Source organism: Schistocerca americana, chromosome 1 (genome assembly GCF_021461395.2).
Source record: "Schistocerca americana isolate TAMUIC-IGC-003095 chromosome 1, iqSchAmer2.1, whole genome shotgun sequence".
In the NCBI taxonomy this organism is placed as follows: Eukaryota; Metazoa; Arthropoda; class Insecta; order Orthoptera; family Acrididae; genus Schistocerca; species Schistocerca americana.
In genome coordinates this window covers 565,938,241-566,082,419 of record NC_060119.1, presented here as the reverse complement: position 1 = coordinate 566,082,419, position 144,179 = coordinate 565,938,241, and positions in this window count along the sequence as shown.

Sequence of the window (144,179 nt, the reverse complement as noted above, 5' to 3'; positions counted from 1 at the left end):
TGTTATCCTAGAAGTATTTTCAATTATGATCACTTAATTTGGATGTCAGTGAAAGAGTGTTTAGCAGATATATTTACACGTACTGAAACTGTACCGGCAGTCATGATGGACAGACAAAAAGATTGCACTATCCCATACTTGCTGTGGACTAAAAGCACTTTTACGCACAATGGCGAAGTCTTCAAAGCAGTCACCTAGTAAACTGAGGCCAAACGACTTGTTACATAAAGGAACACAACAATAATGTTGTGACGTCTATGGAATAGACGCAGTAAATGAATAAAAAGATCACTGATGATGACAAATTATTGATCAAACATGATTGAAAATAACAAACAATATGTTTTCAGCAGACATAGGTGAATCACGAGAGTAGCTACATGAATTACTGACAGGTCATGAAAGGTGAATGTCTTATGGAAACGGGAGGCAAAAAAAGAGATTGCGTTACTGAACTGCAGTGTCTGAGAAATGTATGAAGGAGCCTTGAAGTGTAATGTATCGCTGACAGTGATTTTATTAGAGACTGGAATGGAGAAGTATGAGTTCTTTGTGGAACCCTATCACCATTTGCGTGGAGCAGATAATGTACAAAGTAATTAAATGGGGCTGTAAATACGCAAATGCAGAATCGTTAATACTGCGCCATCCTACTCCAGTCTGACAAAAGGGTTGCATCTGACACGAAATACGATGAGGAAACAAGCAGGCTACCAACTATTGCTGAATGGAAATATAAAAGAAACGGATTTCGTGATAGAAACTTTAGAATGAAAAAAATACACCAATGAAGCTTACGAGACCTGCAGAGCGTCCTATTACGGATAAATGTATTCCATTGCGATTACCGATACCAAAATTCATCAATACGGAAAAAAGAACAAATTACATTTTTGTCATCAACGACCAAACTAAAGAAAATTAGACATCTTTCGAAAGCTGAAACCAAGCAATAAATTCGCACTGCAGTACCTAATCAGGTCTGCAGCTGAACAGAGAACAACTTGATTAGCGTGAGATGATACTTTATCCCGGATGGAGACATCCACTGGAATAGATGTGATACTTAGTGTACCTTAAGAGAGTGAAATAGCACAATGACTGTACCCATTAGACATTAATTACGTAGCAGAGCGTTTAATTTATTTCCTGGGAATTTTCGTAAACAATGTAGCTCTCTATGATGAAGTGTTGATGTAAATATAGTTCAATATTGACGAAATATCAGAGTGGAAGGAAGACTCATAACTACCTCTCAGTACAAAGAAATATGAATTTGTATATTTTACAGAGTGCAAGGATGATTGCATAATTAGTCATTTTGTAATGTTGTTACTTTAATTTGCTATGAAAGCGGTGCTGATAGACAATAAAAGCGGTTTAAAAGCTGTGAGCTGTCTGGGGAAGTTAACCTTGCATTACTGAGCAACTGTTTCACCAGGTTTCCAGTCTAGTCTACCAAATTCCCCAAGACTAACATTAATTATAATCTTTTAATCGTCATGCGACAGCCGGTGATATATACATAAAAAAGAGAATTTAAATGAAAAGAAATAAAACAGTTTATATTTGGAAATTTATTTTAACATTGATCATTGAAATTTCAGCATATTAAACTTGAGTCATAACTAAGCTGGTGCCTTATGTAGGACTGTAAAAATGTGAGTTTGTAATCTTACGGAACACATCAAATAGGGAGCCAAGATTGGGAGACTACATACAACACTGCATTCATAAAATAACACACAAAGAACGTTGAAACATATGCAAGAGGAAATTAACCACAACCAACCGATTCAATTTTCACCCAAAGAAGTTACGTTCGTAGCGCAATCCTGTCCGTCATGTAATTACCACACACTGGTATACTAAATTCATACTAACTCTCTGTGAAATCTTCCCGAAAAGAATAGCTGAGGGCTACTTTGATGCTTTCACCACATGCTTCACGTGGTCAACTTGGTTTACACAAAGAGTGTAACTACACAATAATTTTCATAATTAAAATAAATCACATCGAAACGCAATTTACTAAAGAAAAACCTCGAACTGGTTACTATCGTCTTACTATTAACCTGATGGGTCAAACAGTTGTATAAGCACGTGGTACTGGTCTCATAAAGTACACCCCACGTGGGTTGAACATAAAGAAAAGTTGCTATATTAAAAAAATATTGTCAAGACGAGGCGTTATAATCACACGAGCATTCGCATTTAAGATTGATGATCTTAGTTTGCAATTTAAGATAACATTAGATATTTTAGAGCTAAGGCTGAAATAAAGGTGATTAAATTTTCAGTTAGGCTGAACTTAAGAAGTGCATTGTCCTATGGACTTAGAAGACACGCGCTTAGCCGGAGATCTTACCACTTCAGACGCTCGCCGCGGACAGACTGACCTGCGCTCCTACCGAGTGTGCTTCCCAAATACAAACGGAAGTGACCAGAGAGGCAGCTTCCTATACCAACATGACAAGGGACGGACAGGACCATACTAAGGATAGAAACCTCTCTGCTTTTAGAAAGCTTAGCTACCTGTTCCGACGTTGGTCCTACTGTTCTGTAGCAGACAGGCTTGTCTGCTGCCATAAAACATGCAACTAGAAATACATTTGATCATTCATCCTCTCACACAGAAGGGAAGGGGAATGACAGTATCTTATCATATACAGTATATAAAAGAAAGCAGATGTAGGTTCCGTGTGAGACTGTGTGACATGAATTACATATAAACTGTGCTTTAAAGTGTAGTAGTGTGACAGATCGTTCTTGTTTATGTGTAAAAGTAACACGTTCCACTACTCAGTCTCCTCCCAGATAGTCAGAAACGCCACAGTAAATTTAGACGAGGAATTTATGCCGTAAATGACAACAGATTTAAGAAATTAACATGAAAGGAATCCAACAGAGATCTTTCAATTTCACGTAACAATGTGGTATTAGTAATGTGTGGTTATATAAAATTGAATAGCGTAGACTCAGTTGAATTTTACAGAAATGATAGATTTTGGGTTGCAAGTATAATTTTAAACAGTAACTGTTTTTCTCCGAGAGAGAGCACTTATGGAAGAGACTTCTATTTCCTGTAGTTTCTGAAAATCGACTGAAGCGAATACTGTCGTTGTTCCTTTGAAACACAACTGATTTCCCCTCCTATCGAATCCCATCTTTAAGTTCTCAGCACTGCCTTGTCTTGCACCTTTCCTTGTGTGGACTGTGCTTGCTCTGTCTCGCGTTGTACTTACTATGTCATGTGTTGTGCCTTGCAATATCTTGGCTTGTGACTAGTAATGTCTTGTCTTATGTCTTTCAGTGCCTTGTGTCCTAACTTGTTGCCTTGAGTAGTCTTTTGCCTTGTGACTTGCTTTGCCTTTTTTTTGTCCTTTGTTGTGAGTTGGCTTTTGTCTTGTGCCTTGACTTGTCTTTTGTGTTGTCCACTTTTTTTTGCCATGAGTTGTCTCTAGCCTTGTGTCTTGACTTGTCTTTTGCCTTGACTTATCTTTCGTCTGTACCTTGATTTGTCTGTCATCTTGTGCCTTGTATTGTGTTTTAGCTTGTGCCTCATCTTGTCATGTTTCGTCTTGCCGTTTTGTGCACCATTTCTAATGACTTCACTGTTGACAGTAAGTCAAACCCTCATCCTTACCATCAAGTATATGGGATGTACATTCGGCCTAGAGTGGAGATGTTATTCGTTTTATACAAATGAGCATGGCATGAATTTTCAGTCTTATTTGCTATGGGGGAAGTATTGGAAAGACTTAAAAACATACAGGCTAGTATTCGAAGAAAGCATCCTAATTTATTGTAAAAGCTAAGTGATAAAAATCTGTTATCCCCCTCAGTCCTGAATTCCTTTAAAACAGATAAAAATATTCTTGCATTTTTTCACCTACGTATGGAACTATTTATTGTATATTTTAGTAAAATTAAAATTTGCAATATTCGTTCAAAAATAAAAAAATTGTCCAATAAACTGGATTGGGTCTGGAAGGTAGTTAAAGATGTGAAATACGAACTCAACAGGTACCATAAATTCAAACTTTACAGTTACTTCTTTCTTAACATATATTTTTCTTTTTTGAGCACCAGAAAGTGTTCATATTGCAACAATTAATACGTAAATATGACTACCCTGGACACTTCGCAATGGGTCCGCCTTCTTCACTGTTTTTCGATGTAGTACAGCATTCCAGCGACAGAGGGCAGCAGGAATCATGAAAGTAAAAGCGACAAATGACCAGAAAATAGGTCACTGCGTCTCAAAGGTGAACGAAATCATTTACTGGTACAAAATGTGTAAAAGTTCGGTGTGAAAATCGGGTCTGAAACGATTAAACAGATTTCAGAGTTTAATTACGAATATTCTTCAGTTGCTCAATTCTCACTCTGAAAGACAGCGTGAAAATAAAATTGGCTAACAACTGACACATAAATATGTAGATAAGCTTGTCTTTGTTCTCATTTTTCGATCGTGCCATCTATTATAATTATGGTACAATAAATTATTAAATTATAATATACAGTGCAATAGAAAGTACGCACTGCCGCACACTTTGTTATGACTGCCAGAGTATTGATGTGTGAAGATACGCTAAGACTCGAAACAGCCTAAGGCGACTGCTTCTGCAGACACTGTTTACAGACAGGATAGCAGCAGCCCCAGAATGCTGCCCTGCGACACGCCCGATGTTATACGAGTTCCTAATGGAAGGCGTTGCTTGACGATTCTGTCTCAGAGGCTTTGTTCGGGTGGCCGTGAGGAGTGCGAGAATGGTGATGACCAAAACGGGCAATAACAATAGAGCCATACCGGAACTGGCAGGCGTTGCGTCACGGCGATCACGCTAGTGCGCCGTTGGCTGGCTGCTCGGGGCGTTGCATGACCACCGCAACAATTACGAGCACGTGGGGAGTGGGGACGGAGCTCACATGCGCGCTCGCCCGTGTAGCTCAGCCGCGCTGCCGAGTGTGACGCCGCGGTGGCTGCAGCGACCTCTGTCGCGACCCGCGGTTACGACAGCAGCTCTGCACCGCGACGCTGCTGCATCCCATTGTGACCGGCGATGCGCCTTTGTTCTCCAGCGCTGTGACGTCACGTGCGGAACGCCGTGAGGGATCCTGCCGAAGGCGGTGCAGCGCGAACAGTAGGTCACGAGACAGTGCGGAAGCGGCCTTGTGCTCCGCTTTCGTCTTGGTCCACACCCCGGCCAAATAAGCGCGTGGCAGAACTTACTTTGTGCCTAGTTTGCCCTAGGTACGTTCCGTCTTCCGAGATTTCTAAAGGGGCCATCGACATGTACGATACCAAATGGTCGACTAGTCTTTATTACTACTTAAAGGCTAGTCATTGTTTAACCTTGTTACCAAAAATCTCGAAACCTTCTCGACCAGTTTACTTCAAATATTTAGAAGATACTCTAATAAGTGTTCGGTCGGACGTGAGCTAGATATTGTTGATAGAATGTATATACTATGTAAAAATATGTATACACTATATGAAGGGGAAATATTGTTAGAAAAAAATCACGAAAGGTTCTTGATGGAATGAGATTTTCACTCTGCAGCGGAGTGTGCGCTGATATGAAACTTGCTGGCAGATTAAAACTGTGTGCCGGACCGAGCCTCGAACTCGGGACCTTTGCCTTTCGCGGGCAAGTGCTCTACCAAGCCATGTCTCCGCAATATCCTTTCTTTCAGGAGTGCTAGTTCTGCAATGTTCGCAGGAGAGCTTCTGTAAAGTTTGGAAGGTAGGAGACGAGGTACTGGCAGAAGTGAAGCTGTGAGGACGGGGCGTGAGTCGTGCTTCGGTAGCTCAGTTGGTAGAGCACTTGCCCGCGAAGGGCAAAGATCCCGAGCTCGAGTCTCGGTCCGGCACACAGTTTTAATCTGCCAGGAAGTTCCAGTTCTTGACTGATTTACTTCAGATTTGATACTGTAATAAACGTTTGGACGTGGAAACGTTGTCAGCAAAAGTCTAGAAAAGTTTCTGACCTATTCTCTTCAAATTTTTGCACGATGTTCTAGTAAACGTTTAGATGGACGTAGGCTGTATACTTTTCTATAACGTAGCAGGGAAAAGCTGTTAACAAAACTCTCTAAAAGGTCTTGAGCGATTTTCTTCAAACATTTACACGATACTCTAATAAAAGCTAAGATGCATGTAAGCTACATAGTTTTCAATATTTATGGTTTATAAATACACAGTGTGTAAAAGGGATTTGTAGTGCAGTACACTTTCTTCAGTCACCAACATAGAATCTTTAAAGGGACTTATTATTAGAAAAAACTCGAAAAATTCTTGACTTATTTACTTCAAATTCTACACGATACTGTAACGAACAGCTGGATGGACATCGGCTTCAAATATTTTTTGATATGTGTGGTGTATATACGTACACTGCAGGAAAAAAATCGCAACATCAAGAATGATCAATCAGAGTGCTGAAATTTCTGGAATACATTTGTCTAGGTAACATATTTAAATGATTAACATTGGAAGATCACAGGTTAATGTAACTGCCAGATAAGGCCATTGCAAATGTGAAATGCTGATACATTAATAACCTATGTAACTGCCAGAATGTTGAATGCAAGCAAGCAAACGCGCATGCTTTATGTTGTACAGATGCCGGATGTCAGTTCGCTGTCTGTTTAATTTCCCCGTTTTAAAACTTGGTGACACTGTTCTTACTTTTCATGAAAAGGTGAAGTATCTAGGTCTTATCTTTGATGAGAAGTTAACATGACTGCCACATCTTAAAGAACTGAGACTGAGATGTCTCAAGGCCTTAAACATCCGCAAATGCGTCAGTCATAGGTCTGGGGAGCCGACAGGGCGCATCTACTCCAACTTTATACCGATTTTGTGCGACCTCGGCTTGAATATGGATGCCAGGTTTATGAGTCAGCAAGGTCTTTATACCTTAAAATGCTGGAAGCAGTTCACCAAGAGGATGTTAGGCTGTTAACAGGGGCTATCGCACGAGCCCTGTCGTCTGTTTGTGTGCAGAGGCTGGTAAGTCTCAAATTGTTCAAATGGCCGTAAGCACTATGGGACTTAATAGCTGAGGTCATCAGTCCCCTAGACTTAGAACTACTTAAACCTAAGTAACCTTAAGACATTACACACGTCCATGCTCGAGGCCGGATTCGAACCTGCGACCGTAGCAGCAGCGCCGTTCCGGACTGAAGCGCCTAGAACCACTGGGTCACAGCGGCCGGCGTTTGTGAGCCTCCGCTGTCTATTCGACGTCTTCCTGTGGTACGCCAAGCATATAGGGCACTGTCCGTTCCTACATCGCCAGTATACAGTTACGTTGTTCAGCCGCCACTAGAACGGCTGTTCGATCAAAGGCCACAAGCAAGACGGCCATTTGGGATCCGTGCAAAGGAGAGCCTTGAGCTATTACAGGTGAGGGTGGGGGGTGGGGGGGGAGGGCATTAAGGTCCAAAGCCAGGGGTGGAATAGGGCACCCCGCTGGCTACTACCAAAGCCCAGATTGCTTTTAGAACTGATTGCTTACAAGAAGCATTGTACCCCAGACTACGTTTTTAAAATAAAATGTAATGAGATTTTACGTAGCCACCCAGATTTTATTAATGTCTACACGGATGATATTTTAAGTTGTTCTGTCGTGTTCATCGACGTTGTCCTCAGGATAGGGCTCCCAGAGCAGTTTATTACACGGAACTGTCTGCTATCCTGAGAGTAATGTAGCAGATGAGACGGCGTCGTGACAAAAAATTTATCATCTGCTCCAATTCTCAAAGTGCCCTTCTCGCTGTTGGACAGATGTGCGGAGCAGATCGGTTGGTGCAATAGGTGCAAGACGCTCTCCTTCTCCAGCAAAAGCAACATAAGAAAATAATTTTTTGCTGGGTTCCAGAGCACACAGGCGTCCAGGGAAACGAACTCGGTGATGCTGCTGCTAAGAAGGCTTGCTCCCTTCCTCCTCCTGCTCGCTGTTCGGTCCGTCTGCGAGCTGTCACTTCATTTGTGACCAGGAAGGCCATATGTTAGTGGGAGTCTCAGTGGCCGGAAGTGAGGAGCAACAAACTACGTTCAATTAAGACTTCAGTGCGACTATGGATCACCTCCTTCCGCTCGCGACGGTGTGAAGAAGTAGCCCTTTACTCAGCTTAGAGTGGGACATTGTCCATAGACACATGGGGAGGAGCTCCCAGTATGTCAGAGATGCGGGACACAGCTGTCAGTACGACGTATTTTAACTGAGTATGTTTTATATGACGACCTGAGAGTTGAACTGGGTCCCGCACAGGATCTTCCCTCTCTTTAACTGATAACGAGGCCAGTGCTGTTCGTGTCTTAAGATCTTGTATGGCGTCCGGAATTCTTCCCAAAATACTGGGTGTGAGATTGTAATGTGTCACAGAGTGGCTGGGTCACGCATTATCTCTAAGTCGTCATCCAGCCACAGTTATCGGTCACTTTTTTAACAGCATCTTTACAGGTGGTTTTTCCATGACTTTATTTAGTTATTCCGCTGTGTCTCGCTGAAATTTATTCCGGGCTTCTCTGAAGCTCGCCCCCTGCTGTCTGCTTTACAATTCCTGTGGTGGGGTGAAACGTAGTTTTACAGTTTATTGATCACCTTCCACAGATTTTCACAACCTTCTTCGGTATATCATTACTGCCAGGTCGCTGATGACCTAGCTGTTTAGCGCCCTCCGCCATAAATCATCATCATCACCACCGGATGTCAGTTTGTGGGATGGAGTCCTTGTCTGTTGCCCTTGGTCGGGTGTTCGATGATGTCCCATATGTTCTCGATTGGAGACAGATCTGGTGACCGACCAGGCCACGGCAACATGTCGACAGTCTGTAGAGCGTATTAGGTTACCACAGCGTTATGCGGACGAGCGTTATCCTGTTGGAAAAAACCCTCTCGAATCCCATTCATACATGGCAGCACTACAGGCCAAAGCAGCAGACCGAAGCACCGTTTTGCAGTCATCGTGCGTGGGATAACCACGAGAGTTCTCCTGCTGCCATATGAAATCACACCCAGGTTCATAACTCCAGGTGTAGGTCCTGCCGTCCGCGGTGGCCGAGCGGTTCTAGGCGCTCAGTCCGGAACCGCGCGACCGCTACGGTCGCAGGTTCGAATCCTGCCTCGGGCATGGATGTGTGTGACGTCCTTAGGTTAGTTAGGTTTAAGTAGTTCTAAGTTCTAGGGGACTGATGACCACAGATGTTAAGTCCCATAGTGCTCAGAGCCATTTGAACCATTTTTGAACCAGGTTTAGGTCCAATATGTCTACTGCACAGACTGTTTGACTGAAGACCCTCAACTGGCCTCCTAACCAATACACAGCCCTCACTGCCACTGAGGCAGAACCAGGTTTCACCAAATTACACGACAGACCTCCACTCTACCCTCCAATGAGCTCTGACTTGACACCACTGATGTCGTAAGTGATGCTTTTCTGGTGTCAGTGAAATGCACGCTACAGGGCATCTGGCTTGGAGCCGTCGTCGAGCAACCGATTTGCAACAATTCGTTGTCACTGAGGTGCCAACTGCTGCTCAGACAGCTGCTGCAGATGCATTACGATGCGAGAGAACCATATGCCGAACACGATGGTCTCTCTTTTGAGTAGTGCGAAATGGCCATCCAGAGCCCAGTCTTCTTGCGACTGTATTTTCTCGCGATCACCACTGTCAGCAATCACGTACAAAGGCTACATTCCTGCCAAGTCTTTTTGCAATATCGCGGAAGGAACATCGAACTTCTCATAGCCCTATTAGACGACCTCATTCAAACTCAATGAGGTGTTGATCATCGCGTCTTTGTCGCTTTAAAGACATTCTTACTAACATCAACTCACCACGTCCAATCTCGAAGGTAAATAACGCATGCGTACCGTTTCTGCGGGTATTTAAAGCAAAACTGATTTTTATCCTGATGGTGGCGCTACCAGCGCAACTGGCCCGAAATTTGAACAGACGTTATCTTTCCGATGTAGAAACACACCTGCCGACTTCCGTGTATGTCTCACACCTCATTCTTGGTGCTGTGATTTTTACTGTCAGTATATATGAACACGAAGGAAGAGCGCTGTTAGCATAAATCTCCGAAAGTTTTCACTCGACTTCATCTTTTGCGTGATACTCTAATAAACATTCAGATGGACATATGCCACACATCTTTTTAACCAACAATTACAGGTACCTTGATGCAACTGACTGCGAGACAATAACTCCTGCGCTACGCTGTGCTGTACTGTGACAATGTGCGGTTTCTTTTCTTTTCGCTTTCAATTTTCAATACGAAAGCAGGGCATTAAAAGAATTAGACAAATTGTATCTCACACATATCTTTTTTCTCCTTATACTTAACCTCTTCAGTCCCTATGTAGCATATGTGCTACACCGAAATTTTATTTTTTTCTAGGTCCGGGAATAAACCAAACTTTCTATACATAATTGTAACTTACGCTTTACGCCATGTGCTTTCACTGCATTACTTTTTTTCCGTTTCTACACGTTCCCAAAAGGTTCCCAATACGTTGCACCACATGCTTAGAAATGGTGTTCATCGCAGTGTTCGAAAAATAAAGGTAATTTCTGTTTGTTTTTAGTACTTGTGGACTAGAGTGCTTTTAGATCCTGCTATAATATGCCAATAGACCCTACACTATCGAATAAGTGATTGTTATTTCATCACAACAGTATAGCGGTGTATTGTTTAATTTTCACATTCCAGTGACGTTGTTTTTATAACCTTTAAGTGTTTAGTATTGAATTATCCGGAAATCACACATATTTTGATTACACTCCTGGAAATTGAAATAAGAACACCGTGAATTCATTGTCCCAGGAAGGGGAAACTTTATTGACACATTCCTGGGGTCAGATACATCACATGATCACACTGACAGAACCACAGGCACATAGACACAGGCAACAGAGCATCCACAATGTCGGCACTAGTACAGTGTATATCCACCTTTCGCAGCAATGCAGGCTGCTATTCTCCCATGGAGACGATCGTAGAGATGCTGGATGTAGTCCTGTGGAACGGCTTGCCATGCCATTTCCACCTGGCGCCTCAGTTGGACCAGCGTTCGTGCTGGACGTGCAGACGGCGTGAGACGACGCTTCATCCAGTCCCAAACATGCTCAATGGGGGACAGATCCGGAGATCTTGCTGGCCAGGGTAGTTGACTTACACCTTATAGAGCACGTTGGGTGGCACGGGATACATGCGGACGTGCATTGTCATGTTGGAACAGCAAGTTCCCTTGCCGGTCTAGGAATGGTAGAATGATGGGTTCGATGACGGTTTGGATGTACCGTGCACTATTCAGTGTCCCCTCGACGATCACCAGTGGTGTACGGCCAGTGTAGGAGATCGCTCCCCACACCATGATGCCGGGTGTTGGCCCTGTGTGCCTCGGTCGTATGCAGTCCTGATTGTGGCGCTCACCTGCACGGCGCCAAACACGCATACGACCATCATTGGCACCAAGGCAGAAGCGACTCTCATCGCTGAAGACGACACGTCTCCATTCGTCCCTCCATTCACGCCTGTCGCGACACCACTGGAGGCGGGCTGCACGATGTTGGGGCGTGAGCGGAAGACGGCCTAACGGTGTGCGGGACCGTAGCCCAGCTTCATGGAGACGGTTGCGAATGGTCCTCGCAGATACCCCAGGAGCAACAGTGTCCCTAATTTGCTAGGAAGTGGCGGTGCGGTCCCCTACGGCACTGCGTAGGATCCTACGGTCTTGGCGTGCATCCGTGCGTCGCTGCGGTCCGGTCCCAGGTCGACGGGCACTGGCGACAACATCGATGTACTGTGGAGACCTCACGCCCCACGTGTTGAGCAATTCGGCGGTACGTCCACCCGGCCTCCCGCATGCCCACTATACGCCCTCGCTCAAAGTCCGTCAACTGCACATACGGTTCACGTCCACGCTGTCGCGGCATGCTACCAGTGTTAAAGACTGCGATGGAGCTCCGTATGCCACGGCAAACTGGCTGACACTGACGGCGGCGGTGCACAAATGCTGCGCAGCTAGCGCCATTCGACGGCCACACCGCGGTTCCTGGTGTGTCCGCTGTGCCGTGCGTGTGATCATTGCTTGTACAGCCCTCTCACAGTGTCCGGAGCAAGTATGGTGGGTCTGACACATCGGTGTCAATGTGTTCTTTTTTCCATTTCCAGGAGTGTATTTTTAATATGAAAGGTATTCACTTTGAACATGTTCTAAAATGCTTATGATTCACACCAGTCTATTTATTTCAGTATTTCAATCTTATTTTGCCCAAGAACAATGTATTGAACAACAATATAAGCTTTTCATTCACAAAATCTAAGCTCGGGACAGAGGAGGATAATTGTACAAGACAATGTATTTATAACTATGTTCTCTTTTATTTTCTTTTGAGCAGTGGTTTTAACAGAAAACAGGAAAGTTGTATTTATGACTTATGAGCTTATGATAAAAATAGTACTATGGAATCGGAACTGTCCGAAATTTTGTAATCCTACCCGTTCGCAAGTTAAAACTGTTTAAAATACGGTCATTGTAGCTATTATCTTCACAGATACAGCGGCATCAGAGGTCTGTCTCATACCCCATATACGGCTCAGGCAGAGTATGGCGGCCGATGCACAGTGGACAGTTTTCGTTCAAAGCACTGGACGGGTTTATTCGTTAACTCAGAAGGGGATGCCGATGAGTGTTTCCCACCTTTCGGCCGGTCAGCGATGTTAGAAACGAGGCACACACCCTGCGATCTTCCTCAAACGATTTTACAGAAACTATTCGCGAAATAAAATTATTTTGGCTGTACTTGTAGATTTAGGTTCCAGGTTCATGATGATGTGCCCATCATTTCGTTACTGGTCGTAGTTACTGTGATATTTACGTGAATGTAATACACTGGGCGAAAATCTGATTAGTGTGCAACGAAAAATAGAGGTCGCTACAAGTTTGCGTTTGCCGCATATTAGGTAATATGTCGATACCTATGAAATTTAGCTAACATATTGAATTTTTCTTTAGACTTGGGTAGAGATATCTATTTGTCACCAATCTCGAGAAAAATTATCTGATGTAGCACACTCATTTTCGATCGCGCCGCGCCAGCGATAAAGTCAGAATGAAATAGAATTTAGATTTTACTCAAAATTCGAGACTCATGACGCCTCTCTGAAAGTTGCAAATGGTTAACAAACAAGGTGAAAATAGAGCGCTGCATTTTCAGTGGAATTCTTTTTAGATTCTAACGAAAGCAGAGGTGACAGTAGATCTTTTCGAATGGTCAGCATGCGAGTGTGAACATGAAGGAGCTCCACTTAAAATTTACAAAAAATATGAGTGTAGGCTTCAGATTAGAACGACACTTGTTACTGATATTACAGCTACTACCACAACGAGCAGTTGCTCGACAGAGTAACCCTTCGTGTGGCTAACTGGTGTTAGATTGGGGAAGCCAAAAAATTTGAGATATATTTTGAGGCCATTAGTAAAGCACAGTCGTTTCAGCAATTGGTCTCTACCAGCGTTACCAAAACCAGACCAGCACATAGTTTTATAGCGAGAAGCTTAGTATTTCGTTTTTGAAACGTAATGAGTCGGTGGAAGCCGTTTCAGACAGGTTACGCAAAGTCAATGCGCAGATGTACGAGCCCACCCAGAAAGTGGAGGCCAATAAGTTGTTACTGCAGCACGCAGAAAAAAGAGCATTAGAAGTTTTCTTGCACGAAATACTAGCAGAAATGTCATAAGAAGTTAGTGTTGAGAATCGTAATGATTTAACTTCAGCTCTTAGAACTGAAGCACAGCTTGAGGATATAGATTTTCCCCGAAGCAACAGGTGGAGGATTGTGTATTTATTTCGGTGGTCAAATGTTACAAGTGTAGACATAAGGGCCCTATACACAAACAGTGTTGACAACCATGATATTCGTGTGGGAAGGTGGGCACCGGATTCTGAGAACAGGAGAAGTGCGATGCAGAACCGAGAAAAGCAGGCATTAAACTCAAATGGTAATGCTTTGTCCATCGGAAAGAGGTGTAGATAGATCATAACACTGCATAAGTTAGTGCACAGACAGAATGGTGTGTAGTGGGCTTAGTGAGAGCTGTTGAAAAAAGATTTCTCGTATAAATGAGGGTGCATGTATCCGATGAGCAGGAGAAAACATGGGCCACCACAATATCAGACGTGTGGAGTCCGCGATAACAGTGGTGAGTCATTGGGTGTGGTGGTACTTGATTTTAATATTGGTAAAAGCACGTTTGCTGAAAATATGGAAGTTTTACCATATGTGTGTGAAGGTTATTCAATGATTCTCAGTTTCTTCTCAATAAACATCGTGCTAGGATTGATATTAGGAAACACATGGTTGAGCTTAATGAAACTCTGATTCGGTTAAGAGGCACAGCTGCGAACGAAGCAATATGATAAGGGTCAGCTGTCATGAAGGTGATGCCAATCAAACTGCAGATGATTTCGTTGTAGGAGGATAAAATACTGGCAGGTAAAATGGGTTTCTGTGGGTACCATTTTACCTTGTGGGACTGTGTACGTAATTGAGCCACTCTCAATCAATGAAGAACTGCATGGTTCGCACTGTTTTTTGTGCAGAAGCATTGCACAGGTGAATAATACTCATGGGCAATATAAGGTTCCAGTTAGCATAGATAATTTTGGCAGAGGTGAAGATAGCCTGTCAAAGGGTAAAGTGTTGGATGAAGTGTTAGACGAAGAAGACTTCGATAGCGCATGTCTGGATATAAACCACAAGCAAACTGTCGACGCAGCTGCATTCCGTGACGCACTTGAAGGATTGTGATCACACAGTTGTGGAGGAAGTGTTGTTGAAGTTTAGCCTCTAGTTTTGTACAGATGGGCAGTTACCGGAAATTCTGGTATCTCAACACTAAATACCGACAGGGGATAGTACACTGATTTATAGGAAACCGCATTCGATAGTGAGACATTTACAGCCATTAGTGGAGGAGTTTATTGAACAGCAACTATGAGATGGGATCATAGAACCTAGCCTCTGCACCATGAATATAGTTAGCATGCATAAGAAATCATTAGATGGAATGAAGAAATGTGATTATAGATATCTGAAAGTGCACACTGTTACAGGTGCTTATCCAGTCCCTAACATTATGGGAACCTCGGATTATTTGGGTCATTTTTGTTACTTTACTACAATGGATCTTGAAAGTGGTTATCATCAGTTAGGACTCTGCAGACGTTATCAGTAAAAGTGCCATTTGGTTCACAGCGGTTATTGGATGGCATTTTAAGGGGTTAAAGCATAGGACCCGTATGGTTTATTTTCATGACGTAATAATTTTTTGAAATGGTGTACCAGAAGATGTGACACGACTGGAGGATGTCTGTAGTAGATTACAGTTAGCATGTTTGATGCTGAGCACAGACAAGTGCCATTTTGCGCAAATTCGAGTTAACTATCTGGGTCATGTAATTAGTGAATGCGACGTGCAAACTGATCCTCGTCTTACAGAAGCAATTCATAATTTTCGAATACCATGGACAACTGAACAGATACAGCCATTCAGCGGTTTGTGTAACTACTAGCATAAATCCGTAAAAGATTATGCAAAAATAGCTGAACATTTGTATAGTTTACTCAGAAAGGCTGCCGGCCGGAGTGGCCGTGCGGTTCTAGGCGCTACAGTCTGGAGCCGAGCGACCGCTACGGTCGCAGGTTCGAATCCTGCCTCGGACATGGGTGTGTGTGATGTCCTTAGGTTAGTTAGGTTTAACTAGTTCTAAGTTCTAGGCGACTGATGACCTCAGAAGTTAAGTCGAATAGTGCTCAGAGCCATTTGAACCATTTTGAACCATCAGAAAGTTTCAGTGGGAACAGAAGTGTCAGCTAGCATTCGAAAAATTGAGGAAGCATTGTTAACGTATCCAATACTAATTTTTCCTGATTTTTAAAACAAGTGCATCCTCTTGTGCGGCAGTTCTAATGGATCAGTCAGCTGTATTTTGAGACACATTGTGAATGGACAGTTGCATCCAGCAGCGTGTGCTTTGAGGCAGTTAAATAAAGCAGAGCATAACTACTCAACAAATGAAAAGAAAATGTTAGCAGTCATATATGGTATTACGTATTTCCAGCGTTACTTATATGACTGGAAATTTAAAGTTGTGACAGATCGCTTGACACTGAAATGTTTGGTTGGCCTGAAAGACCCATCCACTCATCCAACATGTAGGGCTCCCAGGCTCAGGGAATTTGATTATGAGGTCATCTATAAGGAAACACATGAACACAGGCGTACTAAATCACAAAGTAGCCCTGTTGATTACGATGGGCAGGAGTGTGTTCAAATGGTTCAAATGGCTCTGAGCACTATGGGACTTAACTTCTGTGGTCATCAGTCCCCTAGAACTTAGAACTACTTAAACCTAACTAACCTAAGGACATCACACACATCCATGCCCGAGGCAGGATTCGAACCTGCGACAGTAGCAGTCGCGCGGTTCCGGACTGAGCGCCTTAACCGCGAGACCACCGCGGCCGGCGGAGTGTGTTAGAATGGCAGCAAGCAGAGGCAGACGATAAAGGCAGTCATGCGCTTAAGTCACAACTGGACTTTACTGGACATGAGGATTTGTTGTGCAGAATCGCGAGATGCTGATCATATGTCATGGTCCCAGCAGCTTTTCAAATGGATGTGTTAAACAGGTCGTGGTGGCCAATGATAATGCACGCAGAGAGCAGATATTTCGCATGAGAAAATATCGTTGCAGAGATTACCGGAGGCATTAAAGCCATTTCAAATGTTTGGGCTCAACATCCTCGGACCATTCAACAAAACACCTATGGGGAACAGCTATGTGCTTACGATCATCAACCATTTCACAGTTTCTAGCAATGATATCAATTCCAGACCAATATGGAAGCACTGAAGCCCAGGTGTCAGTAAAAGATGAATATTGAATTTTGGAGTACCTGATACCTTAGTCACAGATCAGCGAACGGATTTCGATTCAGACCTTATGAAACAGCTTTGTCTTGTGTGAAATATTCAGAAGTTATGAGTGGACGTGTTCCACACTCAAACCAATGGGAGGATCGAGAGTGTTCATAACACTTTCTGAATATGCTGAATATGTCAGTACTAGATACGATGGCTGGGACATGTATCTTCCAATATGTAGTTTGCATGTATAACTCGGACAACTCGTATGGGAGCAGGTAAGTCACCATTTGATGTTGAATACAGGAGGACAATATTGATGGATATATTATCGTTGTGAATAGAATATGCTTCTTGCCCTCATATATTTCTAACCCGTCTGTAGTGGCTTGTGGCATGCAAACATGTGACACTGTTGCTGGTCAGTCAGCTAGGCAGGATCGTTGAGCTCGGCTGCCTCTCTGCTTCTGCTCTATAGGAGTGGGCACCAGATTTCGTTCTCTGCCTTTGTTAATTAAATAGTCATCCGCAAATTAAAAATACATACATCAAAAAAAGTTTTGCATCACCCCAGCTCTCAGAACTCCTGTTGATAGACGTGACGTTGACTGTGGGTATTGTATCGCAGACACAGTCCCTTTCACTGTTCAGAGAAGTCACTAAACCCACCCAAAGATGTAAACAACCATGCATGAGCAGCGCCTATTAGACGTGGGGGGGGGGGGGGGGGGGGAGGCACAGCCGATCAGTTCCAGTCATTCCACCATCCACCAGGAAGGAGGTATACGGCTCGTGTTGTCTGTAGTTCAACCATGCCTAGACGGTCAATACCGCTGTCGCTGTTCGATCGCGTCCGCATTGTTACTTTGTGCCAGGAAGGGTTCTCAACAGTGGAAGTGTCTAGGCGTCTCAGAGTGAACCAAAGCGGTGTTGTTCGGACATGGAGGAGTTACAGAGAAACAGTAACTGTCGATGACATGCCTCACTCAGGCTTCCCAAGGGCTACTACTGCAGTGGATGACCGCTACCTACGGATTATGGCTCGGAGGAAACCTGACAGCAGCGCCACCATGTTGAATAATGCTTTTCACGCAGCCACAGGACGTCGTGTTATGACTCAAACTGTGCGCAATAGCTTGCATGATGCGCCACTTCACTCCTGACGTCCAAGACAAGCTCCATCTTTGCAACCACGACACCACGCAAAGCGGTACAGATGGACACAACAACATGCCGAATGGACCGCTCAGGATTGGCATCACGTTCTCTTCACCGATGAGTGTCGCATATGCCTTCAACCCCACCATCCTCGGAGACGTGTTTGGAGGCAACCCGGTGAGGTTGAACGCCTTTGACACAGTGTCTAGCGAGTGCAGCAAGGTGGAGGTTCCCTGATGTTTTGGGGTGGCATTATGTGGGGCCGACGTACGCCGCTGATGGTCATGGAAGGCGGCGTAACGGCTATATGATACGTGAAAGGCATCCTGCGACCGATAGTGCAAACATATCGCAGCATACTGGCGAAGCATTCGTCCTCACGGACGACAATTCGCGGCCCCATCGTGCACATCTTGTGAACGACTTTCTTCAGGATAACGACATCGCTCGACTAGAGCGGCCAGCATGTTTTCCAGACATGAACCCTATTGAACATGCCTTTGATAGATTGAAAATGGATGTTTATGGACGACGTGACCCACCAACCACTCTGAAGGATCTGCGCCGAATCGCCGTTGAGTAGTGGGACAATCTGGACCAACAGTGCCTTGATGAAATTGTGTGTAGTATGCCACGACGAATACAAACATTCATCAGTGCAAGAGGACGTGCTACTCGGTATTAGAGCTGCCGGTGTGTACAGCTATCTGGACCACCACATCTGAAGGTCTCGCTGTATGGTGGTACAACATGCGATGTGTGGTTTTCATGAGTAAAAAAAGGGGCGGAAATGATGTTTACGTTGGTCTCTATTCCAATTTCCTGTACAGGTGCCGAGGAGCCTCTAGGAACCGAGGTGATGCAAAACTTTTTGTGGTGTGTGTAAACATCGCAACACTAAACTGCACAAGCATTCATCACAGTCAGTTATTATACTGCATGTCTGTTATCTCATGTACTTAGTAACGCGTATATTAAAAGTGATTTCATTAAGAAATTTATCAGCGAAATGGATGAATTTACCCATAAATAACTTCTTTACACTCCTTTTAAACTGTACGTTATTTGTAGCTGTGTTTCTTAAGGCTGCTGGCATCCTCTCGAACGTGTTTGTTCCTGAACAAAGGACACATTTCTGGAGCAAAGTAAGCGACATGAAATATTTGTAAAGATTATCTTTACTCCTAGTATTATTTTCATGTCTTGAATTGTCGTTTAAAAGAAAGATATACTAATTACCAGAAATTAGCTCAAGGCGTGAGTATGTTGCGAAGAAGTAGTTACTATATCTCATTTTCAAAGAGGATTATACAAGACGTTGTTAAATTCATGCCACGATTCTATACTACTAAACGGATAGCCCAGGGTACAGTCCCAGTTGCTGGTTACCTATGTATCGGCTTCCAGGAGTAACAAAACTTCGATTTTCAACATTTCATACAGGTACCGACCAAACTTAAAGCTCTGAAATGTTGGTGATGATCTCCTCACTAAGAGCTGTTATCTTATTTTAAAGGTTTAACACAATAAGTGAAGTATTACAGCTGAAAACTGTGTATATGTCTTGAGACATTCTAGCTCACTGCACTCAAATTACTGACCATAAGAGGCAGTCAAATGAAGACAGAACATCCACCGAAATGGGACCATGTAATGGTTCCATTCAAAAGTAATCACCACATGCGCAAAGGCACCACTGATAGGCGACACGATCAGTTCCTGTTTCGTAGAATGCCTTCGGCTGCTGGCTTACCGCACCCACTATTGCACTTTCTCGTCCGACTGAAACCGACATCCTCCCATGTCTTCCTTCAGGTCGCAAAAGATGCGAACATCACACGGTGAAAGATAGGTGCTGTACGGAGGATGTTTCACTGTTTTCCAACAAAATAGCTGAAGCGTAACCTTCGTCTGATCGCCAGAGTGGGGGCGGACATTATCGTGCAACAGGATGCTTCCATCCGATAGCATTCGCAGGCGTTTTGATTTGATGGCGAGTCGTAGTTGCTGCGAAGTGTCTTCGTAGCGCTGAGCACTGATGGTGGTTCCTCACTGGAGAAACTCGACGAACAGAAGACCCTTACTGTCAAAGGAGATCATTATGGTCTCACCAGAACTTGTGTGAACGGCTTTGGGAGACGTTGGATGTCTCTAGTGCTGGCTTTGCCGTTTGCTCTCGGTCTGTCGCAATGCTGTTGGATGGAATTATCCTGCTCCACGGTAACTCCCGCCCCCACACTGCTAATCGGATCTAGGCTATGCTTCAGCGATTTCATTGGAAAACGCTACAGCATCCTCCTACTGCCCGGATCTATCACGGTGTGGTTTTCACATCTGTGGTGACCTGAAGAAAACACGCGTTGATGTCAATTTCAGTCGGACGAGAGAGTGAAAAATGGGTGCGGTTGTGGATCCGTCAGAGGCCGTCTCGCCTCCCGGTGGGATAAGCGTCTTAACGCGTGTGGTGATTATTTTTGAGTGGAACTATTCGACGGTACCTTTGTGGTGGGTGTTCAGTTTTCATTTGATTGCCCCTTATGTATTCATACAATATCTAAGAATGAGATCAATTACCAACTTCGAGCAAATTTTACTCATAATTTCGAACTCTTATGAAATTTCGGACTCTTAATTTTATTCGAACTCTTGATAATTTCGAACTCTTAAGAAAGGTTTTCTTGCAGACATTCGACATAAAATGACGGAAGGAAAAATTCGTCGAATACTACAGTATCCCTGCTCATGTAGTAAAACTACAGCATGAGGCATGACGTTTTAATTTATTGCTCTTTACTACTAGCTGTATTCGCAACACTTTCGCAGACAGTATTCACATACATCACTGAATGTACTTGCAAACTTATTCTACAACACGAAGTTCGGAAGATATGATGTCTTATACATAGCGGTTCGATTCTTTAAAGAAATGAGGATGTTGGTTTACTGTTAATAATTCGTATTTCAAGCTTTTGGACCCGGAAAACTTTAGGTGGTCTGAACAGTTTCCTTCCAGATAAGATGTTGTATGCCACTATAGAATTAAAATAAGCAAAGTATGCCAGTTATTTTATTTTTACATCGTCTACGTCTCACAGCATTTCTTTCTTTCTAACTTCACAGAAGGTTGGAAGATAGGGATGCGGGGCTGGCGAAAGTGACGCTGTGAGGGCGGCTCATGAGTCGCACCTGAATAGCTCAGTCGTTCCATCCACACAGCGGATTCGCCAACGTCTGAGTATTGCGGCTTATAGATACCGAAGAACACAAATTTGTGCGCACTACAGTGAAGGAAATCTGGCAGCTCATCAGGTAAACATTAGCCAGGACAACCCGGACAGCACCCAACAATTTCATGACTGTAGATTTCTCGAATCCCGGTAAGGTACCCTACCCACATACAAAAAGGAATGCTGTAAACTAGCTAAAAGTTCAAACAGTACATCAGTTCATGACCACGAAAACAAAACCAAAAAATATTTCTAGCTATATCTCGTCCTGCAGCACCAGAACCTAATGCAACCAAAAGTCTGTAAGAAACACTTTGCCAACTTTTTAAAAGTGTTATTATGTGAAACTTAGGGACCATTTTGAAACGAAGCAGATAAAACGCAGCACCTAAACCGCACCCAGATATTCATTTTTTCTTCTCGTACGCCCTTTTTGTATGGTGTCTGGAAAGGAAAGAGACGTTACCTATGGAATAATCAGATCAGAAGCTCTTTTCTTTCGTTTTGAAGTTTTCTTGGAGGAAAACGTTCTCCTCACGGCAGACAAAAGAGTCTGTAATTTTTTCTTATCTTATTTTTCGTTCCGTAAACTTTTCTATCGACCGGAAGAACCAATTAAATTGATTTGTACCCTTCTGTTGTACAGTCATCGTCATCTCGAGCAGCCCAGATGGTGACACGGAGCTGGTCATCTGGCCACGACCGACAAGCGAATGGAGATATTTTTTATTTACTGTTCTACCAATAACATAAAATCACCACAAATCAAAAAATGGGCATCGAAGCCGGCCGAGAAGACACGCATGGCAAGCAGAAGGACGGGCCTGAAGGGAAGGAAGGAGGCCCGGAAAAAAAAGTCGTTGGAGCAACTGCCCACGAAAGGCGCAGTTCCGGGTTCTACTCTCGATCCAGCACACAGTTTTAATTCGCCAGCACATATCAGGGGAAAGACCATTCCTCACATCACCCGGATCTGTGCGTTAATTCACTATTGCGTGTTAATGACCTCGGTTATGTAAGCGATTGTCTTTGTTTCAGTATGGTAAGAGAAATACATGAGTAAGTGCTATACTATGAATCTCAACACTCGCCGCTCAATCCTCGGTTGGCCCCAAGATTTCTTGAAACATTTCTTTTAGCTCTGGCAGTCAGTTTCATATGCGGTATGTGCCAAGTTTCATCCAGTTTGACTTCTAAGTTAAACTATATGACAAAACTATATGAGTGACATTCTGGGTAACTCAGTTCAGAAGACGGAGGAAGGAAAAGGCTGACCTTCCCCAATAGCAACATGCTTTGTAAAGCAATGAGCTGTTAGAATCAAGTATTGGTGAGAGCTCCACCTTAAGAGAAATCTCAAGGTAAATGCATATTTTGTGGATGATATTTATTTTGTAATTACAGCACCCACAATTTTTTTCCGTGTGCTGTTTGTCTGATCAGGGTGAGGGTCTTCGTTATAAGGTTTTCTTTTTCTTTTTCATAACAAACGCGTCTTCTTTTTCCCTAAAGACGCCACACTAACATCATTTAAATACGGTTATCGTCCTGTTTACGATTGATTTGCTACTCGCTTCGACATAGTTGTAATCTTACATGATTAAGAAGTGCAGTGCAGATTTCGCTGGCCGGTTGTAGCCTGCGTTTTTAACCAGAAAGTGACCCAACACAGTGCTTGCGAAACCGTCTCCAAGGGCTATTGTAGAGGTTGGCTATCTTCCCCTAGGGAAGCAATTAGTTTCAACTGAGCAGACACGCTCTATAAATATGGGTGGAGAAGAGGCGCTAAAGGTTAGTGAGGGCAATCAGTCCGAGTTCCCGTTATTTGTCTAGCCATTAGCTCCTGCTGCAAGAGACAAGTTCTAATGAAGCCGAGTTAGTCGGATGAAAAGTGCTGTTAGGGCCATGTGACAATTGTTACTGCAGTTGCCCGTGGCCAACACGAAAAAGAATACCCGCGTTTCATCTTCAACAAGAGGAAAGTGCTATTGTTATGTTAATTTTCATCAAAACATTTTATTTGCCGTTTCTATATTACTTACGAGTATTGTAATGAATTAGAGCTTCATTATTTTAAAACGATTTTAGCTACCTTTTCACGCAATAATTTCCTCAACACAACGAGTGTCTGACGTACTAGTCAACTTCTAAAGAAAAGATGATCGTTTCCAAGTCACCTCACGCTGTTTAGCAAAAATTTAAAAGTTCAACAATTTGGAGAGCGACAAAGTAATTACACTTAATGTGCAAATGCAGACGGCCAAATTATTGCCATATAATGAATATTTTTTGGAGTTACCTCGATTTTCAAGAGTAGGTCCTACCGGTCATACGACTTGATTACAATTTTTTTCCACTATGTCCATTGTGTGCAACATCCTCCCGGCCCCCTTTCTATCTCTCTCTCTCTCTTTCTCTGTCTCTTTCTCTGCTGAACCGTAAGCCTCCCCGTGGATGTGCTGCAACCTCTGTCTCACACACGCTCCTCCAGAATACGCCTACATCTTGCCTTCAGGTTATTCTGCATTCTTCCTCTGTTACTGCCTCTTTTAGAACCTTAAAGTTTGTGCTTTTGCGTGACAGTTTATGAAATCAAAGAAAATATTCATATATTTACAATTAATAATATTACTTCTTATTTTTACTTTATGTAAAATAGTTCAATACGGCACAGAGTTTTTCATTGTACATTAAATCATTCGGGAACCTAGGGTCGCTCCGCGAACAGCAGAGATGTACTGTCTTGCTCAAAAGTATCCAAGTGACGTGAATTGCATCCATCGTAATTTTCATCCTGCCCAAATAACTTTCATGCAAGACTTCTAATCTCGTTTCGGAACAGTCGTTTGTCTGTACGAAATGGTTACCACAAGAAACCACAAGAGAGCACTTCCTCATACGACAATCAATACAGATGCAAATTAATGGCACGATATTGCAAATATCAGGAACATTTACCACAAACATTAGTGTCTCAGACAACTGCTACCCATAATCCTGTCACATAAATCAATTAGTAAACGTTAGTCAATTTTTTTTTTTTGTTAATAACAGATTTGGCGAGGATATGAGGAATCGGAAGTTCTATGACGACTGGAAGTATTATTGTTCTCTCAAAGCTTCTCTAACTATCTACTAACCATCGTTCGCTTGGCAAGTGGTTTTGTACGTTGTAATCGGTTAGAAAGTCCGCAATCAGCAGTGTCAAGGACTCCAGGAATCATCAAAGGTGTATCATTAGTAATTTCAGTGTACTCATTGTGCCACGTGGATTTGTAGTACAGTTCTAAAGTCACCTACTGCTCGTGTTATCTACCACAAAGCGACATTAAATGTCTAAGGTATTCGCGAGCAGCTGATCCTGCACATATTTGAACTTAAAACACATAACGGACGGTTTTGTTGTGCATGTAGGTCCAAACCAAACATCTATAAGCAAAGTCTGAAAAAACACGAAAACGACACCGATCGTCATTGCTGACTAGGCATGAAGATGTGTTAAGTATCTAAATTTTTTGGCACTATCCGTTAACAAGCCTGAACTAGAAGTCACATGAAAGGTATTTTTCTCCGACAGTATAATGGAGGAGCTGCTGTGTAACAGTACACTATTGCCCTATTTCTTTCGGCAATATTTGGACGTAATTCACTGCACATTTTTTTACGTGTGCTTAATCACTATGCTCTTAATATAATGAACATTTATTTATGAAGTGTGTAGTGTTTACACGAAAGTAAAAATGATTGTACAGTGAATTACGTCAAAAACCAGCGCCAAAATAAAGTACAACAGTGTAATGTTACACAACAGCCCTGCCAGTGTTCCAATAATGCAAACGAACCTTTGGTACGCCAAAGTCGCTGTGCGTCAGTCATAATAAACAACATGAGACAGGTCCAAAACAGCAGAAGACATCACTGGACATCAAATCTGGCCAACCGCTCCCCCTATCTCCAAATGTACCTAAAAGCCATTCCAGAATCGAAAAGTAAACAAAAAGTTCTCTGTTAGTTTAGTCTAAGACAATTTATTTTTAAGTGACAATTTTCTATTCCCATAAACGGCTAAAGATCGGCATAACATGCTCGAAACGCGTGCATTATGTTAAACAGAAAACAAATAAAGTGACTGGTCACAGAAAAGACAAAGAAATTAAAATTTCTTGTAGTCAAAAAATTAAAATTTTTAATACAGTTCACGTCTCACATAAAAATTGTTGAGAACATTTGATTGAAATATAGTACGCATTCAACAGAAAAGTAAAAATAGCTACGACAGCTACTGAAGAGGAGAGCTGCCCAAATGATTTTCACTGCTCTTAATTTATGATGTTCGCATACATGTGGATATCATTCGTATGCTTGTGGATATTATTCATAACTACACTTGAGACCCGAATTGTAGTAACAGAAATTGGAAATAAAACTCTTTGGTCTATACTTCAGGTTTTTCGGCACCCAATCAACAGTGTGGTGGTCGGTGCCGCTGCGTCTTCCAAGCACACAATCTTCTCATGTGCGTCTCAGTTCAAGAAAAACATCAGCTGTGAAAATGTATTCTTCCTGATGCACGTCTAATGTAGGCTTAGCAATATTGTAGAACATATTTGGCAGTTATGTGACCGTCAACTTACTTCCTGGAGTGCTATAAAATTATCCTGCAAAATTCACTTGGTATTTTCTGCTCATCTCCGTTACGTAAGCTGAATGATTTGACGTAAAGTTTAACACTGGGTTACGAAATTTATGTTTTACTCCAGGATGGTTGTTCCACGCAGAATGTACAACTAATCTTCTATCTTATGTCACGAATTATTTGTGTTATGAATCACTATGTCAATAAGAGTGGACTGCAGACATTACTGCTTCACTAGCAGTTTGATAATGCGGTCGCTTAGTGAAGCGGAACATAGTTCTAGGTGATCTAGAAGTGTAATCAGCATTTAACCTCTACCCTTACCAACCTACAAGCTTCCAGACCATTAATCAACCATCGCCGTCATAAATCTTCTCACAACCTCCATGTATTTCCCTCTAGATCTAAAGGTGAAATATTTAATAAGTTGCGACACCGCATCCTTGTTACAGCTTGTATTTTTCTGGTTGTACTTGCATAAATTATAGATTTTTGTGAATACATTGTTTCACTGATCTATGTGTGGCGTTGAGTAATTTATTTACTGGCTTCCTTTTTGGATCTATTCTCATTACCAGATTTACATACTTTCGTAGTAGTTTCAAAATACTTCTTGAACATGAATAGGTCTGCACGTAGACACAGGCCATACTGAGTTCAAACGTGCTTGACATCTTACAAAGATGTGAAGTTTTGGGCACGTTCGAACTACAGATATTTTATGATTTGTTAAAGTAGACTTTTACTGTAAGGATATCATGACAAATTATAGCTCGATTATATTAGAACAGAGCATATTTTTATATTTTGTATTAAAGAAAAGCATAAGAGACAAATTATCATCAACAATATGGTCTCTCATATATTCGGTAATTTTTCTAGGGCGCTTGCAAGATCAGAAGATTAGCGAGTGATGACCTCCAGCTGGACAGCTGTTTCTGTCACGTTGGCAGTACAGCAGTTGATTCTATCCAGACGCTGTCAACAAATGAAAGTGACGAAGGTGGCGCTTGTGGGAAGCCTTTTTGTGACACCAGTTGCAAAATATTATCCCGTGTGTTCGCTCACTGCCGTTTGCCTGGGCAGTCGTTCCATATTAGCGCTCAGCCATTAAAATCTTTTTTTATGTAGTTGACACAAAGGCACCATATATCGTCAGCAATTAAGAATACTTGGATAGGAATGCTCGGTGAGCGACTGATGATGACCAAATAGAAATATTTATCTAGTCTCCCATTGCTTTGAATTATAGCATGTAGCACTGCTACACCCAGCTTTCGAATCTTGCCCATTGAATGCAAGTTTCACTTTATACAATTTTCAGGTCCACTAACAGGGTATATTGTGATAAACATAAAGACGTTTTCATTAAACCCTCTTATCTCCCTGAACGCGACAATTCACATAAAAGCGACCCTACTTGAAACGAGAAAACAATTTCCTGAAATGATTTGTTTGAAGGCACTTGCCCCATGCATGGAACTAGTTCCAAGTTTCCACCACTGCCTTCAACCCGCTATTAAATACAAAGCGAATCAAACGTCACAAAGGCTAGATTCTTCCTTCTTGACGCTTCATTTCCTAATACTTGAGCAATACTCTTAATAACCTTCAAATATAAATAATTTAATACATCACTGCAAGAACTATATTACAACTTCGTACAAAAGTGACGGCTGATAAATACGCTTATAACGACAATAGAAAAGAAAACACCCTGAACTTAATGCGTTACCCTATTTTTTCAGATAAATTTGACCAGCAACGAGAGACAACATACTTCAGTGTCCCCGTTCATAGCACAAGCAATGGTCACAGTGCTGTTCCCACTGCACGGTGTTCAGACGATGTATCGAAGATACTTCCCGCTGATAATCAGACGGCAATAATAAGTAATTTTATGTTTGCCAATGAAAGAGCAGAAACGTGAGCTGTAGATCATAGGCACAAGGCGTGAAACGTCACGATCACCTCAGCGGGCCCTGGCTGGCGTCAGATTGCTGGTGGTCACTGGCTGGCGTCAACAGCATTAATTGTTCTGGTCTGTACAGACGTCCATGAGCTGCTCCGTGAAAACGTTTTTGAAAGTTTCGTAATTACTGGCGTGTTAGAAATTTTCTTTATGTATAGGTATCAGACTGCTATTTTTGGCAGACAGACGAAATGCGGTTTAAAAAGTAACGGAATAAGTGGTCTCGAACTCTTGACTTCGCATTGACATGGCGCGACGTTTACCACTATAGCACGAGCAGATACAACACACTACAACAACACTTCCTGTGAATACTCCCTACAGTGTTTCCTATTCATGGTGGTGGCTGAACTTACGATTCTGAGGGGCTGCCAGTCTTCCTCTTTTAAGGGCGCCTTGAGTGAACGATTTGGATCTAGTCTCTGTGGCTGCCCACCTTGTTTTACGTCAAAGATTATACACATTAATAAGCCGAGGCACCTGGTGAATGGTGATGCGGTCGGACAAGCATATGAATATATTGAACAGGTCGCAGCCCACCTCCAGAGAGTAAGGATGTCAGAATTCTCAACCAATATGACACGTCATCCGTTACGACAGAATCGTGATCCTGCCAAATATGAAGTTCGGTGGCCTGTTGGATTAATGTTAGCTTGGTGTGTCCAGGAGCTTGGATTAATTTCCACTTGAAGCAACCATTTTTAACAGCAAACATGGACCCTCTCCGTCACTGGTAACGCCAAGCGAAAAACGTTGGGTAGCACCATGGCTCCAAACCCACATTACACATGATCTCCCTTCGGTACCAACTTGAGCAACGTCCGTTTAGCTTGGGCCATGGCAATACAAAAGTCACAACAAACAGAAACCCTTTCACCAGCAACTATCTTGCACTAGAAATTCTATTTCAGTTAGTGAACCAGTTGTCACATAAGGCCAGTGCGTTCAGATACACTTATACACTACTGGCCGTTAAAATTGCTACGCCACGAAGATGACGTGCTACAGACGCGAAATTTAACCGACAGGAAGAAGTTGCTTTTATATGCAAATGATTAGCTTTTCAGAGCATTCACACAAGGTTGGCGCCCGTGGCGACACCTACAACGTGCTGACATGAGGAAAGTTTCCAACCGATTTCTCATACACAAACAGCAGTTGAGAGGCGTTGCCTGGTGAAACGTTGTTGTAAAGCCTCGTATAAGGAGGAGAAATGCGTACCATCACGTTTCCGACTTTGATAAAGGTCGGATTGTAGCCTAGAGCGATTGCGGTTTATCTTATCGCGACATTGCTGCTCGCGTTGGTCGAGATCCAATGACTGTTAGTAGAATATGGAATCGGTGGGTTCAGGAGGGTAATACCGAACGCAGTGCTGGATCCCAACGGCCTCGTGTCACTAGCAGTCGAGATGACAGGCATCTTATCCGCATAACTGTAACAGATCGTGCAGCCACGTCTCGATCCCTGAGTCAACAGATGGGGACGTTTGCAAGACAACAACCATCTGCACGAACAGTTCAACGACGTTTGCAGCAGCATGGGGTATCAGCTCGGAGACCATGGCTGCGGTTAACCTTGACGCTGCATAACAGCAGGAGCGCCTGCGATGGTGTACTCAACGACGAATCTGAGTGCACGAATGGCAAAACGTCATTTTTTCGGATGAATCCAGGTTCCGTTTACAGCATCATGATGGTCGCATCCGTGTTTGGCGACATCGCTGTGAACGCACATTGGAAGTATGTATTCGTCATCGCCATACTGGCGTATCACCCGGCGTGATGGTATGGGGTGCCATTGGTTACACGTCTCGGTCACCTCTTATTCGCATTGACGGCACTTTGAACAGTGGACGTTACATTTCAGATGTGCTACGACCTGCTAAACCCTACATTTCAGCAGGATAATGCGCGACCGCATGTTGCAGGTTCTGTACGGGCCTTTCTGGATACAGAAAATCTTCGACTGCTGCCATGGCCAGCACATTTTCCAGATCTCTCACCAATTGAAAACGTCTGGTCAATGGTGGCCGAGCAACAGGCTCGTCACAATACGCCAGTCACTACTCTTGATGAACTGTGGTATAGTGTTGAAGCTGCATGGGCAGCTGTACCTGTGCACGTCATCCAAGCTCTGTTTGACTCAATGCTCAGGCGTATCAAGGCCGTTATTACGGCCAGATGTGGTTGTTCTGGGCACTGATTTCTCAGGATCAATGCACCCAAATTTCGTGAAAATGTAATCACGTGTCAGTTCTAGTATAATATATTTGTCCAATGAATACCCGTTTATCATCTGCATTTCTCCTTGGTGTAGCAATTTAATGGCCAGTAGTGTACATTCAAACGCATCATTTCAGGTTCAAACCCGCCACTCCCAGCTACTGGTGAAAAGTATTCGGTAGTTCGCTTCTTTTCATGTGCAGTGTTAAATGACTGTATGTCTGGCATCCATTTATCAGTAATCGCAGAACTTTTCCAAGCGTTCCTTCTCACATGCACACATCTCGCTCCTGGTGAAATAAACCGATATTTATCGTCTATTTGTGGCTAGAAAACATTAGCAATAGACGTCAGTTTTTAAAACAGATAAGACAAAAATTTTTCGTGAATAACTTCGGTATCTAATAAGAGGTTGTGCTCACTTACCAATTTCATTGGATACAGGGTTCGAGTCTCGGTCCGACACAAAAATTTACATCATGTCATTTCAGGTTTAAACCACCGCCCGCTTTGTAACATGTGAATGAAACCGTATTTAACATTACAGGGACAATAGTTGATTTGTAGGAGTCATGGTCTACTATAGAAATTTTCATCTTATAATTTCAAGTTCAGACTTGTTATGCGATACTACCTAAAATTAGAGACTTCTTGTATCGTCATACTTAGTCAGCAATGAGGAGCGCTGTGTTCCAGATTTGTTCAGGTTTTCGTTGTAGATACTTGTTTAGAATCAATATCATGAACAAAGCCGTTCGTCATATCCTTTACAGTTCAAATATGAGCGCAATTAGCTGCTCGTGACTGCCGTAGAATTTAATGTCACTTTGTGGTGGATAACAAGAGCGTTAGGTGAGTTCATAACTGTACACGGATCCACGATACAATGAGCACAGTGGAGTTACTAGTGATACGCTGATGATGTTGAGGTATCCTTAGAGCTTTTTCCATTGTTACATATGGTCTTTCGAACTGGATAAATCATTAACCGGTTCATGAAAACTTTCGCAAAGCGAATGACTGTTAACAGGTGTATAGAAAACCTTTTAGATGATAAGAACACATAGAATCATCAAAGAACTTTGTATGTCCTGATATTCTTGCAAAATCCACGGCCGCACGGGATTAGCTGAGCGGTCTTAGGCGCTGCACTCATGGACCGTGCGGCTGGTACCGGCGGAGGTTCAAGTCCTCCCTCTGGCATGGGTGTGTGTGTTTGTCCTTCGGATAATTTAGGTTAATTAGTGTGTAAGCTTAGGGACTGATGACCTTAGCAGTTAAGTCCCATAAGATTTCACACTTATTTGGACAGTTTTTTTTTAACAAAATCCACCCTATTGCGCCGTAAAGGAAAAGTAGGTAGATGGCATTCGAAAAGATATATGAGCAACGTGTCTATCTGTTGCTGAAAATCTTCCTTCCATCTCTCTGTTCTACTTCCCTGTTCTCTGACAGTGCGGCAACTGTGCAACATCCTTCATTCATTAAGCACTAATAAAGTTTGGCTTACCAGTAACCTCATTTACAAAAACACACACACGCACCTTTACTCTAGATAAAACGTTCTTTCTACCCTATCACACTATCCGCGTGTTATCTCATACCTACAGTTAACAGACAACCAATACCCAGTTGCTAGAGGTGGAGCAGCCGTTGGATATTAGGAAAGCATCTCTGCTCATTCAAAACATTTCTTCAATCATCCTATTGAACTCCTCATTTTTACCTTTTATTCCAATTACCTGTGCCATTATCTACTTTCTCAGAAATCATTTCGTCGCTTCTACACACATCAAAAATGTTCTGCATCACCACGTTTCCGAGAGTTCGGGAACCTGCACAGAAAATTGAAATAGAGATCAACGTAAACATTATTTCCACCCTTTTTATTACTCATGGAAACCACACATTGCATATGGTACCACCATACAGCGGGACATTTAGAGGTGCTGGTCCAGATTGCTGTACACACCGGTACCTTTGATACCCAGAAGCACGTCCTCTTGCATTGATGCATGCCTTTATTCGTGTTGGCATACTATCCACAAGTTCATCAAGGGGCACTGTTGGTCCAGATTGTCCCACTCCTCAAGGGCGATTTGGCGTAGATGCCTCAGAATGGTTGGTGGGTCACGTCGTCTATAAACAGCCCTTTTCAATCCATCCCAGGCATGTTCGATAGGTTTCGTGTCTGGAGAACATGCTGGCCGCTCTATTTGAGCGATGTCGTTATCCTGAAGGAAGTCGTTCACAAGACGTGCACGATGGGGCCGCGAACTGTCGTCCATGAAGATGGATGCCTCACCAATATGTAGCCAATATGGTTGCATTATCAGTCGGAGGATGGTATTCACGTATCGTGCTGCCGTTATGGCGCCTTCCATGACCACCAGCGGCGTACGTCGGCCTCACATAATGCACCCCAAAACAGCAGGGAACCTCCACCTTGCTGCACTCGCTGGACACTGTGTCTAAGGCGTTCAACCTCACCGGGTTACATCCAAACACGTGACCGGAGATTGTCTGGTTGAAGGCATATGCGACTCTCATCGGTGAAGAGAACCTGACGCCAATCCTGAGCGGTCCATTCAGCACGTTGTTGGGCCCATCTGTACCGCACTGCATGGTATCGTGGTTGCAAAGAAGCACCTCGCCATGGGCGTCGGGAGTGAGGTTGCAGCCTACTGCGCACAGTTTGAGTCGTAACACGACGTCCTGTGGCTGCACGAAAAGCATTATTCAACATGATGGCGTTGCTGTCAGGGTTCCTGCGAGCCATAATCCGTAGGTAGCAGTCATCCACTGCAGTAGTAGCCCTTGGGCGGCCTGAGTGAGGCATGTCATCGATAGTACTTGTCTCTCCGTATCTCCTCCACGTCCGAACAACATCGCTTTGGTTCACTCCGAGACGCCTGGACACTTCCCTTGTTGAGAGCCCTTCCTGGCAAAAAGTAACAATGCAGACGCGATCGAACCGCGGCACTGACCAGCTAGGCATGGTTGAACTACAGACAACACGAGCCGTATACCTCCTTCCTGGTGGAATGACTGGAACTGATCGGCTGTCGGACTCCCTCCGCCTAATAGGTGCTGCTCATACATGGTTGTTTACGTCTTTGGCGGGTTTAGTGACATCTCTGAATAGTGAAAGGGACTGTGTTTGTGATACAATATCCACAGTCCAAGTCTGTCTTCAGGAGTTCTGGGAACTTGGGTGATGCAAACATTTTTTTGATGTGTCTAGCTTACTGATCTTTACTGACAAATTTTGTCCATAGATATTTTTACTATCGACGTCAATCTCCATAGTTGCCTCGTACCTGAACTCAACTGGTGGCTTCAGTTTATTACTTTCCTCTCAGGAAACCTATCCTCTCTTCTCTGTCACACCAGTTCTCAAGGTAATCCCATACCTGGAGTAGTAATAGCATCTGTAAAAATCTTTGGACGCAGAAAAACAGTGGTCCTTTTTATGACAGGAAACAATCGTGACCTAACCTAACTCCCAGTTCTAACCAATACTCCATGCCAATACTCTTACCATCAATACAACTCTCGACATTACCATTATGACCCTAAGCACTATGGGACTTAACATCTGAGGTCATCAGTCCCCTCGAACTTAGAACCTTAGGCAGGATTCGAACCTGCAACCGTAGCAGTAGCGCGGTTCCGGACTGAAGCGCCTACCAGGATGATACGCACAGCCAGACTGGAAATATCCTGTAAACTTCAAGACTGCTTCGGTCCTAAGCTAAATTTGACTGAAGCTGACACCACATATATATCTATTCATAACATCAGTCCATATTGACTTCCATTCTTCCAAAGAAAGTAAGTTCCTTTCTGGTTAACTAGGTAAGCCAACTTTTCCGGCTATTCATTGTCTCAGATAACCACTACGCTGACATTTTCGTGGCTCTGTATACCGACAATGACAGTACTACGTCGGCTGCTCTTCCTACTCGCAATATCAATATTTAGCTTCGAGACCACAAGCAGATTTAAATGCACCAATCTCAGCACACAACATAAAATGAACTATGGTAAAGAAACGTAACACAGCCCTTGAACATAACTCCAACGAGAACCTTAAAGAATTTTTAAACTCTTTCCCTGAAATTGTAGCTACCCCATTATCTGGTTTTACGCTAATATCAACATTCCGTCTCATCTTAAATTCAACATACTTCCAAGTGATGCCTTTTTCTACAGATCCATTAACTTTCCGGCAATCTTCTCTATTATTTTTATCTTTTTATTTGACCTTAGTTAACAATTCATTATGCCACATGTGATGTCAATCAAGTGTAGAGTACACGTAAGTGAAAGTATCACTTAAAACATAGAATTACATCGAGATATGCTCGTATTGTTACAACTGAATTCTCATTGTAAAAATATATCCCAGAAAACACCGTATATTTGTGGATTATTGGTATATAGCAGACACTTGATGAAAATCGGTTAACGGACGTCAGTCTTCATCAGTTTGTATAGAAAGTCTGAGTGCTGCACCTCTCGCATGCGAAAATAATCTGTTTAATGTTCCCCAGTGAGCTCGCAGGTGCAGTTGGGGAATCTAACAAATCATTTCAGTGCAGATGGTTGATAAACTGCCATGGTTAAATATCATTCTAATAAATGAGGATATTCGCTTCATTTCTATGGCAGTCAAAGTGGTACTGTACGCTTGATAACTGCTTACTGTTTTACCTTGAAGCAAAGTGAATGGTTCCATTCTACTTGCCACTCAGAGATTGTTCTCCTCCTCATAACGCAGTCACACCCCATAAATGGGAGTACAATATTCAGCAGTAAACCTTTGCTGGTAGCGTCCTTAGCGAGTTCGTCAGCTCGCTCACTAGCTTCGAAACCAAAGTGTGCCCATGCCCAAATGCAGATGGCAGATAGTAGATTGTGCGGATTAGTAAATCAAAGGACTATTTCTTTATCCTTTTGCTTCAGTGGGTTTTAGATACAGATTTTAGAGCACTTCTAGAGCCCTAGACTGTTAAGCAGGTATTAAAAACACGTTTTGGCAATACACTGTTCCGTAATGTACAGAACGTTTTTAGCAGCCGGAATAATCTATCAGTATGCGTCTTAGATTATCCATCTGTTAATTTAGAGCTACATGTATAGACATGAACTGAGACCAGTCACCTCAATAACCGAAGCCAGCAAAGATACTGATGTTGGGCATTGAGGTCTGGAGCGAAGTCAACTTTCTGGTTCAACCCAAAGATGTTCTGTGGCCGCATACTAGGAAAACCTTTCTGCAGGCGACTAAGGCTGTAGAATCCTACTCTCACACAACAATCCACGACTCTCCCTTTTCATCCTCAGATATTGCAACTTGCTCAAACTTCTCTGGTACACGCATTCAGACAATTCGCATAGTTGCATCTCTACAACGCACCCATTCTATGTAACTATAACACCCACTACTACATTTTCAGTGTGACTGTAGACATTCTACAAGGATGCGTCCTATTTCTGCTCCTTTATCTCCTAAAAACAGTTGATATCCCAAAGCACTCCCATCTCCTTGCACCAACTCCAATACGCTGCTGAAAACCACCTTCCTTGCTGTCCCTCCTTCCGTTCATCCCAACGATGTATCCAACCCCGTATCGATAATTTTGGATTCTAGCGTAACCAGTCGTTCCCATTAACCTCATCATCATCATCATCATCATCATCACACTGCTCTTTAAACTGTTTTTATTTTATAAATCAATCACGATGAGCCCGTTTCGGCATATTGTCATCATCAGGTGCTTTGTAACTACATAAGTAAGCGACGTTCTTAATATAATGGTTGTAACTATGATCAGAAAAGTTATAATACATCATTAGGTGTTTTTATCTTGCATGTAATATCGTTGCTGTCACGTCCTGTCTTTTCAGATTTATTAGTTTCTTCTTAGATGGGCACTGTAGATGTGTATCTGATTTTAGTTAGCTTTTATGTATGCTATTTTTCTTGACAGCTTGGATGACAGTGGATCAACGTTATTATATGTTTACGTAATTATCATTATAAATAAGTGATGTGTGGAAATTCGGAAGTTTTTTATTATTGTTACAGATTTGATTCTAACAATGTTTTTGTCTGAATTTTTTTTTTTTTCACTTCAGACTTTTATTTTATATTTTTGTTTTTTCGTAATAATTTTGTTGTTGTCTGTGATTTATGTTCGTGCTATGTCTTACTTTTATACTATTCACGTTGTTATCTCTGTTACTATGGATATGCCGTATTTAGCATCTCTAATTTATTCCTTACCAGTTTTCTTGATTTATAATGTGAATAAAGTTTTCTATGTACTTTTTGTGCTTTAGGTCGGTTTGTTCGTTCAGTAAATTTGTAGGGTTGCTGTATGCGGGTGAATATATCTCTGTCTCCTCAAGGACGTTCACGAAAGTTCCCTTCTGCAAAAGAAGTAAGTTCGCTAACACATCATAAACGAACGAAGCAAGACAGAACATCAAAAAACGGTGATAAACTGCAGAATTCATAGCAGATACCAGGTGTTATAATTGCAGTGCAGCCATTCGCTGAGGTCCAGTATGGGCTGTACTTCAGTCTGGAACCGCGCGACTGCTACGGTCGCAGGTTCGAATCCTGCCTCGGGCATGGATGTGTGTGATGTCCTTAGGTTAGTTAGGTTTAAGTAGTTCTAAGTTCTAGGGGACTGATGACCTCAGCAGTTAAGTCCCATAGTGCTCAGAGCCATTTGAGCCATTTTTTTTATGGGCTGTAAATATCGTAGGACACCGAAACTTGGTAATATCCTAGATCGTTAATGAGGAATCAATTTTCGCTGGGAAGAAAAAAAATTCTTCCAATTTTGGCCATCAGGTGCAAATCTGGCACTGTGAATGCAAGAAAGACGTTTAGAAATGTTTCTACATTTAACGGGACGTGAGAATAAAAGGGTCAAACTGGTGACGATGACATCATGTTGATTTTCTTATTAACTGCCGCATACTCAGTTTGTTCAATATGAGCACCGGAGACGTCGACAAGATGCTGTACAACGCCAGATTTGCACCTGGTTACCAAAATTGGAATTTTTCTTCAGCGTAAATCGGTTTCGCGTTAATGCATTAGCATATCTAGCAAGTTTCGCCGTCATACGATAATTACAGTCCACACTGGACCTTCGTGAGTAGCTGCACTTTAATTATAGCCATCCGGTATAAAGCTCGCAGCATACACTACTAATATCGTCACGTGAGAAAGCCAATAAATAAAAAATGTCAGCGAAGAAAACACATTAAGTGCTAGAACATGACAAAACTATAAAATGGTATGTTGCATAAGGTATAGCTACTCTCCAGTTTTTCTTAGCAAACAAGGCAAATAAGAAGATTTACAACATCCAGAAGATGATTACTGCAAAATCCCCGACAATAACTGAAAAAACGAACGTGTGAATACCACCAACAATACCTTTACCCAAGAATCAAAGCTCGCCCAATCCCTTAACTCCACACAAAAAACCCAAATGTAACTTTTGATCAAGAACTAACTTGAAATTTCCACTAACCACAAAAAAGTGAACGCGAACCTGTCACGTCTAAACCGAATGGGTTGTTGGAAAGATTTTTAACGTGTTTCACAATTTTATTTTTATGGAAAATAATGTTTTTGTCATTGTGTGTGTGTATGTGTGTGTCTGTGTGTGTGTGTGTTCAAATGTGTGTGAAATCTTATGGGACTTAACTGCTAAGGTCATCAGTCCCTAATCTTACACACTACTTAACCTAAATTATCCTAAGGACAAACACACACACCCATGCCCTGGGGAGGTCTTGAACCTCCGCCGGGACCAGCCTTACAGTCCATGATTGCAGCGCCCAAGACCGCTCGGCTAATCCGGCGCTGCTGTGTGTGTGTGTGTGTGTGTGTGTGTGTGTGTGTGTGTGTGTGTGTGCATGTTTGAACGTATAAGGGCTTGCCAAATACGATCTGAAGAAATAGAGAATCTGTGGCAGAAACTAATGAAACGAGACCTTATTATATCCATTAATCACAGAACAGCTTAATTGTCGGACAAGAGTTTCATGAAGGTGACAGTTCTCTGCAGTTTGTGTACATGAAGGTAAAACGAAGCTGAATGCGAGGTAATATGAAATATTAATGCTTTAGTTGCAACAAGGTATCAGAAATCTGTATATAAGAGATTTTTAACCCTAGCAGTACCAACGCATTTGTTATATTCACGACGTACTTTTAATGATATATTGATGTGTAAGAAGGGTTCAGAACCTGAAAATATGTATATGAAATTTGTTGTGGAAAGTGCCATTCGCTACTAAGCCTTGAATTTTTGTGCTAAGCTTTACAGAAAAATTTAAAACAATTACAGAGTCTGGAAGAAGAAATCACTGAAAACAAGAAATATTTTTTTTCAAAATTTTAAAATATTAAGCACATGACTAGGTTAAAATATTTTGAAAGGTGGACATAAAGTATCCCCACCGCACCCCGTTTCGTACTATAAAGTTTAAATATTCCATTATATACATGGAGAAAGTAATTGAAATAAGTATTGGAATTATGGATACAGTAAAGACTGGAGCGAATGAGACGAAGCAAGTACAAATAGACTTTGAAGAAAACAGGAGTGCAAACGCAAACCGTTATCGACATGTCGAAGTCAGGTACATGCACAATGACTTCCTACTGGTAAACCATTCGGGATGTGAGGTCGTGGTCCAAGAAACTCTTCTGTTCCTGACGTTTCGTCCAGGACTGCGCTGGACATCCTCAGAGGCGCTCCTCCGCTGAGTCTTGCCGACTGACCTGTCGTTCAACGTTTCTCCTGTTTCTGCGTTAGTCTTCACTTCGTGATGTGTCGTCACGGTGCGGTTGGTCGTGGACGTGAGGTCGTCTGCAGGTGGATCTACTGTCTGCCCAGTAGGGCCACGGGCCGCTTGTAGCGGTCGTTGTCTTCATTTCGTCAGCCTAACTGGCGGACGAATGGTGAGGGCGCGTCTCTGAGTTTTCTGTAAGTTCTCGTAGCCCGCTGCTTGAAGAGCTTCATCGTTTCCGGCACCTGGGCTGCTTCGTTAAGGTGTCGTGCAGGGAATAGTCGCGGGACGTGGAGTAACCTCCTCAAGGCAATGTTCTGCAGTCACTCAACTTGATAATGTGGCAATCGGCTGCGTTGCCCCAGGCTTCACAGGCATACTCCATAATTGGCCTCATGCAGGACTTGTATAAGATGAGTCCAGATTCGATCGGGAGTGAAGAGTTCTCGTTAATCAGAGGGTACAGAACTCCAAGGCGGGCCTGTACCCTCTTTCGAACGTCTGCGACGTGTTTTCTCCAAGTGAGTTTCGGGTCCAGGATGACTCGGAGGTATTTGGCCTCGTCTGTCCATGGGACGAATTCAGCAAGTAGCTGCAGTTGTGGTAGCACTGGTCTTCGTCGTTTTGTGAGTAGGAGCGCCTGGCTCTTCGTGGCATTAAATCCGACTTTCTTCTTTGCTGCCCAGTCTTCCAAGTCACAGCAGGCATCTTGTAGGCGCCGATGCACGATTTGCGGCCATCTACTGCGAGTGATGAGGGCAGTGTCATCTTCATACATCGCCCTGATGACCTGCGGCGTCTTGGGGAGGTCAGAGGAGTAGAGCGAGTAAATGACCGGTCCAAGGACCGACCTCTGTCGTACTCCCGCTCGCACTTGTCGGATGGTGGAGGTGGCGCCTTGGACGTCCGATTCTGTAGGTAAGTTGCGAGCAACTGTACGTAGACCCCCTGGAATTCTAGCACAAAGAGTTTGTACAGAATTTCTGAGTGCCATACGCTGTCAAGAGCCCTGCTGATGTCCAAGAAGAGGGCTCCGCAGAAGTCTCTGTAGTTAAATGCTTCTGTGGCTTCCTCAACCACTCAGAGTAGTTGAAGGGTGGTAGAGTGGCCGTCTCGGAATCCAAACTGTTCCGGTAGCAGCAGGTCGCCGTCGGTGATCGTCCTTTGTAATCGGCTGAGGAAGATCCTTTTAAAACCTTGATGATGAACAGCATAAGACTGATGGGCCGGTAGCTCTTTGGGTCGGCTCGATGTTGTTGAAGATGTTGTTGAAGATGTTTGCTAGGACTTCGCCAGCTGCTGCTGGTAGTGCTTTCAGTGCCAGGCTTGGGATGGCATCATGTCCTGGTACTTTAGCTGTAGGCAGGAGCTTGATGCAGACTCGCACTTCTTGGGCAGTAACCTCCGAGTTGTCTTCTTCAGGCGCGTCGTCTTCTGCTGCCGGTGCAGCGAGATATGTGGCCAGCCTTTCTTTCATAAGCTACATGTGTTGTCTGTTGTGCGGGGCTGCCATAGGTCGGATGTTCGCCTCGAAGACGTCGGCCGGGACGTTAGTGTTCTCCTACGGGTGGTAGACCGTGCCTGCCGGCATCTAAAGCGGCGGGAGGCGCGATCTCGGTCGCAGGAAGTATCGTGTTGCGTCCCACATCGATGAGTCTGGTTGAAGGGCCGCGATCTTGTTTTGCCGCCTTCTGTTGCGGTTTTCCTTCAGTGGTGCCTGGATCTGTCGTCTGAGGAAGTTGGCCTGCTTTTTTATTGCTGGGTATCTGGTGAGGCGCCTGTCTTTGAGGAGCCGATTCTGGCCCTGATGTAGTCGAGGGTGTCCTGTGGTAAGTAGGGCACTGGGCGTCCTCGAGGTCGCGGCGGTGGTGTGGCTGTCGTGAGGGCGTCTTTGATGGATGTGTGGAGGTGGTCAACCATGATGTCCACATCTGCAACTTCAGCAGGACGGTGTTCCCCCAGATTTCTCACGACTGCAGGCTGGCTTAGTTGCCAGTTAGTCTTGCAATAGTCGGTGCGTCCACGTCATGGAGTGGGTTCTTCGGAGAGCATAAAAATCAGCGGGAGGTGGTCAGAAGGAAGTTTATGGACAACTTCCGCAGTGACGAACCCTTGGAGTCCTTTCGCAAATCCGATGTCGAGGAAGTCTGGCCGGTTGTTGTTTCGTTTGTAATGTGTTGGTTTGGTGGGGCCAATGATTTGTATCCCTGCTCTTTCCGCTGTGTGGTGGAGTCGTCTACTATTGGCGTTGGATATCCGTGAGTTCCAGGGAGTGTGCTTAGAGCTGAAGTCCCCTGCAGCAATGATTCCTCCTGGTCCGTGGAAGAGCGTATCAGCATCCTCTGGTAGTACCGCCTTCATGGGTTGTTTGTAGACAGAGTAAAATGTGATGGACCCCTGCGCCGTAGTCACTTCCACTGCTGTGGCTTCAATTATTCGATTATTCGGGGGTGACAGCACAGTGCTGCATGTGGAACACTGTAAGGCTGTCGTCTCTGTGGCATGTGTAATTAGTCACGTTGGCACGGATGCCTGGCTTGAGATGGGTTTCATTAACCAGGCAAATGTCGATGTCGCGCTCCTTTAAGAAGTTACGAAATTCCAGGTGGCTGGAGTAGAGTAATGCTGCATTCCACGTCGCTATTTTGAGTGTATGTTGTCGTCTAGGTCTGGCCATATTGTGCAGCTGTTCCAGGTCCGGTTTGTTGACGGCACTACTGCAGTGATCGCCTGCGGGGGCGATCGGATAGCCTGACAGAGCTCTGTCATCATCGCCATCATTGTTTGTAGCATCGTCGCGATGTCGGCCGTTTTCGTCAGTGTTCTCAGTGGTGGAGAAAGCTGTGACTGGGTTTCAATCACTGCTTGTACGTCTCGAACAGTGGAAGCATGTCTCAGGAGTCGCTGCTGCATAGGCGTGTTGTAGGAATCGGTGCCTGTCTGGGTGGCGACGGAGTGTTTTCCGTTGACAATGTCTGCAATAGTGATGCCGCTGCATTACGGCATAGTTCTCAGTACTGTCACTGCGGCCGAACTCACGGTGGTATGTGTTGGGCGCCGTCGTGCTGCGGCAGCTGCCCTCTTCTTCTCAACTTCCAGGGATGGAAGCCCTCTCATTCTTCTGCTGACGTTTTTGAACTGTGGACACGCCCTGTAACAGTTTCAACAGCAGGCCTTGTGCTCTCTTGGATGTGGGCATTTCCAATAGTCATGCCCCTCTCCGCATTTTAAGCACTTCGGCGCCATAGTGCAGTGACACGCGACGTGGAAAAATTCTTGGCAGCTGTAACACTGCGTTGGGCCTCTGGTAGCTCGTAATTTTTCTGCGGTGACAACTAGGCGCCCTAGTCTGGTCATCTGGAAGATTTTGCGGTGTTCTTCCATATCTTGAAGGATGGCAACAACCATCGGCATGGGTTTCGTCGCCCTTGGTGGTTTATGTTGCGTCACGACGGTAGTTACGAATCCAGTATCTTCTAGGTCTTCCTTGGGCTCAGCATCGGTGATTGACACCGGTACCCCATGTATGGCAACCTTAAGCATCTTGGGACGAACTGTAGGGAAGGTGTAACACGGTGTGCCCGCTGTTCCAACCATATTCATCACCTTCGTGTAGTCGACGGTGGCGGATTGTGTGAGCTTCAATTTATCGCCACCTACCAGCTTCACTGTGAAGGGAAATTGGCAGTTGGTCTTCAACCAGTTCTGGAGCTTCTTGTAACTCTCCGGATACTGGAGGACTATCGGCGGGAGTCTCTCGTTCTGGTGAGTTGCCGTCTTGATGCTGTGTATCAGAGTCCATTTCTGGCGCTTCAGGTACTGGAGCTAGAGCGCTGCAAGCGTTGCTTGTCCTCACTGGCGCAGGTGTGGGCGCCTGTCGCTGCCGCGTGGCCTTCCTGCGTGGTGGTTTCAGGAAGCCGCCGTCGCTGGTTCCTGTCGACTGTCGTCGTCTGCTGTGCAGTGCGCTTTCGGTGCGCCGTAGTGTGCGCTTCGTCATCTAGGTCCATGTCGTCACTGGCTGGATCCGTCTCATGAAACCGTGCATTCTGTGCCTCGTGTGCAGAATTGTTCCGTGCGTCGCTCCTTTGTCCTTGCTGGGTCGTAATCTGTGGAGCAGACAGCGGAGCCGCAGATGGTGCTTGTCCCATCAGACGGCGGCCGTCCGCCCCGAGCTCCTCTTCTGCAGCTGCCTTGTCAGTCGCCATAGTCACGCTCTCGTTCGTCACGTCCGTTCGTTGTGACATCTCGAACTGGACTCGACGACTGACCAGCCAGACGTCCGAGAGCTACATAAATACTGTAGGGAAGGGGGCGCGATCGAAGTAACAGATGATGAGCAGGGATAATCTTTGTCAGAGATAAAACTTAACTATCGATTGTCGTCTTGTCAAAGATAAAATTGTATAGCGATTCTGCAAAACTACGGTCCATATGTCGCCAAGTTTCACTGCCTCCTCTTCCCTATTAAAACTATCTTTATGCTTATAAACGTCAATGGCTTCTCTACATGACCGTGGATAATAATTTGACGTTGTAGATAAAATTTCTGTTCCATAAAACTTCACTTCGTCGTTTCTGACTGAACAGCATGCTCTACTACAGCTGATTTTTCTATTTTTCCTAGTCGGCAAAGACTTTTGTGCTCTTTTTGCTGTGTATTTACACTCCTCTTGGTAGTTCCAATATAAATCTGCTCATAAGGTGTTACTTTGACCACGCCCCCTTTCCTACAGTATTTATGTCGCTCTCGGACGTCCGACCGGTCAGTCGGAAAGACTCAGCGGAGGAGCGCCTCTGAGGATGGCCAGCGCAGTCCTGGATGAAACGTCAGGAACAGAAGAGTTTCTTGGACCACGACCTTACATCCCGAAAGGTTCACTAGCAGTTATGTCATCCGGTCGTGAAAGCCTTCATTCTATGATAATGATTTCCACCAAATACGTTCTTGTAAACAGAAACAGAAAAACAAAACTGATAATCTGTCATGTGAAAGAGATAACGATCGGCTCTGTAAGCTTTTGGAGTATCACGAAATGGCACATGACTTCAGCGTTTAAAGAACATTTCTTTGTGGCTGGTTAGCAGAACCAGTATTTGGAAGCTGTACAAATTCATGTAGGTACTACACCATTCAAGAATTGCAGTGTCAACAATCTGCACTCAGTACCTCCACTGGCAGCGTCAACCACTGCTGTCTCCAGTGTGTTGGTGTAAGGTTTCACCATAGTCCATTTATCTATTTCCTTTTCTGACGTTTGTGGATAGACTTAACTATTTTGACAGTAACTAGCCAGGTATTATTTTTTTGCGTAATACACTTAACCACATAAAAAATTCTTCTACTTTAATCCTTTTTTCATATAATTGCCATTTTACTGCCATGTACCTATTCTTTAACTGGACGTATTGTGTACAAGCTAAGATAGTTAATACTTGATTAGAGAATCTGCTGCACCTTCAATCACCGTTGTTGTTTACATCCTTAGATTTGTGTATCTAAATACAGTTTAGTGATGCTTTTAACTTCTTTTCTTTCGTTAATAAACTGAAAAGGGGGGATAATAGTAGCAAAAGAAAGATCTACTGCATGCCTTTCTCATGTGGTTCAAATGGCTCTGAGCACTATGGGACTCAACTGCTGTGGTTATCAGTCCCCTAGAACTTAGAACTACTTAAACCTAACTAACCTAAGGACATCACACACATCCATGCCCGAGGCAGGATTCGAACCTGCGACCGTAGCAGTCGCACGGTTCCGGACTGCGCGCCTAGAACCGCGAGACCACCGCGGCCGGCCTTTCTCATGTGTATCTAATGTAATATTGCACTCTTTTTAACGGAACACTACGCTAAAATTTTGCCATACTTTCTAGGAATCCGAAACATAAGCACCAATAAATCACATTCAACAGATAACTAATTAGAGAGGGCTGAGATATTACAGAAAAAATATTATTTTTACTAATGTGAAGCACATACCACCAGTTGTGTCTCAGAATCCAGCATATTCGTTACACCGGCCGAAGTGGCCGAGCGGTTCTAGGCGCTTCAGTCTGGAACCGCGCCACCACTACAGTAGCAGGTTCGAATCCTGCCTCAGGCATGGATGTGTGTGATGTCCTTAGGTTAGTTAGATTTCAGTAGTTCTAAGTTCTAGGGGACTGATGAGCTCAGATGTTAAGTCCCATGGTGCTCAGAGCCATTTGAACCATTTGAAGCTACTACCGAAATGGGCTGCCACCAGTCGGCGTGACGCTTATGTCCTCTTCACCTAGGGGCCGCTGCTGTTGCGTTTTCGTCCTGGATAGAGGTTGGTCAGCATGCGATTGGTTGAGCTCTTCTCATAGCAGTCTCTTCTCTGTCATTCCCGACTGGCATGCCGGCACTGACTTTACGCTGTAACACCAACCTTTGTTAATTAGTTTTGATTGAATAGATTCATTAGAAGTCCAAGTAACGTGGACATAAAAATCGAAAAAACTATTTAAAAGCTTCATCTGCAGGTGTAAGGACTCACCAAAGTCCGATGGATATACGGAATAACGTAGAACAGCTAACAGAGTGTATCTGAATACGTAAAAATAAGCATTACTATATGACAGAGAAGTCAGAATACTTGCAAGTAACAAATGCTTGAAGTTGCGCCCTAAATCAGATAAGACTGAGTGGTTAGAATGAGAAGTTAGGAAAATATAACATCCAGTAATAATGATAAAAGTAATAGTAATGACGAACATCTTAAGACTATAGAAGAAGGAATTTATAAAACAAGAAAAATAAAACTTAGCTTTCCTACGTTCATGCAGAAATGCTAGCATATTCTCCGAGTTTCTCTGCATTATGAAGTAAATTAGATTTAAAAGGAATCAACAGAAGAAACTGGAAGAGCTGCATTGAGTCAGTCCTAAACAAGGAAAAATTCTTACGAGTAAGGGTAGCATAAATAGAGAAAATGTAGAAACCCACTTTAGAGATGAAAAAGTACTGAATAAACCGCAACTAGTTCCGGTCCTTAAATGGTGCTAACGAGAGGAAAAAGCAATATCCATGAGTCATGATATTGCAAAACATTCACATCTTTTTACAGTTTCTAGTTTTTCCATGTCAGAAATCACAGTAATCAGTAAATGCTAGCGAGCTGTGTACGTTAACAGATGGCCATCAATTATAAAGAGTGTTTGTAATGTTTGTAGCCAATCGTGTGTCACGAAGTGGCTGTCATGCTGCAACGCCGGTAATTATGGCCGTGACGAGTGTAACGTTACGACACAGGTCAGAAGACAGTTTCCCCACGAGAACTAATTATGCCACTCGCCGCATCCCCTTTAGTGACCCTTTAGGCTGCTCTCATGACGGTGGAATCCGTTCTTTGAGACCAAATGATAGGCAACGAGAATGTACTGTACGTGTACTATCACTGCAGTGTGAGAAGTTGCCAGGTCCTGAATGTTCACACTAGCTTTCGAAAGTAAACTCATCTTAAGGTCTGTTCTACCCTCAATTTTCTTTTCAGCAGTGTGCGATGCCCTGCACTTATTTCCTCTACGAAAAAGCTATAATTTAACTATTACTACTTTATCCATCAAAATTACCCATTAAAATTACCCTTCATCTCAAAAAATTCCAATAACGACAGTAAAAGGATAGAACCAATAATTATAAAAAATGATGGACATGAAACGGGAAGAAGAGAGGAAAATAAGAAAGAAATTTGTCATTAAAACAAACATGTGGAGGAAGCACAAGCAGGACGACAGTTTTTGGGTGAACTAATGTAAACTCTGTGTCTAGGACACTCTACGTTCAGTTTCAACTTCTTTATTCTGCAATTCACTGTGAACTGCGTGGCAGGGGGTACTTCCTATAATGACACTTATTACAGGTTCTTCCATTTCTTTCGCGTGTAGAGCTTAGGAGGAATGATATCATAAATGCCTCTATGCAAGCTGTAGTTACTCGCATTTTGTCGTCGCGACACCTACGGGAGTGATACTTAGAGGATTGTAATACATTCCCAAATTTGTCTCATATTGCTGGTTCTAGAAACTTTCAATTACACTCTCCATAAATGCATACATATTTTGCAGGCCACCATACAGTGCATGGAGAAGGCGCCTCGTACCATTGTTAATCATTACCTCTCCTTTTCCACTCGCAAATGGCGAGAAGGAGCTGTGCTTCTTACGATCCTTGATTCCTCCTGTCTTCGCGGAACTTACGAGAGACGTGCGAGAGCGTGATGAAAAGTAAAGCCTCCGACTGTTTTATGTGAAAATTCTTAAAGATTTTTAAACCACGCAAACTTTATCAACATTCTACATCTTTATTCTTCGTGTCTATATACACTACTGGCCATTAAAATTGCTACACCATGAAGATGACGTGCTACAGACGCGAAATTTAACCGACAGGAAGAAGATGCTGTGATATGCAAATGATTAGATTTTCAGAGCATTCACACAAGGTTGGCGCCCGTGGCGACACCTACAACGTGCTGACATGAGGAAAGTTTCCATCCGATTTCTCATACACAAACAGCAGTTGACCGACGTTGCCTGGTGAAATGTTGTTGTGATGCCTCGTGTAAGGAGGAGAAATGCGTACCATCACGTTTCCGACTTTGATAAAGGTCGGATTGTAGCCTATCGCGATTGCGGTTTATCGTATTGCGACATTGCTCGCGTTGGTCGAGATCCAATGACTGTTAGCAGAAGGTGGAATCGGTGGGTTCAGGAGGGTAATACGGAACGCCGTGTTGGACCCCAACGGTCTCGTATCACTAGCAGTCGAGATGACAGGCATCTTATCCGCATGGCTGTAACGGATCGTACAACCACGTCTCGATGCCTGAGTCAGCGGATGGGGACGTTTGCAAGACAACAACCATCTGCACGAACATGTCGACGACGTTTGCAGCAGCATGGACTATCAGCTCGGAGACCATGGCTGTGGTTACCCTTGACAATGCATCACAGACAGGAGCGCTTGCTATGGTGTACTCAACTACGAACCTGGGTGCACGAATGGCAAAACGTCATTTTTTTCGGATGAATCCAGGTTCTGTTTACAGCATCATGATGGTCGCATCCGTGTTTGGCGACATCGCGGTGAACGCACGTTGGAAGCGTGTATTCGTCATCGCCATACTGGCGTATCACCCGGCGTGATGGTATGGGGTGCCATCGGTTACACGTCTCGGTCACCTCTTGTTCGCATTGACGGCACTTTGAACAGTGGACATTACATTTCATATTTGTTACGACCCGTGGCTCTACCCTTGATTCGATCCCTGCGAAACCCTACATTTCAGCAGGATAATTCACGACCGCATGTTGCAGGTACTGTACGTGCCGTTCTGGATACAAAAAATGTTCGACTGCTGCCCTGGCCAGCACATTCTCCAGATATCTCACCAATTGAAAACGTCTGGTCAATGGTGACCGAGCAACTGGCTCGTCATAATACGCCAGTCACTACTCTTGATGAACTGTGGTATCGTGTTGAAGCTGCATGGGCAGCTGTACCTGTACAAGCCATCCAAGCTCTGTTTGACTCAATGTCCAGGCGTATGAAGGCCGTTGTTACGGCCAGAGGCAGTTGTTCTGGGCACTGATTTCTCAGGATCTATGCACCCAAATTGCGTGAAATTTAATCACATGTCAGTTCTAGTAGAGTATATTCGTCCAATGAATACCCGTTTATCATCTGAATTTCTTCTTGGTGTAGTAATTTTAATGGCCAGTAGTGTATTTATTTCCCACACTGACGACGAACACGTTTCTCCCAACGAGAGACCATTTTGATGATACCGTCATTTTACAGCGTTTGTCTCCGTTGACGTATCTACGACCTCACCTTTGCTCCGCTTGCACAGATTCATCACTGTCTAAGGAAGTCCTCGAAGGCGTTTTTAAAGTGTTGGAAAAAGAGAAAATGGAATGCATCAAAGTCGGGACTGTGCGGAGGATCATCAGTGCCAATGAACCCATGAGGTCGTATTGTTGCAGATGCCGCAGCACTCGTGTGTGGCCTGGAAATTTTGGAAAGTTATGGTAAGGTCTTATGGGACCAAACTGCTGAGGCCATCGGTCCCTAAGCTTACTCACTACCTAAAGTAACCTACGCTAAGGACAACACATACACCCATGCCGGAGGGAGGACCCGAACCTCTGACAAGGGGAGCCGCACGAACCGTGACGTGGCGCCTAAGACCGCACTGCTACCCCGCGCGACTGTGGCCTGGCTCTGTCACGTTGAAGGAAAGGGTGCTCCATGTATGGACGATTAGAATCTCGATTACAGCACGCTGTTTCTCGTACACTGACATAGTTACGTTTACAACACCTTGTTACACGCTATAATTCGAAGCCCCCGAGCCGCAGAGGGCTACAACTTTCGCCAGCGAAGCGTGAAAGTCGACCGAGCAATATGCGTGACGTTTAACACCTCAGCCGAAACTGAGAACAGATTACGAAATTAAGAAGCATTACTTCTCAGTACGCCCTAGAGTGATCCTGGTACTCGGACGCATTCTTTTGCAAATGGCGCTTCTCTAAACTTTCTCAGTAGTGTTTCGCAAAAAGGATGTTTCATTTTCTCTATCTGGAATTCTGCCAGTAAACCTAACTGAACCATTCGCCTTCCTTACAACTGACCTTACGTGGTCGTTCTATTTCATGTCACTTTGTAGCTTCACGCATAGATACTTCATCGACGCGACCCGTCAAGCGACACAGGACCAATACTTTATTCGAATATTAAATGAGTGATTCTCCTACTCATCTTAAATTTTTCCGCATTTACATCAAGCTGCCACTCATCACATCAAATAGAAATTCTATACAAGGTATGCTGTGTCCTCCTACAATCATTCAATGACGACACTTTTGTGTACACTGCAGCGTTATCAGCAGTCACAGACCGCTGCTCACTTCATGCATCAGATCGTTTAAGTATGTAGAAAACAAGGGCGACCCTGTCACACTTCCCTGAGCCGTGCATAACGATACCTTTGTCCCTCATGAACACTCACCGTTCAAGAAAACTTAAACGGTTCCATTACTTAAAGACTCTTAGAGCAGTTCGCGAATACTAGAACTTATTTCGTATGTTCGGATATTTCTCGGGATTGTTGGGTCTATCTTCATGTGTCTGTTAAGTCAGGTTTTTCAGTATGTTTGTGACGCTCTCTCATGAGTCAAACAAATCTATTATCATTCGTGCTGCCACTCTTTGCATACGTCCAACAAACTTCGTTAGCCCTACTTGATGCAGGCCCCACACACCTGAGCAATATTCTAGGATTTGTAGCAGGAGTGTTTTGTAAGCAATCTACTTTGAAAACTACATTTTCCCAGTATTCTACCAATAAATCGAAGTCTGTCAGCCACTTTCTTTTAACGACTGAGCCTATGTCATCACTCCATTTCATATATTTACAAGTTGTTAAACCCAAGTATTTGTATGAGTTGGCTGATTCCAGTTTGATGATTGATATTGCAGTTATGAGATACTACGTTTTTTCGTTGTGTGAAGTTCAAAATTTTACATTGCTGAGCCTTTCAAGCGAGTTGCCAATCTTCACACCCCTTTCAAATCCTATTTGTCTTATTAACATCTGACAATATTTGTGCAGCTTCCTTCAGACAATACTTCACTACATATAACTACATCATCGGCCAGAAGTCAGAAGCTACTATTAATCCTTTCTGCACCAGCTTTAGCAGTCTCGTGGATTCGCGAGCAAGTCGAAGGTGTAAAGGGTGTCCATAATTAAAGTTACTGTTTTAAAACGCTCTAAAAAGAGAACCGCTGCCCAGAATGACGTCAAATTAGAACAGTATGTTATTGGTGCAGGGGGGAAACGTGATGGATAAAAAAAAGTTCAGCAAAATTTTACCAGCAGATGGCGTTGTAAGCGTATAACCATGAATGTAGACGGCTACAAATGACAGATAAATCGCAATTGGACGGCTGTGGTTTGAATTGCACGTAACACCACCCGTAATGTTCAATGTGCATGACTTCACATGTACGGCAGTTAACAGTTGTGGCACTGTTATTTAGGTAACCCCAACCATCTCGGCATGGTAGAACCACATCAGACTAAACAAACCGGTTTTTCATTGACGTGGGGCAAAAACACCATAAAAAGGCAAAATGACATCGCTTTGTTACTGTCGTGAGACTGGCGTAAGACGTGTTCATAATACTGTCCATTGTTTTCTGCCACAAGCTGAATTCGAGAAGCAGTACGTTCCACAACAGATCGGAGTGTCTCAGGGGTCACGTTCAGAATGCGTTGCGCAATGCGTGCTTTAATTTCAGCTTCGTTCGTAATTGCAGCACTGAACACATCTTTCAGATAACCTCACAGCCAGGAGTCGCACGGATCAGTCGATCTGGACGTATAGGCTGTAGGGAAATGACGGCTGATAGTTGCAGCATTTACGAAATGTCTCTGCAGCAGCCGCTTCGCTGGCTGTGCAATGTGCGCAAGAGAGCCATTTTGCATAAAAATGATCCCACCCACACATCCACGCTGTTGAAGGGTTGGAATGATGATGGTGCGCCAAAGACTTTCATAGCGTTTACTGTACGGGTAACAGGAACTGCAGGTCTCGTCTCCTTGACAAAATGCGGCCCTACGATAAACGAAGCCGTCAGCCCGCACCACCTTTTCAGAATGAAGTGGTACCGATTGATGTGCGAGCGGATTTCTCGTTGCCCGTATTGTGCAATTCTGCGTATTGACATGTCCTTGGAAATAGGAATCAGCTTCGTCTGTCCACGTAATATTCATCGGAATTCATTGTCCACTCCTATGCGAGCAGGAAATTCCAGAGCGAACGTTTGTCGTGCTGGCAGGTCAGCAGAAAGTAGCTCCTGAACATGGTTAATTTTGTATGGATAGCAATGCAGGACATTTCGAACGATTTTATATACCGTGCTTGCAAGCATGTCCAACGTAAGAGCGATTCCCCATGCACTGCGTGTTTGCTCACCACTGTCGATCTCTCCTGCAATGCTGTGGCCACATCTTCGACAGATGTCGGATGAGCTGCTTTCCTCCCTCAGCAACACTGCACTTCAGAAACACCCTGTCTTTTCAAATTTTGTAATCATTTTCTTCAGACCCTTAGCAGTCATCGGACCAAAGCGTTTTTCCATACCGTTTTTAGTGTCGGGAACTTCTGCAGGGCTACTGGCGTACAGCGAACGTTCTTGTAAAAGAGCTTTACCAGCAGCGCGGGAGCCTTCATGGAGACAGTCGTGGTGTTCGTCTCGGACGCAAACTTAGGAACAGTCGTGAGCCGCGCTTCTATTGGAGTGCGTGTTCTACGCTTACAGCGCCCTCTATTAGTCAAATTTTCGTTAATTTTTTTTTTTTGTTCCATGAGTTTTACCCTGCTTCAACAATACGGTGTTCAAATTTGACGGTATTCTGAGCTATGAGTCTCTTGTTACAGCGTTTTGAAACTGGAACTTTAATTATGGACATCTTGTACTTGAGTATTCCCTCTCGCATTACCTGTGTAGTAGGTTAGATATTTAAGCTCAAGCGTTCCTTTGAAAATTGATCTTGGATCCGAAGACAAGTCAAGTAGTATACGAGGGATATTCGGAAAGTAAGTTCCGACAGGTCAAGAGAAGGAAACCGCTGTGAAAATCTAATAAAGCTTTGCACATATGTATTCAACTATGTCTCTAGTATCCCTGTCGGTGCATTACTTCGCTCTTTTCAGTTCTGAGCACATGGTGAGCACATATAGATACGTAGAAAATAGTGTCTCCCGCCAAGTATGAGGTCCTGGTGAGAGATTCGCCTGAAGTTAGGCAGCCCACATTACAGAACTGTCATGCGGTTCCTACTTCGTGACAATTCTCGGTCGCAATCTGCAAGGGCAATGAAAATGCTCCTGCAGCGTTTTAGGTAGGAACTGTTTGATCACCCGCACTACAGCCAGTAATTAGCTCCCTCAGTGTTTCATCTCTACTCACATTAACTACTGGCTATGAAGACAACATTTTCGCATAGACAACGAGATATAGACGAGCCTAGAGAATTGGCGGGAAGCACAGGCGGCTGCCTTGTATGACGAGGGTGTTGGAAAGTTGGTACAAGGCTACGACAAATGTCCTAGCTGGAGCGGCGACTACGTACTGTAGCTTGAAGGTGGAGCCAAACATTTCTGATTTTCAATTTAGTTTCCATTTCGCGACTGATCGGAACTTACTTTCTGGACGAGCCTTGTATGAAGAATAGCTGACAGTTACTATGAAAAGCATCGAAGACAACTCTTTTCTTTGCTGCGATCCGTTACTATGCAAATCAGCCACATCTTTTATATGCAGCTTAGAGTCAGTTTATTATCCAAATCAATTACACTTCAAATTAAATCCAAATGAAATCAGGGAGACTGCGAAAACACAGTTCTATTTTCAATTACAACACAACAACAGTGATTGCGTTGGTGATTATCTCATATTCGTCTATCTAGACACTCTTAGACACGCCATAGATTGGATCCGGTATGGGTTAAGGGGATTCATACGTGATGTGCCAGCCACAGAGAAGCAAGGACGGTTCAACAAAACAATCGTTCCAAGCCAATCGGTTTTCGTTGGCCTCTGGTGCTGGACTCAGGGAGGGGCAGGACGGATGCTGCAGATGGCTGTACATTGTGCTCTGCCACCTTCCTGGAGAGACTTTGTGAGCCAGGGGCTCCCTGCAACATTTTTCTGTTAAGAACGTCTGTGAAACGTTTTCCTGGTGGGAAGTCTAAGGGCTGTCAATTCGACTAAACACCTAGGAATTACAATTACGAGCAACTTAAATTGGAAAGACCACATAGATAATATTGTGGGGAAGGCGGAACAAAGACTGCGCTTTGTTGGCATAACACTTAGAAGATGCTACAAACCCACTAAAGAGACAGCCTACATTGCACTTGTCCGTCCTGTGCTGGAATATTGCTGCGCGGTGTGGGATGCTTACCAGGTGGGATTGACGGAGGACATCGAAAAAGCGCAAAGAAGGGCAGCTCGTTTCATGTTATCGCGCAATAGGGGTGAGAGTGTCACTGATGATACGCGAGTTGGGGTGGCAGTCACTGAAACAATGGCGGTCCTCTTTGCGGTGAGATCTATTTACGAAATTTCGATCACCAACTTGCTCTTCCGAATGCGAAAATGTTTTGTAGACACCCACCTACGTAGGGAGAAATGATCATAATAATAAAATAAGAGAAATGAGAGCTCGAACGGAAAGATTTAGGTGTTCCTTTTTCCCACGCGCCATTCGAGAGTGGAATGGTAGAGAAGTAGTTCAATGAACCCTCTGCCAGGCACTTATGTGTGAATTGCAGAGTAACCACGTAGATGTAGATATAGAAGAGCATTTGACAAATAACATGGCCAGTTCTCCTGAGCCGGTGCTAAGAATAAACTTTCTAGGAGAGATATAAATGTAGAAAGTTTTCTAAATACACGGCCAGCCCTTGGGGATGACGGTTACACACTTTGGCCACCAACTACAAGACATCTGGATTGGCTGGAGTGTCATAAAACTTTTAAACGCAAGTTTCTGGAAGAGGGGTTTCAGCACACTTGATTGAAAGGGCCCCATTTCTCCTACGGTGGTGGGAATGCAGCGGCTCTGCTTAATTTTTTCATTGATGAAACAAAAATGTTACTCTCTGATTGGCAATAGCTGCTTGATACGCGGGGAACGTCCGCTGAACTGACGAGCACTGCGCATTTAACTTCACTGCGGCTGCGGATTTTGCTCTGAGGTGAGCATCTCAGGCTCTGCTTGCAGGGGGACACTTCGGCTTTTATTTACAGCAGAGTCACTTCGCCTCTTAGATTATGTAAACACACTACGGGATCCACACACAGCTGGGACAATTCGCGATCATGACGCTCCAGGCGGAGACTTGGCCAGCAGACTCCTGGGTGAGACCTCGTCCGAGAACGATGCAGCAGCGGCGCTTAGCGAGCCGTGAGCGCCTTCCGCAGCCTGCGCATTCACATTCACCCACCAACGATGGTGGGATTTACCGACAGCATCGACGGTATAGGTCGCGATGAATTTAATAACTGTCAATAATTGTACAGTTAGATTCTATCTGGCCGATGGGGCTGGCATAGTTGCACAACAACTTCCATTATATTCAAACTTAGATGCAGTCACTGTTGTTGAGTCGCGGATTTGAGTCAGTTAAAATTTAATATTCAGAGAGCGGAACTTACCATCACGACTCATCACGACTTCCCTTCCTGAACTTTACCAGCCATAAGTCATTTCAGTTTCATCTCGTTTCGTGTTTTTCATTATTGACGTCGCATCTGGAGAAACTGTTATTGAATTTAATTACACTGAAATGAACACCCTTAGCTGCTTACAGGCGTTGACATACGTCAACGGGGACAGATGAAAATATGTGCCCGGACCCGGACTCGAACCCGGGTTCGAGTCTGGGTCGTGGCACACATTTTCATCTGTTCCCGTTGACGTATGTCAACGCCTGTAAGCAAGCTAAGGGTGTTCATTTCAGTGTAATTTCATTCTAACGAGCTGCATGGTCGCCGCTGGTATCTCTTCTTTCGGACATGTCCGAAAGAACAGATACCATCTTAGTAGGGGAAGACGTGGCAACATGGGGAAGCTAACTTTAAACCCTTACAAAAGGGGACAAAAATAAACAAATTCAAGTAGGTTTGATTATCATTTATTTACTTAACCATTAAATTACAATAGCATGCAAAGAAACCTGCAAACTTGTTACATTTAGTTAGAAATATCTCAATTGAAACATAAACTACCAATTCCCCGTCTTGCCCCATATGTGGGGTAAGATGGGGAACTAGCATGAATTCATCTCTAAAGCTTAAATAAGGACTCTAATAACGAAATCATGTGAAGAATAAGGTTTCGAAACATGGTTCTGCGAATTGTAGAAACAGGTATTACGTTTTATTTAGGCCTCTTACGTTCACACAATACACAACTGTGGACAGCCTCGTCATCATCACTTTCTGTCCCTGCACAAGTGTCGTGGGCACCACGACGCTAAAACACAGATTTCTGTGGCACGCTGAACTGTCGAGCAGCCATGAAAGAACCCATATGACCTTCTATAACAGCATTTACAGCACCTTCCATTGACTCCAATGACCAATCTTGCCTAGACGTTTGTCGCCGATACTTGCGAACCATCTGAAATAAAGCACATGGAACGTACTATTGAGTCAGATCATTCCTGGTATCTATATTATATAGTAAATACCATATTTCCAATAGTCAGTCGTTAAAGCATAGGAAGAATACTGACTTTGCACGTTTTGCGTATTTTTATTCACCATATAGTCTAAGGCATACTTTGTAGTTAATTAGGAAACGTTGGAATAACGAATACCACTCTATTTACAATTGTATTCAACGTATAATGTACTTGTTCAAAACCTGCACCGAGACGATAAGAACATAATGGTTGGACAGATAGTAGGGGCAAGACGGGGAAGCTCCCCATCTTGCCCCCTACTATGTTGTCAGGTTATATTACGCCTACATGAACACTATGCTGTGAATATTGGCTACTGACATAGCAGCTTACTGTTAATAAGACGTACTATTCAGTGTTATATATACAGTCTGCAGAAATGTTCACGAAACACATGTTTTAGGACTTCGAAAGGTGTAAAACATTGCAAATCAGCATAACAATTGTACGTACCTTGCAAAACTCACAGAAACCGCCGCAAAACTAAGGTTCAGCAATGCAACACACTGGGACTCGTGTACTAGTGATGCTGACGTAGCTATCCACAGATGGCAATACTCTAACTCTAGCTTATAACCCTTCTCCGTCTTACCCCACCTCCCCGTCTTGCCCCGCCTTCCCCTATATATACAGGGTTATTACAAATGATTGAAGCGATTTCACAGCTCTACAATAACTTTATTATTTGAGATATTTTCACAATGCTTTGCACACACATACAAAAACTCAAAAAGTTTTTTTAGGCGTTCACGAATGTTCGATATGTGCCCCTTTAGTGATTCGGCAGACATCAAGCCGATAATCAAGTTCCTCCCACACTCGGCGCAGCATGTCCCCATCATTGAGTTCGAAAGCATCGTTGATGCGAGCTCGCAGTTCTGGCACGTTTCTTGGTAGAGGAGGTTTAAACACTGAATCTTTCACAAAACCCCACAGAAAGAAATCGCATGGGGTTAAGTCAGTAGAGCGCGGAGGCCATGACATGAATTGCTGATCATGATCTCCACCACGACCGATCCATCGGTTTTCCAATCTCCTGTTTAAGAAATGCCGAATATCATGATGGAAGTGCGGTGGAGCACCATCCTGTCGAAAGATGAAGTCGGCGCTGTCGGTCTTCAGTTGTGGCATGAGCCAATTTTCCAGCATGTCCAGATACACGTGTCCTGTAACGTTTTTTTCGCAGAAGAAAAAGGGGCCATAAACTTTACTTTAAACCGTGAGATTGCACAAAACACGCTAACTTTTGGTGAATTGCGAATTTGCTGCACGAATGCGTGAGGATTCTCTACCGCCCAGATTCGCACATTGTGTCTGTTCACTTCACCATTAAGAATAAATGTTGCTTCATCACTGAAAACAAGCTTCGCACTGAACGCATCCTCTTCCATGAGCTGTTGCAACCGTGTCGAAAATTCAAAGCGTTTGACTTTGTCATCGGGTGTCAGGGCTTGTAGCAATTGTAAACGCTAAGGCTTCTGCTTTAGCCTTTTCCGTAAGATTTTTCAAACCGTCGGCTGTGGTACGTTTAGCTCCCTGCTTGCTTTATTCGTCGACTTCCGCGGGCTACGCGTGAAACTTGCCCGCACGCGTTCAACAGTTTCTTCGCTCACTGCAGGCCGACCCTTTGATTTCCCTTTACAGAGGCATCCAGAAGCTTTAAACTGCGCATACCATCGCCGAATGGTGTTAGCAGTTGGTGGATCTTTGTTGAACTTCGTCCTGAAGTGTCGTTGCACTGTTATGACTGACTGATGTGAGTGCATTTCAAGCACGACATACGCTTTCTCGGTTCCTGTCGCCATTTTGTCTCACTGCGCTCTCGAGCGCTCTGGCGGCAGAAACCTGAAGTGCGGCTTCAGCCGAACAAAACTTTATGAGTTTTTCTACGTATCTGTAGTGTGCTGTGACCATATGTCAATGAATGGAGCTACAGTGAATTTATGAAATCGCTTCAATCATTTTTAATAGCCCTGTATTATTGAATTTCTCGATAATGTTTTTAACGAAATCAGTTTGCGCTAATAAACTCAGGAATTTATCGTAACTTTGAATTTCATTTCATAGCTAGTCATCCCTGTTCATAACGAAGGAAACTAAATGATTACCCCCACCCACTGAGACATCGTTGGGCCAAACATTAGCGTTCATTTATTCCGTCGTCCACAGTTTATTCGTAATTAACATGGTTCTTTAGGGGACAGATTTAGGTATGCAGCTAACTAGCATTGTTTCTCATTCTCTTTAATGACTAGTGGCGTTTTGCAAACAGACTTATTTTTCTTCATTCCTGTCGTATTCAGCAAAACCAAGTCTGAGGCCCAACATTCAGTGTGGCGGCAAACGCATCCACTAGTACAGAAAACAAGTACCTGTACAAGGTACCTGGCTTGCATGCTAGCAACTCATGGACTGACAGGGCGTTATACCTAAAACACATGTAATTTGGGCAACACACAATTTAGTAAGTAATAAACATAAACCCAGTGTAGAATGAAATACTGAACTCTGTGTGTGATGAATGATGTGTGGCACTGTAGCTGATGTCCTACACACTAGCTAACGTAACACACAGAAAGAGAACTGTCTAGGACTGCGGTATCCATCAGTTTTGAGTTCTGACTCTAATACTGGTAATTTACTGTCTGATGATCACTCGTTTACAGTGGCTGGCTTGAATGGCGGCAACTCATGATCGGCGATGTCAGCGAACTGACCGAATATAGCTTCGCGTCCTCCTTTATCTTTGACGGACAGAATCATCTTGCACCTGTGACCTCGTTGGCAAAAGCAGAAAGTACTTCCTGTTGTCAGCATCCTCTGTAATATCTGACATAACTACAGCGAGATGGAGGGATTTAAAACGTCTCGTGGAGGAACCGTAAATAGGTTCCATTTCATGAGCGCCATCAATGTGGCGACAGATAGGAGCTGAATAGTGCCTGAAGCAGAGAGAGCCTAGATGGTGGAGGTCTCTGCTAATACTGCTGTGCACCTAGTGACTGCGTACACAACGATTCCTATCCTAATATTGAGCCGTACTGTTCTCCCAAGGCACGTCACACCCTTCTGCCCTGCACGCACATCAGTTATGATTTCACAATCACTCGTAGGCAGCAGTGGCCTGAAGACGCTATCTTCCACTGTCCTCAATGACCCGTAAAGTGAATCGTCCAATACGACATAGTCAGATGTACCAATGGCCCCACAATCACATCTTGGATGCCCTTTTCTATGGATTCGATATAAATCATATGGGCGGTGGTCCTATCTTGTCAAATAGTGCACAATACCAGTGGTTGATTCTACGTGAATCCTTGACATTCCCGTAACAACTTGGAACTTGGAACTCGGAACTTTTACATCTCAGTCGATATGTTCGACTTCATATAAATTTTGGCCAGACTTTGCGGCGTTACTTATTGGTGTCTGCTGAGTAGTGGCTCTTCAAAACAGCAGTCCATACGAGCAAACCCGTTGCGTCTTTACCTGTGGTTACTCATACTTTAGGCACTTGGGCTACGTATGGCTCTGGTCAAAAAGAATATCTCGATGATTTCGTGCCGTGCAGACAATTCGTTGCAAAATAACAACCCATAGCTGTGGTTCTGCAGTCAAATAGTCCATGCATTGGCTAGAACTGCGAATTAATACATTACATAGAAATATGAAATTATTGAATTTCTCGATAATGTTTTTAACGAAATCAGTTTGTGCTAATAAACTCCGGAATTTACCGTAACTTTGAATTTCATTTCATAGCTAGTCATCCCTGCGTGCGTAATTGATTTAGGTGAATAATGTTTATTCAAGAAAGGACATCTCAGACAAATGGAGAGTGGTCCTACAGTATTCATTTAAAATACAGACAGAAAATGTCCTTATCAGAACCAGTAAAGTTACATTGAGAGCGTTATGAGAATGGCAGCAAAGCTCCAAACTAATTAGTACTTAAAAATACGCGAAAACTAAGTCCATTTCGTAATGTCTATACACAAACATACACCAGCTCAAAACAGTTCAAACATGATGATTCACAAATTAACACACATAAGCAGAAAAAGTTCGAGTCCTACTAAGGAGTACACGCAGACCTCTCAAATTATAGAAGTCCCTTCAAAAGTATGGTAGCGGCCGTTCACTGCTCAGAATCAATCACCTGTATGACTGAATCACGCACGTTAGCATAGACAGGTCCGTCTTCATCACGCACTGAATACAAAGTGTCCAGAATAGTTTCCTTCAGCGCTTCACTCGAGAAGTCCCAGTCTCCACTTGAATCCCATAGTGTTCTGCTATCTGATTTTCCATTGGCTGAAGGCCATCTCCACCAAAAATACGTCATTCTTAATCTCTACAGGCATGATTTGATTCAAGTGGACCACTTGCTGGACTAAACTGACATATTACAACAAATTTAAATAAGGAAATGTCGAACATTTGGTTAATTTTATGTCATTTACAATAAATATAAGTAATAATTGTTTCATAAATAAATAAGCCAGCGTTCTTGTGCAAGTGTGCTCACGATAAATGAAAACAGATTGTCCTTAAGTATTGTTTAAACAGTTATTTGTGCCTTCTTGATAGAAGCGTATTTTTAATTGTGGTGTCCACTAACACATGCGACTGACCAATTATAAATTAGCACAGTTTTCTAATAGCACTTGCAATCAACATTTAATAAAGTTACTTGCAAACTGGTTAACTGTTCACTAAATAACTACACAAGTATGACAATGTGAGGTACAGATGCTGTGTTCGTTTGTTGCATAAATGTGCAGAATACGATGTTCTGACAAACATTTGTATAGTAAAAAAGTTAGTGGATACGTCATAAGTCAACATATAAAATAGATGCGGATGAGTGGCTTTCATCGAGGATAGCTATAGTGCAGTGCTGTCATCTGGGACATAGTTTGTTGCAATTACATGAAGAGATTAAAATTTTTTAATTAGGAGGTTCATTGTGTTAAATTTTTATTCACTGTGAAATATTTTAACTTCCGTAATTCAATAATATTGAAATATTGTTGTGTTGTTGAATGTGCCTGATTTATGTGAGATCGCCGATGTATTCAGATTTGCATTAATATTTGATGTGAGTTATTATCGAATCTCAAAGTGCTGTAACTTAGCCATCTTTAAGATTGTCTGACACTCTGCCATTTCGTGGAGCGTTGTCTGTCCTCCTAAGTGAACATCTCTGTCCAGAATTCCCATAATGAGATTAACCCACATCCCAGACCTTTGCTGTCACCCTAGCCCTGGCTCACCTGGAGCAGTCGTCGAGCTGGAAGCCAGAACTGCCGCTATGGGCTTTGAGTCCTGGGCCCGCTAACGTATAGCCACACAATAAATTCAACTAGCCTCGTACCAATACTGGGCAGCTAATTGGCTCTCCTAAATACGTGTAATGTTACAACTTGGGTTAATTTTCTTTCTTAAATCTTATGTTTCTCATCTGTAGATATTTCTGAATATATTTGATTGCAAAAAGCTATTTCCTGATAATTTTTTTACCGTTCATATCAATCCATTTCGCAATATCGATCTTGTACCATGAAAACTAGTAATCACCTGCTCATGAAGTTTGAATATCTACGAAACTAGATACGAATATTAGTACCATGTCTTATACGTGAACGAGTGGTACTTGTTGTCACTCAAGACGACATTATTGGAACGTCGAAACTGGATGCCTAAGAAAAAATATCAAAATAATGGCAGTTGGTGCAATGTTATTACATTTCATCGAGCAGCCCTTTTCCATCCTCCTGAGCCCAAGATGGAGTTACATTTGTAAGTGATTAACGCTGTCGAAAGTCTCCCAGTAGCAATCTGTCCCAGTCCAAACCGGATCCTGCTGCAAAGCTCGTTCATCACCGCTCGCAGAAGCTATTATTTTCGCAGAGGGCAGAGTGGATTTGGGCCAAAGGCCACACCATTAATGGACCAATCTTCACCTTGTAATTACATGCACATAAGCACTCCTATCATATTCCGCCAGACAATATTCCACTCGTCTCTGAGTAATTGCTGACCTGGAGAGTTTTCGCAAATATATTGAGGAGATTATTTCTTCCTTATTATAATCGTGTCCAGCTGAAATGTGAGCATGCCTCATTCTGTGTGGATGACCGAGGTTCAACTGCCGGTACTGTGATGGAGTTTTCCTCGGTGAGAGGACTGGAACAGGGTGCGCTAAGCCTCGTGTGACCGATTGAAGAGCTAGTTGAATGACAAACAGTGGTTCCAAGGTCTAGGATGCTGACCACGGCCGAGAGAGCGGTGTGATGACGCAATGCCCCTGTATACGGCATCCAGATGACGCCAGGTGGCAAAATATGAAACGGTGGCCACTCAGTATCGCGTGGCTTTAAAGTTGGGTCGTGGAATTACTTTTTTCATTTCCTAAATGCGGTTCGGAGCTGGTGTTGAGTTGTAGGATACTCGGCCATAATTTTATTAATAGATTTAATAAAACACAAACTTTATTGCCACATCAAAAAAATATTCAAAAAATCTCAGCAACTACCACCACAATTCAATATACTACTGACTGTTTCTTTTGGAAGCAAGGCAGCCCGTGGTAGAATTTATAAAATAGAATTTACAAAACCTCTAAAGTTAGTCTTAAGAAAAGGTTTTAAGAAAAGAATCTTAAGAACTTTCTGAAATCTTGACTTTAAATTCAGGACTTAACACAGATGCTTAGTAAGATCGACAATGTGGCGTTTAGTAATACATTCCAAATTTAAGCTTTAGAAACCCACCTAAATGATTAACAGGCAACTAACAAATGGTTCAAATGGCTCTGAGCACTATGGGACTTAACATCTGAGGTCATCAGTCCCCTAGACTTGAAACTACTTAAACCTAACTAACCTAAGGACATCACACACACCCATGCCCGAGGCTGATTTCGAACCTGCGACCGTAGCGGTGGCGCGGTTCCAGTCTGAAGCGCCTAGAACCGCTCGGCCACACCGGCCGTAGGCAACTAACATCCGACATCCCCTGAGAAATAAAATAAATCACAAACAATTAGGAAAAACAAGCAATCCATGTAAGTAGGCTGATTACAAGTTTACATGAAATACAATCAGTTGTCCTTGCACACAAGGTGCTCGTGTAGGGCCAAAATAACTTCTTCCTTCTGTTTATTAATAACACTCAACCTGATTGACTAGCTGAGTTTTTAGGCTCTCGCTTTAGCACGGGTAACAGAGAAAGCAGACACTTTAGGATTAACAACTTGTTTACTTCAAGACCCTTATGGTGGAACTCACAATATAATCCACATGTATACTCAAGCTATCCTGTAACATACAATAAACAAGTAGTACACTAGTGTACTGGTTAGCAAATTTAGAAAAATTTACAACACCGAAAGATACTGGAAAAAAGTTGGAAAAAGTGAATCGAGCGCTGAAATAACATTATATACTGCTTAATTTAGAAAACGCCAGTTAGAGTGGCCAAACCCAGGCAAGAGGCTTCTACAATGCCAGTTTAATAGCCAAAAATACACAGTAAATTGACCTGAATGAGACTGGCTCACAAAAAACTGTTTTACAGACGACGATGGATAACCGGTTTGGCAAGTAAAAAAATAGCCTTTCCACACGTAATCTACGAAGGTTGGAACTGTAATTGAGTGCTTACCATAATTCCCAAGAAGTAGGAACATAGGTCAACAACCGCCCGATCAATGGCTGCAATAGTTTGAACATATCCATTAGTCACTCTCGTGTCTAGGCCTTTCGAATTGGTAGACAGGAAGCCAACCCAGCACCACAGTGGACGCAGGATTCTTCAAAATGATTTAAATCCACGTACAAGTATATGCCCAAGTAACACGCCGAAATAACTTCTAAATCGACCAATCTCCACTGATCCAGCCGGCACAGGATATCACGTAACCCGCTCTAACATACCAAATGTAGCAGCGAGCCAAGGATCTTTTCGACCACAACGTCACGGCGGTTACCACCCGCCGTGACCACGGAACCACTTGACACCCGATTATTCAGCAAGTGGTCATAATGTTTAGGTTCATCAGTTTGTATTACGAGGAGCGTTCAATAAGTAAACCAACACATTTTTTCGGAAAGCAGGCTGGTTTTATTCAGGATTCCAATACACGACGTTATTCCCCACTCTTCTGGCTACAAAACTCCATTTTACAACATAATCTCTGTTCAGTGCAACGACCTTACGCCACTTGATTGAGATGGCATTGTATGACTGCATTGTACCATTCTAATGGTCGACGTCGGAACCAGTGTCTTACTGCATCAGTAACCTGTCATCATCCACATACTGCTTCCCGCGAAGTGCATCCTCCATTGAGCCAAACAGATGGAAGTCGTATGTGCGAGATCCAAGATGCAGGCTGTTTGAGGAATAACAGTCCAATGAGCACCCCACGTGGCCAACAGAGTCATCCAGTTGAGTAGCGAGGTGTTTGGTTCTGACGCGTCCATTGCCTCGAATGAGGGTGTCTGCACGTTCCGACATTGCAGGGAACACAACTGTGTACGACAGGCCGTCATACGGGGTATCGGACGCGTGTTGGCACGATCACGTTCCGATGACGACAGGCGCAACGCCCAAAGATTCACCTTGCTCTTATTCACTGCCAGGTCTCCGTAGACATTCTGTAAATGCCTATGAGCACCTACGATACTCTGGTTTTCCGTCAAAATAAACTGAATAATAGCTCTCTACATGGAATGCACCTCTTATACAGACGCCTTTTCGAAGACTACATACAGCGTCGCCACCTATCGAAATTTCATGAAACAATAGGGGCTGAAGAGAGCATGTTCCACGATGTCCCACAGCAAATTACTCACTTTTCAACCAAAACTGGTCAAGGATGATAGTCCTGACAGTCTGCGTCCCACTAGCATAAGACACCATGAATCGTGTGTAACATTCTTTAAAAAAGAAATAACTTTACGATTACGTTGAATGAATGTCTGATCTGTGGAATGGATACAAAACTCGAATTATCGTGAAGCGTGTTGTAAGTGCAAGTGCTTACTCTGTGTTACTGTTAGCAATTTTCCCTTACCATCTGCGCTCGTCCTGTCTGCCCCTCCCTCACCCTCACCTACATTGGACTCACAATCCTTAAGCCGTCTCATCCTCTGTTATGCCAGTCCCACCTGGATATCGAACCCCCCTCCCCCCGAATTCTCTAAGTCCCTCCAGATCCTCGAGCACCAAGCACTCCGTCTCGCCTTCCGTATACTCCTCCTGTCCCCCATGCGGTTCCTCTATGACCTGATTCCTTTCCCCCATCTGCTCCTTTTCCTCGAACATGCCTGCGTACTCTACACTTCCCACCAGCTTGATCCCTCTCATCCCCTGGTTGCTCCTCTCCTCTCCAACCCCCACCTGCTGCCGTGCCTTTACTGTTGTGTCCCCCCTACCCTGCACCTCTAAACCCATCATCTCATTTCCCGAGGTGGCTTTCATTAACTCCGACTCCTTGATCATGCCCCCTCCCCCTCCATTTATCCCTTCTATCAACTGTGATCCTCACCTTCCCCTCCCTCCCTCTGTCCTTTTCCCAGACTCCCTCTCCCCTCCTCTTCCATCCTGCTTTTTCTCCACCTACCCTCATTGACTCCATTCTCTCCCTCCAAGTCCCTTTTATTTCCCTTGCACTGTCTTCCCCATTCATTTCTCGCGTCCGCCCTGCTCCCCACCGTTTTCTGTGCCCTCTCCCTCCTTCTGCTCCCCCCCCTTCCCCGCCCCCTCATCTGTCCGGGACCTCCCCCTCCCATACCCATATGCCTTCGTACTCTATAGCGCAGTGTTTTCCATAAGTGTTCAGTGTTGTGTGTCCCCTTTTCACAGTGCTGCAAACAGAAACCAGACTGTCACCGTGTTTTTTAATTGTGCCTGTCTATTTCCTAAATGTTTTAAGCAGCATCACTGACCTCTTTGTTTTTTATGTTTTCTTCACAACTTTTTCGCCATGTACCAGTTTTAAACAGTCGCCTTTTTGTCACCTATTTTATTGTTATATCTCGCCATTATATTTTTTAACTTTATCTGTAGGCTGAAGAGCGACATACTGCGCTGCCATCTGGGAATGCTGATAGTTAGTTGAATGGACTGCACACTGATGGCACGTGCGATCAGCATGCCTAGCCATCACTCAGAGGGTCCTAGTTCGATCCCTAGCACCACCAATGATCTTCTTTGTTCGGAAGATTGGAATTGGGGTCCGCAAGGTCTCTTCATGACAGCTGAAAAGATGCACGAAAGAGAAGCAGTGGCTACAGCTATATAATCTCGAATTGACAATCAAAGAGATCGTTATACTGAGCACAAACCACTCTATTATCCCTATCATAAATGTCCAATAGTCGAAATGAAGCAGAACGGTGAGTTTAGGCGAAGATTCTAGAAAGATTGGAGCTACTAAAAGTAGAATTAAAGCGTGTTCCATCTTCTTGTCGTAGAGCCAGCAACCAGTATTATGCTTAAAATAGCTATGAACTTTTGGAAAACCGTCTGAAGATGAGCCTGAAAAGGTTTTAAAACCGTACATGAGTGAATAAATAACTGTATGAAAAAAGTGATTGGTTGCAGTTTTATGCATTTACATGGAATTAATGTACGTTTGAATTTATGCATTAAGTTGATTACAATACGGGTGTTACATCTACATTTTGGACTGACTGCCGTTATTTGCAAGTATAATTTCTAATCATTAGCGTTTCGCTTATGTGGATGATGATGTCTTTGCGCTTATACCATATGCATTTTTTCATATTTATACATGACACATAAATAATATTTCTTACTTGATGAAAAACGAGCAAAATGGTGAAATGTTGAAACATCTCTCAAGACTTACTATAAGAGGTGAGCAAAAAATTTCCATTTAAGGGCGTTGCTGCAGCGTATATGCGCCCCAGTGCGACTCCGATGCGGGTATATAAGCGCCGACGTGTAGGTAATGGATTAGAGTGGCTTTCGAACGGAAGATTTTTGATCGTCCTCTATACGTGCCTCTCAAGAAGCAAGAAGTCTGATGTACGCTGTGACTTTAGAATGTAAGTCACACATGTGATTCAAGACTATGACCATTGCGCAGCAACAGTGGCGCATTGTCAGAAGAGAGCGCATGTTCGAGTTTCCTGCAGACACAGTTCTGCTGTGGTACGGATAACAGGAGCGTCACTTTGTGCGATTGAAGTGGCACGACAACTGGAAATGTACGTCAGTGTTAAAGTAGATGGGACAAACCGTTATCGTGGGTAAAACGACTAAATTCCACACATATTCACTCTGAAATTCTGGTGGTGTATGGTCTAAGAGCGATGCCGCATCCAGCAGTAGTCAAATGGTACCAGTAATTTGACCGAAGTCGCAAAGACGTCGGTGATGCTGATCTTGGGGCCCAGACATTGCACCATGCGATTTACATCTTTTCAGCGAGCTGGAAGAACATTTGGGACGTTCACACAGCGGTTGTGGAATGGCTCCGTGACCAGGGAGCGGATTTCTGTCGCAGTACTGAATGACTGGTAGAACGTTACGACCACTGTTTACAGAAGCGTGGTGACTATGTTGAAAACAGTGTCACTTCGAAGTGTAGTGCAGCATTCAGTAAAAGTTACTTAGACTGCTATAATAACGTGTAACTTACGTTTCGAAGTAGCCTCGTAGCTATGCGAACACCTCAAGACTTACGTGCAACAGCCAATAAAAACACCCTGTCGTCAAAAGATTTGTCGTGATCTGCGACTAAAGTCGCCGGTGTTAATGTGAGAGAAACCCGTAGGTGACAGCAGAAGCGCGAACTCATATGGGTGAACAAACAGAGTAGTGCAGACACTCTTTTTGTGGGTCGCAGCGAGAACAGTTTCTCCCCAGGAACCGGCTAACTGGGTCGCCTAGCAGAAGCCACTGAAGACAACTGTAACTTGAGACGATGGACCTCTGTCGGTCACGTCGAGGTTTCCAGTGGCGCAGCTGTACATGGCCTGCAAGCACGCGCTCGTGGGAACTCATAAACCAACAGTCATCTAACGACAACTGCTAATATCATTTATGCCGAAACAGGCAAGGAACCTCGTTCGCGGCGACACGAGAAGCGAGACGAGCACACTTGATGCTTTGTAAAACCAGCCACACGAGATTGGCTGCCTGTCTCCACCTCAGTTGGAGCTGGAGGAGGGAGTGACTAGCCTATAAATCCACATTATTTTTCTGAGTAGACATGTTTCTCAGCTCCAATCGCAGAAGCGCCGAACGTGTAACGGTAGATTTCCATCCAGAGATCTGAAACTTTGCATTTCCGCGTCACGCCTGTCTAAAGTTAACACTGGTAACAGGACTCAATTTTTTTGTGCAGATCCTCTGCTCCATCTACGCACATCTTCTGTAGTTGCTTATGCGCAGAGACAGATATTCGTGACTACTAGAGTTGAGTGTTAGTTCCTAGGGATTTTTATGAGCCCAATGCAGATGGCCTTGCCATATGACACACACAGCCACCTCAGTTTTCAGAACTAACCTTACAGCAAATACAGTGGTTAGACGAAATTATGGGAACTCCACAAACACGAATGGAAAAACTGGTAGAAGCGGACCTTGGGGAAGATCAGTTTGGATTCCGTAGAAATGTTGGAACACGTGAGGCAATACTAACCTTACGACTTATCTTAGAAGAAAGATTAAGAAAAGGCAAACCTACGTTTCTAGCATGTGTAGACTTAGAGAAAGCTTTTGACAACGTTAACTGAAATACTCTCTTTCAAATTCTGAAGGTGGCAGGGGTAAAATACAGGGAGCGAAAGGCTATTTACAATTTGTACAGAAACCAGATGGCAGTTATAAGAGTCGAGGGGCATGAAAGGGAAGCAGTGGTTGGGAAAGGAGTGAGACAGGGTTGTAGCCTCTCCCCGATGTTATTCAATCTGTATATTGAGCAAGCAGTAAAGGAAACAAAAGAAAAATTCGGAGTAGGTATTAAAATTCATGGAGAAGAAGTAAAAACTTTGAGGTTCGCCGATGACATTGTAATTCTGTCAGAGACAGCAAAGGACTTGGAAGAGCAGTTGAACGGAATGGACAGTGTCTTGAAACGAGGATATAAGATGAACATCAACAAAAGCAAAACGAGGGTAATGGAATGTAGTCAAATTAAATCGGGCGATGCTGAGGGGATTAGATTAGGAAATGAGACACTTAAAGTAGTAAAGGAGTTTTGCTATTTAGGGAGTAAAATAACTGATGATGGTCGAAGCAGAGAGGATATAAAATGTAGACTGGCAATGGCAAGGAAATCGTTTCTGAAGAAGAGAAATTTGTTAACATCGAGTATAGATTTAAGTGTCAGGAAGTCGTTTCTGAAAGTATTTGTATGGAGTGTAGCCATGTATGGAAGTGAAACATGGACGATAACCAGTTTGGACAAGAAGAGAATAGAAGCTTTCGAAATGTGGTGCTACAGAAGAATGCTGAAGATAAGGTGGGTAGATCACGTAACTAATGAGGAGGTATTGAATAGGATTGGGGAGAAGAGAAGTTTGTGGCACAACTTGACTAGAAGAAGGGATCGGTTGGTAGGACATGTTTTGAGGCATCAAGAGATCACAAATTTAGCATTGGAGGGCAGCGTGGAGGGTAAAAATCGTAGAGGGAGACCAAGAGATGAATACACTAAGCAGATTCAGAAGGATGTAGGTTGCAGTAGGTACTGGGAGATGAAGAAGCTTGCACAGAATAGAGTAGCATGGAGAGCTGCATCAAACCAGTCTCAGGACTGAAGACCACAACAACAACAACAACAAACACAAAACATTACCACGTCTATTACGGTGTCGGACACCCGTTCAGAACACTTTCCATTCGTCTTGGAATGGATAAATATAGGTCCTGTATGGGTTTCAAGAGGATCTTGTAACGCTTTTGCTCCGCAGTTTTGGCAAGTTCACGAATCGATGGAGGCACATAGCGATCACGCACCATTCTCTCCAAAGTAGACTCCAGTTATATTCTGGTGACTGTGGTGACGTGGGAAAATACGGCAATCCATCGTCGTAGGTACTGGACGATGCGAAAAGTGTGAACAGGCGCCCTGTTGTCTTAAAACACAACATCACCTATGGGGAACAAACATTGCCACATAGGAAGGACCTGATCAGCGAAAACGATCACATAGTCCTCAGCAATAATGCATCCCATGGAATACCACGATAATGGCTAGCCAAATCGTCACCGTACCCCGACGTGCTTCATTCTTGGGACATAAGCTCTGCCTGAGGTTGGAAACAGAGTGAAACAAGACTCATCCTATCAAATGACATTGTTCCATTGCTCCATATTCCAAGTTTTATGCCTACCGGCACCAAGTTTTCCTGTTACGATCTTTTGCACTATTCTAATGAGTGGTTTTGGAATTCTAGCTCTCCCTGCATTTCCCTGTACATGGAGCTCCCGTCGTGTTGTTTAGTTGCTGACAGGGTTCGCGAGTGCGGCATTCAGTCCTGCATTAAGTTTTGCAGCTGTCACCCTCTTATTTTCCATTACGCTCGACTCAGCCAGCGCCTGCAGTGATCACTGTACACGCGCGTTCTGACTTAGAGGACGCTGTTTTTAGGCTTTTCCAGTAAGCGATGTAATTCTTCGATAAGGTGCCTCTTGAAAACATAAAACAATTTGGATCTCTTGGTTACGGAGCATCCCTCATACGAGCACTATTTATTTTCCCACGTTAGAATTCCCTTGCCTCCGACACAGTGCACTCACAACTACACAGAACACTGCTTCGACCACGACTGACACTTGCAACGTATTGGGGACATGGCACAGGTGCCGTTCAGGGTCAAACCTAACAGCACAACCTGCAGGCTTCGCTAGAATCTGCATTTACATTCAGGCACCCATTTCCCGCGCTGTTTGTATATTTTTGTCCGTTTACAATAGATTTTGACTATTCGTGATACCTAGAAGTGACGCATATGCCTTTCGATCACAAGTTTCTCACCTAGTGACTTTGAAACGGTCATCACATTCAACTGCTTCGAAGTCAGTCAGTGGGAGCTGGGCGCAATGATACGGGATGCGTAAGAGATGGAAAAGAGCCACCGTAGTACAACAACCGGGTTAGAAAACTGCTACGGAAGCAATGGGAACTTCACAGCAAACACAACCATAGCCAAAGCCTTGCAGACAAACAAAAATTACACGAAGCGAAATGTAGTGTGAGGAGGGCTATGCGAGAGGCGTTTAACGAATTCGAAAGTAAAGTTCTATGTATTGCCTTGGCAGAATATGCTAAGAAATTTTGGTCTTATGTCAAAGCGGTAGGTGGATCAAAACAAAATGTCCAGACACTATGTGACCAAAATGGTACTGAAACAGAGGATGACAGACTAAAGGCCGAAATACTAAATATCTTTTCCAAAGCTGTTTCACAGAGGAAGACTGCACTGTAGTTCCTTCTCCAGATTGTCGCACAGATGACAAAATGGTAGATATAGAAATAGATGACAGAGGGATAGAAAAACAACTAAAATCGCTCATAAGAGGAAAGGCCGCTGGACCTGATGGGATACCAGTTCGATTTTACACAGAGTACGCGAAGGAACTTGCCCACCTTCTTGCAGCGGTGTACCGTAGGTCTCTAGAAGAGCGTAGCGTTCCAAAAGATTGGAAAAGGGTACAGGTCATCCCCGTTTTCAAGAAGGGACGTCGAATAGATGTGCAGAACTATAGACCTATATCTCTAACGTCGATCAGTTGTAGAATTTTGGAACACGTTTTATGTCCGAGTATAATGACTTTTCTGGAGACTAGAAATCTACTCTGTAGGAATCAGCTTGGGTTTCAAAAAAGACGATCGTGTGAAACCCAGCTCGCGCTATTCGTCCACGAGACTCAGAGGGCCATAGGCACGGGTTCCCAGGTAAATGCCGTATTTCTTGACTTCCACAAGGCGTCTGATACAGTTCCCCACAGTCGTTTAATGAACAAATAAGAGCATATGGACTATCAGACCAATTGTGTGATTGGACTGAAGAGTTCCTAGATAACAGAACGCAGCATGTCACTCTCAATGGAGAGAAGTCTTCCGAAGTGAGAGTGATTTCAGATGTGCCGCATGAGAGAGTCGTAGGATCGTTAATATTCACAATATATATAAATGACCTAACAGATAAAATCGGAAGTTCACTGAGGCTTTTTGCAACTAGAATAGAAGGAAGAACCGATAGAGGTACTCAAGGTACCCTCCGCCACACACCGTCAGGTGGCTTGCGGAGTATGAATGTAGATGCAGATGTACATTCGTGCCTCACTGTTCCGCACAAGGTTCTATTTCTTTTTTAATATAGTACAGTAAATTTGTCGTTGCCTTCCTGCCAGCTGTTATGAAGTGTCCCATGCTTAGGTGTATCCAGCGTATGACTGTGTAGTGCTTGGGCAATGTAATGCTGTGCTTGTGATGTTATCCGCTACTACGGAATGTACAGATGGGAGAAGGCAAACTCTGACGTCGGCACTTAGTCTACACCAGGGATATCGCTAAGCCTAACTTCCCCGTCCAACGAACGGATCATAATCTGCAAAACTACAGGGTGTTTCAAAAATGACCGGTATATTTGAAACGGCAATAAAAACTAAATGAGCAGCGATAGAAATACACCGTTTGTTGCAATATGCTTGGGACAACAGTACATTTTCAGGCGGACAAACTTTCGAAATTACAGTAGTTACAATTTTCAACAACAGATGGCACTGCAAGTGATGTGAAAGATATAGAAGACAACGCAGTCTGTGGGTGCGCCATTCTGTACGTCGTCTTTCTGCTGTAAGCGTGTGCTGTTCACAACGTGCAAGTGTGCTGTGGACAACATGGTTTATTCCTTAGAACAGAGGATTTTTCTGGTGTTGGAATTCCACCGCCTAGAACACAGTGTTGTTGCAACAAGATGAAGTTTTCAACGGAAGTTTAATGTAACCAAAGGACCGAAAAGTGATACAATAAAGGATCTGTTTGAAAAATTTCAACGGACTGGGAACGTGACGGATGAACGTGCTGGAAAGGTAGGGCGACCGCGTACGGCAACCACAGAGGGCAACGCGCAGCTAGTGCAGCAGGTGATCCAACAGCGGCCTCAGGTTTCCGTTCGCCGTGCTGCAGCTGCGGTCCAAATGACGCCAACGTCCACATATCGTCTCATGCGCCAGAGTTTACACCTCTATCCATACAAAATTCAAACGCGGCAACCCCTCAGCGCCGCTACCATTGCTGCACGAGAGACATTCGCTAACGATATAGTGCACAGGATTGATGACGGCGATATGCATGTGGGCAGCATTTGGTTTACTGACGAAGCTTATTTTTACCTGGACGGCTTCGTCAATAAACAGAACTTGAGCGTATGGGGAACCGAAAAGCCCCATGTTGCAGTCCCATCGTCCCTGCATCCTCAAAAAGTACTGGTCTGGGCCGCCATTTCTTCCAAAGGAATCATTGACCCATTTTTCAGATCAGAAACGATTACTGCATCACGCTATCTGGACATTCTTCGTGAATTTGTGGCGGTACAAACTGCCTTAGACGACACTGCGAACACCTCGTGGTTTATGCAAGATGGTGCCCGGCCACATCGCACGGCCGACGTCTTTAATTTCCTGAATGAATATTTCGATGATCGTGTGATTGCTTTGGGCTATCCGAAACATACAGGAGGCGGCGTGGGTTGGCCTCCCTATTCGCCACACATGAACCCCTGTGACTTCTTTCTATGGGGACACTTGAAAGACCAGGTGTACCGTCAGAATCCAGAAACAATTGAACAGCTGAAGCAGTACATCTCATCGGCATGTGAAGCCATTCCGCCAGACACGTTGTCAAAGGTTTCGGGTAATTTCATTCAGAGACTACGCCATATTATTGCTACGCATGGTGGATATGTGGAAAATATCGTATTATAGAGTTTCCCAGACCGCAGCGCCATCTGTTGTTGACAATTGTAACTACTGTAATTTCGAAAGTTTGTCTGCCTGAAAATGTACTGTTGTCCCAAGCATATTGCAACAAACGGTGTATTTCTATCGCTGCTCGTTTAGTTTTTATTACCGTTTCAAATATACCGGTCATTTTTGAAACACCCTGTACATGCTGACATTCCAAGAGACACGCAATGAATCTATGACACAGAAACATAGTTTCGAAATCAGGATCTGTGAGCCTTCACCTCTGCAATCCCATCCCCATCACAGAAATCATAAAGATGAAAATGTTTCTACCATCTAAATTCAAACTAGTCACCTTCGAGAAGGACGTCACAACGATTTAACAATCTCCTTCTTAGTGACCGATGAACATAACTTTCGTACAAAGAGATTCCTGTACCGTACTAGGAAATCTATGCGATACCCAGGCAAGAACACCAATCGTCTGACGGCTACGTCTGTGTATATTGGCTTCCTCGTCCGTAACCTGTTGTTGATGTAAATAAGGCGGACACTGAGTCACAGCATGAGGCAGCCGGCATGTAAACGGCCGAATTACGGGGGCTCCCGCTTCTGATTCAGACCACTGGGCAGCGTGACTCAGTGTTAGCGTATGACACGTCTCAGGGACAAGAGCTGGTTCCCGCCTGCTGTTGCTAGCTCCACCTACAGTGCTGCTAAATTATGCACGACTCATCAAAGCCGCTCACTTTTGTGTTACACATTGGTGAAACATTGTTTGGTGGCTTAGAGGGGCTCCGGAAAGGCTGAAAATCATGAAAAGTTCAATTTTTACTTTTTTGCGTTTTCTGAATCTGCAGACTATTACCTTTTAATAGATATATAATTTATTCAATTCCGAAGACTACAACTATTTTTAAATTTTTTTTGAGATGTGTTCTACATGGGCGTGACCCACTGTGGCGCTGTTAAACTGCTGTCAAACGGTGTTATTATTAACGTCCGTATTCATCAGGTACATTTTAGTGATGTGAGATAAAGTATGTGTTGTGGCTAACCTGTGATGGTTCAATATATATCGCTGGTGTGATTGTCGATTGTTTCATGTTTATTTACTCTGTCGTTATCTCGAAAATATTCGTAATTAATTCTGTTTCTTGAGTCTCTGTTTTGTTGAAGTATAATAATGAGTAAAAGTTAAGTTATTAGAAATCCTCTGAAGGCTTTTAAGAAAAGGAGAAATGTTGGAAAGCCAAAGGTATGTGTTATTACTGTAAACAATAAAGACGATAACCAAGTGAGTGAACCTAACCTCTCAAGTACACCTGCCTATAGCAGTCAAAGTGGGAAAGAAAATACTTCACAGAAGAAGCTTGGTTCAATGAGTGAAAACTATGAATGTTTTATGGGCGAATCGGATGTGAATGAAATATTTGGTATGTCGTTTCTCAAAGGAATTTTTTCAAACTGTGTAAGATGTATTCATTGTAGTGAAGTTGGTCTGGAACTCTCCATAATAAAGCACGTAGGACTTGCTAGTGAAATACAACTGAAATGTGATGAGTGTTCATACATGACCACCTTTTGGAACAGTGTTGCAGTAACTGCAACTGAAGAAAATGGTAGCAAAATCTACGAACACAACAACGAGCGATGCTTTCTTTAGACAAGGAACGCCTTCGGGCTGCAGACAGGGCTGTAAAGAGTCTAGAAATACAAGCAAGAGTAAACAGGAGGAGGAACAAGAGGAAGCTGGAGGAGGAGTTTGCAGAGGATGAAGATAATCCATCCTATGGACCTGGAATGCACTAAAAAGTTAATCCAATCTTTGTCGCTCGATTCCCAAAACTTTTATTTTCTCATACTAATTACATGTTTTCTAAGGATCTTCCAAACATATTTGTTTCAAACTTTTAGTAAATGTTACACAGTACCTTCTGCATAATTTAACACAGCCTTTTTCCAAAAAACTGTATTTTTTTGAATATATAAATAAAGAATTGCAAAAAAATGTTGTGAATTTTCATTACAATTGAAAAAAAATCATCTTTAATAACTGATCTAAAATTTTGTAAAATCCCTGTGTTAGGTTGTAGCCCATATTCCAATAAATAATCTGTAAAGAGTTCAACTTCCTACCTCAAATACTTTGTGAGGTAAGATGTAATTTATAAGCGTTATTTTAACATTGCAAGTATAGGGCGTTCCTGAGCCCCTTAAGGTCCGCATCTGAGGACTGAACCGCCTGAAGAAATACACTGAGGGGACAGTAGTCCTTCTAATATCGTGTCGGACCTCCCTTTGGCCGGCAGACTGCAGCAACGTGAAGTTGCATGGACTCAACAAGTCGTTGGAAGCCTCTGTAGAAATACTGAGCCATGCTGCCTCTATAGCCGTCTATAGCTACGAAAGTGTTGCTGGTGTGGGATTTTGAGCACGAACTGACCTCTCGATTATGTCCCATAAATGTTCGATGGGTGGCCAAATCATTCACTCGAACTGTCCAGAATCTTCTGCAAACCAATCGACATGGCGCACATTCATCCATAAAATATCCATCGTTGGATGAAGTCCATGAATGGTTGCAAACAGTTTCCAAGTAGCCCAACATAACTATTTTCAGTCAACAATCGGTTCAGTACGACCAGGGGACACAGTTCATTCCAAGTAAACACAGCCCATACCATAATGGAGCCACCACCAACTTGCATAGTGCCTTTTTGACAACGTGGGTCCATGGCTTCAAAGTGGTTCAAATGGCTCTGAGCACTATGGGACTTAACTTCTGAGGTTATCAGTCCCCTAGAACTTAGAACTACTTAAATCTAACTAACCTAAGGACATCACACACATCCATACCCGAGGCAGGATTCGAACCTGCGACCATAGCGGGTCTATCACTTCGTGGGGTTTGCGCCACACTCGAACCCTACTATCAGCTCTAACCAAATGAAATTGAACTTATCAGACCAGGCCACTGTTTTCTTATATTCTAGAGTCTAAACGCTACGCTCACGAGCACGCGACGCAGGCGTTAGCGCCGTTGGTCTACTGTCATAGCCCATTAACGCCAGACTTCGCTATACTGTTCTAACGGTTAAGTTCGTTGAACGTCGTACGTCGCACGTCTCACAGTGATTTCTGCAGTTATTTCACGCAGTGTTGCTTGTCTGTTGGCACTGACAACTCTATGCAAACGCCACTGCCCTCGGTCGTTAAGTGAAGGCCGTCGGCCACTGCGTTGTCCGTGGTGAGGGGTAATGCTACAAATCTCGGCACACTCTTGACACTGTCGATCTCGGAATACTGAATTCCCTAACGATTTTCGAAATGTGATGTCCCATGCGTCTAGCTGCAGGTACCACTCCGCTTTCAAAGTCTGTTAATAACCGTCGTGCTGTCATAATCACGTCGGAAACCTTTCCACGCGAATCACCTGAATACAAATGACAGCACCGGTGACACTTTTCCCTTTTATACTTTGTGTACTAGGTTTGACCCGTGGTCTAGGGGTAGCGTCTTTGATTCACAATCAAAACGTCTTCGGCCTCGGGTTCGATCCCGGCCACTGCCTAAACTTTGATAAATAATCAGCATTGGCGGCCGAAGACTTCCGGCATAAGACGTCAGCCTCATTCTGCCAACGGCCTTGTCAAAGATGGGGAGGAGCGGATAGAGGTTCAGGGCACTCTATTGTCCTAGGGGTGGGAAATTGCCCCTAAAGGCGGAAGAATCAGCAATGATCAACGACATGAGGATGCAGAAGGCAATGAAAACCACTGCATTAAAGACACGTAACGTGTATCCACAGGACATGTGGCCTGTAATTGAAGAAGTGTCATGATGATTTCTCCATTGGCAAAAGATTCCGGAATAGTCCCCCATTCGGATTTCCGGGAGGGGACTGCCAAGGGGGAGGTTACCATGAGAAAAAGATTGAATAATCAACGAAAGGATAACGTTCTACGAGTCGGGGCGTGGAATGTCAGAAGCTTGAACGTGGTAGGGAAACTAGAAAATCTGAAAAGGGAAATGCAAAGCCTCAATCTAGATATAGTAGGGATCAGTGAAGTGAAGTGGAAGGAAGACAAGGATTTCTGGTCTGATGAGTATCGGGTAATATCAACAGCAGCAGAAAATGGTATAACAGGTGTAGGATTCGTTATGAATAGGAAGGTAGCGCAGAGGGTGTGTTACTGTGAACAGTTCAGTGACCGGGTTGTTCCAGTCAGAATCGACAGCAGACCAACACCGACAACGATCGTTCAGGTATACATGCCGACGTCACAAGCTGAAGATGAACAGAGAGAGAAAGTGTATGAGGATATTGAAAGGGTAATGCAGTATGTAAAGGGGGACGAAAATCTAATAGTCATGGGCGACTGGAATGCAGTTGTAGGGGAAGGAGTAGAAGAAAAGGTTACAGGAGAATATGGGCTTGGGACGAGGAATGAAAGAGGAGAAAGACTAATTGAGTTCTGTAACAAGTTTCAGCTAGCAATAGCGAATACCCTGTTCAAGAATCACAAGAGGAGGAGGTATACTTGGAAAAGGCCGGGAGATACGGGAAGATTTCTATTAGGTTACATCATGGTCAGACAGAGATTCCGAAATCAGATACTGGATTGTAAGGCGCACCCAGGAGCAGATATAGACTCAGATCACAATATAGTAGTGATGAAGAGTAGGCTGAAGTTCAAGACATTAGTCAGGAAGAATCAACACGCAAAGAAGTGGGGTACGGAAGTAGTAAGGAATGACGAGATATGTTTGAAGCTCTCTAACGCTATAGATACAGCAATAAGGAATAGCGCAGTAGGCAGTGCAGTTGAAGAGGAATGAACATCTCTAAAAAGGGCCATCACAGAAGTTGGGAAGGAAAACATAGGTACAAAGAAGGTAGCTGCGAAGAAACCATGGGTAACAGAAGAAATACTTCAGTTGATTGATGGAAGGAGGAAGTACAAACATGTTCCGGGAAAATCAGGAATACAGAAATACAAGTCGCTGAGGAATGAAATAAACAGGAAGTGCTGGGGAGCTAAGACGAAATGGCTGCAGGAAAAATGTGAAGTCATCGAAAAAGATATGATTGTCGGAAGGACAGACTCAGCATACAGGAAAGTCAAAACAACCTTTGGTGACATTAAAAGCAGCGGTGGTAACATTAAGAGTGCAACGAGAATTCCACTGTTAAATGCAGAGGAGAGAGCAGATAGGTGGAAAGAATACATTGAAAGCCTCTATGAGGGTGAAGATTTGTCTGATGTGATAGAAGAAGAAACAGGAGTCGATTTAGAAGAGATAGGGGATCCAGTATTAGAATCGGAATTTAAAAGAGCTTTGGAGGACTTAAACGTCAAATAAGGCAGAAGGGATAGATAACATTCCATCAGAATTTCTAAAATCGTTGGGGGAAGTGGCAACAAAACGACTATTCACGTTGGTGTGTAGAATATATGAGTCTGGCGACATACCATCTGACTTTCGGAAAAGCATCATCCACACAATTCCGAAGACGGCAAGAGCTGACAAGTGCGAGAATTATCGCACAATCAGCTTAACAGCTCATGCATCGAAGATGCTTACAAGAATAATATACAGAAGAATGGAAAAGAAAATTGAGAATGCGCTAGGTGACGATCAATTTGGCTTTAGGAAAAGTAAAGGGACGAGAGAGGCAATTCTGACGTTACGGATAATAATGGAAGCAAGGATAAAGAAAAATCAAGACACTTTCATAGGATTTGTCGACCTGGGAAAAGCGTTCGACAATATAAAATGGTGCAAGCTGTTCGAGATTCTGAAAAAAGTAGGGGTAAGCTATGGGGAGAGACGGGTCATATACAATATGTACAACAACCAAGAGGGAATAATAAGAGTGGACGATCAAGAACGAAGTGCTCGTATTAAGAAGGGTGTAAGACAAGGCTGTAGCCTTTCGCTCCTACTATTCAATCTGTACATAGAGGAAGCAATGATGGAAATAAAAGAAAGGTTCAGGAGTGGAATTAAAATACAAGGTGAAAGGATATCAATGATACGATTCGCTGATGGCATTGCTATCCTGAGTGAAAGTGAAGAAGAATTAAATGATCTGCTGAACGGAATGAACAGTCTAATGAGTACACAGTATGGTTTGAGATTAAATCGGAGAAAGACGAAGGTAATGAGAAGTAGTAGAAATGAGAACAGCGAGAAACTTAACATCAGGATTGATGGTCACGAAGTCAATTAAGTTAAGGAATTCTGCTACCTAGGCAGTAAAATAACCAATGACGGACGGAGCAAGGAGGAGATCAAAAGCAGACTCGCTATGGCAAAAAAGGCATTTCTGGCCAAGAGAAGTCTACTAATATCAAATACTGGCCTTAATTTGAGGAATAAATTTCTGAGGATGTACGTATGGAGTACAGCAAACATGGGCTGTGGGAAAACCGGAACAGAAGAGAATCGAAGCATTTGAGATGTGGTGCTATAGACGAATGTTGAAAATTAGGTGGACTCATAAGGTAAAGAATGAGGAGGTTCTACGCAGAATCGGACAGGAAAGGAATATGTGGAAAACACTGATAAGGAGAAGGGACAGGATGATAGGACATCTGCTAAGACATGAGGGAATGACTTCCATGGTACTAGAGGGAGCTGTAGAGGGCAAAAACTGTAGAGGAAGACAGAGATTGGAATACGTCAAGCAAATAATTGAGGACGTAGGTTGCAAGTGCTACTGAGATGAAGAGGTTAGCACAGGAAAGGAATTCGTGGCGGGCCGCATCAAACCAGTCAGTAGACTGATGACCAAAAAAAGAAAAAAACGAGATACTACCGCCATTTGTATTTGTGCATATCGCTGTCACATGACTTTCTTCACATCAGTGTACAGCAACTGGCAAATTATTTTTAACTTTATTTTTCTAAGATGTAATTCGGCCTTTACCCATATGCAGTTTGGTTATTGCACTAACGTGTTTGTCGTCGTGTTCTCGACCGTATTTTATATGTTATAGTTATTGTGTGCGGAACGATAATTTCAACTACTCTGTTTTTGAATCGCATATTACCGGTAACATATGTCTAACGCTGGATCCAGCATGCAAATAAGTAGCACTCCATTGCAATTTTGACTTGTTTATGCGTCTCTAAAACAGTTTCTAAAGACATTATTATTTTTCACAAGACCATTGCAACATACAAAATACAGTCGGCAAAAAGACTATTAATATGTCGCAACATTATACCAATATTGCATCCACTGTACTACTTTCAGTCACAGGTATGTCATTCCTGAGGAACTAGAACGTAGTTACATATACGTGTAAGGTACATAAGCAACACATAAAAGAAGTAAAATGGATGTGAAGGAGGAAAAGCCCATATAAATTTGACTTCCACAGAAAAAACACCTCTAATATCAAACAGTATCCCGCTTGATACAGTGAAACTGTTGTTCGAGAACTGTTGTTGAATGGCTCGTAAGCCTCTGACACTGCGGAAAGCGGAAAATAAAATGGTGTAGACTCTTGAGTCATGGTGCTGGAAGAGAATATTGAAGATACCGTGGACAGACAGAGTTCCAAATCAATAAATACTTAGAAGAGCGCAGGCATGATGGAGCCTACTCAAAACAATCAACATCAAGTGAAAACACATGATTAGCCACCTACTCCGACATACATACTAGTTCCCAACCTTGATCGAGGGACCGTGGAAGGAATACATGGGTGAAATTACAGCTAATGGAAAATACGAGAAGATCAGGAAACTAACTACACTACTGTTTGTGAAAATTGCAGTAGCAGCAAGGAAACATGATGTTTATTATTGCAGAACTTTACAAGTCCTTTGATCATGAAGATTTAGCACGGTGTGAAGCCGCCATTTGCTGCAATCAGAGCTTCTAGACGTCGTGCGTAGAATCAAAGAGAGCTTTGATTTGCTCCTGGGAAACACATTGCCACCCAGTTTAAAGGTGCGTCCATAGAGTGTCGACAGTGATTGCAGGAGGACCAAAACGAACAAGTTGCCGACCGATGTGATGGCGGCTTCCATATTATTCGCTACATGACACAGGGCGTTGTCCTGCTGAAGTATGGCATGTGGAGATGCCTTCAGGACGAACAGTGCCTCATGTCCTTAAATGTGCCTCTATAGCGATTGCTGTTTAGGTTGCCTCAATATACAACCTAAACAGCAACCGCAAATACTTCGTTAGGGAGGTAAGGGCATTGAAAAAATGGTTCAAATGGCTCTGAGCATTGTGGGACTTAACTGCTGTGGTCATCAGTCCCCTAGAACTTAGAACTACTTAAACCTAACTAACCTAAGGACACCACACACATCCATGCCCGAGGCAGGATTCGAACCTGCGACCGTAGCGGCCGCGCGGTTCCAGACTGTAGCGCCTAGAAGTGCTCGGCCACTCCGTCCGACTAAGGGCATTGAAAGGAACTTTAATTCCGCAACACTGATGTGCACAACATGAACGTATACCCAATACAAATGGACCGTAACGTGATTTTCTTGAAAACAATGCACGGGTACGTGTCATGTTTAGTCTATACAACCTACCACGTATTATGTTCATGTGACGTACGCAGTACAGTCTCCCGTTGTTTGCGCATTTGTGCCGCGTAAGCCGCATTGTCTGTAGTGTACCGGCGACAGATCGGTTAGCTGTGTAGTGTATGGTGTTAACTGTGTTCGTACAAGCGCTACTAACAATGCCACTCGTCTACAGTAATGAGGAATACGCAGATATGGTGTATATTTATTGCTTCTGCAACGGTAGTGCTACCGCTGCAAGAGAAGAATACCACAGGCGCTTTCCCAGTCGACGATTATCTGATCGCAGGGTGTTTACTTAAGTGTTTATCACTTTGCGTGCAACAGGCTCTCTTCCAAGTAGTCATTTTTCGTCCGAGAGTGCACGTCAACAAACTTTGCAAGAACAGGAAGAAACTATCGCAAGCGTTGAGCGAAGTCCCGGTACAAGCATACGAAGAATGTCCCTGCGTATGAATGTCCCACAGATACGTGTATGGGAAACATTAAATGCGGGAAACCTAAATCCATATGACATACAGCGTGTCTAAAATCTCCGCGTTGGCGACAATGCCCAACGACTTCATTCCGTCACTGGGTAATTGAGAATAGTCATTTGCTTCCATACATACTATTCACTGATGAAGCTCAGTTTTCACGACATGGAATAAACAAAAATAAAATCGATGGTCACGGGAAAATACACACGCTTCAGTGGTTAGCAATTTCCAAGTTCGTTTTGCCATAAATGTTTGGTGCGGCATGATGGGTAACCTTTCGATAGGTCCATTTATTATGTCAGCGATTGACTGGAGAGAGGTACTTACATTTTTTGGAAAATTCATTTGTGGAACTATTGGAAGACGTTCCTTTAGCCCAGCGAACTGGAATATACTTTCAACATGACGGGGCCACTCCACATGTTACCTTACGCGTGAGGGGCCATCTCAGCCGCACCTTCCCTAATCGCTGGATTGGCCTTGGCGGTGCTATTAACTGACATCCAAGATCACCTGTCCTTGCACCTTTAGATTTCTGTTTATGAGGTTGAATGAAATCAGAGGTGCACAAAGTGTAGGTAAATACACGAGATGAACTGCTTCGTTGCATCATGGACGCTACTGAATTGATTAGGAACCAACCACATGTTACCGCTAGAGCGCAAAAGTGCATTGACGTTCATGGCGGGATATTCGAACCTGCTCTGTGAACTGTACAACATCTATACGATAAGTGTTAAAACCGTTTGTAAAAGACGTGGTACGTCTTTTTCAACTGAATACATATAACATGCATGTTGTAATGCATTATGTACTAAATGCAAAGTAAATAAACTTTATGTAAAATGTGTAACATAACTGCCCTTCTCTGTAACGTTGTTTTCAAGAAAATCACGTCACGGCCCAATTGTGTTGCGTATACGTTCACGTTGTAAACATCAGTTTTGCAGAATTAAAGTTCCTTTCAATACTCATACCTCCCTAACAAAACATTTGCGGACCTATGTTCATATAAGATTTTTTGTTCAGAGTTACTTATACTATCACTGTGTAAAATATTGGCCTTTCCTCCCGAAACGTCCTGAATAAGAGGCGAGATAGCATGTTGTAACCAGTCGCGCTGGAATTCATCACACTTGGCGTTCGTCTGCCGTCCCACTCAACAATACAGTGTGCCCAACTGCGTTCAGCATCCAACGAGCATGTGGCCATCTCTGCAGAACAAGTTGAAGCGGGACTCGTCCGAAAATACATTTTACCACCAAGTACGCCAGTGCCGTCGTTCATGTGCCCATTGCAGTCTTAGGCGTTGGTGGTTTCTGGAAATTGGAAACTGTTGCAGTCGGTTGTGCGCCAACAATCCAACCCACAGTAGATGGCGCTGAGCCATCGACCCCGACGTGTTCACACCCGTTGCAGTGCTGCAACGTCGAGCCAACTCGGTGGACAAAGCTGTTCTGTTGATTATGAGCATGCAGACAAGCTGGCAGTCATCTCACGCTGTGGTTTCATTGTGTGGTCAGAATCTGCTCGTTACTGCGTAGGAGCCTCCTCTATCCGTTGGTTCCACACGCGCACACACACACACACACACACACACACACACACATACACACAGACACCACTGTCGTAGCAGTTTACCCTATACGATACATTATTTCAAGTTATGACAAATTCGTTTTCCAGAGATCAATCATTCCACCCCATTCAAACTCACTGACATGCTGTTATTGCCTTGACGACCACGAGGGGCCGGCCGCGGTGGCTTGCGGTTCTAGGCGCTGCAGTCCGGAACCGCGGGACCGCTACGGTCGCAGGTTCGAATCCTGCCTCGGGCATGGATGTGTGTGATGTCCTTAGGTTAGTTAGGTTTAAGTAGGTCTAAGTTCTAGGGGATTGATGACCTAAGATGTTAAGTCCCATAGGACTCAGAGCCATTTGAACCATCCATTTTTTTTTTTTTTTTTTTTTTTTTTTTTTTTTTTTTTTTTTTTTTACCACGAGGGATATCAGCACTTACCTACTGATGCACACTACATATGAGACAGCTTTTCACAGAGTGAACGTGGTGCAACATTGACCTGTCCGAACATACGAAACTGGGTGCTGCTGGGCCTATGTCCAAATAATTTTCACGAACGGTAGCGTACAAAACGGCAGACATTTTGTACAGACCGCCATCCTTCGAATTTGAGTTGAGCAGGAGAACGACGAGGACAAGGATGAGAACTGTGCAACTAAAGATAGTCGAAAGTCCGAAACACTTCCCGCTAAAATAAAGTGATAAAGTAGCCAATATCTATATTTGTTCAAGTGATTTAATGAAATATACATAACCTAGCCTCCCTGAGTGTGGGAATGATAGATGTGCCATACATGAAGATTAACGTGGCCTTCTAAGAAAAGAGAAGCATCTCTATGAATATTAAGAGTCCAGATGACAAGCCACTACTAAGTGAAGAAGGGAAGGTTGAAAGGTGGAAGGAGTGTACCGAAGGGCTGCGCAAAAGAAACAAAGTTGAAGACAGTACTTTTCATTGACAAGGTAGAGTAATCTGATCTCTTTCAGAGTTAGGAACTTTTGAGCCAAATACTGGACGAGGACAGATTGAATCCCAGTCGGAAACATTTGGGAGAGGATTCCCAGTTTCAGCATTATCTTATAACTAAGGGAAACCTGAGGAAAACTTTGGTCTGAGCGGCGATATGGAAGTTTTAATTTAATTCTGGAATAATATGTCCCACACAAAAAAAGGAAGCCCATTATTAGATTAATATATTTTGGAAGGCAGCAACATAGCTCCTTCTTGCGGAGGAACCAGTAACTTGCTTCTAGAGGTAGATCGGTTGCCGCTCAGCCGGCGGGATTCCGCCGGCACAGTAGGCGTGAGGTGAGGTAGGGGCCAGCCAACAACAGGAAAACACGCCACAGTCTGCACACGTCACACCTGCAGGACTAAATTCGCTCTAATCGTTCAAAATCGTATGTGGATCTCTATTTTTGTGGGTAAAATCTGCGTGGCCCTCCATTAGGACCTATGTTTAACAAGGAGCGCTTTGAGTGCTAGGTCCCAAGTTCAATCTTTTGTAATGCTCATTGTAATAGACAATTATAATAGAAAAAATATTATCTGTTAGTGATTCGCCATTTGCATAGGAGGGCGACAGAAAATGAGTGTTCGGAAGATGCAGAGATCAACCTTCTGTGGGACGTATGTGATATACTTCACAAGACTGGACATCGTCGACATTCAAGAAATGTTCAGATAAAAACATTAACTTGCACCACGAAAACCGAATGAAAAATGGCGCACATCACAGTGATCACAAAGGTTCGCACTTTCAGGATCGAGGGCGAAATTCTTCAGAGTTACAAACCCTGCAGGATGTTCTGCTAGGTATTCGCTCTTCCAGAATGCATACAGAATCGTGTTGGTATAACGGGTTGATGAGAACTGATGGAATGTGATGGCATGCAACAGAATGCGAAACAGTCTGTCGTGGAGCTTATCGTGAAACGCTATCCTGTAAGGCGTAGCCGCAGATAGTGCGATAATATGTTTTATAGGCAGGAAAAAAAAATCCAGAAGGTGAATTTGTTCAGTGGTTCCAGGTGGTATGAACTGCAATGTCGCACACTTTTCTGGTTGAATAGTTTGAAGAAGTGTGATTTTTATACGCAGACCAGGAATCAAGCAAAATCAAGTTGCTTTGAGCAGTTATTGGTCAAAAGCAGTACTCATACCATAGTTATAGTTCTTTTACGCCCATTTCCCCCATCTAGCTTGCTGTGACGTGAATATTCCCTACTAATCTTGCAAGATCACGCATACGAGAAAGAAACTCAGGGAAGCAGAGCATCTCCAACTTCTCTCAGGACAATAAATAACTTTCCAGCCAATTTACGACGATAAATAGTCGGCATAATTGTATACGAATATGTTAAGGCACTGATGTTCGTTGATGTTAATACCATTCTCTTGGTACCTCTAATTTCCATGGTTCCTTTCACATTCATTTCCTCTTCAAATCGAGATGGTGGGAGCTGAAAACAAATTCCTTGCTGATGGGATAAGTTTGCTTATCTCATATAGAAATTTTCGAGCTGATTCCGCAGTTTGTCGTCAAATTGATTCTTTGTTTGAAACTTCGTTATCTTACGTCTTCCAAATCTGTAGCACTGTTTGAAATTATGCAGATATCCTCTGCTTCCCTTGAAATCACTGTACTACGTGTTGCGCGCAATTTGATGTGGATAACGTAGTACGTCACTATCAAGCAAATCCTGAAAATTGTATCGAGCGTCACTGAAACGCGGAAACACCACTTTTCGTAACAGGTACCTGCCTCGAGATGATTGGGTGTTTGTGTTGTCCTCATCATTTCATCTTCATGATCAGTGGCGAGATTGGGTTGAGCAAAGGTTGGGAATTTGTATGGGCGCTGATAACCGTGCAGTTGAGCGCTCCACAAACCAAACATCATCATCATCATCATCGTAACAGGTGCGCCTTGTCTTCCCTTGAATATTCGTAGTTCTTCTTACGCACTACACAGTGATGTTGCTTCGGATTTCTTCGAAATCTGTTCATAATTGTTTTTTACTATTCTGTGGATGCTCTTCCATGCACATAATTATATTTAGTACCTCCTCCTTGGACACCGATTGTCCAGTTCTACGTTTCACTGGAGACGAGATTTGTGGCTTCCTGTGCGACAAGGATGATGAACTACATGGCCTGGTAAGTTTCAGTATCACTTTCACTTGTTAAGAACGTATAGTAATCATTGTACCACTCATCTCCATTGTCCGCTCAGTCGAGCTTATACAACACCACACATTCCGCTGATTCATCTCGCAAAAACGCTAATATTTCCTCTGCCACATCTTTCTCACTCTGCGAAATGCCCTGGTTTCCTTTCTGACAAAATGTCAACTTCGCCAAGTTTTGTTGTAGATATAATACAATGTTTGCTTTGTTTATCGTTGCCATTGCTCTGCTTTGAATCATCATCACTAACACTGTAGCACTGTTGTGAGTTACTCGTCGACTAAGCAGTTCAACTACGCCCCATAATACCGTAAATATCACTGGGTTTCGCGACCTCGTACTCAAGGTGTTGCTTGTAAGTTCTATTTGGAGTTCTGTGAAACACTTCCATACTCTCACTTATCTCACCCAACCTATGCATCGGGGTGACTGAGTATGTCGTCAGTGCGCTACTGCCTTTATCATAGTAGGACTCCCTGAATCTTCATATCATCTTCCTCACTGATGAAGTGTGGGAAAGTCTTCTCTGAAGGTAATTCTCTGGGGTGCAGGCTTGTTTAGATTAAATTACATTCAGTTTTCGTTCTATAGACCCAAAAATTAGATCATTCTCGCGGGTTTGGAACATGTCAGAAAGTACAACATAAAAAACATAAAACATTTGAATATAATACTTCCTACCCTGATCATTCATCAAGAGATTGTTACAGCAGGTAAATACATTACAGTAAATTGGAACTGCTAATACTTAAAGAACTAATACACTGTGAGAATGAAACATTGTTATGCACTTTTAATAAATTTATCTTACACATAATACCTAATCTTGACTGTTGTGATCAAGTGCTGTCAAATCTAAAGTCTAATATACATATTTACTTAAGCTTGTCTAGCAGTCCATGTTAAGATATTCATCTATAGAGTAGAAGGAGTTGCCTATCAAAAAGGCTTTCAATCTCTGTTTAAACCGTGCTTTATCTGAAATCAAGTTTTTAATGGTTGCTGACAGTGTATTGGAAATGTGTGTTTCTGAATATCGGACACCTTTTTGGACCAAGGTAAATGATTTTAGGTCTTTATGTAGATTCTTCTTATTCCTAATATTGATACTATGTATGAAGCTGTTGGTTGGAAATAGAAATATATCACTTGCAACAAATTTCATTAGGGAATAAATATACTGAGAAGCAGTGGTTAAAATACAAAGTTCCTTGAACAGGTTTCTACATGATGTTCTTGAATTTACACCACAAATGATTCTTATTACACGCTTTTGCACGCTAAAAACTTTTGCTAAGTATGATGAGTTACCCAGATTATGATCCCATTTGACATAATAGAATGAAAGTAAGCAAAGTGTGCAAGTTTTTTTTATATTTATATCTCCTACATCTAACATCATTCGCACTACAAATAAGGACTTGTTTAGGAGCTTCATAAATTCTGCGGTATGCCCTTCCGAATTGAATTTACTATCGAGTTGTAAAGCCAGAAATTTAACACTGTCAACCTCTTCAATCTGCATGTCTTCATATGTTATACACATGCTGGAAGGAAATCTCTTACAGGTTCTGAACTGCATATAGTGGCTCTTTTCAAAGTTTAATGACAGTGAATTAGCTTTACACCATTTATTAATGTTAGCGAAAATTTTATTAGCAGCTATTTATATATCTCTACTTGACTTGCTACTTATTCAATGTCTGTATCATCTGCAAACAAAACAAACTTTGCATCTGGCAATGTAACAGATGAGAGGTCATTAATGTGTGCAAGAAAAAGCAATGGAGCCTAGATGAACCTTGAGTAACACCATATCTAATTAATTCCCAATCAAATGAAGACTGACTGCTTACTGCACAGGTATTTAACAACGACACCCTTTGTTTCCTGTTAGGTAAGACTCAAACCATTTTGCAGCACTGACGGTGACACCATTGTATTCTAACTTACTTAATGGAATGCTGTGGTTCACACAGTCAAAGATTTTTAACAGGTCACAGAAAATTTCAGTAGCCTCTAAGTTATTATCTAATGAATTACGTACATTCTCACTGTAAGTGTAAAAAGCTTTCTCTATATCAAAATCCTTAAGAAACCGAAACTGTGACAGGACAATATATTTTTTCAGTTAGATGCTTAAGGGGATGTTAAAATCAACCTTTTCAAATATTTTTGAAAAAGCTGGCAGAAATGAAATTGTTCGATAGTATGATCGTGTCTCTTTATCCCCCTTCTTGTAAAGAGGCCTAACATTAGCATGTTTTAGCCAGTCCAGAAATGTCCCACTGATAAGAGATTGATTACACAAATAACTTAAGACAGAACTTAATTCTTATGAGTACTCTTTGATTAACTTCGTCGATGCGTTATCATACCCCCTAGAATACTTAAATTTTAAGGATTTTACGATGGATGCTACTTTTTAGGTAGATGTGTCATTTCCATTTTACTGAATTTATTTTTAAAGTCTGGCCTTAGATACTCCTTTGTACTGTTCACCGAACCTGGTAACTCCATGCTACCAGTAACAGAAACAAAGTACTTGTTTAAGAGGCTTGCAACGCCACATGCACTTGTTAGCAATGCCTCATTTATTTTTAGAGCTATCTGTTCATCTTCATTTTTGGCCCCACCTGCATCCGTCTTCAGTATATCCCGTACAGTTTTTATTTTGTTGCCTGATGTAATTATCTTTTTCTTATAATAAAGCTACTTTGATTTCTGGGTTACTTTATTCAGTGTTTTGCAGTACGCTGACACTGGGATGAAGTTTACGTCACGGTTGATCTCACATGAGTTTTATCGAGGACAGATCTGGAGTTCTTGCTGGTTACATCTACATCTACATCTACATCCATACTCCGCAAGCTACCTGACGGTGTGTGGAGGAGGGTACCTTGAGTACCTCTATCGGTTCTCCCTTCTATTCCAGTCTCGTATTGTTCGTGGAAAGAAGGATTGTCGGTGTGCCTCTGTGTGGGCTCTAATCTCTCTGATTTTATCCTCATGGTCTCTTCGCAAGATATACGTAGGAGGGAGCAATATACTGCTTGACTCTTCGGTAAAGGTATGTTCTCGAAACTTTGACAAAAGCCCGTACCGAGCTACTGAGCGTCTCTCCTGCAGTCTTCCACTGGAGTTTATCTATCATCTCAGTAACGCTTTCACGATTACTAAATGATCCTGTAACGAAGCGCGCTGCTCTCCGTTGGATCTTCTCTATATCTTCTATCAACCCTATCTGGTACGGATCCCACACTGCTGAGCAGTATTCAAGCAGTGGGCGAACAAGCGTACTGTAACCTACTTCCTTTGTTTTCGGATTGCATTTCCTTAGGATTCTTCCAATGAATCTCAGTCCGGCATCTGCTTTACCGACGATCAACATTATATGATCATTCCATTTTAAATCACTCCTAATGCGTACTCCCAGATAATTTATGGTATTAACTGCTTCCAGTTGCTGACCTGCTATTTTGTAGCTAAATGATAAAGGATCTATCTTTCTGTGTATTCGCAGCACATTACACTTGTCTACATTGAGATTCAATTGCCATTCCCTGCACCATGCGTCAATTCGCTGCAGATCCTCCTGCATTTCAGTACAATTTTCCATTGTTACAACCTCTCGATACACCACAGCATCATCCGCAAAAAGCCTCAGTGAACTTCCGATGTCATCCACAAGGTCATTTATGTATATTGTGAATAGCAACGGTCCTATGACACTCTTACTTCGGAAGACTTCTCTCCATTGAGAATGACATGCTGCGTCCTGTTATCTAGGAACTCCTCAATCCAATCACACAATTGGTCTGATAGTCCATATGCTCTTACTTTGTTCATTACGGAAGTATCACATCACTCAGGTCACAGAGACACGTGCTATGTTTGAATGAGTATGGTGCTGTTGAAAAGGCACCACGATACTGTCGCATGCGACTTCAGGATGCGTGTGTGCATACGACTGTACCATCCGAGATACCTCAACCATTACCAGCCCTGAACTGAAATGTTTAATGATCCTTGTGAACTCCTAAGTTTAAAGTCCGTTAAATTTAATAATTGTAATTTCTGCTGCTGGTTATTTTAGCAGCTGCCTTTCTATTTCATTTGTGGGGGAGTACATTTAAACCTTGTATGTGTAATACGTACGTAAATTATGTTACAGATTTTCTTTCTTAAAGTGTTCCGTAAGCAGCTAATGGGCGTGATAATCTGCTTAATTCCAGTTCTGTAGAGGGAAGCTCATTCCTTCTTGCCTTATTTTAACGTACGCCAAAAAATGGCTTGGGGGGGTATCTTCATGTTTTCGCGGCGTAAAGACTGTTCCATAAAATTTCGGGCGTGCAGCCATATAAATTCAGCTTCTTCTGCTAATGTTTCGGCTGAATACCGTCCAGCCATCTTCAGAGTGAGCCGAGGTAACTAACGCTCCAGCACTTGCTCCGCCCTTTTAAACTCGGTCCTCTGAAGATGGCTGGACGATATTCAGCCGAAATATTAGAAGAAGAAGCTGGATTTATGTGGCTGCACGCCCGAAATTTTATGGAACAGAAATGGCTTGGTGGCCTGACAGTTCTCGGCTCTATTTTTCGCTGATCCTCTGATAATGATTGTGACTAGCCAGTTGATTAAAGCTTGAGCCTGCCTTTAATTGTCATATTCTGTTTTCTTGAATAGATATCTTTGTTACGAGAATTCAAGGTAAGTTGCTAATCTTTGTTATGTTTTTGTAAGGTCTTCATTTACAATTGTTAAACCGCTTCTTTGGCCTTCACTTGTTTAGTGCCTTTTGTTAACAACACTAATTTGCCTCAGCTTGAGGCCGACTTCTCTGCACCGCCTTGTCGTCTGTTGGAAGGGACAGCTTAAGTTCTCTTGTGAATTTTACGACTTGCATTCTTATTCAAAATGTACTCTTTCACTCACAACATCTTGTTTATTAGAGTTTTCGTTTTAAGTAACGGTACTTTGCTAGCTTTCTCTCAACCATTAGGATCCATAGTTTCTTTTAACTGGCTTTAGCCTAAGCTGTCAATGAACTGCTTTCGCCTGATTTATTTCGAAATTATTATTTTATGAAAAAAGGGGGGTGGGGGGGGGGATATTCTGCTGTAACAGTATATTCGATTCTTTTCTTGGTATAATGAACTATTAACGTTACTATGAAATAACATGTTGCATTTTATGTAATTAGAAATTGTACTATAAATTGTAGCAGCTTCGCGATTAGCAACATAGCTTGGTCGAGTGCAGACTGAAGTTGGGAATAGGCCCTGAGACCTCTTTTTTTACCATTTCTTTTAATGTCAAATGCTAATGTGCTTTATTCTGTGCATGTGCTTTATTCTGTGCATACCTCTTTAACACATTTTCAATATATTTGCCCTTTGATTGTTGTTTGTTAAGATGGAGTCTGACCATTACTGTGTTTAATATTATTTGTTGTTATTCAAATAAACGTAATCAAACGACAAATCACATTACTGCTTTTGGTCGTCCTCTCACACCTCCTTATCCTTCTGTCCTTGTAAAGGAGTTATCAGTCAACAAGTACTTACACTGCAGTATTACATACAAAATTCCATGCTCTTTCAGCTTTTACGTCATTACCGTTAGTTTACTTTTTGATTCCTTAAATTAACACATTATAAATTGCGACTCACGCCCCGTCCTTTAATCTGCCAGGAAGTTTCATATCAGCGCACACTCCGCTGCAGAGTGAAAATCTCATTCTAGAAACATCCCCCAGGCTGTGGCTAAGCCATGTCTCCGCGATATACTTTCTTCCAGGAGTGCTTGTTCTGCAAGGTTCGCAGGAGAGCTTCTGTGAAGTTTGGAAGGTAGGAGACGAGGTACTGGCGGAATAAAAACTGTGAGGGCGGGACGTGCGTCGTGCTTGGGTAGCTCGGTTGGTATAGCACTTGCCCGCGTAAGGCAAAAGTCCCGAGTTCGAGTCGGTGTGTCGACTAAGAACTGCAGCAATTTTTCTTTAAGGTATTCTCGTATCCTAAAGGCAACATTTGGCACAATGGATTATAAATAGTGTGACATTGATCTATTTTGCGTGATGAGAAGTAAGGCATCCAGGACGGGAGGAAACGAAATGAGACGTCACGTGTTGCCAGGGTATGTGGTGTTACGTCAGTGATTACAACATCGACTCAGATTTACGAACTACTTGGATATATGAGCTCACTTATCAGTATGACGTGGCACCCCTTCTGGCCTGAAGAAACGCACTGATGGCGTCTTAAAGCCGTTGTATTCTCTCCTGAGATAAGCTCGCCAACAAGTGTTGTAGCTGGTGCTTGATACCCAAGACACTGACACTGGGATGAAGTTTACGTCACGGTTGGTCTCACATGAGTTTTATCGAGGACAGATCTGGGGTTCTTGCTGGTTACGGAAGTATCACATCACACAGGTCACAGAGACACGTGCTATGTTTGAATGGGTATGGTGCTGTTGAAAAGGCGCCACGATACTGTCGCATGAGACTTCAGGATGCGTGTGTGCATACGACTGTACCGTCCGAGATACCTCAACCATTACCAGCCCTGTGCTGAGCTCGTACACGATGGCTGCCCACACCATGACCCCAGGACTAACTCTGCTGTGTCTCTCCGAAACATTGGACTGTCTCCAATGACCTCGCTGTTGACAGGACTTCAAACTATGGAAAAGTGGAATCTGCCCCGAGGGCGCCGCCGTCCTCACAGACGATGATCATTCGGAGCGGTGCAGAACCGCAACTCATCATTAAACACAGTTTTACGCCATTTATTAGCATTTGATCTAACCTGCTCATGCATGATTCCAAACGCAGCCGTTTGTGTTGTGGTGTTAACAGCAGCCTACACATAGGATGATAACTCTCTAGCCTGGCTGCTGCCAGTCTCCGACCAATGGTGCAGGATAACACAGAATGTTCCTGGGAGTCCATTACTTATTCTCGGATGGCAGGCGCAAATATGAAGGGGCTGTAATGTGCCTGGAGCACTGCACGCCGATCCTCCATTGTGGTGATCAGGCGTGGTCGACAGGAACTTTGACGACGAATATGCCTGCTGTCACGATCCCACGCACTCCAACATCCGATCAATGTCACGTCTGAATGCCCCTCAAATGTGGATAGTGCAGGGTTCGAATAGCTGTCCAAATGGAGATCCACAATGAGGTCCCTTTTCAAATTCTGTTAGGTGCTGATAACGCTGTCTCACATGACTCCACGGCATCTCTGTGTCCTTCACAGAGTTCGCTCAACATCTGAACACCGTTGACGTGCCTTATATACCGTCAAAGGCATAGAAACAACACTAGAAATGAACAACATCAATGAATGCTCTCTGTTGGCCGCTGTAACTGTCACAGGGAATTGCAACTTTAATCATTTTCATACTTGCCAAAGTTACATTGTCGTCTGGGCGTGTCTTGGGTACTTCACTGCTTTTGTCAGGCAGTGTTAATTACCTGATCAAAAATATCCGAATACCCCTATGTAATGGCGAATTGACCATCAGATATCAGGGGTGGCAGAACTGTCAGGATAAAAGAGGGCGAGGAGTGTTGTGTGATCGGTAGAGAAACTGGCTGTCTGCATAGCTCAGTGACCTGGAACGTCGACTGCTGATCGGATGTCAACTGAGTAACAAATCTATCACAAACATTTCAACCCTTCTACAGACTCTCCAGTGTCGACTGTTCGCGTTGGGACTGTGAAGTGGAAACGGAAAGGAACGACCACAACTAACGCAAGATCTGGCAGACCTAAAGTGATGACGGACAGAGACCGTCGAAAATTGCGGAGGGTGGTCGGAAAAAATCGCATAAAATTAGCAGAAGGAATCCCTCGTGAGTTCTAAAGTGCTACCAGCAGTCCAACAAGCAGAATGACTGCGCTTGCGGATTTAAAAAGAATGGTGTTCAATGGTCAATAAGCTCGCCATAAGCCGTACATTTCTATAGACATTGCTGAGCGACGCTTGAGGAACTGTAAAGCACGTCGCCACTAGACAAAAGATGAAAGAAACGAGTGATTTGGAATGATGAATAACGTAATGCGCCGTTGCAATCCGATGGAAGGGTTTGGGTTTGGCGAATGACTGGAGAAACGTTACCTGCCGTCATGTATAATGCCAACAGTGAAGGGCAGATGACGTGGAGTTACGATATGGGGACGTTTTTCGTGGTTAAGGTATGGCCGCCTTCTTGCGCTTAAAAAACCACTACATGAGCAAGGACATGAAACGTATTACACCACAGTGCACTGCTTGCAGAAGACGAATAGTTCGGAGACGTTGATAGTTTGACTCAGCATGACAATGCACACTGTTCAGCTTCTCTTTGAGAAAATGGTTTTTGGACAACAACATTGCTGAAATGGACTGGCTTGCCTAGAGTCCCTACCTGAACCCAACGGAATACTTTTAGAATGAATTAGAACGTCGACTTTGTTCCAGACCCCGATGTCCATCACTTCCTTAGCAGTAGTCCGGTAGTGTCCTGACATGCAACACTCCAAGTAATATACCAAAACACAAACACAGTAAACATACATAAACTCTTAATATTCCACATGAGAATAGCTCGAGGTTCTACAGAGACCTTCTCACCTCAAATAGGTAGAAACCAACACGCTACTTAGACTATATTACACATCAAAATATAGTATATCACTTCCCTCTACATATTGCAACTTATTTTCACCACACTTTTTGAATTACATTTTTTTCTTTGACATTTGCATAATATAAACTATATTGTCATCAACTAGGCCAAAAAAAATTATGTAGAACCACTTTAACAACTGTTAAGCATTCAATACTCTGCAACCTCAGAGAAATTTTCATATATTATGTTCTTTATATTTTTTTTTAGAAAGCATTAACAACTGTATACCAATAAGATTGTAAAAATAAGAAGTCTTTGCTGTTAGACTTAGAGGCGTCCGATCCACCTAACATTTTAAGGAGGTGGGTTACTCTGTACTGTTAATGAAATAAATAAATAAAGTCACATCCTTCTAGATTTCGGCTCTTGATGAAGAACGGGATTCCATTCCTTCACAGACATTGAAATACCTCACTGAAATTGTCCGCAGTAGAGTTCGAGCCGTCATAAAGGTAAAGGGTGGACACACCTTGTATTAATGTCCACTCATGCCCCGATAATTTGGATTAAATAGTCTAAAAGGTGATAAACATATGAGGTCATTAGTCAGTTCCCCACTTGGAAAATTCACAGTGAAGGCGGTGCAGTGTTGCGAAACCTACAATACGTAAAAAACGAAGGTAGAATTCTTATAATGAAAGTCTCTGCCTAAAAAAGCACAAAGGAATTATGTATTGAACGTGTGTGTTTCTTCATTTCTACACTCTCTCATTAATTTATTCAAAGAAAAATTATACGATACATCATGGGATATGGAACTATTAACTAGCTAACTGAGAACACGTTCCAAACGGCAATGGAATGAGATCGAAACATTCGGCAGACATCTGAACAATGTTACCCACCATGAGAAATACTAACTGAATCAAGCAGAGTGGTGGATTTCAAGGAGCTTCAGGTGTGTGTGTCAGAGGATAAAACTGAATTTTACAAAAAGATTCTGAAACGGACAATGGCAGAAAGTCACGATGGAAATTGTGGTTAATGTTTCCTATCACCATCATACCTTGCATTACATACTTAACTTACTAATACCGCACAATTACCTTGTTAATTATGTACGTTCTGAAGTAAATAAGTGACCTACTTGTTTTCCACAGACTTTTCCCTCGCTTAAAAACTGTTCTGTTTTGAAAGGAAATAATTATAAAATCTTAAAAGTTGTAATTTTTTTGCTACATCAGATGAAACCTCAATCTTATGTAATAACATACCTTCTGCGCTTAAGGAGAACATATTATAAAGAAAACAGATTTATGAATTAAGCTTGAGGAGTAAAACAATTTTTTATCGTTTCTCAGAAGTTCGATCTGACCGACTAGAGGCCTTTCTTACAAATCGACTGATAATGTGCGTGTGTGTGTCACAGCGTTAAATATGCCTTACGCTGTACGCTCAAGGATCTACAGCAGACATTAGCTGGTAAACTGCTCATTCCCAGCTATACTTTCACCAATCATCATTTGTTTTATGTGGTAACCGGAACATATTCTTAGAAATTTTGCTTTTAATCGGAGCAGTTCCTGTACACAAGTAGTATTAAACGTCTAGTCCGGTGCAAATCTTTATGATCTAACGTCGCTTCGGAGACTCCTGTAAGACAATACTGGTTATTACCTGACGGATCTCGTGATTGTGCTACACGTAGCTGAGGATCGGGCTTCATGTGTTTCCACTCCAGAAAAATATTACGTAGTCATTAAGAATAGATCGATCGCACTCACGATCTGCACATTGGTAGGCAGTGACGTCTTTCACAAGGCCAATGGAAACAAAGATTTGATGTCATTAAGAGTGAATAGTCGTGGAAAGGCAATAAACGAGTAAAACATTAACAATGAAGTTGTATGTATTATACTATACTGGATTGTTTTATACGCAATAAGACGGCGATGGAAATTTGATACAGTTTTCGTCCTTCGCCCAAAATGCCAGCCTTCCTTACTGAAGCATATAAATTGCGCCGCATAGAAACTGTATACAGTATATAACTGTGATAAAATGTGTGCAAAGGACAGGGTTGTCTTTGGTTTTTTAAATTCTTTATTACAATGATAATAATAATTATATAAACTTAACCCACTTCCTTATATGATTAGTGGGTCCTAATTTTATACATACATTGATTGCATCTAGATACAGATTTGATTAACTTGTGAGCTACAACTTTAACTGAATAACAATGGGCAACTAAAATTATTAATATTAAATGTATATTACCTACGCTTAACTAGACTCTATTGCCTGCAGCGTCACAGTTGTGTCAGTAGTTTATAAATCTACTTTTTAGCGCCTTGCTCATCGAGCTAATCCCGATGAGCGTGCCCCTGACACTGGGCAGGCCAAGGATGTTATTCGCTGCAGGTTCCTAATAGCTAGTTTCCTATTCTAAGTCCTGCTAACTAGTTCTAACCTAAGTCAAGTCCGGTGCTTTGTCTTGTATCGGCAGCGTTGTACCCCACTCCCCCTAATCCTGTACGCGGAGGATTCCAGACTACGAGGAAAGTCGGCCTGTCCACGCACAGGCGGTATGGGAATAGGGCGTAAAACTCGTTATTTGGTGTGTCTCAAATTGTTAAATTAATTTATGTCCCTCAGGTATTCCTTTAACACTTTTCGTGATAGCTCATCTGACAATTGGTTAAGAGATTGAAAAGTGTCTTCTTGTATAAGTAGGTGGTATGTGTCATGGTCAGGTAATTGGTCACGTAATGTGGATGCTACATCATTGAAAAGGGGGCATTCGTACACCACCCTCTGATTCACCACATTCACACGCAGGTGTTGCCCTTTCCCGAACCGACACAAATACGTCGGGTATGGCCCATGACCAGTGAGAAAATGGATCAGTCCTCGAGTAGGTCTAAAGTTTCTCATGTGTTCCCTGACGCTAGGAAGAAATTCAAAAGTTCAGCTTCCCATAGTTCTTGCCACAATTGCTTGTCTTTGTGTTAAAAAAAACTTTATTGATACAACAACATTATAAAAACAATCGAAAAGAAGGTATTGTGATACAAATTATTTATAAACAACAAACATTGTATGATACACACTAACCCACCACCTTATGTAATTAGTGGGTCCAATTATTATACTTGAAAAACAAGCAGCTTATACTACTTAATTAATGGCACTTACTATGGACGGGGTTAATCTAACTACTTGACTACTCTGGTTATTCTAAGTCTAGCTACTCTGCAGCGTTACAGGTGTGCCAGACGAAATACAAACCTACTAGAACGGCCTGCTCACTGATCTAATCCCAGTGAGCGTGCCCCTGGCACTGGGCTGGCCTACTACTTTTGGAATCGCTGCAGTCCCTACCTATGTTAGTGATGTTAGTGTTCTAATTTTACGTTATTCTAGTGTAACTACTTCCTATCAAATCTTAGTGCATATGTCAAGTCCGGGAATGGTGCTCCTGCTCCCCTGATCCGACAGCGCGGCGGATTCCAGTTGTAAAGCAACCGGCCAGTACCGCGCTCGGCGGAAATTGCAGGTGCACCTGAGTCTTCATCGGGTTATATTTTTTGATCTCTAACCGTGTTGGTTACTAATAAAATCCCTCAAGATCTTTTGGGATATTTCATTTGCCAAATTGTTGAGGACATTGAAGGTCTCGGCACGTCGCAGTAGTGTGTATGTGTCTCTGTTTGGTAATTGATTCCTAAGTTCGAGCGCCACATCGTCATATAACGTGCAGTCATAGACGACATGTTCGGGTGTTCCATCCGGAGCACCACAGTCGCACGCTGGTGTCGCCCGTTTTCCAAATCGACATAGATATGTCGGATATGTCCCGTGACCTGTAAGAAAGTGCAGCAGTCCTCTGCTCGGCTCAAAGTGGCTCATTTGAAGCCTTTCTCTGATGTTCGGTAGTAGCTGGAATACCCTTCTTCCCGTTTCCTCAGTTTCCCATTGCTGTTCCCATAACTCTTCGCCCCTTCTCTTTATTGCATATCTATCCCCAACTTGTACCCCCATGATTTCCCTGGTCTTATCTATCTTTCCTTTGGAGACCCAGTACCACGCTCCCTGTTCTCTAATTTTTATGTCTAAGGGACATAATCCTATTATTGTGAGTAAGGCCCCCCAGGTGTTGTTCGGTATGCCCCGACTGAACGCAACAGCATGTTCTGCTGCACCCTTCTCACGGTCACTGCGAGCACCACCCTCGTGAGCCTGTGTGCCCAAACCCCGCTCGCATATCCTACTAAGGATGTTAGGATACTGTTGCGATAAAGTTTGATCAAATTGGGAGGTAGGTGGAATCTTCTATGGCCTATACCGATAAGATTCTTTAGAACTTCTAATGCTCGCTGCGTAATGTTTTCTATATGAGTATTATAATTCCATTTTTCATCTATTGTGACTCCTAGATATCTAGCCTCTTGACGCCGAAGAACTGGAGTTCTCTCTATTCTGACGGTGGGATTTCTGACGAGACTGCCTTTCATTAATAGATATGTGGATTTGTGCGGTGCAACTTTCATTTTTGCTTCTTGGCACCATTTCTGAAGCACTATCATAGCTTGTTCTATCTCGGGCTCAAGTTCCTCTCGGCTGCGGCCGCCTACCAGCAGGAGGAGGTCGTCAGCATAAGCTATCACGTCTAGCACATCCTCACTTAGTTGTAATTTCTCTAGGAGGGGTTCTATGTTTATATCCCAAAAGAGTGGCCCCAGAACTGATCCCTGGGGACACCCCTTCGTGATGGTTTTACTTGTTCTTCCGCTAGGCGACGATAGCCATACCTCCCTGTCCATGCAATAGCTCCTGAGACAGCCATAGAGGGCCCTGGGCACTGCTTCTCACGCAAGCGGGAGAAGAGCGAGGGCCACCACAGGTTGTCGAAGGCGCCACTGATGTCCACCATGTTTTTGCCGATGATACATGATGAAACGGGAGATAGAAACCAAATACTGGCAGATTTTCTACTCCTCTCGAATAGTATAAACGGAGCCGTCGCGGTTGACGATCTCATCCGACAAGCAGTTGATCCTCAACAGTAATGCACGACATCACTCTTTGAAACCTGACGACGGTTGGTGTGTAACAGAAAACGAAGCTTTATATTGCGCAGCTGTTCGAAACAGCTACATCCAGATCGAGCGCTACTACGTTAGCAGTTTTACTCACTTCAGCTAAAGAAGTGGGCTCTGAAATTATGAGGTGATGTAGTACAAAGACTAATGACTTTTCTGGATCTGTAAAATACATAAAATGCTTAAGGTGAACGTCACTTCTAGAAATGTGCAAACGACATAGACAGACATTAAACAGGATTTATCATGAGATTTTGGCCTATAGAGTGTCTACTGCAGCAGTTAACAGTTCAGGTAATATTTAACAACGGTATAATTTGGGAAGAAGTTCAAAACACTAGTTGGAAAACTGTACAGAGAGAGCTACTTCAGTGTATCCGAAAAAGCAGCATTGTGCTTTTCCTTTTATTTGCACCTTTTCGTTCATAATGGAGTCAGTTACCTCCTTCAGAGTTACAGCCTGCAATAACGATTCTATAGCCTCGCCTGGAAATCCCGACCGAAATTGTGCTAATTAAGTCATAAAAGCTATTGCTGCTCCTACATAAACTCTTGCCTGAGGATAGTCAGCAGCCTGTTATTGCTCATGGAGGGCTGTTTCATGGGAGGTCATCTGAACGAGAATCTTGCGAGGCAAGGCACTTGCTGTCTGTTGTATTTATCCTATAAATAATTTGAAATGCCAATTTTTCGTAAGGCCCTAGAGGAACAGTAATTCCTTACAGAGCGGCAGTAAGAAATCTCTGGTGCGGATTATTGTTTGATGTTTGTCCATGACAAACACACCGTCTAACCATTTCTTTTGGATGAGAACAACTGGATCATTCCCGCAGTGATTCCCACATTGTATGCAACTAAATGGAGTTTGTTGGTGGTCAGCGATTCAAAGACGGTGAAGAAGTGAAACCTGCAGTTATAAATTGAGTTTATCCACAGGTAATAGATTTCTTTGACACCGTAATTCAAAAACTTGTTGAACAGTATAACAAATATTTGAACAAGAATGGAAATGCCGCAGAAAAGTAGATAAAAGTATGTAGAATATGGACAAATATATTTTTAATTATATTTACAGTATTTTTCGTCTTGTTAAGTTACGCTGTATTCACGTTCAAATTTTTAATTGTTAATAAATGTCATAACATACAATTAGGCCTCTAGTTAGGTTAAGTATAAATCAGTCACCTCGTAAGTAAAATTCTCAAAACATGTGCAACAAAGGTGTCACGACATATAGCAAAATAGCTGCCCAACATGGTGTCAATAATAAGTTACTTGCTGCACCTTGCTGCAACCTCTGGACACATACTGTAAGCAGAAAGCATCATGGGGTGTATGTGTATACAGGGCGTTTTTCACTACCACTGCTGGTGACATCAAGCCTTCGTGACCAAAGTATTTTCTCCCTAGGCGTGACATTTTCCAGCAAGATAGTTACTGATCCTTGAAGGTCAAAAGAGTGTGGTGATTAATTGCAGTTGATGTATTAGCCATTAAATTAGGCTGTCTATTCGTTCCGTTTTCCTCTGAACGGTATCTTTTTTCCAAATGTCCTGCTGTCCCAAATACTTTTTTCGGGAGACACTCAAATGTCCCACTTTTTTGTGATTCCAGTTGGCTGAAGTATTTTATACTAACGGAAACTTGATTTGCAATTTACTGCGCATTGCGCAAATATATACGCTAGGTAGACAGAAATGTATAAAAATCTACAAGTATAATATAATATCGAATAGTTTAATCACCTTAGGATTAAATTAAGTACGATATTTTAAACATTTCAGTAATCAGAAACTGGCCACTTAATTTTAAATTCAAAAATAAGGGAAAAGAAACTGTTTTAACAAAAAGCTAAATACATTTTACAGTGAAACATGATTCGAATTAAATTATTTATACTTCTCACAAATAAAAGTCCAGCTGTGTTTTTCAACTCCTGTACAGAGTTCGTGGGCCCAGAAGGAGCAAAACTGGCACTTAATCCGTTGCTCATCTGGCGCTGAACTTGAAAACTTTTCTTCGCATTACATGCACTCTCTGTCTTCATCGTTTCGTCACAAAGTGTTCCTTTAGGGTTGTGTCTCCTGCTCTTCACGTCCTTCTTTTTACTGCTTTTCTTCTCTTCGGATGCTTTCCGTTTTTCCTTCTTTTTCTCTTCATTTTCTTCACTTTCTTTATTTGCCACTTTTTAGGACACTGTTGTCAGGACTTGCTGTGAGTACCGCCGCGGAGCCCTTCTTTTGGGCCGCTGCTTTTATATTTTCCTCCCAATACAAAGTGGCCAGAAGCCACCGCCGAGATGGCCCCTTTTCCCGCATTGACACCCTCACACAAAAGCTGTATACTCTCTAACAGCATGACCGAAATTTCAGTACCTAAAGAAGGATCATGGAATCAATACATGACACTTTCAACACAGTTTCATTAGAAAGTCACGTATCAAAAAATGGTTCAAATGTCTCTGAGCACTATGGGACTTAACTTCTGAGGTCATCAGTCCCCTAGAACTTAGAACTACTTAAACCTAACTAACCTAAGGACAGCACAACATCAGTGGGTTACGATATTGTGAGCAGGATACAGGCAGTTCCGCTTGTTAATCTTGTCCGGCGAAACGCAAACAAAGTTTCTGCACAGCTGTATCAGTAACCCAGAGGCGATTAACAAATCACAAGACGCTGGTATGCAACCGTTTTTGACGTGTGCCCTCTTACAAAGCACATTATGTAGACAGAGACGCTTTCGTCCATAACTACACAGTTCGTCACATTCACATAGCCTAAGCCACAAATACACAGTTCACAGGATTGTTCTTTTACATGATGCACACCGTAAACGATGTCCACCCTGAGGCCACATATTCACTTCCTTGATGGTGGGAAGCCATAAAGCCAGAAGGCTATAGCCATCCTCTCTATTGAAGTTACATTCCTTCTCAGAAATCTGAATCACTTCTCTGACTTTTTTCCATAAATCTTGATTTCCTTAGCCAGAACATGTATATTGTTGAAATCAGAGTTAAGTCCTGATGTTCTGTTACTGGAGATTTGACATTTTGTGTGTGTGTGTGGTTCGAGGTTTTCGGGCGCTAAACAGCGTGGTCATCAGCGCCCAAACGCATAGAAACAGGAACACATGCGGTGAAGGGACGAAGACGGACAGCGAACAAGGAGAACGGCTAAAAGACACAGGCCTGACGCAGTTCCAAATCCTCACTTACAGAGGCAAAACAAGAGGAAAAGAAACGCACTAAAAAAGGAAAGGAAACACAAGGAAAAGAGAACAGAAATCGAAGTGAAACAAATAGGTAATCGTGACTGGCGGACCTCTTACCTAAAACCTGGGTGAGCCAGTCACCCAGCAGCACATTTAAATCCTCTCCCTAAAATCCGAGGCAACAAATTGGACGGGACACAAAACCGTAAAACCTTAACCACAGTCGTTGCGTCGTCTTGCAAAATAGAGGGCAAATCCGGTGGCAAGGAAACCACCGCCCTCTGGTCAGAGAATAAAGGACAGTCAAGTAAAATGTGGCGGACAGTAATCTGGACGCCACAAGCACTGCAGATTGGGGGGTCCTCCCGCCGGAGTACAAAACCATGCGTTAAGGGACTGTGCCCGATGCGGAGGCGAGTGAGGAGAACCTCATCCCGCCTGCATGACTGGTAGGACGTACGCCATGACCGCGTGGTGGCCTTGACCAGACGCAGCTTATTTTCACCAACTGCCAGCCACTCCTCTTCCCATTGACGCATAACACGAAAACGCAAAAGGGAAGTAACAGCATGGAGGGGGACGGCACATTCAACAACGTGAGGTAGGGAGCATGCATCTTTGGCAGCCACATCCGCCAGTTCGTTTCCCCTAATACCCACGTGCCCCGGCACCCAGCAGAAAGAAACCTCCTTCCCCTGCCGTTGCAGGTGGAGTAGGGCATCATGGATGTTCTGGACGACCGTATACGCTGGGTACAAGTGTTGCATGGTCTGAAGGGCACTCAGGGAGTCAGAACAGATGAGAAACTTAAGACTGGGACCACATCTCATCTGCTCCAATGCCCGCAAGATAGCAAACAATTCGGCATCAAAGATGGTAAACGCCGCAGGATGCCGTAACTTGACGACTCGATCAGGGAAAACAACAGCACAACCAACAGAATCCCCCTGTTTAGAGCCATCCGTAAATACTGGTACATGGTCGGGATGCTGGTTTAAAATATCGTAAAATAAGGAGGTAAAAACAAACGCAGGAGTGCAGCTCCTCCAGTACACTGACAAGTCTAAAAGGACGCTGGGCCTCTGGAGCAACCAGGGAGGCAGGTGGGTAAAACCCTGGGGTTGGGGTGCCACACGCTCCACACCAAGGGACTCAAGCAAATGCTTGGCACGGATCCCAAATGGTCTCGTTGCCCTTGGACGACTAGAAAAGAGACGTTCCACAGGCGGTCGGGCAACAGTAGGGTACGCAGGGGAGGTAGGACAGGCAAGGAATTGACACACCCGTCGCACCATGAGGAGTTTCCGCTGGATGGCGAGCAGCGGTTCCCCTGCCTCAGCACACAGGTTGCGGATGGGACTGGCACGGAAGGCCCCAGTGGCCAGCCTGATACCCTCATGGTGTACTGCGTCAAGAAACTTCAGATACGAATGCCTCGCTGACCGATACACGGTGCATCCATAGTCAATACGCGACAGGACGAAAGCCCTATAAAACTGCAGCAGACGCGCCCGATCTGCTCCCCAGGACCGATGGCTCAGACACTTCAAAATATTCAGTGCCTTCAGGGCCCGCACCTTGAGGTCTTTAAGGTGCGGCAACCACGACAACTTGGAATCAAAAGTGAGGCCCAGTAACCTCACAGTGTCTCTAAAAGGAAGAACGGTGTCCCTCAGACGCAATTCAGGGGAGGTAAAAGCACGTCGAGAACGATTAGAATGAACACACACACATTTGTCTGCAGAAAAGGTAAAACCCGTCTTCGCAGTCCATGCCTCTAATCGCTTTATCGTAACCTGCAGCTGCCGACTAGCAGTGACAAGACTGGAGGAAGAACAGAAAACAGCAAAATCGTCCACAAACAAGGAGCACTGCGCCGGACTCCGGATAGTGGACGTGATACTGTTAATGGCGATGGCAAAGAGGGTGACACTTAAAACGCTTCCCTGAGGAACATCATTCTCCTGCACATACAAATCAGATAGCACATTACCAACGCGATATCGAAAGAGGCGGCGGGAAAGAAAGGACCGAATGAAGATGGGGAGATGGCCACGAAAGCCCCACTGATGGAGTTGATTGAGGATAAGGCGGCGCCAAGTAGTGTCATACGCCTTATTAATGTCAAAGAATACACCTAGACAATGCTGGTTACGTAGGAAGGCCTGCTGGATGGCCGCCTCAAGTAGGGTCAAGTTGTCTATAGTTGAACGACATTTCCGAAAGCCACACTGAGAGTGGCTAAGGAGCTGCCTGGTATCGAGCAGCCAAACCAGGCGACGGTTGACCATGCGTTCCAATGTCTTCCCGACACAGCTCGTCAAAGCAATACTCCGATAACTACTGGGATGCATTCGGTCCTTTCCCGGTTTGAGGAGGGGAATCAAAATCGCCTCCCTCCACGAGTCAGGGAACGTACCGGATGACCATATCATATTAAAACAATTCAGGAGAACTTCCTTGGATGGCAGCAACAAGTGCTGCAGCATGCTGTACAGGATTTGATCATCACCTGGCGCAGTATCATGAGCCACAGACAGCGCCGAATCCAGTTCCCACATTGTGAAGGGGCAGTTGCAGGGTTCAGAATTTGGAGACCGGAAGTCCAAGTGATCCCTCTCGATGGCAGTGCGGTAGCGGCTGAAATTTGGATCACGGTTAATAGTGGCAGTAGATTCTGCAAAATGCATGGCCAGTGTCTGGGCAATGTCTCTTGGCGCCGTGAGTAGACAACCCTGATGCAGCAATGCCATGACAGGTAGTTGGCTGCGTTTCCCGGAAATCCTCCTGATGGCTTCCCATACTTTCGTAGAACTAGTGGAGTGGGAGATGGAGTTAATGAACGATTGCCATGACCGTCGTTTGCTCTCTTTAATCACTCGCCGCGCCTTGGCCCTTGCCACCCGAAAGGCCGCAAGATTGTCAACTGAGGGACGGCGCTTGAAGTGGCGCAGAGCTGCACGGCGGGTTCGGATGGCTGAGCGGCACTCAGTGGTCCACCAAGGGACAGGACGCCTCTTGGGATGACTTGAGGACCGTGGGATCGACAATTCAGCAGTATGGGAGATCACGGCTGTAACATGGTAGACCCATTCGTGGACGCTAGCACGGTGTTCCAAAACAGCTAAATGGCTGAAAAGTGTCCAGTCAGCTCTACAGAGGTGCCACCTGGGCGGCACTGGTAATGCCACAGCCTCATCCAGGAGGCAAATCCAAAGGAGGAAGTGGTCACTAGAATGGAGGTCAGTGGCAACCTCCCACAGAGCAGAATCCGCGAGTGCTGGAGAGCAAAAGGAAAGGTCAATAGCTCACGACGACCCAGAAGCAGTACAGAAATGAGTGGGAGCACCAGAGTTGAGGACGCACAGTTCTTCGGACGCCATGAGGCTTTTCAGAACGTGACCCCTGGGGCAAGTAGAGCCCCATAAGACATTATGAGCATTGAAGTCCCCCAGAAGGAGAAATGGGCGGCGGAGTTGGCTAATAAGGTCTGTGAGAGCCTCAGAGTCTATTGCATCCTGAGGCGGTAAGTAAACGGAACAGATTGTGAGCCTCCGCCCCACAAGAAGGTCAACTGCAACTGCTTGCAAGTCCGTAACGAGAGGGAGCTCAGATGAGTGGTGCATGTCACGGACAAAAACCGCAACACCACCCTTTGCCCTTTCCCCCATCAGATCATCTTTTCGATACACGGTATAGCCCTGTAAAGAAGGAGCATCAGTGGCCCGAAAATGTGTCTCTTGGAGACATAAGCACAAGGGGTGGTCTCGTACAAGGAGTTGTACTTCGGCCACATGCGTCCAGAACCTATTCAGGTTCCACTGTAATATGGGAGCCAGTGATCAGGGTGGCTGAATTTTCACCCTGCCTCTGTGCTTAGGAGGAGAGCCCGTACTGGCCGGAGATTTATTCCTGGGGCGAGAATATCGCCCCCGGTCGACATCAATGTCCATCAGCTCCGATGGCGACCCAAGGGAGATGTCAGACAGTATGATGGCATCGTCATCGGACTGACCCTGACTAGTCTCCTCAGGTGGCAAAACCTTCACCTTCGGCGTCTTCGTCTTGGGGGGGCTTAGAATGCAGAACCTTGTCAACAGTTGGAGCTTTACTCGCCTGGGCAGAAGACGTCATATGGGGAGGGGAGGAAGTACCCCAATGTCAGCAACCACGGCCTTGTCCGACGTTGTGGGGAGAGCTGCGGGTTGCAAAACAACCGCAGCAGCACAAGTGCACTGCCAAACGCAGGTATTAGTGCTGACACTAGCAATCTCCGTTTGTGTAGCAACAGTGGCCAACTGTACAGGTTTCTGCAGAGCGGAAGCGAAAGATGTTGTAAACACAGGAGGCTGCATGGCCTTAAAGAGCTCCTTGGCCTCACCATAGGGGATGCGCTTAGATGTTTTGATCTCCTGTATCTTCCGTTCCTCGAGATAGATGGGGCAGACCCGGCTCCAGACAGGGTGACTCTCAGAGCAATTCACGCACTTCACAGGCGATGAACAATCGGCTCCTTCATGGGCAGGCTGACCACATTTACCACAAGTGGCTATCCCATTGCACCCCAACATAGTATGCCCAAAGCGCTGACATTTAAAACAGCGCATTGGGTTGGGGAAATATGGCCGTACTGGCAAACGTAAGAAAACCGCTATAACATGCTCTGGGAGTCTCAGGCAATTGAACATGAGAAAAAACGAGTCGGATTTGACTAGGTCCCCATCGACTCGTTTCATAATATGCTGCACGTCGACAATACCTTCGTCAGCCAGCTCAGATTTCAACTCGTCCTTGGGGATATCCACCAAGTCCCTACATGTCACAACACCCTTACTATAGTTCAAAGTGGAGTGGAGTTCGGTCTCGATAGTATACTCTCCAAGACAGGTTGCTTTCCAAAGAGAAGTGACTTGATGGGAACTAGAAGTTTCAACTAACAGAGTCCCATTGCGCAGTCGCTTCACAGATTTCAGTGTTCCTGCAATTTCCTCAAGACCCTTGTGGATGTAAAAGGGAGAAACCCTCTCAAACCTACCTTCCTTCCGTTTGACAATCAAAAACACATTCTGGTTATCAGCATGTGCTCTGCTACGACAGTCTCATATATCTCTAGTAACACCAGGCACTGGAGGACTCGCAGCATGAAGTCGCTTTTTCGATGGGGTGTGTTTTCCTACCAGTGGCCCACCCAATCCACTGGTCGGGGGAAATGTAGAGGTCAAAGGGTCCATTGTGGTCCCACGAGCAGCTAGGGAACTAAAGGTCCGCTCAGACAGAGCCCTGCGTGCCTGAGTAAGCCTTATACAACTGGGGTGCGGCAGGTGCCCCAGAGGTTGCCCGCTTGCGACTGTTCCACCCCAACAGCCATGCATCTTACAGGCGCGCAGCACACCGTAAGATTGAGGGGTTTTTATAGTGGTTTACCTTCCTCGCAATCCAGGTGGTCAAGCCAAGATTACCATTCCCTGCAGCACACAACATTCCACCGCCGCACCATGCGGTGGTCGCTGAAGCATGTCCGGGGGTTACGGTGACAGGAGACTGGCGGCACTGACCAGTCCCCAGCTCAGGACCCCAGGGTCGCCAAGCCCGTACACAGCAAATGAATGCTGAGCCCCTGGGGGGGGGGGGGGGACATTTTGTGTCTGGTATTCATGTTACTTAATACATTCCTTAAAGTGCTTCCCGTTTTTCCAATATTCTGTCTTCTGCAGCCACACATAATTACGTAGACTCCCTCCTTTGTAGATGTACTTTTAAATTCTAAGAATATCAATTTCTGAGAAGAAAATTATGGAACACTCTTAAATTGGCTTAAGAATGTCATAGAATATACCAATGTAATAATATTTGTTGTATACCTGTGCAAGGACTCTATTTGAAAAACATGTATGATGTTCACCACAGAAAATGCATTACAGAATCCAAGGTGACAAGCAGCTAACAAGTTATCATGAAAAAAAGTAATAATCATGTGACTTACAATTACTATTTTAGCTGTACTTGAATGACTTATCTCTAATTTTTGTAGACGGTTTTCATTACTGCATAGCTCAAGAGTGGTTCTATTATGCAATATTTTAATACAGTACTAGAAATAATCATAGCTAGAAGAAGTGCCACTGTTTAGTGATCTCACTTTTGTGATTTCCAAAGCTGTTGTATTTTTGAAACTAATGTTAGCAGTAGGGTCTAGTGTAACTAGGTAACTGATGCTCAGGGCAAACTTTTACTTTCAATCTACCTCCTCTCCCCCTCTCTCATCCCTTCTTACAATTAAAAAAAGTTAACAATTCAATAATTCTTTTCAGATTAACACAGTACAAAATATGGAGCAACACATGTTACAAAGTTTGAAACATAGTAAAATGGTGTTATTGTGTCTGCTATTATACTACTTCTCTTAAATAACTATTTTTGCCCTTATTTTTCAACTGTATTTAACTAAACACTCAGTTTATGTATTACATATACTCAAATCTGCTAAAACACTATTTATATATAACAACCAAATCAATCCATTATTGATTAAATTATTTAATTGGATAGACAAAAAATCTACTCACCAAGCAGTGGCAGAACACCCACATAAAAGGCTGTTGTGATTGACAACCTTTAGCAGCCAGTGGCTCCTCCCTCAGGCAGAAGGGTTGAGGGGGAAGGAATAAAGGTGAAGGAAAAGAACTGGAGAGTCTAGGAAAAGGGGTAGAGTTTGGGGAAGTCACCCAGAACCGTGTGGTGGGAAAACTTACCTTATGGGATGACCTGGGAAAGTCACCCAGAACAGCAGGTCAGGGACACTTACTGTACGGATGAGAATCTTCTGTCTCCCCTGACCCGCTCTTCTGGGTGAATTTTCTGAAATCTACCATGTTTCCTAGGCCTTTCCAGTCCTTTTCCTTCACCCTTCTTCCTTCCCCTTAAACCCTTCTGCTTAAAAACACTATTTCTATAATATTTAAAAGAAAAATATTATTCTTAATATAGTTTCCAGTATGCTGATGCTAGTGGCATATTTAGCTTTGTTTAAAACCCTGCTAGTAAAAAGAAATTAGTAACTGAACTTACCGTATTTACTCGAATCTAAGCCACACTCGAATCTAAGCCGCACCTGAAAAATGAGACTCAAAATCAAGAAAAAAAAATTTTTCCAAATCTCAGCCGCACCTGAAATTTGAGACTCGAAATTCAAGGGGAGAGAAAAGTTTTAGGCCGCATCTCCAAATCGAAACGAAGTTGGTTCATTGTAATATGAGACACAATTTAGGTCGAATGAATGACAAAACAGCTACAGTAGTTTGGTTCGAGTCATAATCTTAGCAGTTAAACTTTACCAGGTTGCCATTGCTATGCGTCAGGCGCTCCGTCCGTATTTATACGGGTACCCTTCCTTTTTCACGTGCTTCGTCTGGTTTGAATTGATTGCTTAATTTTCTTTGATCTGATAAGCGCCGTTTTCTTTGTTATAGGTGTTTACGTCACTCTTAAGCTGAAAATGCATTACTGTACTGTGTCATGCATTGTTTGTCGCATTCTGATAGTGCGTGTTTACAGCCTGTCGCCGCTCGCGGCATGGCTTGCTTTTGTGCGCACTACCGCCGCTTACAATTAAGGAAAAAAAGAGAAGAATCGTCTCATTAGCGAATCAATGACAAGAGACTGCTATTTGTTGTTACTTACACTGCTTCTTTCTTTGATAAGATCAACAAGAACCAAATAATACACTGCGTATGATAGAAGATGTTGTGAACGAGAGTTTAGCGAAAATTTTTCTCCGTTTGAAAATCTTTGCAGGCGCCTCTTTAGTACATTACATTCTGCACAGAAATTAGAGTCATCTTACATTTAAAAATCTAGTCAATTGCTGTGCTTCATTTCTGACTGTATCACTATTAGGCATAAGAATAATACGAATATAAACATGACATGATATGTATATTCTTCCGCATTTGCTGTTGTCTCACTCTAGTTTCGTAGTTTATTAGGCAGACAGGATTTAAATGAGATAGCAGCAAACACGTAACAATACATGGCAAAATGTTTATATTCGTATTACTCTTATGGTGAAGAGAATACTGCATGTGATTCACAATTCATATAAGTTCCTATTAGCAACCATCTCTTCTCACAGGTAGGAAAAAATTCAGAACGTGGAGTTGGCCATATTGACAAACATCCCAAACAGTCTTGCCAGTCGGATTTTCGTAGTACACTGAAATACTGCTACATTCGAAGATGAACAATACGGATTTTATATTTACTTCGTTGGATAATGTATGAAAATGCAGTGGTCGAAACTCGGGGCAGAGAAAAAAACTTCGTCTTCCACCTTTTTTTTAAATTTATTTACTGACGCAGAGGATTTGGTGCCAGTATTTATCTTTGTGCCTACAAAGCATGCCTATGTAGCGCTACATATATTCGACGGCAGGAGTTAGTTGTGGTGGCACCCACCAACATTTTTAACAACTTCCGCTTGCTTTGCACTCGATTCTAAGCCGCAGGCGGTTTTTTGGATTACAAAAACCGGAAAAAAAGTGCAGCTTAGATTCGAGTAAATACGGTACTCCAAAAGCGTGCAGAGGTGAAATGAGTGTCAACTAATCAGTAACTTTAAAAGACTTGACACAGCTGATTGGCTACCCCTAATTTCACTCTTTTCAGTAACTACACTGATGTTCAGAAAAAAGAGATAACTTTGAACAATTAGACATAGGATGTTCATATTCATTGGACATTTACATTAGCATGTTCTGCAGAAATGATCAGCATTTGAGTCACCTCAGTTCAGTATGTGTCCTGTTGCGTAGTAGGCAAAAGGTCCACCATCAGCTCTGATAACTTGTTCCATGAGTGATAGCATCAATGTGTATAATGTGTGAATGGTGTCCTGCGGTATAGCCATCCATGCTGCACTCACCTGTTTCCAAAGTTTATCTGTGGGGGTTGGTACTCGATCACAGCACTGCACCCATCATTTCACAATATCCCACACATTTTTGATTGATGACAAGTCTTGTGATCTGACAGGCTGGGGCAAAAGCCTGACATCCTGTGACACCAAGAAGGCATGTGTTTGTACAGAAACGTGTGGTCACGCCTTGTCTTGCTGAAAAATGACATCTGGTGTATGGCTACAGATCACAGGATTTTATTCGTGTAGGTCACACTGGTCACAGTGCCATAGTCAAGCACCAGCTGTGATTTGTGGTTGTGCCCAAAAGCACCCTGCATCATAAGGCCTTGAGCTGGATGTCTTGTGTGAATCCAGTCACTGTGATGCTGCTCCCCTGTCTGCAGCAAATCAAAATGTGGCAATCATTTTTAAACAACCAAAACCTGGCTTCATCCAGAACACTATCTGTTACCCTTCCTGTGACCAGTGAGGTCGTTTCATACATCATTGCCATCTAGCTTGTTTCTGCACATTCATCGTAGGTAGGAGGAGAAGTGGACATTGTGCACATGACCAATGCAGTAATAAATGGCAACGAACTGTCACCCCTGATAGTATACAATTTGTTACACTGTTCCACTGTTATATCAGAATCAAGGATGACGCAGATCTGTCCTGCCATGCCATTCAGATGAGGTGTCCTTTTTCTCTGGTGAGGGTGGGGTATGGGGAGAGGGCAGTGGTCTGGTGGTGTGACCTGACTCATCTCATCGTGTTCTATGGCATTCCATAAACTATTTAGTACACACCTGTTGCACTGCTGAAACACTTTGTCCCATATGAGTGGCTATTTCCCAGGTGGGTGCATCACATTCTCTCATACCAATAACGCACCCTTTTTAAAACTAACTGATTTGAGAGTACGGTTCATGCATGTGAGGCACCCTGCATGTGTGCTCAATTCACACTGATCTATTAACTTCATTTATAGCAGCAATGAGAGTCGCAGGCACATTTTACCAGTAGGTGATGTTACACCACGATATTGATGTTGACCTTCAACCCAAGGGCCATCATTTCTGCAGAACATGGTAATCTACACATCCTGTGAACATGAACATCCTATATCTAGTTGTTCAAGGTGTTCTGTTTTTTCTTAACATGAGTATGGTTTCATTTTCCCAAAAGCTAATTGACTTAGATAATACTCACAATTAAATTTTGGGCATGCTGAAAAGTACTTTTGTAACTGGAGCTCTTCAGCTTGTTTAATTCCCATGTTTGACTTTACATTTCTGTTTACCTACTTTTTTCTGTATCATAAAATGTATTTATTTCTAAAATTAAGCCATTAATTAAGAATTTCACTAAATTAGCAAAATTTTGAACAGAGCAATCTTACATGACAATAAGGAATCCCCCATAGTGTTGTACAGTGTATTAATCAAGTAGTACCATGAACTTTTAATACTTTGCTAAAGAGCTGTGATTTAGATGAATCAGATTGTTGTTGAAACCAATAATTTGACAACACTACTAAATATTCACCTTACCAAAGTCACAAAATATCATTGTGCCAGTCTTAATATACTCCACCTTACCTAAAAGCCTTCAGTTTGGGGTTGACAATCATGACAGTAACATTGCATAGTAACTCATGTTGCATTTTTTTTTTTATTTCTTTGGGCAAGTCAATGTTGAGTAAGGACATGATTAACATCACCTATCTGAAAGCAGAGGAGAGTAGTTCACAGTGAAACAGGCTACAATGTGGAACATTCAATTTCAGCTATTTCAATTTCTTTATGTTGATATCACTGTATGATGACCTACACCAAATACATTTTTTACTGCAATGATAGAAAAATCTTTGTGTGTTATCATATTATTTTGATATAAATTACAATTAGCATCTATTTATAAGTTTAATACTTTTCCATAACACATACAGCTAATAGGGATTTGCTATTTTGTGACCAAATATACACTTATAGCAATATATTGATTGGCTTTAGCCATGTTATACATGTAGGTTATGAACCTTAACTAATTTTTTTATGATTTCTTTAGCACCCAGTGAAGCGCTTGTATGCAGTACACACTGAAACAGTGCAGACTCATGGATGCTGGGAAATTCAGGCCTATGACAATTTATTGAGTTGCATAATGTGCTGGAGACAGTTTCCTTAAGTCAGTGACACCAACAACTGTAGCTTCTGGGTTTTAATGTCAACATTCTGGATTAGTCACATTTCCTTGTGTCTGTGATTTCAGACCACTCTCTAAATTCTGACGGTCTGTGTAATATAGTAGAACCATTTGATTCAGATGGATGTGTGACCCCTCCAAACACTTTAGGAGACAATATACAAAATTTTGAGCCTGTCAGCTGAAGTTCATACACTGCTAACAGCAGCATCAGCAAATTAGGAGTTTCATGGTTTCTCAGATGCTCATCCTGACTAAAAAACTGGACACTCAAAGGGGAGAATCATCATGTTGATTTCAACATCTGAGAAGGTGGCTGTTGGAGTAAACAAACTTTAAAGGAAAGGATAAAGTTAGAAGAAAAAGAGAAAAGAAGTGCGAAAGGAACCAACAAGCAGGAAATGTTACAACATGAAAGTCGAAGGGGCTCTAGTAAACCGATAAACAAAGTGTCACCCAATTAACAAGAAGAGAGTTCATCACTAGATCTTTTTAATTTAAATTGGGACGTTGTGATGGGCATCTATATTTTGGTAATATTTCAGATGAATTATTTTTAAAACTAAAGTGTTGAAGCCAATAGATGATAATGATATGTGATCTTGTACATTTGAAGGGCAAAAAAAGAAAAAAAAACAGGTTTTGTTTTCCCAGAATCAGAGACATAGTTTTTGTATACATTATGGGAATTCTGCCTTAAGTGCTGTTTATGGCTACCAAGAGACTATGAAATTATATTCTATGTCCAGTTGACTGACTTGATATTCACTGTGCAAAATTTATTGTTTCTTAATGTCTGTAATTGCATTTAACTTAAATATTAGGCCCAATGTTTTCTGTTTGATCTAAGCCATTCAAGCATTCATAGTGTAAAAAGTCATAACTGTTTCACTGTCTGCTACACATGGTACAAACTGAAACATTTGCAGCAAATTTTTAAAACTGTAAGCTCATTTATTAATTAGATGCCAGATTACTTTTTTATTCCTAACTGTTGGCAACAAATTATTCTTTTAAATAAGTACAAATACTTTCCTCTGTAATAAATAATTTCCACAAACTCATGAAAAATATTCTGTTTGTTTCATTATGTATTATTCTCCCCACTCTTGAATTGTAATCATTCAGTTAATATCTCTAAAAAAGATCTTCATGTTAAGTGTTAGGTAACAGAACTAAAAGTGCTAGATTATTTGTGGATGATTGAACAGGCACATTTGCGAGTCGCCTACTATTTTGTGAGAACAGTTATGCTCCTAAACTTTGATGAATAGATAATTGTAATGTATGAATTCCATATACATGCAGTCAGTGATATGTGAATATGACGTGTTGGGAAATGTTAAGTCCTGAAATTGTTCTGGAACTACCAACAAGTTATTGTACTATTTTCTGAGGTTGGTAAGCAGTGTTCCTTGCTTGATGAGTCAATGATAGCTGGCTGAGTGACAATATGAAGAACGGCACTGAATTTATGGTTATACTGAGAAAGAATACCTATGAGAGGTATTTAATAAGTAATTAATAAGTAATGTAATGCAACTTTTTTTCTGCATTTCAAGGGGGACAATGCTGTAACAGTTCAAGCTGAGTTGGTGGAAGTGGACAACATCAATTCACTGTAATATGGCACAGTGTTTTGATGATACAGGGGTTTTCAGTGTGGTCAAATAACTTTGAATCTCTGAATGACAAAGAACGAGTGAGCAGACACTCTCTCTGTGAGGAACCAGAATCACAATAGAAATGGAAGTTCTAGTGATCAAAAGCAGCATAGTGCAGTTGAATTGACAAAATGAAAATCAGTAGTGAATCAGATTCCAATAAGTAAAAGAACACAATTTTTCTCTGTGAATTTTACTTGAAAATATGAGAAAATTTGTTATGGGAAATTGTGGAATATTCCTGCTTCAGCCCTAGAAGTTTTATGAAGTTCTGATAGCTGATGTTGCTGTATGTACTCTTCAAAATGGCATCTGCAACAGTGCTGCATTACAAGCAGAACACTGTTATTGAATTTCTTGTGATGGAAAACTAGAGCATCACAGATATTAATAGGTACCTGCTCAGTGTCTTTGGAGACCTGGAAGTGAACAAAAGTATGGTAAGTTGTTAGGTGAGGCATCTGTCATCATCACAACAAGATCATGTAAATCTGTTCAATCTGCCACACGCCAGCGAGCCACACACAACTATGACTCCTGCAGTGTAGGAGACTTTAGTGAGTTTGTCACCACACAAATACAAATGAACTTCTTCTCCATGACAAAACAAGGTCTCACACAAGTCTGCACTCCACAAAGGAGCTCACAAAGCTTCATTGGACTGTCCTTCCTCATCCAGCCTGTATCTTGCACCTTCTAACTTCCATCTGTCTGGCCGAATGAAGGATGTACCCCATGAAAAGCAGCTCATGAATGATAGGGAGGTTATTGATGCAGCAAGATGTTGACTCTGATGTCGCACAGCAGAATGGTACCATGAGGGCGTAGAGGCCCTCCGAGTAACCTGGCACAAGGTCGTCACATTGAGGGTTTTGTAGCCAAAATAGTGGCAGGAATAACATGGTATACTGAAAAAAAAACCTGCTTTCAAAAATAAAATATGTTGCAGTACTTATTGAACACTCCTCATACAACCACTAAGTATGTATTCTTATGTTTAGTGCCTCCCTAGTGAGAATCACCTTGTGGAAGATGCAGTGGATAAGAACATATGAAAAATACACTTAAAATTCAGTGGTAGCAAACAATTTATATGTGGAATGAATTTGAAATGGGACATGTGGCAGGCAATAGTTTTGGTGGAGGTAGCACAAAGTTGCAAGCAAGTAACTGTGAATGATGGCAAGAAATGAATAATGGTCTGACAAGTGAACCAATGACATAAGGATAAGTTTACTTTGGTGGAAAAAGTTAGCAGATGAACTGTGTGAAAGAGGGGCTGAGCTGTCCTTCAACCAATGAAAAATTAGAAATCAGCCGCAATTTGTGAAAAGGAGACAATGACTAGGAGGATGAGAAAATCAGTACCAGTGTTAGTTTAAAACTAGAAATAAAAAATGATACTAGTACCATAATTAAAATCTGATTTGGACAAAAAGATTCAGTGAAACTTTGTATGGAATAAAAATCAGAAACTGTAAATGAAAATTTGGAAACAAAATTGAATATTTTTGGTACTAACACATTGTCAATGAAAATAGAACTGAAAACTTTGTAATAAGCTGTAATAAGCTAGCTCTAATAATCATAGCATTAAAATGGTTTTCAATACAGAGCAAAAAGATGCTGTTGATATTAAGAATCTGGTGTGTAGTTCAGGAAAATGTTAATTAAAATATGGATGTTTCCTGTAATATTGAAAAATAATGTGTGCAAGTATGACATTATGATCAAATTTGATGGTATTGTGCAAGGTTGTTGAGCTGAAGAAGAGATTAATGTAAATAATGCTATTGTATTGTATAGTAGTGAGTCAAAGTGTGTACAAGTACAGAATGAAAATGTTGACAAAGTTGATGATTTTGTTAAACAAGAGTGTAAAGTTTATGTAATTATAATAAGATAAATGAAATGCAATCATTAAAGACTAATGTAAGTAATGTTGAAGTGAAATATAGGCTGGGAAAGTTGAGAACAAATATTGTTAGTGTAAAAAAACTGTTGTTAAGTAACACATGTGCAAATGGCAGTTTTCTACATAAATGTAGTGCTTAGTGGAATGTTATATGTAAGATGTGGAATGTTCAAAGAGTTTGCTGATTGGAGTGCCATATTTGCCATTAATATGAAAAGTAAGAGCTCCCTAGTTGCTATAAAGCAATGTTGGGGAGCAAGAGATCATAGTATTGTGAACCAGTGAATAGGTAGGCAATGCACCGAACTTTAGTAAAGACATTACTTGGCAAATAGTGCCTCCCCATCTGGGTGAATCTGTTCTTACACTCTTGTTTCACTCACTACTTCAACTATTCTATCCATAGAATGTAAGAGAAATCATCTTTTTCTGTCTTAATTTAAAGTATGTAAAATGTGTGTCAATAGTCAAATTCATTTATGTCAAACATAAGAGGTTTAAACTAGTATTAAATCAGTACTACAGCAATAAATTTTTGTGATAAATGTGCTGGCTGTGTTTTGATTAAGTAATGATGAAATCTGTGTAGAAATAGCAGATCTCTTTTAGCTGAAAACTAATATAAATGTTGAGGGAAAACAAAAATACGTTACTGTAAGTCAGTAATTTAATGAAAATACCTTGTTTCAGAAAAATTGTGCCACCTGATAGCATGCCAGCTACAACAAAGGAATTTAAAGTAAACAAATATTTCCAACAGTAATGTTTCTTAAAATGAAAATTTATTTATTTATTTAGTTCTTCAATCATACATAGAACAATGTACAAGATGACACTGGACTTAACTCTAATAATTACAATTTTCAAGATTATGGCTAGTGCTAAAACTCTTCAATCTTCTTGAAGGCCCACCTTATCAATGATGTCAGTATAGAGATGGGGATTAGTGATCACGGTGTCATCATATGGTTATGAAACTTAATAAATCAGTCAAGAGGGCTAGGAGAGTGTTCCTGTTAGAAAGAGCAGATAAGCAGATGTTAGAATTTCACTTAGACAATAATTGCAAACACTTAGTTACAGAATGATGGCCATAGAGAAATTATGTGCAAAGTTTAAACAGATTGTGAATCATGCTCTGGACAAGTATGTGCCTAGTAAATGAATTAAGAAACAAAATTTGGAAAACACTGAGAAAGCAAAAGCTGTTTCACTCTCAGTTCAAAATAGGACACACAAGTGATGAAAGGCAAAAATTAGTAGAGATTCACACTACTATGAAAAGATCTGTGCAGTAAGCACACAACAGTTACCACCATCATACCTTGGCTTTAGATCTGGTGAAGAACCCAAACAAATTCTGGTTTTATGTAAAATAGTTAAGTGGGTCTAAGACTTGTTGACCAGTCTGGTTTGGCAGCAGAAATAGCAAAAGGAATGCTGAACTTTTAAATTCCATGTTTAATGAATCATTCACACAGGAGAATCATACAAATGTACTGCCATTTGACCATTGCACATGGACTCAAATGAATGCAATGGATTGGGAAGCTGTACAATATTTAAGGGAAAGTGCAGAAGTGAGTAATATTAATGAGACAAAAAGCTACAGCCATGTTGTAAAAAATAGGGTTTGTAATAACGGTAAAGGAGAAATCGAAAGGATAAATGAACGATTAAAAAGTCTTCAGATAGTTGCTGATATACAGAGATGAGATATCACTAAACTTGAGAACAAAAACTGTGAGTTAAAAACATTGGTTTCGAGCAGTAAATGCCAAAAGAGCATAAACAACTTAAACACGCATTCCAGTGAAAGTAATGGTCAAAATTGCGTAAACAGGCTGAACTCAAATGCCAGTGAAAGTAACGGTCAAAAATGTGTAAATAGGCCTAACTCAAATGCCCTTCAAAGTGAAAACAGTGGCCTAAATATTTTAAAGTGTGTAAACAATTCAAAAACTATTTCTCGTGTAATGCCAAACAAAGTGACTAAAAAAAGTGCCTTGCTCACAACAAAATACATGGAATAAACCTAATCTCGTGTGTCCAAACAAGTTCAGTGTGTTATCAGAAAGCAGCAGCAACTCCATAAACATTGAAAGTGAACAAGTCACCAAACGTGGAGATAAAAACATTGTAAGGAGCTGCAAAAACATCGCCAACAGCCAGAAACAGCGGACAAAGAAACACAATGTGCTTTTTCTAGCCGACAGCCATGGAAGAAAGCTAGCAAATATTCTACAGGATGTGAATACAGATCTTCGTGGAACAGGCATCGTAAAACCTGGTGCGAGGACAGAAAATATTGTTGATGGCATCTCAGAACATAAGAATACAACAAGGGACAGTGACTTTGTTGTTTGTGTGACTGGTGCAAATGATGTAGCACATAATGAAGCCAAAAAGTGTATAACAGGTTTGAAATTTTTTTTAGATGTAAGTAAGTTGGAAAACACTATTGTTGTGACGATACCTCATAGACATGACTTGATCTATAATTCATGTGTTAACAAAGAGATTCGTGAAACAAATATTAAAATCAAACAACTATGTTCCATTTATGCTAAATGCAATGTAGTGGATATTACCAGACTTGAAAGAAATTTGCACACTGAACATGGTGAGCATCTAAATTACCATGGGAAAACATTTTTGTGTAAAGAGATAAACAAAGTTGTAAATGAAATACGAGCACACAGTAGCCTTGTCTTAAAAGACAGTCCCACAGAGCATGACTGTACACCTCCTTTTTTAGAGAAAATGACATTGCAGACGAAGGAAAGTTAGAAACCACATTAAGTGGAAACTGCAGCAGTCTAATTCATTCAGATAATTGTGCAACCCCAGATCATGTAGCGAAAATAAATGAATACAGAAAGTTCTGTGAAAGTAGAATACCATTATGTAGCAGTGACAGTATTTATAGAAAAAATTAATACTTTAATATTGTTGTTGTCAAAATATAAACAGCATAGAATTGTAATTGTAGGTGATATTAACATAGATATAAGGGCAAAGAGAAAAAATGTAATTCATATGATTAACACTCTGAAGTCATTAAACTATTACTGTCTCAATGAAAAACCCACTAGACTGAATGCATGCCTTGATAACATAATTAACAATGTACAAAGAGACTCCATACAATGTGATGTAATAGAATTAGGTATATCAGATCATGCAGGGCTATGGCTTCAAATAGAAAAGTCAGCCTTTAGTTCTACAGAGAGAGAAGTGATATATAGAATTCTAGGTGAATCCAATGTAAACAAAATGATAAACCTGTTAAAAGAAATGGATTGAACTCATGTAATGGATAACAAGAAAATGATTAATAAATGTTTTTCCATTTTCCTGACAGAGATCAAGCATATAGTAGAAATGACATGCCCCTTAGTAACCAAAAGGTACCAGAGTAATATTACTCATAAGCAACAAAGTACTAACAAGTGGTACACCCCACAACTTAACAAACTCAGAATACTACTGATGATTATGAAAGACAAATCTCATAACAGTGTTAGGGACAAGGAAAATTACACTAAAATGAGAAACCTTTACAGATTAGAAATAAAAAATTCTAAGTGCTGTGCAAATGATGAATATATTTTAAATTCTAAAAATAAATGTAAAGCTGCCTGGACTGTCATTAAAAGGGAAATTAATAATACCAATAAAGAAAGGAGTATCCCTATTGACTGCAATATTCTCAATGAATATTTTGTAAATAGCGTCACCACCCCACCCATCAATTCTGCCTCTGATGCAGAAGCATTGCTCATTTGTGCAAAACAGACAAGAAGTGAGAAGTTCACTTGGACCCGAATCACATTAAATGATATTCATAAGTCAATAACAAATTAAGTAATTCCAAAACAGAAGATTATTATGGACTCAGTAATCTCATCATTAAATGTATAGCAAAAGAAATTGAAATGCCACTTCTCTCACTATCAAACAGATTACTTGATGAAGGAATATTCCCCAACTGTCTTAAGCTCACAGTTACGTTGCCTGTGTATAAAAAGGTGAAAGAAACCTCCCAAATAACTACAGACCCATTTCAATAGTACCAATCATATCCAAGTTGGTAGAAAATTGTGTGCATAAGCAGATATACAGGTATTTTGAAACCAACAAAATTTTAAATGAACAAAAGTTTGGCTTCAGGTCACACCTGTCAACTGCAAAAGCAGTAGAAGCTTTGGTAAGCAATGTTTATGAAGGGTATGAAAAAAGGGTATCAATGTCTGGAACACTTATTGACCTAAGTAAAGCTTTTGACTCGGTGTCACATGACATACTCATCAAAAAGTTAAAATACTATGGCACTGAAGATGACTCACTCCGGCTATTCAGATCTTATCCAAGCAATAGGTTACAACTCGTATATGCAAATAAGCAGAGGTCAGAAATACTCCCTATTGAAAGAGGAATACACCAAGGCCCTGTTCTTGGACCTTTTCTGTTCATTGTCTGTGTTAATGACTTCTCGAATTACATACCGTATAAGAACGTACTATATGCTGACGATATGACATTAATAAGTACAGGAGAGAACTCACAGAGTGTACTGGACAAAAATAGAGAAATGATGCAAATGGCTAATTACTGGTCTCGGGCTAACCAACTGTGCATAAATCAAACAAAAACAGAAGAAATAATATTTAATCTCAAAGTAACTAAAAATGAATACAAAACAGTGAAATCACTTGGACTAATCCTAGACCAAAAGCTCTCATGGGAATGACACACCAATTATCTATGTAGTAAACTAGCACGAGTACTTTTCTTATGGTATAAATTAAGAAACAGTGTGAGCAAGCAATTGCTACTCCACTCATACTACGCTTTTTTTCATTCCCAACTGCAATATGGAATATTGCTTTGGGGTAACTCCCCAGGGGCTGAATGTATTTTCAGGTGGCAGAAGAAAGCCATCAGGTGCATGGAGGGATTAGCACCCAGAGAGTCCTGCAGAAAATATTTTAAATCTCTTGGTGTAATGACAGTGCCAAGCATGTACATATATAACTGTCTAATATTTGCCAGAGAAAATCTGAAAAAATTGAACATGAGATGTGATGTGCATGCACACAGTACAAGAAACAGTCACCTGTTGGACTTGCCTTCCACAAGACTTGCTGTAGTCCATAATAACTATAAGTACTTAAGCATAAAATTTTTCAATAAGTTACCATGCTCAGCTCCTACAGTACCACTAAATAAGTATAAGAATACATTGCAAACCTGGCTAAAAAACAACGAATTCTATACAACTGAAGAATTCTTAGAAACTAATCATCAAGATATATGTTTTACCTAAGTTATGAAGAAAATGTTTTGATATTACATAAGCTAGTTATTTACCCCGATTCTTTTCTTATGTGTGTATTTAATTACTGCATAAAACATTGTTTTACATAATGATGAAGAAAAGGTCTTTAGTTCCTTTTCTCCCCCTTCTGTAACTATTTGAATATCGTACTGAAACTAAAACCCTCTGTAAACTTTGACGAAGCCAATTGTATGAGAAACACTGAAAGGCTAATAAAAATATTCTATTCTATTCTATTCTATTCTAATGACAGTAATAAGAATCCCTGGCATAGAGAAACAACTGAAAGAGTTGAAAACAAGTAACTCACCAAGTTTGCACGGAATTTCAATTCAGTTTTATAAAGAGTACTCAACATCATTGAGCCCTTATTTAGTTTGCAAAACAAACCCATAATGTTTGGATACAGCATTATTAGTATCCTGCCTGACAACAGTCACTTAATTCAAATACATGGATGCAACACTGCAAAGCAATTAGAAACAGAATGAGCATGTGAGGATTGTGATATGCAGGGAAAATGGTAAATTTTGGGAGAATTTTAGGAAAGTGCAGTTCCTCCATGAAGGAGACCTCATGTAGGACACTAGTGCAACCTGTTCTTGAGTACTGCCAATGTGTTTGCGATCCACACCAGGCCAGATTGAAAGAAGACATCAGAGCAACTCAGAGACAAGTTGCTAGATTTGTTACCAAACGTTGGATCAGCATGCAAATGTTATAGATATGCAGAATATAGTTTTGCTCTAATGGAAAATCTAGGTAATTTGGGGTAATATCTTGAAAACATATGAAAGTGTGGCACTGTAGTTAAAAGCAATCTAATATCTTCATAGAAATACAGATAGTTCTGAAGAAAAAAAAAACCTAATTGAAAACCTAACTTGTCTAAAAACTAATCAAATATATACTGCCACAAATTCTGTTGCCCTGACTCTATTATGCTTATCTCCCTTTTTATGTAACCTGTTTTATGTTTTTGTATTTACAATTTCCAGTAATAATGCTATACGAAAAATATGTTGATATTTAGTCAGTTTCAACAAATGAAAGGTAAGTGTGACAAACTTGACAAAATAAACTATGAAGATATTGCTTTTGAATACTTAAATATTGGAAGAATTAAGTAATTAATTTTAATTTCAAGGTGACATAGGATTTGAATACAGGTTCCATGTACTAAACTTAATAAATACCTGATTATGATTATGTTTGTGATTTCATTACAAATTTTTTAAACTAACGTATGCAATAGCATAGTCACAGTAACTGATGCCCAGGGCAAACTTTTACTATTTGCAAGCCCTTATTGCCATACCTTATTTCTACATCTATATCTATGTTCTGCAAGTCATTGTGAAGTGCATGGCAGTGGGTATGTCCCAGTGTACCAGTTATTATGATTTCTTCCCACTCCATTCACAGATCGAGCACAAGAAGAATGATTGTTTAAATACCTGTGTGAATACTGCAACTAATTTAATCTTGTCCTCACAATGCCTATGGATCAATTGTAGGGGCTTGTAGTACACACTTCTTGAGACGTTATTTAAACCTGATTCTTGAAACTTTGTAAGCGGGCTTTCTCAGCATAGTTTACATCTATCTTCAAGACTCACTCACGTCAGCTTCTTGATTATCTCTTTGACATACTCCCCAGGATCAAACAAACCTGTGGCTGTTTGTGCTGCCCATCTCTGTATGTGTGCAATATTCCCACATAGCCCTATTCATTACAGGTGTCATACACTTGAGCAATATTCTAAAATGAGTTGCAAGAGTGATTCATAGATTAATTGCATGTCCCCAGTATTCTACCAATAAACCAAAGTCTATGACCTGCAATACTCACAACTGAACCTACATGATCACTCCATTCAATCTTCCCACAAAGTGTTATACCCAGGTATCAGTATGAATAGGCGAATTCCAACTGTGACTTATTGATATTATTCACATTTTGTGCAGTGCACAGTTTTACATTTCTGAACATTTAAAGCAAGTTGCCAATCTCACACCACTATGAAATCTTATCATGGTCTGACTGAATATTTTTATGCAGCTTCTTTCAGACAATATTGCATTGTAAATAACTGTATCCTCCACAAAAAGTCTGGAGTTACTATTAATATTGTCTGCAAGGTCATTAATATACAATATGAACAGCAAAGGCTCCTACAGACTTTCCTAGGGCACACATGAAGTTACTTGTATGTCTAGCAATGACTCTCCATCTAAAATAAGATGCTGTACCCTCCCTAACATAAAATCTTTGACCCAGTCACAAATTTACCGCATATGATTGTATTTTTGACAAGAAGCATGGATATGATACTGATTCAAATAAACTAAACTAAACTCCATCTGAACAGGCCATGAAGGCCCAACAGTACTGACCAACCACAATGTCATCCTATGCCCACAGGCATCACTGAATGCAGATATGGAAGGACGTGTGGTCAGCACACCACTCTCCTGGCCATTGTTAGTTTCCATGACTGGAGCAGCTACTTCAAATTCAAGTAGCTCTTCAACTGCCCTCACAATGGCTGAGTGCAGCCCCCTTACTAACAGTACTCGGCAGACTGGATGGTCACCCATCCAAGAGATAGCCAAGCCTGACAGTAGTTGATGATACTGAGTCAATTACCTTTGTAAATAAAAAAAATATTACATCCACCCAACTGCCTTGACCCAAAGCTTTCAGTGTGTCATGTGAGAAAATTGTCAGGTGGGTTTTATATGATCGATGTTTTCAGAATCTATTCTGGTTGACACAGACGATGTCATTCTGTTCAAAATACCTCATTGTGTTTGAGCTCATAATATATTCTAAGATTCTACAACAACTCTATGTCAAGGATACTGTACAGCAATTTTGTGGATCACTTCTACTACCCTTCTTGTAAATATGTGTGCCCTGTGCTTTCTTTCAACTACTGGGCATTGTTTTTTGCTTGGGGGATCTATGACAGATTGTTGTTAGAAGGGAGGCTAACTTAGGTGCAAGTTCAGTATAGAATCTGTTTTGGATTCCATTAGGCCCTGGAGCTATGTTCAATTTTAACAGTTTCAGCTGTTTCTCAACACCACTGTCACTAACACTTATTTCACTCATTTTTCAATGGTACAAGGACTGAACTGGGGCAATTCTCATGGGTTTTCCTTAGTAAAGGAACATCTGGAAACAGAGTTAAGAATTTCAGTTTTTTGTCTGCGACCCTCAATTTCAGTTCATGTCTCATTAGTGATTAAATGGAAACTAACTTTGGTGGCACTAACAGCCTTTACATGAAACCAGAATTTCTTTGAGCTTTGTGAAAGACAATTTGATAGTATTCTGGTATGGTAGTCACTGAAAGCTGTACATATTTCTCTCTTGACAACTAAATGTGTTTCATTTAGCATGTCTCTATCTGTAATCCCATACTTCATTTGGCCCCTATTATGCAGTAGTCTCTATTTCTTTACAGTGACTGTATACCATGGATGGTCTCACCCAATATGAACTGTGCTATGGGGTACACATTTGTTAAGTGCCTGGGCAATTATTCTTTTAAACCTGAGCCACAAGTCCTCTACATGTTCCTCTCCTGTGCTGATAGTGTCAAGTGCCTTATTGAGATACGACTCTACTGCATTTTTATAGAGTTTACTAAACATACATATCTTCCTCCTTGTTTTAGCTGTCCTTTGAATTTAGTAATATTGTTACCACAACTGCATCATGATCTCTGATACCATTTTTGATGTAGACACCAATGTGGATGTAGTCAGCTCGTGGACACAGATAAACAGCGTGTGGTGAAATAATTTTGTTGCAACTGTACAGCAGATGCAATGTTTGGCATCATTGTGATGAAGTATTCTTACAAAATGGTGGTTAATACTTTTGCCATACTTTTGCCTGAAAATTCAGTTTCATTTACCTCAACATTTGTATTTATTTGCTGCTTAATAATGGCCCAGATTTTTTTTTTTTTTTTCTATTCATGGAGTGTTTAAATTTTTGTATGTAGCATTCACAGATTACACACACTGCTAGCCATTATAACTGCACTACAATAAATGTAGCCTGCAACAGATGTCAAGTTGACATTTACTGTACTACACACTCAGGTGTACAAATTGCTATAATTTAAGAGCAACCTCACAAAGCTACCTATATTCTGTATATAAGGGAAGATTATACAATTAGTTTCTCATTCAGAAACTGCATTTGAATCTTGATTGGTTGTGAGAAGATGTGTAAGAAAACATCTATCAGTATGAGTCAGAATTTGGCAGCAGCAATATCATGGTGTACTGAGACTGAAGTTTATCACTCTACAATACTGCTGCTCATGTTCGTCAGTATCTCACAAGTGTCCTGGAAATACAGAATTTATGGGTGCAGGAGGGCCATGTTCATTGCTGAGCAGGATCTCAATTGGCCCAGATGACTATCACCTGAGAGGACAGACATATTATTTGCTTGGCCATGCAAAACCACACTGCCATGTTAGATATCTAGAGCCAGGAATTAGGCTTGTCTGCAGCAAGGCAAGTGTCACCATAGACATTATGATGACATCGGGAACAAATGGACTCACAGCATGACAACAACTGTTTCTGTTTCCCTGAATACAGAGGTAGAGAGAGAGGTGCACCGACAGTGGTGTAGCCAACATCAATAATGGACATAGAAGTAGTTGGTGGCTGTTCTCTGCCCTTAAAGATTTCTATGATCTTATCATTCAACAAGATAATGCAAGACTATGTATTGTCTGTGCTGTCCTGACCTATCTCAAAACTGACTGTTGCCATGTCTAACATGTTCTCCTCTCAAAGAGAAAATCTGGTCATGGGTTGTGGAGAGATTGTCATGACTTATTAGCTATTATGATAGATGATTTCTTGCATAGAGTTGAAGCAACATGGAACAACACACCCATATCTGTCACCTGCGCTTAGTTTGGCTCATTGTTCAATCAGGTTCAAGCCACTGTTGCTGCCATAGGTGGCAGGTCCGTGTACTGTATTTTGCACCTTGTACCTCCTGAAGTCACCTATGACTTTCATCATGTATTCTTGCTATTATACTATAGATGCAGAAATATTTAAAACTTTGTTGTTCTGTATCCACTCTGATGCAGTTTCAATGATCAGCAGTGTAAATAGTCTGTGATATTTTATTAGACTTCTGTGTACAGGTTATGTCTCAATTAAGTGGAGTTCACCTCCTTAAACCAAGACATTTTTACCCATATGATTAACATTTTCCGTTTGTAATTCTGTTCAGTTTTTCCATCATTTGATTGAGGATAAAACAGGACAAAAAGATCTGGAGTTTATGTTTAAGCGGGTTATATTTTTAATCATCTCTGTGAGATATAAATTTCTTCCCACTATCCTTCATGTAAAGTTTATCTAAACACCATGATCATGTCACTGGTCATATTTCTGTTATCTAATTCAAAGAGTCTAGCAGTGCATGGAAGAGGGAGTGGTAAGGTACTGGGCTCCAGAAAGTAAGGTTCTTACAGACCAAAAAAATTGTATTTACTAGAGGTGTCCATAAAGGAAATTTAGCACAATTTAAAAGACGAGCTTAAGGTAAACTTTAAACCAGTTAAGAAAAATAGATTGCAAAAATCAACTTACAGTTAAAAGACCTGAGACAAAAAATTTTGGTAACTTATTACACTTGCAAAAGCAGTCTTCAAGATAATTTAACACAATTGAAAAGAGAAACAATTTTCAATTGGAAATTAGAATTACTTTACTATTAGCAAAATTAACAGATAGAATAAAACTTTGGTAATTAAAAGAAATTAAAGGATTATAATCTGCTTCTCTGTAGTAAAGCTGCTGATTCAATACAGTGATCAGGGTCAGCTTCCTACAGTTGAGCAAGCTGTTTACAAATTACAAAGGCCATTTGTGCTAACTGGCCACTTTTTTACAACACAGAGAAAACAAAATTATACATGTACCATATATACATAAACACATAAAGGAACACATTCAATCAATGGGCCATGGAACCTGAGAACCATGCCAAATATATTTACAGGCTATGCAGTACTCAGCACACCAAAGTGCATGAGAATCATCATATATATGTACTACCAATTACCATTCACCAGAAAAGATCAGGTAACACCACAGACATGACTTGGCTCATAGCCTTAAAAGTAATGAGTTTCTGGAGAAGTAACCAAATACAAGTTGGCTTCACCAAATGAGAAATCCCCTACCAAACATGTTATTAGCCTCTAATACTAGCCAGGGACATTATAATAGAATCAGTCTCCAATGAAAAAAACCATTAGATCATGTTTAACAAATGAGGGCTCACCAGATCAACATACTCCGGTTGCCTAACTGGAATTCCACCACATCATCAGTGAAGTATGCCTCAGTGACCAGCAGCCAAGGCTTAAGGTGTGTCTGATAGTAATCTTTCATCCATGGCAACACAGTGCACACAGAGATGATTACTGCTAAATTGCATGATTCCTCGTGGTATGTCACAACCTACAGGATTAACCAAATACAAGTTGACCTCACCATATGAAAAACCCCTTACAACATATGTTACTAGCCTCTAACACTGTTACTCTTATTTTATTCCACAGCAGAGCAGCTGGGACATTACAATAGAATGGGTTTCTAATGAAAGAACCATTATACCAGGTTTGACAAATGAAGGCTCACCAAATTCAACATAGTCCAGGTTCTTAGGGAGAATTCCAGTACGTCATCAATGAAATCTGCCTCAGTAACCTGCAACCAAGAGTTTAAGGGCCATCTGGCAGTATTCTTCCATGTACAGGTATTGCATTGCGCTGTGCAAAGGGACGATTACTATTAGATTCCATACTGCCTCATAATAAGCCACACCCCACATCACCTGGGAATATACATACCTGGTATGATACATCTGTTTGTCTTACATGAGCCCAAAACTCAGGCCATGAACACCAGGCCAGATGCTGAGCAAGTCAGACCTTGTACAGGTGCATCAGATAACAAAATTCCTTAGCCACCTCTTTGCGCACTTTTTATCAGGATGCTGCAAAGTCTTCCACCAAATGTCAAAGAGATGAGGTCTCTTACTGCACTTAAAACTCACTGATGTGAGCTGTTGCATGGCTTAATACTATTTTTTATTTATGTTCTGGACATTACTGATTTTCTTTTAATTGTGTGTTACTGTCATGTTTGAATAAAGCAGTTACTGTTACTTTTATATTAAATTAACTGCAGGGAATGTGGCTTAAATATAAATTGCTAGTGCATATTTTACAATTACATTAATCCTTGTTGACAATTTTTATATGGAAACAGTTCCAAATCTCAATACGTCTAGGTTTCTTTCAACAAAAGTAACAGAGAAAATGTCTATATTAGTCACCATTAATAATTAATGTCTGCATAATCGTATTAACATACTCTCCAACTGCTTAATGAAGCATTAGATATTTTCTACAAGTAGCCTGTGAGCTTTCAGCATTACGAACTTTTGTGTTCCCAGCTTCACTGTTGCTGTACAGTATTTAAAGAGCTGTTCAATACAATGTTCACTAGTATGTAGAGTTTAGAACTTGACAATGTTTTTATATACAGAGTCTATCCACCTTAACTTTTACTATTTTCACAGTAATTTGATATAGAGTGCACTTGTAAATATAAAAGGTCTTTGTCCTTCAGTTCATTACTCCTGGATAAAAAATACTAAAGACAGGCTTGGAAAATCCCTTCAAACTGCAGGTCTATAAAAGTAAAATATATGCTTTTTTAATTGTACTGATAAAACAATCTTGAAAGAAGTGTATACAGAGAACAATGTGTGGGGATATTGACATCTGCATGAGACTCAAATATCTCTGGCAGCTGGGAGAGGACAATCTTTGCACAGAGTGAAAAGAAAAGACAGTGTGTTCTGTCTGAATGTTTGATGTAGATGTATGTAATGTTGCTCTTGTGAATAACATGTATGTTACATTAACCACATCATGTATGATTGAAAGCAGTTCCTACCACATTGATGTCTGCCCTTCCTTCAGTGCTGGCCCTCACATGATCTGAACATGCATCCTTCTGATGTTGAGTAAGAGTGCTACCATTGCACCATGGAACTGGATCTCTTCAGCATCCTGTGACAACTCTGCTCAATCACCCACTTGTGGATTACTGCATATCACCTGGAAAGTAATCATGGAGAGGCACTGTTCTTATCTGCAAACTTCACCCAGCCAATGGATAACACAAATCAGATGGACTTACTTACACTAATGCACTATTTTTAGCAACATATATAAATCACGTACATCCCCTTTTGACTAACTCATTTGATCCCATAAGTGTTTATATACAAGGACCTTGCCTCCTGTAATTTTGTGATGCTGCAAGAGAATGTCATATTGCAGCTCTGCAACCGCCTTATTCAGGCTTGTACAAGGTGCTTGAACACAGTCCACAGACATCAGATATTCTAGTACATGGAAAACCTGTGATCTTCTCACTCTCCCAATTGAAGCTTGTGTAGGTGTTCCAAGATGAGTGCCCAGCATGTTGACAATAATGTCAATTAGAACAATGAGCAACACAGGTCATCTTTGACAATCCTGCTCATGGATTCAGTGCAAGCTAGACATGATCTCAACAAGCTTCCACAGCCATCCCCTCCCCCTTGATCATACCCCCCCCCCCCCAATCAAACCATGTGAGTCATGATACGCCCATGTCAGACAGCCTCTGAAACATCTGGCACAGTACCACTTGTAAAACATAACCATATCATACAACATCATGAGAAATAGCCTGACAGTGTCTCAGACACACCCCTGCAATGGGGTGATCAGTCATGTGCATCTGTATCTTGCTCCTTTGAGAAATGGTCTCGCTGACTTGTCTGCTATGGCACAACTATTCATATACACTTCCACATGCTAATGTACACTGGTCACAACTCCCCACAGTATTCCATACGCCTAGCAGGAGCTCTGTGAGGGAGCTCTGTGAGGATATCAGCATCTATGCAAAACTCAAATGTCAGTGCAGAGTGGAAAATCTTTGTGAAGAGTGAAAAGAAAGACAGTGTGTTCTGCACTAATGTTCAAAGCAGATGTATTTAATTTTAAGAAAAGGAAAGTTGCAACTTATCATATAGCGGAGACGCTGAGTTACAGATAGGCAATTGCCTATCTGCAATTCAGCATCTCTGCTATATGGTGAGTAGCAACTTTTCTTTTCACAATATTGTTACATTCTATCCTGGATTTTCCATTGTATTTAACATTCCTTTTATGAATAGAGTTTACAATATGTTAACCACACCATGTATGGCTGGAAGCAGTTCCTACTGTACCAAAGTCAACTCTTCCTACAAATGTAATTTTTGAGGAGAAATTTCCAGTAGTAGTCACTGCAGTGGCAGCAGTAGCTATGGAAAATAAATGCATAACTTTGGGTATTAAGGAGCCCTATAAGACAATTAAATATCACAGCCCTTCATGAAAAAACTACACTAACCTATAAACTATTGTCACTGTTACAAAATTATGTACAGGAGGGCACTCCTTGCAACAAATAATTCATTTAATGATAAAATAATGTGTGAAACAGGAAGTAAAAGTAAAGTTATAAGGGACATCATAAAACAAGACACCAAAAACGACAGACACAAGTATAATAACATACAATTCAGAGATAGAAGTTTATTAATAGGAAATCCACAGAAACTAGCAGGTATTGTATATGACTGCACATTTCAGTACTGCAGGGAAGTTGTAACATAATTCCCCAGAAAGAAATGTAGTACCCATTTTGGATTATATAGCCAGCATAATGGCAGTGCCTTTCACAATAGAGTATTAAGTCAGAAACACAATGCAAACATTAAAAAATAAGAAGCAAACAGGCCTAAATATATTGTCGATCTCTGCTTTAAAAGTATGCATATGTAGCCCTCAAACTCAATTAACAAACATAACAAATGAGTATTTTAGTTCAGTTTACCTCTCCAGAGTATATAAATCGTGTTCAAGTTGTGGCTCTACCAAAGAAAACTAATGCAGAAAAGCTTGGAATTTACAAGCTAGTTTCTCTGCTATCATCACTATCTAAAATAATACAATCCATCACAAAATACAGATTAATGAGTTACTTGAATAAATAAAACCTTCTCAGTAAAGCACAGTTAGATTTCTGAAGGAAAGTGTAGAGAGATGTAATGAACACTGTATAATTGTTTTTCATGTTACAAACCTAACATGTTACAAGTTTGCAAAAACAAAAGAGCGTAGTACACTGAAGTGCCAAAGAAACTGGTACACCTGTCTAATATTGTATAGGGCCCCTGCAAGCACTCATAAGTGCCACAACATGACCTGGCATGGACTCGACTAATGTCTGAAGTAGTGCTGTAGGGAATTGACACCATGAATCCTCCAGTGCTGTTCATAAATCCATAAGAGTACAATGGGGTGGAGATCTGTTCTGAACAGTACATTGCAAGGCATCCCAGGTATGCTCAATAATGTTCATGTCTGGGGAGTTTGGTGGCAATTGGAAGGGTTTAAACTCAGAAGAGTGTTCCTGGAGCCACTCTGTAGCATTACTGGATGTGCTAGGTGTCGCATTGTTTTGGTGGACATGAATGGATGCAGGTGATCAGACAGGATGCTTACGTATGTGTCACCTGCCAGAGTCATACCTAGACATATCAGGGGTCCCATATCATTCCAACTGCACACACCCCACACCATTACAGAGCCGCCACTAGCTTGAACAGTCCCCTGCTGCCATTCAGGTTCCATGGATTCATGAGGTTGTCTCCATGCCCGCACACATCCATCCACTTGATACAATTTGAAATGAGACTCATCCAAGCAGGCATAATATTTCCAGTCATCAACAGTCAAATGTCACTGTTGATGGGGGCAGGTGAAGCATAAAACTTTGTATCGTATAGTCATCAAGGGTGCATGAGAGGGCTTTCAGCTCTGAAAGCCTGTATTGATGATGCATTGTAGAATGGTTCACTCACTGACACTTGTTGCTGGCCCAGCGTTGAGATCTGCAGCAATTTGTGGAAGGGTTGCACTTCTGTCATGCTGAATGATTCTCTTCAGTAGCTGTTGGTCCCATTCTTTCAGGATCTTTTTCCGGCCGCAGCTATGTCAGAGATTTTATGCTTTACCGGATTCCTGATATTCATGCTACACTTGTGAAATGATTGCAAGGTAAATCCCCACTTCATCCCTACCTTGCAGATTCTGTGCCTCAATGCTTAAGCACCTACTATAAACCAATGTTCAAGGTCACTTAAATCTTGATAATCTGCCATTGCAGCGGCAGTAGCTGATATTTACAACTGCGCCAGACACTTGTTCTCTTACATAGACATTGCCGACCACAGCACCATATTCTGCCTGTTTACATATCTCTATATTTGAATGTGCATGCCTATACCAGTTTCTTTACTGCTGCACTGTACAATACATACAAAAAGAATAAGGTAGTACAGTTTTAAGACACTGGTCTCAAACTGACTAGGGTAGAGGTTCATGTTCTGCCTGGCCACCCTGGTATAGGTTTTCCCTTGAGTCCCTAAATCATTCCAAGGAAATACTGTGGTGGTTCCTTCACCAAGTCCACAGCCAACCACTGGTCCTGTAATCATTAAACAAATCTGTATTTATTTATAGTCTATTTGTCTCTATATAAAGTTCCATTGGATCCACAACAACTGCTTATTTGATTACTAATTATCTCATTGTGGGTTTGTGCAGCTAGCTGAGAATCTGGGTCATTTTCTTGCACAGATCATACATTTTTTCTCACCTAGCTTGCTACTTATTTTATACTACTGATCCTCATTTTGATGTGTGACAAGACAGATTACTGCTGTATTTGCTGAAGCAATAATGAAGGAATAGGTATGGGTTTGCAATTGTAAAACGACAATGGAATGGTAGAAAACATTGTTATTTGTGATTGGCACACTGTATACACAGATGCATTCACCCAAGGGTTAAGAAGATTAAGATTCTGTTTGCATTTAGTTGTCAGGGGAGCACAGTTTGATCAATCAGATTATCTCCTACCAAACCAGTCCAAATGTTGACAGCAAAGTGCTCGTGGTGACCACAAACAAAGGTGGCATTCAGATTTTCCTTTGCCCACATAAAAAGTACAAAGTATGGGAATTCAGGTTGAATACATGCAAATGCAAGAACCACTGGGAGAAGTGAATGCAAGCGGAAATTCTTCTGGACTAAGGGCTAGATGTTTCTGAAGGGTGCAAAAGTGCAAATCATCTTTGTTCCATATATGCAAGACTGTGGAATGGTTTAGAGCCATTTCTCAAGCCACATTCTGGGAACTTGTTGAAGGCATGTTTTGTAACAATGCCAACATCTCCTCTTCTGACTCTGGTGTGTGCACTGTGTGTTGATGACAGTGTCCATCCAGCCTTCGCATCTGAATCACGAAAGAAATGCATTGGGTTTTGATGTAGGGCTTGAATGAAGTACCTGTTGATTGTAATGAACAAGCACAGATTTGGCACTTGATGATTCATAAACTGCTGAACATACAACCAATGCACAATGAAAGCATTTCCAAGTGCCACCCCGTAAGCGCAGTGAATGTGTGCCCTTTCCTCCCAAGAAATGTGCTCCATTTCCCATCCTCTCTCCACAGTACTAAACACAAGATTGTCACTGTTTGTTGACACACTGACACAGGGTGAACCCTGGCAGCAAACAACACTGTTAAATGATGCCAAGTAGTAAATACTAGGGGGTGCAGATATGAGTTGCTGTGTGAAAGTTGCTTGTTATGAGCCATTCTACCAGCCCTTTCATTTTTTAGATTCATTTTAGAAACAACCTGTCTGCATTGACCCATCCCATATCCTTTAAGATCCTCCTTCATGATGGAATGTAAAGAGCAAGAAGAATGAAAAAAAATGAATTAATGAAAGGCATTCCATATTAAACTGAAACTGACTGTAGTAAAACTACCAAAGGGGACTTAAGATCAAAATGCAACTTGCTTTTGCACTCACTTATCTTCAGTGACTGGGTGTAACAGCAGCAATAAATAATTTGTCTGTGCATGATGATCAGATCTCATTAATAAGACATGACAGGTTTAGTTTACAGAAGGAAGTACTACGTCATAGAATGATAATGAATGATCAAGTCCCAATGCTTAGAAAGATCTTTTGGGAAATACACTGGGAAGAAATTTAAAAATGAAATGGCCAAGAATAAGTAGGCCACTCCTCATTTTTTCAAATTACTTAATTTCTAAATATATCAAAGTTAGTTTTAATAATGGATCAACACAACAATAAGAAGGAAAGTCATCTCCTTTTCATTATTATTTGTGATGTATGAATTTACCATTTGAACATGAAATGAATTTTTAAACAAACAGTTTTAGGCTATACAATAAGATAAGTTCAAAGTTCAGATAAAAACGAGGGATGCAGATTTTTGACAAAAAGTCCAGCAATACCATGATCACTGTTTTGTATTTTTGAATACATATTTTGTGTTGTTCTTTGCTGCTTTCATTAGTCCTACACTGTACACCCTCTCTTTCAGAAAATTCAGGATTTTACAACAACTTTCTGAAAAGTTCACTTTTATTTCAAGTTCTCTTTTCACTAAGGCCATGGCGATTGGACTTTTTTTGTCTACTGACCACTGGTTCCTCATTGTATCAAAGATGCTTTCAGCAAATAAGCTACTGGTATAAACTGAGAATATGCATCATGTAAGCCTCAGCGATTGTGAATGGGAGATGTCAATTGTGGTTAGCTGCTTACAGAAATCTACCCAGGTCTGGTCTCCTGCTTTAGTTTTATCAAGTCCAGTATATGAATTCCAAAAATCACAGAATTGATTGAATATCTGATTTTCATCCAGGCTGAGATTCAGTTTGTTGGTAACATTTAAAACATATTGCCACTGTAGATGAAAATCTTCTTGTTCTTTAAGTAAAAAGCTTGTAAACATGTTGAATTCATTGTTCTCAGAAAATTCATAATTTTGGAACAAATAATCAATGCAATGTGACAAGAAATATTGTGCATAATTTTCAAAACTCAAACTCTGTTATCTTTGTATGTCTTCCAGGATTTCATGACCTTTCTTCCTTAAACATGTTTCTTGTATCCTGCTCTCTAGCGTGCTTTTAAGGTCCCTTAGTATTTTAACCAAGTCAAAACAAGTCACAGCTGTTTTTCAGTTTTCTAATGTCAGTTTCAAACATTGCAAAATATGCTGCAGAGCACATAGGTAACATTCAGGAAGTGAATGTTCAGTTTTTTCAGCATTATGCTCTCCAACTGATGTCATAAACTGTCAAATCCTGAACAGTTTTCCTGCCTTTTGAAATGAAATATGACATGATGGCAGGCCAGCAATATACAATTTTATCAATTGCAGGCAGTAGTGAAAGCCATCTTGTAAAGGCATGTCATACTATTTCCTTAAACTCAATCTCCATAAACTCTGAAAATTCTTACAGTGGCTGAACACTTGATACAGAGGAACCAGATTCACTGCAGATTTTGAGAACTAGTGCTTCTAAATTATAATTAAATGTTTTAAAACTAAGTTTTACAGCAAGTTCACTGGTGCACTTTCAGCAGTGTTTGCACTTACTTGATTCAAATGAAAGCGATTAGCTTCTGTAATGTTCTTTATTGCATGGAAAATATTTTTGTGGGTTTCTTTGAAGAATTCATAGAGATCTAGCAATCTCTGGGATATCCTGTGGATAACATCAAATTACTGAACTGTATAAGGAAAAGTTTTTATATTTCCTCAGTTTGCAGCATCTGAGGACACTGAAAAATGAAAAGGTTTACGAAGCTCATGTATCATTTCTTGACTGTATGGGCAAGAATATTTTCTGAGATAACTGTTTAAGATGAAATGTTACTGTCTGGAAATAATGAATGATGCAGTTATCTTTGTAAGTCCAGCAACTTGTAGATACTCATGTTTTACACTGTGATAAACAGATGCAACTTTAGTATGCATTTCTTCAGATTTGTGTTTCTTTGCAAAGAAAATTGTAATTGTTTTATTTTTAAGACCCTGCTGTTTCTCCAGAGTGTGTTTTTGTGCCTTCTGATAACTGACTACAGCTTTTCTTTATCAATAACGTGACAGGTCAAATCACACACTTTGCTGTAAAGTCATTTTCTTTTGTCAAGTATATGGAAAAATCTTTCTTTTCTAACCAGTATTTGTTGAAAGCAATATATCTTTCAATGTTCTTCTATGGATCACATGAAGATGATAAACTGTCTTCACCATTAGAGGGAGGACAAAATATCTTTTCTGAATGCTGATCCTTTCGAATTTGAAAATGCACCAACTGGTCATGAAATGCACTGGTAATTTAATTACCCAATAATACCTCGTTTAACAGGCATATATGTACTTTGAATCATGTTTAGTGATATGGGAAGGAAAGTCAGATATTATTTTTTGCTCTTCCTTCACATGATTTGCAAATGCAGCACAAGGAGAAATAAAAGTGTATCCCAAGTCCCTTTAGCCAAGATCCTGTACAGTACTTCAAATGCCAGGAAAATCTCATTAAAACTGGGGTGGATGGCAAAGCTACTAAAATTAGCGGTCTTCAAATTTGCTTGTTACTCCTTCAAAGAAGCAACAAACTGCGTGTACTAATTATCAACTAAATAGATCAATTAAGTTTATTCTGGAAGAACATTTATCCAGTAAACAGACTATAATTGCAAAAATACAGTATTTGAGGGACTAAAAACGTCATTAGATCACGAAAAATTGATAGCTGTAAGCCCCTTGATGAAGTTCCTAACAGAGAATAGAAGTCTAGCTCTGACTTTATAGGATCACCTTTTGGTTGCAATCAGTCAATAAAGGAATCAAAGGATATTTGGTAAGTGCCTTAAATAGAGGTACCACAATGACCATTGCACTTATTCCAGTACTTAAAAAATAAATGGGAAGTGGCCTACTTATTATTTTAAGACACCATAAATTATGTGGTGCTTTCATTTTAATTTTGTATAAGATTTTCACTTCGAACTCATACATGTTTTTGCAAAATGAGTCTTGGCAGAGTTATGCAACAAAAACTATTCTGTGACTTTACTAAGACATCATAATGTTTCAGTTCAAAATTAAAATTTTATGGGTTTATTAACTGAATAGAGGGAGCCAGAGTTTTACACTACCAATTGCACTACAGAGATGTAACTGAACTATAAATGTGGGGGATTTGGCGCATAAAAACAAAATTTCTTACATGTTATAGCAGCCCCTTTAATAAATGTGTGACATGCGGCATACAACATGCCATATGAATACCACTTCAGATATCAGGAGGGCGTGTTTAAAGAAAAACAGGAAAGGATGCACAAGTAATTGGTTCACTCCTCATCTGTATAAGTTAAAAATACTGCTAAAGTCATGATGTGAAATGTCATGCAGCAATCATATATACAAGTCATTGAATGTGAAACAGAAATGGTATTACAGAATGGAAATAAGTAAAGCTAAAATATAGGCCAATGACAACTGCATAGATCAGTCCCGTTTTACAAATAGAAGGCAGCACGGAAGATGAAAAAAAAAAAAAAATCCTAACTGTTCCCATTAGTCCAAATCAACTTAATCTCAGCTTTATCAGATCAGGGAAGTACATTGTACATAATGATGAGACAGTAGCCAATAATGACAATGAACCAGTATTATTTTCTCATTGGGTATAGACTTTGAGGCCAACTAGGGAAGTAATAGTGATTTCAAATGGAGATCAGTTTTTCCCCAAGGTTATAGTGATGTAGCGTGTGACATTACAGTCTTTATCACTGCGATTTTTAACATGTAAAAGTTTTTTTTCTGTATTCGCGTCAGTATGTGCGAACTTTTAACATATACCAATGAATGTTGTAACTAGATATCTTTGCCGCGCTCCTGAAAAGCGCAGAATATCACGATAGCTATAAACTGTTATACGCTGCTATCGATCAGTAAAAAAAAACGATGCACCTATGTTTCAAAATAACAATTGCCAATTTTTACTTCTGCAGGGAGCCGCGCCGCTCTCTAGCTGTTCTTCTGTGAATGTGTTGCGAGTCGGACGCAAAAGTATTGTGCTCCATACTGATATAATCATTTTATTGTAAATTTAAGAGTTTAAGTGATTAAAAATATATGTAGCCACAAACAAGCGAGAATGTGTATCATGAAAATTCGCTCCACCGCCACAATGGGTGGCCATGTTAATATAAGTTTCCGTTTCATAATATAATACTTGAAGCCTTCAAGTTTACTTAATTTCAAAGAAAATCTCTCAACCTTATTTTCATTAATTATACTTGTGATAATCTTTTCTGTTTAAAAGATTTATGCAGCTTATGATCCAGCGTGTGTTCTGTCGGAACAGGAGGCTGTCGTGACGACATCGTTATAGCATTTATTCCAAGTTCTCTCAGTTCCGTTTATATGTTCGTACAAATACGATTAGTTGGTCCCTTAGGTTTCTTTCATGTAACTTCTGTCTGTTTTCTCCGCGCGATCTTTCTCCGAAAAAAAATTTCTGTTCATTTTTTAGTAATTTTCGATATCGCGAATGAGAAAAGACAGCCGCCTCCTGCTCCGAACGGAACACTTCGACTTTTCTAACGTCGGAGAGTACCGCACGAATTTTCCGCTAAAAGGTAATAGAATTTCTTAAAGCTGGATCAATTACACATGTTGCTGCTGTTCCCCGACAAATCTGGTGTGATTAATAGTAATTTATTCTGTCACGACAAAAAGAACCAATTTTATTTTTACCAAAGCAACAAAGCTTTAAATTAAATTACTAAAAAAAAACAAAACATACCAGATCTGGCGCCCGCCCGAACAGGGACTTGACTAAAATATTGAAAGTGTCACGGTACTAACATATGATTGTCTTATTTCATGTATCGCTCTTTGGAACCCAATGCTGCATAAAATTACGGATGAGCAATAAATATACGCAATATTGAAGGACGCGGTATTTACACAAATATCTTGGGATTTAATAAGACGCAGATTTGCAGTTTTGAAGACAACGCCGAGTGAGTACCAAATTTTCGTTTGCCATAGTTCTGTCTAAAGAGTAGCTCATTTGACCTTCAAATTCGACCTCACTCTATCCTTTCTGTAGCTTAACGTAAAAAACCACTTTTTTTCCTACGTAAATATTTGAACATTTTCTGTAACCTTTTGCTTGGACTATTTGTTTTATACTGTAGTTAGTATTCTCGTGTAAGTTCAAGATGGATGCCATTTCAGTCTTTTCTGTGTAACAGCGTTGGCAATCAATTGTTTCAACGGCGTTGACTCCATCTTGTCTTTTTGCTACAGACGTGTGTCAGTTATTACCCATGTAACATTAGACATTTGACGAACGCGCCGCGACTTTAACTTGCGCGGCAAGAATAATTGACAATCAGAATTTCAGTTGGCAGTACCCATTTTAAGTTGGCAATAGTTGAATTTCATTATGGCGGACGGACAATCGAGCGCGAACTCTGCAGACGAAAGCGACGGCACTGTTAACAAACATTATCGACTCCGCTCACGCGGAACGACGGTCAGGACTGACGACAGACAAGAGGTAGCTAACGTGGACGACACTCAGCAGGAAACACCCACTTCCCCGATAACGGTATCAATTGACATTGTCAAAATGTTACAGGGATTGATACTAGACAGACAGGAGAGGGAACAGCGCGAACGTGATCGCGAACAACGTGAGAAAGACAGAGACAAGTTTTTATCAGAGTTGAAAACGGATATGACAACACAGATTGACTCAGTTAGGAATGACGTAAATACCACCATTGATGCGAAAGTAGGTACCCTCACTACGCAAGTAGGCTCTCTCACAGCACAGATAGATTCGGTTAAGGGTGACGTCACGGCGCAAGTAACCACTTTGACAACACAGATAAGCACTCTGAATAACAAAATTGATAACATTGGTCAGAATCTCACAACTCAAATCGAAGCGTGTCGGAAAGAAACCGATTCGGTAAAACTTGCGTATAAAACAGTTGCACGACAGGTAGACGAGTTAGCGACAGCGGTAGCCACTGTAGAATCAAAAGTAAGTGCAATGGCGA